Raw genomic sequence first — 130,905 nt, 5'->3', positions numbered from 1 at the left:
GCATCGGGCTCTATGGTGACAGCTCGGAGCCTGGAGTCTGCTTCAGATTCTGTGTCTCTCTCTTTCTCTGCCCCTCCCTCACTCATGCTCTGTCTCTCTCTATCAAAAAATGAATAAATGTTAAAAAAAATTTTAAATATTTACTCACTTTGAAATGTATCTTTTGCTCATGGTGAGAGATTAGAATCTAACTTCTACTTTTTTCTAAGTGGTTATTTTGCTTTGTTTCTGAAACTTGGCTAGTCTATTCATATTCTAATCATTATGGCTGTAGAAAGTATTTTAATATCTTGTAGGACAAATAATCCACATGGTTCCTTCTCTTTCACATATTTCCTGCCTAATCTTGTACATTTATAATTCCAGATGCACTTTCTATCCCTTTTATAAATTAAAAAAAATGTGTTAGAATATTTATTGGAATTATGATAAACATATTAACTGTGTGGTATGTTCGCAGCATTTTTAATAACGGAAAAGAATGACAACAATGTCCAAGAATAGGGAACCGTTCATGTAAATCTTGGTATATCCCAAGTGAATGCTGTGATGGTGTGGTTGTATATATATTTGACCTGGAAAGATGTCCATGATATATGCCAAATGAAAAATACAAGTTCGGGGCGCCTGGGTGGCTCAGTCGGTTAAGTTGCTGACTTCCGCTCAGGTCATTACTTGACTAATTTTTTATGCTTAGCCATTTTGGAAAAAAACAGAAAGTTACATAGTTAAATATCTAATTGACCAATTCATCCATTAATCCTGAATTAACATTTCTACTATACCATATTTTGTCTAGCCATTCAAGAACACGGTATATCTCTCAATTATTTTTTTTAAATTTTTTGCCTCCTTCAAAAAATGTTGCTGTTACAATCATGTCGACTCTAGATATTTCTTATGATTTCTATTCCAATTGTTCTATTTTTCTACTATATATTATAGTTAGTAGTTGGTATGTGGGAAAACTAGAGAATTTTATGTATATATGTCTTGTAATTTCGGTTACCTAGAAAGGGAGGGAGACAAGGGGAAAAAGATTCGGTCACTTAATGAAATCCCTACTTAATTCTACATGTTTGTCAGTTGGTTTATTCTTTTAAATTTTCTCAGCGGACAATCGCATCGTCGGCAAATCATCTTGTTTATTCTATCCCGGTGTTTAAACTCTTTCCTTTTTTACACGTGATACATTGGACAGCTCTTTATATTCATACTGATACAGTTATGACTGTATAGATACAATGTTATTAACATACATCCTTATCTTCTTTATCTGCACAGAAATACCCCTGTGATTTTGTCATAGTTACTGCAGTGGGCTCCTGGCTGCTTCTGGAACTTTCTGCCTTGGGGTTGCAGCCTGAGGCAGACCCAGTGCAGCCCCTGCCAGGTTTTGTTTTGACTTGTCCCAAGTTATTGCCACGGAGCTGGCAGGAGAGAGCACGTGCTGCTGTCTGGGGAGGGTGAAGCCGCTGCATCGTCTCCGAATGCAAGGGAGTGAGTGTTCGCCCATAAGGAGCAGTGAGCTCTTTCCAAAGGCTCTGGGAGGGCCCCGTTGCTGGAGACGCCAGCCTGATATTCCCGTTCTTTCCCAACCAGGACCTTGACCTGGGCACAGCAGACCTGCCTTGTTTGGGGATTTCACCTTTCCCGGAGCTCAGCCCCACTGAGCATTCAGTGTTGGGCTGGGACCTCCGCTCTCTCTGCCTCTCTTTTGCGGAAGATGAGTCTCTTCCTATGCTACCAAAGAGACCTCTTCTCTCGGCTTTCTGTTATCTATGCCCAGAACATCAGCCCAGCGTAACACAAGCATCCTATTCCGTTGAAGAACTTTCACTTTCCCCCTGTCCCAACTGCCTGAAACACCGCACCAGCTAACACAGTCCCTTCCAACACCAGCCCCATCCACCACTAGAGAAAGTGGCAACAATTACACCTCCACCTGGTACCTGCCTCCCATCAGGACAGGGTCCAAAACCCCATCTTATCACCCGTGCAGCGGGTTGAGCAATAGTCCCTCAAAAAGCTATGTCTCCTGGAACCTGTAAATGTAATTGTATTGGAAAAAATGATCTTTGCAGTTGTAATTAAGGCGAAGATCTCAAAATGAGATTATCGTGGAATAGAGGGGACCCTAAATCCAATGACAAGTGTTTTTATAAGAGAAGAGGCAGGAAGACAGAGGAGAAGGTGATACGAAGAGGAGACAGAGACTGGAGCCAAGCCGAGCGTCGACAAGCCAAGAACACCAAAGATCGCCAGCAGCCGCCAGATTCTCCCTCGGAGCCTTGGGAAGGAGCCAACCCTGCGGACGCATTGATTTAGAGTTCTAGTCTCCAGACTACTGTTTTGAGTGATCATTTGTCAGGGCAGCCTCAGGAAACTATTTACAACCTTCTTTGTAGAACCTCCCTTGGAATCAACTGTCTCGTTGGGTTCCCCAGGAAGCAGACTTTGGGATGCAGTTTAGAACACAGAATATTCACTGAAGACTTCCCCTGGAACGAATATGTGTGCAGGGGAAAGTTGGGGGCAGAAGCAAGGGTGGACAGAGGGTTGAGCTGCAACTCAGGTCCAGTGACAGCCTTGGCTGACCGCTGGGTCCTCTGGAGTTGACTCAAATGGGGCCAAGATGGCCACAGTGATCAGTCACGGGTGTGGGCCATCCCAGTTGGGTGTCCCCCACTCCCTGCCCCTGACCACATCCATCCATTGTCGTCCTAACCCCCAGCACCTCAGAAGGCGGGGCCTGATCCAGTATGACTGGTGCCCGTATAGGAAGAGAAGATTGGGACACAGACACACACAGAGATGACCGTGTGAAGACAGGTGAGGGAGAAAACAGCCACCTCTAAACCAAGAAGAGAGGCCTCAAAGAAAATAACCCTCCCAACACCTTGAACTCAGACTTCCAGCCTCCAGAACTGTGAAAAAATAAATCTCTGTTGTCTAAGCCACCCTGTACTGTGGTCCTTTGCCATGGCGGCCCTAGAAAATGAACGCAGGTTGATTCCAGTTTGGGGCTGTTACTAACATTCTCATAGGTATTCCTTGCCACACATACCCCCTTCTCTAAGGGGACATAAGCTTTTTGGGGGGGTCTATACTCCTCAGGCATAGAAGGGTTGGTTGCAAATGTGTAGATGATGCCCAAGTGCTTTCCAACATAGTAGAACTGATTTACATTCCTGTCAGTAGGACGTTCAAATTCCAGGTGCCCCATATCCTCGCCAACACTTGGTATCATTACCAGACTTTTTTTTAAGTTTATTTATTTACTTATTTATTTATTTATTTATTTATTTACTTACTTTTTTTTAAGTTTATTTATTTATTAAAATAAACTTTTAAGTTTATTTATTTACTTAGTTAATATTTATTTATTTTTGAGAGACAGAGCATGAGTGAGGGAGGGGCAGAGAGAGAGGGAGACACAGAATGCAAAGCAGGCTCCAGGCTGTGAGCTGTCAGCACAGAGCCCGACGCGCGGCTCGAACTCACGGACCATGAGATCATGACCTGAGCCGAAGTCAGATACTTAACCACCTGAGCCTCCCAGGCGCCCCTCATTACCAGGCTTTTAAATTCTTACCAAACCAATAGTGCATGATGGTATCTTATTGTGCTTTAATTCATATTCCCCTATTAATGATGCAGAGTGCTTTGTCCCATGTTTACTGGCCACTGAGAGTACCGCTGTCGAGAAGGGCATGTTCACATCTTTGCCCCATGTTTCTACTGTGTTTCCTGTCTTGTTGATTGATTCATATTGATCTGGAATAAATATGCTGTGTATTACTGTATTAGTACATATTCTTTTGTTTTAGCTGCAAATGCCTTTCCCCTACTCTGTTTCTTTACTTTATATCTTTTGATGTATAGTTCTAAATTTTTAATTTGGTCAAGTGTATTCATTTCTTTTTACTGTTTATATATTTTTGTGCTTGGCTTCTGTCCTCACCCACTTCTTTCCCCCCTCAGCTTTGCTTCTCTGAGTGATGCCTTCATTCTCCCTTACCGTGCACGGCTTCCTAGATGCCAGGGGGCGAAGCCTGGACACGTGTGAGCCACAGACAGCTTTTGGGGCCGGCAACTCTAGAAGGAAGAAGGCTTCTCTCCCAGCATCTTTCTATAAGGGAATCTCACTGGCCTATCCTAAGTCACACCCTCACCTCTGAGGAGGTAAGGCCAGATGATTCTCAGCCCCACCAGAATCACATTTCATTCTGGAAGAATGGATTGCTGAGCTCATCCACTAGGACCAGAGGGAGAAGCCAGACATTCAAGTACCTAGAAGAAGGTCAGTATTGCTGGAGCACTCTAGAAAGAGAAGAGAGGGTTGTGAGATTAGGCTCAATATATAGGCAGATCTAGATCACACAGTGTCTCATGAACCATGATAACGATTTTGGATTATTTATTTATTTATTTATTTATTTGAGAGAGAGAGCGAGAGAGAGCATGAGTAGAGGAGAGGGACAGAGAGAGAGAGAGAGAGAGAGAGAGAGAGAGAATCCCAAGCAGGTGCCACTCTCAGCATGGAGCCCGAGATGGGGCTCAGTCCTACAACCACAAGATCATGACCTGAGCTGAAATCAAGAGTTGGACATTCGACCGACTGAGCCATCCAAGCACTCCCTGGATTTTTATCACTAAAGCAATCGGCTTTACCCTATGTGTATGAAGACTTGGACCATTTAATGCACATTAACAGAGCTGCTATTAAAACACTCATCGGCTAAAGTATTGTTTGAAGTTCTGCTGTGAGAGGTTGTCTCTGGCTCAAATGAAATGACTTGTCTTTGTGAACTCGATCATCTTGAAAATTAATCATTAAGGTAACAAATTTCCATTACATGCGCAACCCTGGGATTAATACCATGGGCACAAAGATGTGGGCCTTGTCTGTAAGCACTCAGTCTCCTAAGGAGATAAAATTAATCTTTAAGGAATTTAGAAAGCAAATCCTTACTGAATCTGAAACTGTCCACGTCAAACATTGCTATGATATTGAAATCAGGTCCTCCCTTACTGGATAAATAATGCTGCCTGCTTCTAGTTGGAGAGTTTATTTCAGAAAAGTGACATTAATTGAGACTAAAATATTAGTTAGAATATAAGACCATTAGTAGATAATCTTCCAAATTAAGTTATGAGTCCTGGTTTAAAACACAGACTCATCAGTTATCTGTCGTGATCAACTATCTGGAACAGCCTGTCCAACAAAACTTGATGATGATCCATTGGCCCCTAGCTGCTTGATCCAATATGGTAGCCACTGACCAGGACACCTTTGGCTATTGGGGGCTTGAAATGTGACTACTGTGACTGAGTCACTGAAATTTTAATTTAATTTTATTAATTTTAATTCCAATAGCCACATGGCTGTCTGTAAGCACACTGGACAGCTCGGGTCAAGAACATGGCCAAGAACCCAGGAAGATTTGATCACTCAGTAGCCAAAGTGGGTATTACCATTTTTATGTATAGAAACCACTTCATCCATGGAAAATTACCTCAGACTTTCATGGAGATCATAAAGAATCTGTGTATGATTAGTTCTGACATACTTCTAGTAAGTTTTGCTATATGGTTTCCAGTTCACCAAACAAAATTAAAGTGGCATAATGGAAATGTGAAGCAAAAGTTGGCCTGTTGACAACAAGGAGTAAAAATTAAAATTTCTAGCGAAGAGACAAAAAATGAACATACTTTAATATTCCTTAGATTGTGTTCTGCAGGACACGAGGGTCTTACAATTTTAAGAAGTGATAAAATGTGTTAGCACTTCTACAAGATGTAACTAGTATATTAATGCTCTGAGAATCTTGTAAAGAAGGTGGTTTAACCTAGCTTAAACCAGAGTTTTCAACGAGGGAAATATTTTTTTTGAGATCTTGCAAAATAACTTTTCCACGAAGCACCTTTTGGGAAATGCCGAGGTAGACCTATAACGCAAAAGAATCAGGCAGGAGACATTTATTGCATGCTAAACATGTCTCAAATCTCACAGAGCTTTATCAAAATGTTTTGCCAGTTTTGCTAAACAAATAGTCCCCATGTTATTTACACCTTTTCAACGCACACACACACGCGCACACATACACACATGCACACACAAACACACACACACACACACACACACACACACACAAGATGGAAAGTTTCCCAATGTACTCAACCCAACAAGCAGTTGCTAAGACAACAAAAACCTAAATAGGACAAAACAGAGAAAGAAAATTATGGATCCCACTCCTTACAATGATGGATGAAAATAAAGTCCAGCAGCAGGAGAAGGAACAAAGCTCTTTGACCAACTGGGGTTTATTCTGGGATTACTCAACATTGGGAAATTAATGAAGACAATTTACAATTGTAACTGTACTATTACAATTGTAATTGTATTGTACTATCTACAATAGTAGGTGGGCAAAGGTGAAAACCAACACCATCAGACTGAGAGATACCAAAATGGTGGTCAATAAAATTAAAGATCAAAATGTTTAGCAAAATTGGGGGATAGGGAAGTGAAGAGATTTCTTTTTTTTTTTTTTCAACGTTTATTTATTTTTGGGACAGAGAGAGACAGAGCATGAACAGGGGAGGGGCAGAGAGAGAGGGAGACACAGAATCGGAAACAGGCTCCAGGCTCTGAGCCGTCAGCCCAGAGCCCAACGCAGGGCTCGAACTCATGGACCGCGAGATCGTGACCTGGCTGAAGTCGGACGCTTAACCGACTGCGCCACCCAGGCGCCCCTGAAGAGATTTCTTAATAGCATAAAAAAGAATTATCTTGTGCCACAAGCACAGGCCGTGCTCATGGACTGCAGGGGATGCTGTGCTGTGCCACCCAGACCTTTGCAACCCAGGACTGAACAGGGCAGCACAGTGACTCTCACGAGCCTGGGTAATGTTCCATTCATGGATCTCTTCCTCCATAAAAAAAAAAAAAAATGCATACATATATATTATAATTTGTATTTTCATGACCGCATTGGTATAAAGACTAATATAATCCAAGCTGGGCTATATCCATTTTTTTCTTCTGATTTTAAAAGTAATTCAAATGTTTTTGTGGCTCTTGGAAGTTGAATAACCCTTTGCACCGTCCTCCGGTGCCAGTGGAAAAGCCGCCCCTCGAGCTGCTTGGTGTGCAGACAACTTCGGCAGCAGTCTCTTCTGGACTCGCCTCATCTGCAGAGGTGCCTGCCCAAGGTGGTGCTCTAACTGGGTGGTCCAGATCCAACAAATGATAGTTGCAGCTGTTAAAAGGCCTGGCCATCTTGGTCCAACGAGGGGCAATCCAAAGAACCATCTAGCACCAGAACCACCAGGGGAGAGGCCGACTTCTCCCTCTGTCCACTCCCATTTCTATCCCTCCCTCCCACAGGGGTCCATCCCAAGTACCCTAAATACACCTCCTGCCTTAGACTCTACCTTAAAGCCTTCCTCCCAACCTGATATGGCAGTACATTACAAAGGAAACCACAACATGCATTTTTAGCTCAGAAACAGGCCAAATAATAAATAATTTGGGGATGCACTCACATTCTGCAAAACTGCAGGAGAGTGAGGCTGCTGTCATCACAAAGACCAGAGATCACCTCAGTGGGAGTGGGCACACAGGGAGTTTCTGGGGTGGCGTCCCATTTCTTGATCCTTGTGGGTTTCCAGTGGCGTTCGCTCTACAAGTGCTCTTTCCACCTGTACGTGGGTGTTTAATGCAGTCCTCTATAATGATAGATGTCACATTAAAAACAGAAAAGATTTCACCAAGAAAAAGTGTACTTATTGTCATCATTCTTTCACTGTTATCATTTAGTGGTGGCAGTGTCCATTGTTCTGGGTTCTGTCCCCTCCGATGTGCAGAAAGAAGGGAAGACCATTTATTTATTTATTTGGGCTTCCCTGTAAATATGACGGATAGCTGTGGCTGTGTGACAACTGCGTTCCCAAACATTGTCATCTAGGTTTCCTGATATAGAGGAATTCTAAGTAAGGGCAATGTAGGTGAGTAGCAATGAGGGCTTTTTCAGGTTGTCTGACAAAGTCAGGCCTGCCGTTTTGACCTGTTTCTACGAATAATGAGATCAGGTCTCTTGTTATCTATTCTTCCTAGCAGTGGGATGTATGAGCCCAACTTCCAGGATGTGAGTTTTTCACATCAAATGACTCTCTCTGTGACATAAATGGACATTCTCTCCTTCCTGAGACTTGTATTCAATTAGAAAGCGAATAGAGACACCAAGAAGGATGTAATAATCCCCCACAAACGGAGCGGAGCCGAACCCCATCTTTCCAACAGATGAGCTGCTCCAGGGAATGCAGCCCAAGGAAACACCATGACTTAGAAATTTCCTTGCCATAGTGTCAAAGCCTTCAGAAAAGTTAATAAAAGCCTCGCGCTCCGGGAAGGAGGAAAGCCACAGCCTGAAAGGCCACATTGCCTGCTCACGGCCACTCAAGGCTGCGGCAAAGAACTGTGATATTGTCAGACCTTTCTAGGGCAAAGTGGTCCATTAGGCTCCATCAGCAACACGGTAGGTGTCCTGTAAAAGCCAAGAAAGCAAGCACAGAGCAGACACCTGGAAAACGCAAAAGGGCTGGCCTCCAGAAAGACACAAGGAAAGTAATTTAGCTCAAGCCCCTGTTCCAGAGCCATTTAGAAATCTGTCTTTATATTTGCATTAATACTTCTTTGGTTTCCATTTGGCTCTTTAAAACTTGGAAGCTAGATCCAAGAGCCATTCTCTAAAATAAGTTGGTATTTCTTTCCAGGCCTTAGAAAAACCACGAGCTCTAAGACGCTAATTGGAAAATGGCGCCTCCACCCAGAGTCCTTTCCGACTACATGCTCCTGTCACTGCCTCTCAGGGCATCACAGTGAGACTTAGAAGTAACCCCTCTCCTCTGCCTGTTCTCCAGCCTCACACCTGCAAATTACATTCCCTGGCAGCCATCACTGTTCAAGTCAAGCACTGGGTCAGCGGCACTTACAGAGCTGGTCTGATGAAACTTCCACAACTCTATGGGATAAACACTATTCCCACTTTGCAGATGATGGAACTGAGGGTCAGATAAATCGCCCAAGGTGGCCTTAGTTACAAGTTGCAGAGTTGGGACTTCATCACGGGTTGTCCCCTCCTTTGACAAGATGATTGCAAGATACAATATAAGTGGGTTGTCCCAGGATCCAACTCCCTTTCCCCTTACATGACCCTTTCAAAGATTCATTCAGTCAGGACCAGCCTTGAGGCCCAGGATCCCCTGGGCAGAGCCTGTGGCAAACAAAGGACAAAAAAAGGACAGTTTGCAGAAAGAAAAAAAAAAAGCAGTGGCCATTTAACCTATAAAAACATGTTCAACACAATAACAAAAACTAAACTGAGCCAAGAATTTACCTAGATTAGCAGAGGAGAGGAGCGAAGGTCAAAGATTCTGATAAGAGTAGATGTGATGTTGAGGGAGACTTTTCTTGTCAGCTGTTGAGGGGTGGACCCCAAAGTAGGCAGTTTCGCTGTCTATCAAGTAGCACCTATGATTACCCTTTGGCCCACTGGTTCGTTATCTCTGAATTAATGCTGCTCACCTCCACACACTTCTCTATCTGCCGCGTGCGGGTACAAGGAATTGCAGAGCTCTGGTTTTTGTTTGTTTGTTTGTTTTTTGGGTTTTTTTTTATAGTTCAAGATCCAAGATGAGAGCCATCTGCTCAGTGGTAGTAAGTCTGTTAGATAAAGGCGGGTATACACATGGAATGGCATCCTCAGCAGCTGTTAAAGAGTTAACTCAACAAACGCTTAAGGCCCATGCACTATGTAGCAGGAACCAAAGACTTTAAAAATACCATTGCGGGGCGCCTGGGTGGCGCAGTCGGTTAAGCGTCCGACTTCAGCCAGGTCACGATCTCGCGGTCCGTGAGTTCGAGCCCCGTGTCGGGCTCTGGGCTGATGGCTCAGAGCCTGGAGCCTGTTTCCGATTCTGTGTCTCCTTCTCTCTCTGCCCCTCCCCTGTTCATGCTCTGTCTCTCTCTGTCCCAAAAATAAAATAAACGTTGAAAAAAAAAATTTAAAAAAAAAAATACCATTGCATTTAATTTTCATCACAGCCCCATGAGGAGGGTGCTTTTCCTATCCACAGATGAGAAGGCAGAGGCACAAACGGGGTAAATATTTTCCCAAGGCCACACAACTAGGAGGTAGCAGAGGCAGGCTCCGAACTAGGCTGGCCCAGAGTCCCTCTCATGACTACTACACTAGGCTGCAGACCCCGTCGAAATTATCTTTCACACGAAAGACCAAATAAAGAGCTCTTCAGATCCAAAAAAAAAAAAGGTTACTTTTTAACGCCAAGAAACGTTATGGCCCGCAGACATGCTATAAGAAAGGTTAGGGAGATTCTTCAGGGAGAAGGAATATGATAACGAATTTTAAAAAATGAAGATCTCCAGAAATGGTAAAAATGAAAGTGCATACAAAAAAATTTCATGGGTGTGTGGGTGGATCAGTTGGTAAAGCGTCCAACTCTTGATTGTGGTTCAGGTCATGATCTCGCAGTTGTGAGATCAAGCCCCACGTCAGGCTCTGTGCCGGGTGTGGAGCCTGCTTAAGATTCTCTCTGCCTCTCTCAAACAATTAATAAAATAAAATAAAATAAAATAAAATAAAATAAAATAATAATAATAATAATTTCATGTTTTTATTTGCTCTAAAAAATAATTAATTGTCTAAAGCAAAAATAGAAACCATGCACTACAGGGTGTAGAATGTGTAAAAATAACATGTATGACAATCATAGCACAGGGGACAGGATGGGGGAATCAGAAATACACTGATTTAAAGCTCTTATGCTAGGGGCGCCTGGGTGGCACAGTCGGTTAAGCCTCCGACTTCAGCCAGGTCACGATCTCGCAGTCCGTGAGTTCGAGCCCCGCGTCAGGCTCTGGGCTGATGGCTCAGAGCCTGGAGCCTGCTTCCGATTCTGTGTCTCCCTTTCTCTCTGCCCCTCCCCCATTCATGCTCTGTCTCTCTCTGTCCCCAAAATAAATAAACGTTGAAAAAAAAATTAAAAAAAAAATAAAGCTTTTATGCTATATTTGAAGTGATACGATATTATTTGAAGGTAGACTGTGAGAAATCAAAAATTATGTTGTAAACTGTAGGACAACCATTTAAAAATGGTCAAGCCAACAGCTGGAGGTAAAACAGAATTGTAGACAATAATTAACCTAAACATAAACTGAGCTAGAGGACAGGAGAACAAATGAAGAGACAAGAGAAAACAACCAGGAAGAAGGTAGATTGCATTCCAACTATATCAGTAATTACACTAAATGTACATGATCTAAACTGACTAATAAGCAGAGATATGAGATTGAATTTTTTTTTAAATATTTTTTTTTCAACATTTATTTATTTTTGGGACAGAGAGAGACAGAGCATGAACGGGCGAGGGGCAGAGAGAGAGGGAGACACAGAATCGGAAACAGGCTCCAGGCTCTGAGCCATCAGCCCAGAGCCCGACACGGGGCTCGAACTCACGGACCGCGAGATCGTGACCTGGCTGAAGTCGGACGCTCAACCGACTGCACCACCCAGGTGCCCCGAGATTGAATTTTTTAATGCAATACCCTACTATAGGCTGTCTGTAAGAAATCTATCTTTAACATAAAGACATAAATAAAAAGAAAATGAATGGAAAAGGTTATGCCATTCAAACACTAACCAAAACCAAGAAGGAATGGTTATATTAATAACACACAAATTAGACTTCAGGGCAAGAATGTGCCACAAATAAAGAAAGACAGTATAAAATGATAAAGCGATCAATTCACTGAGAAGACATAACTGCCCTAAATGTAGGTAATAGCAGAGTTTTGAAATACACTGAGCAAAAACTGATAGAACTGAATGAAGAAATTGACAAATCCACAACTACAATCGAAAAATTCAAAACTCTCCGCTCCATAATTGATAAAACAAGTAGACAGAAGACCAGTAAGCATATGGAAGACTTGATTAACACAATCATACAACTTGACTTAATTGACATACAACGATTGACAATCACCAAGATTGACCATATTTTGGACCTTAAAAAATCCTCAGCCAATTTAAAAGAACTGAAATCATACAAAGTGTGCATTCTAGCCATAGCAGAATTACACTTGAAATCTATTAACGATAAGGCGGTGGCCAGGGCCTGGGGGTGGGTAAGAGTTTGACAACAAGAAACACAAGAGAGTTTTGGGGATTGATGAAACTCTTCCATATCTTGGTCATGACTTTGCATTTGTCAAAACTGATACACCCTACACCAAAACAATAAATGGCAGTATATATGAATTATACCTAACTAAAACTGACTAAAATTTTTCAAGTGACAATGAGAGAAAAAACTCTCTAAAGGCCTGATAGACAAAGGAAGTCAGTTTAGATTCTTTCTAAGTCGACATGTCTGTATGTAAACTTTGTTCAAACCCAAAGCCTGAATTATGGTCCGCCATAAGTCTGTGCATCTGCTTTGAGAATGAGCAGCCTGAAGGAAAATCGTCTTGTCCATGGGATACGGATCAATGCTCCTACCCCGGGGGCGCGCTCCTTGACGATGAAACTCGTGAGTCCTGCCTATGTGTTAATCTATAATCTTTTGAGATCTTACAAGATGCAAAAAGTATATAATCCTGTGAAAGCTATTCATCCTCCAGAGCACGTTCTTCCCCGCAAAGAGCCTGTTTCCTGGGCAGCTGTCCTAACCCGAGCTCGAATAAAACTCTCTGTCTCACTTTTAGAGATTCTAAAAGGTTTGTTCATGTTTGCATCGATACCCTCAGGATATAAGGAGTTCATACAGTTCCTTCAGGGATGAACAGACTCAAGGACACTGCAAACAACTAAGGAATGTTCCAGATAAAGGACACATCGGTTTCTGTCATTTCTCCTCCTCTGACTACTAGCAAATTATATCATTAACTTCGGAGGAATGACTGCAAATGAACGTTTTCACAATAAATTCTATGTGTGCTATAAGCACTACTTATGAACCACAGAAAGGAGTGGGTTTTGAAATGGGAGTTGTTACTTTTCCTGTCAAATCCTTCCAAAATGACAGAACTGAGAAAATTTGTAAAGAATTCTAAAACACACACCGCACTCAGCAATAGTAAACCCGAGATATGAGCAAGACCTCAAAACTCAGAAGAGGAGAAAACAAAAGAGAATTCCTAAAAAGCCTACATTCTCTGCACTTTATAACAACATTAAGGAACAATCGTGATAAATGAGAGAGACACAGAAATAGTTCTTATCTCCTGCAAGAAAAAACCTTACAGGCAATGGTGAGGTAGTTGAATATCAAAAGCTAAAGAGAGTTGTGAGAAGAGTTCATGCCATGAACGTAAAGGTTCATTTTAAGTAAGGACCGGATGCACTGAAACTTTGCAAAGAAACCGAACAATGTCTTCTGTTCCTTTCAAACTCACCGCAGTTGATGGGGGCCAAGACAGAATTGCAAAGGCCTCTGAAAGGGGGAGGTAATCCTGGAACATTTCTAAGGTAAGTAGTTCTTTTTCAAGTAGCTAGCATATTATCAAGTAACCTGGTGCCTCCTGTTTTAAAACTATTCACACATAATAACAGAAGACCTGACCCTTGAATGCTTCAGAGAAAGATGTCCTGAGAGTTTTCAGATCCATAAATGGGGTTGATTAAAAATAGGTCACCCAAATCAATCTAATTGCCTTCTATTTTTAATACAAATTCTTTTCATTGATTTTTAAAATGGATAGTCCATTAAAACACATTAATCATGACCCTAAAAGTCTACTTGTATTGCAAAAAGCCTAAGGTGAAGAATAAAAAGCAATTTCCCACCACACAAAGCTGAGACGGGACCATCACCAAAGAGAGCTAGAGCCCTACTTTTCCTGGGGAAAAAACAAAAACACTTCTGGGTAAAAGCTGGGAGGTGAGGTATCATTTTGATAAAATGTTGTCCAGCTGTATGACAGCAGAATGTAGGAATGTTTGCAGCCATGCATGTCTTATTTGCCTAAGTGGTCTCTAATTTTGTGGCACCAAGGTAAAACGTATGACTGTGTTTTCTATTACATGAGTGATGTTCGCTCACAATGGCAGGATACCTGTTCAGTCTAGACAATGCAGCTAAGGAAAACTGATATTAAAAATAACCCATAATACCATCATCTAGAAATAACACGGGAAACATTTTGATACAAAACATAGTCAAATTCTAAAAACATACAATGTATGTTTTAAGGGCAGATACATAATACAGGCTTATAACCTTTTATACTAAAAAATCATATACGTTTTAGATGGCAATGAATACAGTGTCTCAAGATTGTTGTGAATGGAATACAGTGCATATGTATTGCCATTTATTCAACCACCCTTTTAGTATTGGACTTTGTAAACAGTGCTTCATTAAGGGTCCTACACCTAAATCTTTGCCAAGAGGCTTAAGTACTTAAAAGAGATTTCAGGGGTGCCTGGGTGGCTTGGCCAATTAGGCGTCCCACTCTTGGTTTCGGCTCAGGTCAGGATCTCACGGTTCGTTAGTCTGAGCCCCACATAGGGCTCCCCACTGACGATGTGGGGCCTGCTTGGGATTCTCTCCCCCACTCTGCCCCTTCCCTGCTCACTCGCTCTCAAAATAAATAAACTTTAAAAAAATTGTAATAAATAAAATAAAATAGATTTCAAAAAGTAGACTCATTAAATCAAAGAATAAACGCCTTTTGTGAGCTTCGACGGACACCTTTTGGAAACCCAAATGGTCAGCTATGACAGTCTCTTTCCATCAGCTCTAGACCAATGGAAGGGAGTGACCCCTTTTCTTAGCAGCCTAACGGATGGGGCTTTGCTGCTTGTGGCTGATAATTCATCTCATAAAGACGTTTTCACTATGACATAGCAGTGGCTATGTCAACCCTGGGACCAGCCAAAGTTGTGTCTCCCCAACCACAGATGGTGGTGACATTTCCACACTTTTCCAACACATTATTCCATGGAAATGCTGCAGAATAAACACCTAACTATTGTATAAAAATTTTATAAAATTTAGGCGTATTTTATGAGAGCAGTCATAAAATAATTACAGTGACAATTATTTCCTATGCCCATAATTTTATTTTGTCTATTTAAATTCAAGTTAGTGAACATACAGTGTGGTCCTGGTTTCAGGAGTAGAACCCAGTGATTCATCTCTTACATATGACACCCAGTACACATCCCAAAAAGTGCCCTCCTTAATGCCCGTTCCCCATGTAGCCCATCCCCCACCCACCTCCCCTCAAGTGACCCTCAGCTTGTTCTCTATAGTTAAGAGTCTCTTATGGTTTGCCTCCCTCTCTGTTTTCATCTGATTTTTCCTTCCTTTCCCCTATGTTCTTCTGCTGTGTTTCTTAAATTTCCACATGTAAGTGAGATCATATGATATTTGTCTTTCTATGACTGATTCTTTCGATTAGCATGATACACTCTAGTTCCATCCACATTGTTGCAAATGGCATGATTTCATCGAGGAGGAGGAGTCCATTGTATGTATATGTCATATCTTCTTTATCCACTCATCAGTTGATGGACATTTGGGCTCTTTCCATACTTTGACTATAGTCAAATAGACTATTGTCAATGTTTGTAGCACTGCAATAAACATTGGGGTGCATGTGCCCCCTTTGAATCAGCATTTTTGTATCCTTTGGATAAATACCTAGTCGTGTAATTGCTGGGTCGTAGGGTAGTTCTATTTTTAAGTTTTTGAGGAACTTCCATACCGTCTCCCAGAGTGGCTAAACCAGTTTGCATTCCCACCAACAGTGCAAAAGTGTTCCCCTTTCTCTGCATCCTCGCCAACATCTGTTGTTTCCTGAGTTGTTAATATTAGCCATTCTGATGGGTGTGAGGTGGTATCTCATCGTGATTTTGATTTGTATTTCCCTGATGCTGAGTGATGCTGAGCATCTTTTCATGTGTCTGTTAGCCATCTGGATGGCTTCTTTGGAAAAGCGTCTATTCCTGTTTTCTGCCATTATTTGGTCTTGGGGTGTTGAGTTTGGTAAGTTTTTCTAATAGATTTTGGATACTAACCCTTTATCCAATATGCCATTTGCAAATATCTTCTCCCATTCTGTCAGTTGCCTTTTAACTTTGTCGATTGTTTCCTTCCCTGTCCTATGCCCATAATTTTAAACACTTCCAGGGTTGAAAATTCTGTCAAGGCCAGCAGAGGGCGCTGTGTAGGTGCAACCAGAGGCGGAAATAGGGCTGCAGGGCTGAGCATGCCTTCCTCTCTGCCGCTTTGGAAACTCTGTGAGACCCTGGGTGCTGTTCCCAGCCCCTTCCACTGCCAGAGAAATTGCAGACTGACGTTGCAAGCCTCCCTGTTATTTGGGAGTGGTTGCGATCCTCCCTGTTATTTGGGAGTGTTGTGGAAGGAGTTTGCACGGCAGCTCTGGGGTCCTGAGGTCACATGTATAGGCTGCTACAGTGGGGCAGGTTGTTTGTACAGAATGGTGTCAAATCAGAAGCATCTTGCAGGGCTCCTTCCTTAGTTGGGCCACCACTTTGGACCACAGGACGGGAAAAATTCAGTCAGAGAGGATTGGATGACCACGTGGCCAGAAGGATAAGAGTCAGGCATCGGCTTTGGCTGGGTCAGAGAGGATTGGCCAACGTGAGTCTGTTTGAGGAACCGAAACGCCCAGAGTCTAAGAGACCCCCAAAAACGAACCACCAGAGTCCAGAGTCAAAGCTAAGCAGCAAGGGTCATTTATTGCAGGTTCGAACCTGGACCTCTGCGCCCCCGTTGCCGGTGACGCCAAGAGGCCCTGAGAGAGGTTTTTACACCCCTTTTATAGACAGGTACAAACAAGTCACGGGGAAATCGGGAATTTTCCACAGTTACAGAGCTGCGATTGGTTGGTGTTTAAAGTTGGACACTTAACAGTATTCGATTGGTTCCTGCCTTTAGGTCAGACCACAACCGGGGGTACGGGCATCACAATGATTGATCAGGAATACACAGATGTGCCAAGCAACAATGATTGATTGATCAGGAGTACACGGATGTGCCAAGTAACAATGGTTGATCAAGAATATACGGATGTGCCAGGCAATAATGATTGATCAGGAGTACACGGATGTGCCAAGTAACAATGGTTGATCAAGAATATACGGATGTGCCAGGCAATAATGATTGATCAGGAGTACACGGATGTGCCAAGTAACAATGGCTGATCAAGAATATACGGATGTGCCAGGCAATAATGATTGATCAGGAGTACACGGATGTGCCAAGTAACAATGGTTGATCAAGAATATACGGATGTGCCAGTCAATAATGATTGATCAGGAGTACACGGATGTGCCAAGTAACAATGGTTGATCAAGAATATACGGATGTGCCAGGCAATAATGATTGATCAGGAGTACACGGATGTGCCAAGTAACAATGGTTGATCAAGAATATACGGATGTGCCAGGCAATAATGATTGATCAGGAATACATGGGCGCGCCAAGCAATTGTACAGAAGCGGAACAAGCTGGTTAAGCTTGGTTAGGTTTCAGTTTCCCATAACTTAAGCTTTTAAGTTTCAATTTTCTCAGGCCTCTCAGAACTTCAATTAAAGACATAAACTTGAGATTGAGAAATTGTTCCCCTGAAGCTGTCCAGGAACCCCTGGGTCGGAGGCAGATCTTTGGACAGTCAGTGAAGCGAGGGAGGGTAGCCCTGGAACCCGGGAGTGGTTTCCTAGGAGTGGGCACCAAGCTCTGGGAAAGCCCAATTTTGAGGTCTCAAATCTCTGCATGTGGTAAGTTAAATGTTTGAAACTAACTTGCGTGGAAACATAGAGTTGAGGGAACAGCATGTTAAATTTCTGAACACTCCCAAGGGAGGGAGAGGGAGAAAACGCAGCCTAGTTGTGAAAATCAGAAAAGTGAGAAACAATGTGTAGATTCAGTGGCCGCTTGCATCAAGGTCCTCCAGAGATCACACTGGAAGACCGAGTTAGGGTGCAGGGTGTTTGTTAGGAGGTGCCCTCACCATTGACACCTGTGGAAGGGAGGGGACAAATCAAGAGGGGACGCGTTGCCTCCACTGATCCCATGGAGAGCTCAGGAGCTGGAATGAATCATCAGGGCCGCCCTCCGCTTGACATGGAGGCCCAGCCCTCATATACCCCCCCTAGAGCTCTCAGTGGATTTAGGCCACCCTGGGGCTGCACACCATGGATCGTGGGCTCTCTGCAACCGAGGCGATTCCTGAAAGCACCTGTGGACAGCCCTCCAGCAGCCCGGGCATCTTGAAGGCAGATCCAGGTAGCACATCTCTGTGCCCTTCACGATATATTCCCTGGACGCTTACACTCCACGCGCCCCACCGTTCTCACCCCCTACTTCTCCCGTAATATCTACCCAATGGCCTGATAGGATTGGGGTGCGGGCTGAGAGGAGGTGAAGAGTCCATCCAAGGGACCTAATGGTGCTCAAAGTTATGAATGTTCCAGTGTTCTTCATGTGATCGATTACTAGTTTCAGTGATTAAGAAAAGATGCTTGATGATTTCAATCTTCTTGAATTTATTAAGACTAGTTTTGTGCCCTAACACACCATCTGTCCTAGAGAATGTTCCAGGGGCACTTGAGAAGAATGTGTATTGTTGCTTTTGGACGGAATGTTTTGTTTGTATGTGTCCAAATCCATCTGATCTAACACTTCACGCAGGCCAATGTTTCCTTATTGATTTGCGTCTGGATGGTATATGCATTGATGTGAGTGGAATATTAAAGTCCTCTATTATTGTACTGCTGTGTCTTTCTCCCTTCAGGTCTGTTAATATTTGCTTTCTGTGTTCGGGTGCTCCAATAAAAATATTTTATTTTCCTGGATTCGATAACATTTATGGCATTGCTTCCTAAACGTATGGTCATTTTCCTCCTCCTTTTGCATTGGTAATTTGGCGGTGTCTTTCTTGGGCACCCTCCCTCCCCCGCCCCGGGGTCGTAACTGCGTCGGGCCCGGAGGGGGGCCAGGGGAGGAAACTGGCCAGGTAACATCTGGGTGAGAGCGGTCCCCACACTGACGCGAGACCCCCGCCCCCCAGCAAGTCACCCAGTCATCTCAGGTGCACAACGGAGGAATCCCATAATTCCACAGGGTTCTCGAGTGGCGCTGCCGATTAACGGGAACGCAACCGGTAGCCGGTTCCACCGGGCCATCGCCCTAAGCCATGCGCGGTGGCGGACACCTCCCGCTCCCGCCACCGCCTCCTCCCAGAGGCCGGGCCGGCCCGGGTGGGGCGGGGGCAGAAGCTCGGCCGCGGATTGGCCGGGAGTAAGATGCGCCACGCGTTTGAAAGGCCCAATCAGCGCCCGGCCTCTCCTCGCCAGCCAATAGAAAGCCGGAAGGGCAAGCAGAGGGGGCGGGAGTCGTTATTTGAACCGGGGCGCCGAAGGGGCCACGGTACGTCTTGCAGCTGGAGTCGGGTGTGGGTCACTTCGAGCCATGGAGGGCGAGCCCCTGGGGGAGGACGCGCTGCTGTGGCAGCTCCGGGACAGCCGCCGCCGCTTCCAGACGCGCATGCAGCGGCTGATAGAAAAGGTAGGGCCCCGCCCCCCAACCGGCCCGCTGGAGTCGGGGAGGCCGGGCGCGATGGGGAAGGGGAAAAACGGGGCTGGGGGCTGGGGTAAGGGTGGAGGCGGCCGAGCGCGGGGCCGAAGGTGGGGAAGCGGGGTGGGAAGGGGAGGGGAGAGGGGGTGGAGAGGAGGCAGCGGGATTGGGGGCGCTGGGGTAGACAGGGGAGGTGGTTTGGGGGCGAGAGGGAGGCGGGCGGGTTTGGGGGGGTCCTGCAGACTTCCAGCCTTGTGCTGGCGCCTCCTCAGCCGGGTCAGGGCCTCCTCGCGGCCCTCGGAGCTGAGGGGATGCCCCTTTCTCTCCCGCAGTACAACCAGCCCTTCGAGGATGCCCCGCTGGTGCAGATGTCCACGCTGACCTATGAGACACCCCAGGGTACGGAGTCATCCCCCCCTTCTGAATGTGTACAGTTCAGAGTGTGAACAGGATAGTTTCGTCCCGGAGTTTGAAATGCTATCCCTGCTCTCTTGTGAAAATTTTGTCCGCCTAATAAGAACTAAAACATTCCTAGTTCCCTTGAGCCTATAAATTACTTATTTTTTAAATTACCTATTAAAAACAGAATTCTGCAGATCCACAGACACACGCTGGTTAAAAATACCCCCTGTCTGACCCTGTCGGTCTGGGCCGGTTGGGATGATTTTTGGTTTTGGGGGGGGGGGGGGGTTGTAATTTTTTTCTAAGTTTATTTTTGAGAGAGAGAGAGACAGAGTGCCAGCAGGGGGAGGGACAGAGAGGGAGGGGAGACCCAGAATCCCAAGCAGGCTCCAGGCTCTGAGCCGTCAGCACAGAGCCCGACACGGGGCTCAGACTCACAAGCCGGGAGATCATGACCTGGGCCAAGGTCGGACACTTAACCAGCTGAGCCACCCGAGGCACCCTGTGGGCTGGTTGCTTTAAGAGCCAAGGCTGTGCCTCTGTTTCTTCACCTGTCAAATGGGAAAATGGTAATAATCTACTTGATGGGGATGTTGTAAGTTACAGGAGCTCCTTGTGAAGCTCTTGGAACAAGGCCCGGCTCTTGTAATCACTCTTATTGACTACTTTTTGACCTGTTTGACTTGGAGTATTAGCTGTCCTCCTTGAGATTCTGAGTACTTGGAACTTGACCTGAATATAGGGAGAAGGAGCCATTCCGTTCAGTGGTTGATGTTGTAAGCTGACTTAAATCTCCTGGATTCTCTTTGGTAGCTGGGTGAAGAAAGTTTGCACTGGGTGACGTCAGTTCCTCCCCCTCTGTCTTATTACCAACTCATTAGGACCTGCTAATGAAGGCAGATCTCAGATCCAGTTCTGCCCTGCATTGGACAGACAGGCACTAAAAGCTTCATAAGATCTGCTTCTGAAGTTAAATAAAGTTTTAGCTCTCTGCATTTTTAGCTGACGCAGCCACACCTTGGGTGAAAAGTTTGTGAAGACAGAAGCTAAGATAGTCCAGCTCCAGGCCTCTGTTACTCTCTGGTCTCATCAGGCAATGACAAATCTAACCCGAAGGCAGGACCCAGGGCTGGGTAGGAATCGTTCCCAGGGTGCCATCCACAGGCTTCATTCACTATGTTCTGATGTGCTGTTTATGCAAGGAGTGGTCTGGCCACTCCACATATCTAGAATACCACTAACTTCACTGCTGAAACTCACTTCTGACTCCGGTTTAATGAGAACACCCCGTTAAAACGGATCCCTGAGGCCTCTGGCATCGGTGCTGGGTGCAGATTGAGTAGGTCTAACGAGCTCCCGGCTGCTGATAGTACAGTTCCTCTGTCCTGTTGCTCAGCCTGGAGAGGTACTCAGGGGAGCGCCACCGTGATTAGGGTTAGCTGACCACCCTTGTAGCATAAACTCCCGATTTAAGGCAACGCCGTAGGGTGCAGATCGGCGCTAACACTCCCACACCGATTATGACGAGGACAGGAGGGGAGGAATAGTTGTTCGCATGTGTGGATAGCTAAGGTGTGCCCTTTGCTTCTGAGAGTCTTGTGTTTTTGATTCTCAACAGCCCTTTGGGGTAGGTGCTGTCCTTAGGATCATGGTTTCCTAGCAGAGGATGCAGCAAACAGGAAACAGCCCCATGTCACTTAGCCAAATTGGCAAAGCCTTGACCTGACGGAGCACATTTGCTCGGCGTCACTCTGTTCCAGAAAGGCCACAGGGCACAGTGGCCAGGAACACAGAGAGTCACTCCCCTGGGTTCCCAGCCTGGCTCCGCCACGTGGCTGAGCAGCCCGGGCTGGTTGCTGGACCCACTTCTTGCCTCTGTGTCTCCGTCTGGCCAGCAAACTTGGAAAGCAGGAGTTCTGTACAGGTGAGTTGTAGACACTGAATGAGGCGTACTTGGAAAGTGTTTAGAATAGAGCCTGGAGCATTGTAAGCACCGTGTGTGAACGTTTGCTAGTGTCCTCGTTGGCAACCATCTCAACCCAAGGATCCCTTCTTGTTCCCTTGAATTTACCTGGGGGCAAATGGAGGTTAAGGGAGAGATTAAGTATTCTTGCCCCCGTTCTGCTAACGAGTAAGGGGCAGGACTCCTAATCTCCGTGTTTACCCTGCGTTTAGGCTTTGTTCTAGACATCTAGATTGCCCTCAGAAAGTGCTTCCAGTCTATACATAGTATGTAGATTGCTCTCAATAAATATATTTTGAGTACAGCACTTGGCACATGTGTGTTCCTTGTTTCTGCTTAACTCTGTGGCTTAATGACGGAATTGGATAATCTGCCTCCTAGGTAGGAGATTTCCATTAATGACAGATTTCTGTCTAATCTTAGTTTTTTTTTAACGTTTATTCACTATTGAAAGACAGAGAGAGTCAGAGCGTGAGCAGGGGAGGGGCAGAGGGAGAGGGAGACACAGAGTCCAAAGCAGGCTCCAGGCTCTGAGCTGTCAGCACAGAGCCCGACGCAGGGCTCGAACTCACGGACCGCGAGATCACGGCCTGAGCCAAAATCGGATGCTTAACCGACTGAGCCACCCAGGAGCCCCTGTCTAATCTTAATTTAAAAAAATTTTTTTAACGTTTATTTATTTTTTTGAGACAGAGACAGAGCACAAACGGGGGAGGGTCAGAGAGAGAGGGAGACACAGAATCCGAAACAGGCTCCAGGCCGTCAGCACAGAGTCCGACGCGGGGCTCGAACCTACGGACTGCGAGATCATGATCTGAGCCGAAGTCGGACGCTCAACCGACTGAGCCACCCAGGCGTCCCTAATCTTAATTTTAAAAAAAAGACTTCCAGCCTCACAAAGATGAGAAACAACAGGTATCAGGATCGTGGCTTGGTTTCCGTAGATCACGTCTTTCTCTGGCCCATCACGTTGGTTTTCTCTGAATGCGGACTGAACAGGCACTCAGCGGTCAGGATTGTTTAAGCGGTAACTTTTCTCTCATTTCTTTTCTGAAGGATTGAGAATTTGGGGTGGAGGACTAGTAAAGGAGAAAAACAAAGAACAAATCCAGGTATTTAATGTCCGTTTTTATTGCTGCCATGTGCTGCCGTGCGGGAATATCGATGTGAATAAAGGCGTAGGTTAGCTGTGACCGCACCGAGGTCGCCACGGGGCTTCTGTTCTAGGTCTTTCTCACCTGAACTCCCCCCTTTTCCTCTAAGGATTTGCTGAGAAGTTTTTCTCCTGTTGCTCGTCAGGTAGCAGGAGGAGCTGCGTTGATATTTAAGCCCTTTCTGCCCCGCTTCCTCTGCTGTAGGCCAAGGGGTTCTTGACAACAGCCCCACATGCAGGGCTGGCCAGTGGGAGAAAGCTGCCCCTGCCCCTGCCCCTGCCCCAGACTTAGCTGCATCTGTGAGCTTAGTTTGTTGGGTCCTTTACAGAAAAGCCCCAACCCAGTTCCTTTGAGGAAAGAAACGTGCCTCCTTTCTCTTCTGCAAGGGGAAGAGAACAGGGAGAGGGTACAGGGTCACGCTTCTTTCCGCATGGAGCTGTTTTCCAAAACACTGTGTGGTTTCTCCCAGATGCATCCACTGATGCTGGGGCATCTCGGCCTGGTATGTTCACGGGAGGTGCCGATACAGCCTGCCCGCCTTCTGGGAGACCCACAGAGTCTTGCTACCGTCATTTTTTTGCAGGGATGTCTAGAATTCCCTTAACGACTGCCTCCCAGCCCAGAAGCCTGTACCCCAGAACGAAAACGTCAGGGTTAGCGTTCCAAAGCAAGGAACAGCAGTTCTGAAATAAAATTTCTTCCTGATTATTTGAATCACACCCATAATACGTTTGGTCGTACAAACATTAGAAATACATACAACCATTAAAATCAACCTGACTCCTATAGTCACTGATGATATTTTCGTATAATGTAATTCCCGCCTATAATACACATATTTTTACCCCTTCTTCTTTACATACTATACACTGTGATCATTTCTTTTCATCATCCATTGTATAATTCAGTCACACTTATTTACTTATTTATTTATTAGTTTTTAATCTTTAATTTTTGAGAGAGAGAACGAGGGGAGAGACAGGGAGAGAGGAGCTGGGACAGAGGATCCAAAGCAGGCCCTGCACTGACAGCCCGATACAGGACTCAAACTCACAAACTGTACCAGAAGAGAGGCCTATGAGACCCCTGCTCTCTCATATGCTAAAGGAAGGAGTGTAGGTTTGTTACGGTGGCTTGAAATGTGTTCTCACTGAATCAAGCGTGTCTTTATCCACTTCTATGCCCTCGAGGACTCCCCGGTGAAGACTTTCGAGGATGCCCCAGACAGCAGGAGCGGCGGTGACCCCGCGGAAGCCGAAGCCCGAGGTCTGGCACTTCCTGAGCCCAGCACACGAGTCCTGGGAGTGGGTGAGTGTCCCTGCGCTAGGAATTGGGGTTGGCAGGGACATGCGTCCCTGTGATGGCATTTAAAGCCCAGATTCCTCAAGATGACTTTTTGCAAGGCTTTTTTAAAAGTGGGAGCATCTTAAAGTGCCTGTCTGCACTCCCCAAAGGAGTTGTCTTGCTGTTACGTCCGTGGCGCCTACACAGAAACAGTGCTCAAGCGTTCTTGAGTAATGGACATACGCCCTCCCATCAGTTTTTAACTTATTGCCCCTCCGTAAAAAAATTAATGTCAAAAATATAATGAAACGCCAGATTTGCCGTGCAGGCCGTGTTTGAACTGCTGACTTTTTTTTTTTTTTTTTTTCAACGTTTATTTATTTTTGGGACAGAGAGAGACAGAGCATGAACGGGGGAGGGGCAGAGAGAGAGGGAGACACAGAATTGGAAACAGGCTCCAGGCTCTGAGCCATCAGCCCAGAGCCCGACGCGGGGCTCGAACTCACGAACCGCGAGATCGTGACCTGGCTGAAGTCGGGCGCTTAACCGACTGCGCCACCCAGGCGCCCCAGACTTTTTTTTTTTTTACATTTATTTGTTTTTGGGAGACAGAGAGAGCACAAGTCAGGGAGGGGTAGAGAGAGAGGGAGACACAGAATCCGAAGCAGGCTCCAGGCTCCGAGCCATCAGCGCAGAACCCGACATGGGGCTCAAACTCCCAAACTGTGAGATCATGACCTGAGCTGAAGTCGGAAGCTTAACTGACTGAGCCCCCCCAGGCACCCCTGAACTGCTGACTCCTACAGAACGTTTTGTTGCCCAAACCCCAAGCCAGCCTGTTTTCCGGGGAGTCTGTCATCACCATCTTTCTCTCTCTGGTGTCTCTGTCTGCCCTGGATGCATCTGTTTGAACGTGCTCAGGTTCCACCTTAAGCACATGGAACAGAGTTCACGGCTCTTCCGGTTCCGTGTCCCTCTGTAGCCACCTGCCATGGGTCACTTCCCTTCTCGAACAAACTTACAGCCGATGCTCTGCTCCACTGCTATGCTCTCTTCTGCCAGTTCTGTGCAGGCTCCGGGCTCCATCGGGAAGGCGTAACTCTCCGTGGTCCCAGCCTCCCCCATTGGCGACTCCCACTGGCATTCTGTGGCTTCTATCCCATTGCCCTGTTGGTGGCATTTGGAGCTTCTGGAAATCCTGTAATTGGCCTGTGGCCCTGTGCCCGCTGGGTTTTCTTCCTTCCCAGCCCCTCTTAACTCCCCTCTCCACTGGATGCCCTTTCTTGAGATCGGTCTGAGCCCCTCACTCTGGCGGAACCCCCATCCCAGACCCAGTCTGCATGTGTTTACTGCCTGTCAGCCTCTCTTCTTGAAGACTTTGTCTAAACTCGGCAAATCTAAACTGGAAAGGTCAACCTAGCAGGATTCCTATTGGCTCAAGGCCTACCACCGTCTTCCCTGTACAACGAGCCAGACACCCAGCCCCTCCTGCCCTCCTCATACCCAAGACGTCCCCCTCCTGTGCCTTTGCCTCCCACCGTCCCTTGTGCGGCTCTGCCCCCGTGTCCCACCGCACCCCCACGGTACCAGCCCCGCCCCTGCTGACACCTGCCATCAGAACAGACCCCCCCCCCCCACTTTCACCCAAGCTGTCTACACCGGCTCTCCTCCTGGTAGCAGTTAGCCAGCTGGGTAGACAGGTTTCTAACTGGTCCTGAACCCCCATCTCCTGCCGGCCCTGACCTGCAGCCTCTGTCCGCTCTCCCCAGCCCTCGTCCGGCACCTTGCCTGCTCTAGCCGTCTGTAAAATGGGTTGAGTCCCACAGGGAAAACTGGCGGTCATTCAGGGTAGAATTAGACCTTAAGGAAGGTGTTTATTCACAGGTCTTATCTGTCGACTGGTGTTGATCAAGATTTTGGCCCCACAGGTCCTTAGGTCTGTGAGTTTCTGGACTGCTCAAAATACATAGAAATGTTTATCCTAGAGCTGCACTGTCCAGTGAGGTGGCTCCAGCCTCCTGTGGTGAGTCAGAGGAACTGAAAGTTAAATCAAATGGAAAATTTTATTTCTGTGCCTCACGAGCCACACGTGGCCGGTGGCTGCCATACCGGGCGGCAGGTAGGGAACTTTCTGCCATCACAGACTGGGACGGTGCTGGGCTAGAGCGACCCAGCTCCGAGGACCAGAAGCCACCGAAGGAGCTCAACGTGACAGAAAGCTGCTTCTCTGGCCTCTACCCCCTGAGGCGTGTTCCTGTTCTGATGCATTTGTTGCATTACTGATAATCAGGACAGCGACAGATGGCTGTGTCCTTATTAAAGGGAGCGCCCTAGAACATACTCGAGGGGTGTAAAAACTATTCTTGAGAGGAAAACACAAGCTTTCTTTAAAATTCTTGGGGTGCCTGCGGGTTTAGTTGGTTAAGTGTCCGACTTCAGCTCAGGTCATGATCTCACGGTTCGTGAGTTCGAGCCCCGCGTTGGGCTCTGTGCTAATAGCTCAGAGTCTGGAACCTGCTCCGGATTCTGTGTCTCCCTCTCTGCCCCTCCCCCCGCTCACACTCTGTCTCTCTCTCTCTCTCTCAAAAATAAAAATTTAAAAATATTTTAATAAATAAAATTCTGATCGAGATTTCCTTTTTTTTTGCTTTTAGATTCAAAAAGCGGTGATGATGTGTCTTTGTGTCCGGAAGATGTAGCTGCTGGGGCCTTCATGGTAAGACCTGCCCTTTGTGACGAAGGGACCGAGCCAGGGCTTGGGGTGCGTGTGTGTGTCCTCATTTCCGGTGTCTTTTTTGAAATCCTCTTGGGAGGCTCACCCTTTGCTGACACCACCCCTCCCGTCTCTTGTCCTCCCTTCACATCCCTCAAGGCAGCAGGGGCCTCCTTCCATCTGGCGCGTGGCAGCCCTTACTGCCCCCGGTTCAAGCCGGATTTCCTGAACTCACATATATGTCAGGTGGTGTTCCCTGTGCAGACAGAACAGTCACAGTTCACGGTGTGCCCAATACCCTTGATCGAGCACGCTGTGTTGAAAGTTAGGCTCTAAGTTGGTCTTTGCCCGAAGAGACAATGTCATAAGGACGGTGTTTCTAGGAAGTATTTCCAGGTCAGCCCTTGGAAGCCCATTTAGTCCACGAGGTCACGAGATCAGGCCATTGTTCTGTGTCTCCCAGGGTGCCCCTCTGGTCCCGGGAACCACCTGTCTCCTCTTCCCCCGACTGGGTCTCATCTCCCCTTCCTTCCAGTGGGATGCACGGGAATACACAAAGAACACAGTCTGCTGGGGGGTCTTTCCTGGCCCCAGAGTCAGACGCTAGAATGGCTGTTGTGTGTGGCTTTTCTCGAAAACTGCTCTTTTTGTGAAGAATTTGCCCAAACACCCAATGTGTGACCTGTGGCGTCTAACTAAATAAGGTAGTGACAGGGGTCCGGGGGGAAGGCTGTACGTTTTGGAGCATTACGGGGGGGCGGTGGTGCAGGGCTAGGTGGCCCCAGATGTAAAGAACTTCCTGAACAGTGTGCGTGTGTGTTATCCCTGGTCTGCAGCCACTGAGGTGCAGAGAGTGAGGGTCAAGACCCCCCGTCCCCAGGGCGTAGGCAGGAAGGGAATGGGGGGCCTGCCTCCTGAGCCAGAGTGCTGAATGTCCTTTCCTGTGAGCACACTGATTGGGACTAATTCTAATAGTTGAGTCCTGAACTCACCCAAGAATATTCAGATGGTTTTGAATTGTTCCCTAGCAATGCCATCACACACCTCCCAACAGGCTTATGTGGGTGGTTTTTGTGTTTTGGGGGGTTTTTTGTCTTTTTACTTTGGGATTGTTGCCACTGGATGAATTATCTAAAGTTGGGTTTCTGGGTCAGGTGGATTTTCAGAGGGGCTAACAGCAAGGAGTGAAAAATGACTTCGAGGGGCTTCATTTACCCACGTGTAATTAATGAACTTGCCAGCTAGCTCGAGAATCTGAGAGCTCATCCGGACCCAAAAGCTCTCAAGAACACTGATTCTCTCTTGTGTCAGCCTGCAGAGCCCTGGAGCCCTTTAAAAAATGAATTACGAAGGAAGTACTTGACCCAAGTGGATATATTGCTACAGGATGAAGGGTGTTTAGAGGTAATGTGTTTCCCAGGATGTGTCTTCATATAATTGAATCATAACCTAGTGATACACCGAGGTGGGTTAATCAGGTTTTTGTTCGCTCTCCGTGGGGCCTGTAAGGAGCCTTTGGAGCAATTGCTTCCCAACTGTTTCCCTCCCAGGCTTGCAGACGGACGCTCACCTGGTGGGGGCGATCAGGGAAACCCGTGGGGTGCGCCCTCCGTCGCCCACTGCTCTGGGTGGGGGGGCGCTCACAGAAACGTAGGGGGCCCCACCCCCTGGGGAAGGGATTGCTCCCACCGCCCCACTTCTCCCCACTTCCACCCTGTCCACGGTCACCTTGCTGTGGAGCGCGTGGGGGCTCCCAGAGCGTGACCGACAGAGCAAGGGTGCCAACCCTAGTTTCTGTCACGTCTTCCCATAAAGAAAACATCTTCATGTCACATAAGTAGGAGGTACTCGTTGTGGGATGACTGACTACTTTATCTCAAAGGCAGCAAACAGGAGCATAGACGTTTCCTTACTGTGCTGCTGACCGGCGAGGATGCGGTGTCTGAGGCCCGTTGATTTGGTGGGGGTACCGGGAACGGCCTTTCCCTTTAACCTGGAGCAGCAGGAGGGCATGGGGGGGGGGGGTGTAGCCTGGAGGTCACGTGGGCCAAGTTCCCAGAGGTTACTGACACCTCCCCCCACCATTGCCGGAGGCCTCGGCCGCTGCGTCGGGGAGGAGCAGCCGACCTCACCAACCCGCGGGGCTCGGCACTGCGGCGGGGGGCGTCTGAGGGCGCCCAGAGTCGACACGTGTTCACATCGCCGGCTTCGTTTTCAGGGTACTGGTGACGGAGGTGGAGAGGACGCATGCGTGACACTGACCCCTCCCCTGGCCTCGCCTGCCGGGCCTGCCCCTGGTAAGTGCGACACAGAAACTGCATGAACCGCCTCCCGATCGCTGTTGGCAGAGTCGCGGCGCCCCTACCGCTGGGCACCCTCTCGTGTGCTTGACATAAACTGTTCGAGACACCAGCACCTAACAGGCGAAAGCCTCCTGTGTAGTCGGCAAACTGCTTGTTTCCTCTGGGACTCCAGCGCGCTAATTGCTGGTTAGCTCTTCAGCTCAACCTACTGCGGTGAAAGTTTTTGACTCTCCGGAAACACAGGATTCCTACACCCTCTGCTCGCGTTTATTTGACAATCAACCTGTTGTCGCAGTTGCTTCTCCGTCCCCTGCACACCCAGCGCCCATGCACACGCACACAGCACCCCCGCATGTGCACACACGGACATACGCACACCATGCACGTCATCTGCAGTCACATACGTGTTCTCCTTAAGTGCTTGCAGGTCTCCTAGGCCCAGGGACGCGGCTGCGGCGGGCGGGGCACATGCCAGGGCCTAGTCGTTTCCCGCACCGCAGTCCAGAAATCTCGCCAAGCTCTGTCTCTGTGGGCACCTTCCTATCACAACTTTCCTGAATAGTCCCGGCCACTGGTAGTGTTGCAGCACGTCCCTCAATTTACTTCTCCGGTGGTTTCCTCTAAGGTTAAGTGCATGTTAAACACCTGGCAAAAATGCTGCCCAGGCGACGGTGTGTTCTCTCAGGACATCACGTCACTCTGTCCCGTTGTTGGTGACGCATGAGCCTGGCCACTTAGCTAAGGAAGGACCCGCTAGGTTTCTCACTACAGAAGTGCCCTTTCCTTGGCATCGTCTGCAGGTGCCCGTCGCCTGGGTCCCCGCAAACCCCACCCCGAGGCTTTGGCACCAGGCCACGACTCCCGCCTGCGTCCCCGCCCGCAAACCCTTCCCTGGCTTGGCCGTTCCTTCCGTGTGCGCCTGTTGGCATCCTTCCATAAGCAAACGCCGAGTCCCTTCGTGCCCTAATTCTGTTCCTTCCTTTATTCCCACATGCTTTCACTTTTTAAAAACAATTTTTTTCTAGAATCAATAAGAACCCATGGGCTTTTTTTTTTTTTTTTTTAATTCACATATTAGTAGCCACTGATGCCCAGTTGTCCCAGATCAGCCTGCAGGAGCCCTTCATGCTGGCTTCCCTGACCTCTGGCCTGCCTGTCCTGTCTGTTTTTGAGCACTTTGTCCCCCCACCATGACCTTGACCCCACAGGTGTTGCCAGCACCAAAGTCCTGCACTCATTAGGTTCGTTGTGCAGTGCAGACTGATTTCGGAACCACGGCCCCTGCTGCCACATGCTTGCCAGTCTGCTGAAGAAGGTTCAGGAGTCCTGAGCAGCTCTTGGATGCTCAGACAGTATCCCACCAAGGGTGCACGTTCAGAGGATTGTGTTCAAAGTCACTCAGATCCTTTTTTCTCTTTCCGTTGTCATCACTTCGATACGCACTTGGGTTCTTTTTTTTTCTTTTTTCTTTTTTTTTTCTATTCACTTCTAGAGTTCTCCTTATCCTTGTTGGTTTACTTTAATTTATTTATTTAAATTTTTTTTTAACATTTATTAATTTTTGAGAGAAAGAGACAGAGCATGAGGGGGATAAGGACAGAGAGAGAGGGATACAAAATTGGAAGCAGGCTCCAGGCTCCGAGCTGTCAGCACAGAGCCCGACATGGGGCTTGAACTCACGAACCGTGAGATCATGACCTGAGCTGAAGCCGGACGCTCCATAGACTGAGCCACCCAGGCACCCCGGTTTAATTTTATTTTTTAAATCTATAAAACATTTAACATGATGTGAAGGTCAAAGCTGTATGAAGAGGCATATTCAGGAGTCCTCTGCCTCCGTCACCTGTCCCCACAGGTAATCAGCGTAATTGTTGGGTTTCTAATCAGACTTTGAAAGGGCATCCAACGTGTAAACCATCACATGGGGGAGGAAGACCCCTTTGGGGAAGCTGGGGTGGAAAGTAGGAATTAGAGTTTGATAACTAGAAAGAAATCTCAGAGGAGAATCTATTCTCACGTTTTCGTGGAGTTTTTTCTCTTGTTCTTTGAATTGTCACGATCCACCCTTTTCATTCTGTGGTCTCTGCAGATGGACCGTCTTGAACGGTAACACTTTACTCTGTGTGTTTCCCTCCAGGACGCCGTGGCCGTGTGTCCGGAGAGAGTTCTGGTGGCCCAGTGAAGCCGGCTTCACGCCCCTGCTCAGCAGACCTGGCCGTGGTGCCTAGAAGTGACAGTGTCTCGTTACAAGGGACCGGGGGGCACAGCTTCTCAAGCAGCCTGTCCTTCGAGCCCGACAACATCTGTGACGTGACCATCAGCGACCTGTACGCGGGCATGCTGCACTCAATGAGCCTGCTGCTGAGCGCAAAGCCGTCCTGTATCATCTCCACCAAAACCTCGTTTGTCCTTCACAACTGGAGCTCGAGGAGGAGATGCTCCAGGAGCAGAGTGAACAGGACTCATTGCCGAGGCGGCAGGCGCCCTCACAGGGCTTCCCAGGAGAGGCTCCCAGTCCGTGCCAGGCCAGGGAGGGACAGGGGCGCCTTAAGAGATTGCGAGAACCTACTGGACGCTTCTGGCCAGAAGACGGGTTTAAAACTGGACAAAGCTTTTCTCGAAGTAAACAAACCCCAAGTCCTTAAATGGGGTCCCAGTTGGAAAGAGTTTAAGGAGTTAAGGAGTTTAACACCCCAGGGGCGTTCTTCATTGCCTTATGGAGACTCCCGTGCAGTGTGTCATCTGGATCAGAATAGATACAAGGCCTTAAAATGGTTAATTTCCCCTGTAAAAATCGTTTCCAGACCAAGAATACTCCCAGGCAAGCGAGGGAATCATTACAGGGAAATTGAAATCAGATTTGATAAGCTTCATCAGGAGTATTGCCCCAGTCCCCGGAAGCAGCCCGTCCTGACTTCCCTCCCGGAATCCTCGGCCGTGGACGTGTACGGGGGTGGTCCAGCGAGCCCTCGTGGCCCCCAGGGCTTCGAAACCCGCAGGCTCAGTGGAACTTTCCGCACAGCAGAAGCTAAGAGGTTAAATGAGGCCTTTGAAGAGCTGGGCGATCGAGCCAGGGGAGCAGGGAGATGCCTGCAGAGAAGGGGTTCCCCTCCCCCGCTTCCAGAGACCAGCCCCGTGCAGAGCCCACGCCGCTCTGAGCAGACACTCCTTTTTCAAGGAAACAATAGTCTTGGAATACTTAGAAAGTCCGCCTCACCCAACAGACCTACTTCAGTAGCAGGGATGCAGCCTCTAAGCTGTGTTCGAGATCGTTACAAGGAAATAAAAGAAAAATTTGACAAGCTTCATCAAAAGTATTGCCAACAATCGCCTCCGCGGACGAAGGCACTTTTACGCGTTGGAGCATGTCCAGATAAAGCAAGTTTGGAAGTTCAGTATCAGAGAGGCACCTTAGGAAAATTAAACCCAGACTCTGGCTTCCAAAGTCCCCCAAAGCTGTCGGTGTCACCCCAGCAGAGGATAGAACGTCCACTGCGCTTAACCGCCACCGAGGCTCAGCCTTTAACATGCCTTGTGCTCACTGCCGCTAGGGGCCATCGGTCCCCTCCAAAGAGACGCCGATTATCAGATTCTGTGCTGTGTGGACAGTGGGCCAGTTCCCAGGATTCCTTGAGAGTGGTGGGCCAGCCCATCCCAAGGCCGGGGGAGAGGTCGTCTCCTCACAGCCCAGCTGAGAAAAAAAGGTGCGTTTCCGTTCGTTGAACGTGGGTGTTTTACCACAGGATGCTTCTGTGTTCGTTTTCCAAACCCTCTCCCAGATTCTTTTCCTTCCGCTGAAATCAGCATGTATATCAAGCACATGTCCCTGTGTGAGATGCATCATGGTGGGGCTGGACATGTCCTTACAGGGAATGTTTTACACGCTTTCCCCTGGGATGCATTTAGGGGACTTCTCTGAAAAGCCTCCGGAGGGCTCGGTCTGTCCTTGTCACACTGTCGTTCCCGAACCTCTCCTGGTCTCACTCAGAAAACAGCTGTCGTAGAGCAGAACTGATCTGGAGGCAGTGCCTTTCCTTGTGCTTCTGGATTCCCTAGTGGGTCTGGAGCGGGAGCGGCCCGCCGGGGCCACGGTATCCGTGCTGGGCTTTGAGGTGCACCTGGGCCGTCCCACCTCGGCCTACACTTGCGTTTGCACAGATCACTGAGGTCAGGTTTGCACGTACAAGCGCCACTCTGCTTTCTCCAGTGGCGGTGAGGTGGGACGGGTCACCGCGGGCTGTTAGACTTCATCTCGTGAGCTCCGGGCCTTCCAGCGCGCACTTGGTGGGTCTACGAGCCGGGGTCCCGGATGATGCGGCTCTTCTGACGGGTGCACATATGGGGTTTAATGCATTGGTGGTGAGGTTTTCTCTCCCCTCCTCTCCCCTCCTCTCCCCGTGCAGATGGCCGGCCCCCTCGGCGGTCGTTCAGATGGGCCTCCTCTGCCCTGAGTGTCCGTGTTCTCCTTTTCCACCTGTGCCTGTTTGTCCTGTGACCCATCCCAGGGGACAGTGCGTTCCTCTCCCAGATGAGCCCCGATGAGCCCTGAGTTGTCACTGTCCCCACCCCTCAGTGACCGCATTGCTCCTGCCCTGCCTTTGCCCACTCGCGCTTCTCAGCCTTCAGACCCACGTGGCTCCCCTCTCGGCAGGTATTTCCAAAAACCGCGGGTGCTTTGGCTACAAATGGGGCTGGGTGAGGAAGACGCCCCCCCCCCCCCCCGCCCCCGAACGAGCCCAGGAAGCCGGCATTGAAGCTGGCTGACCGCTTCATCAAGGTCAGAATCATGATCCGGTCCTTTGTCCTCTCGCTTCCGCGGTCTTCGATTGCCCCTGTTTTCTCAGCCTGCAGTCTGGCTCCGCAGGCACCACACGTCCTGTGGCCCTAACCACGAGGTAGCCTTCGTCAGGTGAAGCGGACCTGCCTTGTGATTGGTCTTTCTGGTCAAGGATTGAGGTCAAGGACCTCGGGTGAGGCCCGATGTGGAGCTGGAGCAAAGTGGGGGAGTCTCCCAGACCGGGAGAGTGGCCTGCGCCCCAGGAGGCCCCGCCGAGGGCCGAGTCGTCTGTCTGCCGGGTGGCTGGCTCTTCCCCTTTAGTCCAGGCCTCCGGCTCCTTGCCTGCGCCCGTCTCGGGCCAGGCCACCTGCAGGGCAGCGCGGAGCCACGTTCCGAGTCCTGTGGGATTGAGGCTTTCGGGGACCGTGGCAGGCACTTGGGGGACACCTGACCTTCCTTCTCATCTGAGAGGGGGTTGGTTTTCATGGAAGGCAGCTCCTCAAGTGAGAGCCGTGCCCGAGGTGGCCCAGCCCCGACCTGTCAGAGCGCCCTTGTCCCTCCGGCCCTGCTTGTCTAGGCCTGCACCCGCTCACACGCACCCTCCTGACCTGTTCTCTACGTGTCATGCCCCTCAGGCTCACCTCTGTGGCTTTCCCACGTTGTCCCCAGGTTTGCCGGCAGGTCAGGCCGCCCGCTGGCCCGGCCAGCGCAGCGGGGTCACTGCCCCCCGCCCTCATGTGCCTCAGCTGCACCCGACCCCTGCTTCCCACCTCGGGAACCTCCCTCCCCGCCCCCCCGCCTCTCATTCACCTGCCCATCAAGGGCCACATGGAGCAGACACCAAGGTCACGGCCATGAGCCATGCCTTGTGTGCCCAGCAGTGAAGCACGGGGAGAACTCAGCCCTCCGTGGGGTCCTCCCGGCTCCCCTGGAATTTGAGAAGTCGCGGTGGCCGCCCCCGGGGGCCTTTCGCAGTTCCGTCTGAACCCGTGATACAAACATACTTAACCATTTCCATATTTTTCTTCTCTCCCTACTTAAATCATAAATGTCTTAAGGGAAGGGACCAAATCTTCCCGAGCTGTGACTACAGAAGGAATTTGAATGGCTAACGTGCGAGTGCTTTCTGTGTGGAACCTTCTTTACACCCTTCTGCCTTAACCCGCACAGGACCCCTCTGATGAGATCGCTGTCATCCAGCAGGCAGGTTCTGTGTCTTAGGTTACAAATAAGCGAATGTAGCTGAAGCCTCAGGACTCCTGAGTCCACACTCGCATTCGAGGCTGGGCCAGGATTTGAAGCCAGTGGGCGTAACGACTGGTTCACCCGCCTGCCCAGGGGGATTGCCTTCGGGTGGGTCTTTACCTCCCTTACGCTGTTTGTTCAGTGTGGTGGCATTTTCTCTAGTGGACCCACCAATATTTACATATAGGCAGTGGAATAAATCTAAAACAGTCCAGCTTTCGGTGGCTTGGGAATTCTAGTGGAATTGTACTGAAATCATTTCCCTTGTCACTTTTTTTTTCTTTTTCTAAAGGAAAGAACAACACGTCTTTCAAGATGGAAGAGAAAAGTGATTTTGTATTAGAAAAATTCAAAGCTGGAGAAGTATATAGCCAACTTTAGACTTTTGTCCCTCTTCTCCTTTACTCTACGTGTGTGAGTTTTTTGTTTTTTGTTTTAATCCTCAAGAATATGTGAGACTTGGATTCACTTCCCTGCCCTTCAAAGCAAATTTCCGTGAAATTGGTCCCATTGAAATGACTCTGAGTTCTCGGTATCGAAATTATTTGAATAAAGTTGCTCAATTAAAAGTTTTCATGTGATCCTTTATAGACCTGTTTTTCTCATGTGTTCTTTTTAAACTGTAGACATGTCCTGAGAATGCTCTTTATTCCCTGTAGGTAGAGAGCAGCATTTGCCCCAGTACCTGTGTGAGCCCTGGAGACGATGGCCCTCGCGGAAAGAGCTGCCACGGTTTAGGTTCAGAACCAGGGACCTGCTCTCTCCCGTATTAGGAGGGAGCAAGTTGAAAGTAGCTCACCCATGACAGGCCATTCCTAACCTCTTCATGTTTTTAGCCGAAAACGTGCTGTTCTCAGACAGTCCCGGGATTCTTGCCGCCACAGGGCTCCCCTGGTGGCTAGTGGTTCTCGTTGCCACTGCTTATAATAGGGTACCATGGTGACTTTTTAAATAAAATATTTCACACATTCAGAACACAGTGACAGCCAGTGTGCCAGCCCACGTATTGCCGTGTGTTGTGGATTTCTTGCTTTAAATACGAAGTCAGAGGGGCGCCTGGGGGGCTCAGGCAGTGAAGCGTCCCACTTCGGCTCAGGTCATGATCCCACAGTCTGAGTTCGAGCCCTGCGTCGGGCTCTGTGCTGACGGCTCAGAGCCCGGAGCCCGCTTTAGATCCTGTGTCTCCCTCTCTCTCTGCCCCTCCCCCCCACACTCTGCCTCTCTCTGTCTCTGAAAAATGAATAAGCCTTAAAAAATTTTTTTTAAATAGAAAGTCAGAAATGTTGAATTTTGCACACCTTTCCTTCCCGTCCCCTTCTCCTGATACTGATATGTGCCCCTTTCCACCTACACCTTCATGCTGGGACCACATTACCCGAGTGTAGGAATTAGCTCAGGCCGCCGTAACAGAATTCCACTGACCAGGGACCTTACACAGCAGAAACTTACTTCCCACGGTTCTGGAGGCTGGGAGTCAGAGATCCGGGTCCCCGGACAGTCTGCTCTGCTGAGGGCCCTCGGCCTGGTGTCTCTTCTTAAAAGGGCACTAATCCCTTCGTGCAGGCCCCACCCTGGTGACCTCAACTAAACCGAATCACCTCCCGGAGGCCCCACCTCAGATTCCATCACACTGGGGTTAGGACCTCCATATGTGGATTTGGGGGTTCACGTTCGGTCCAGAGCCGTGGGAACCAGAAGGGCTGTGCTGCTCGCAGCAGAGAACATTCCGAGAGCCTTACCCCTCACGGGCAGCTCACTCTTCCTCGGCACAGGCTGGCAAGGGGCTGCTGGCCCAGGCACCAACAAGGCTGGGGTGGCCCCTGCAGTTCCAGACCTTTCCCTTGTGTTCCTAAGAAGAGCACAACCCACTCTCTGCTCTTTGTCGGGAAAAAATACCCTTAGCCAAAACGTGCCTTGCCCGCACCACCACCCGCTCCAAGCCCCGCCCCCCCACGCCTCCTGCCTCATCCCTAGTAGGCCTATGCTGTTGTCTCTGGCCAGGCCAGGCCCGGCTGCTGCAGAGACTGGGAAACCGGGGGTTTGATTATCATCTACAGGAAGAAGGCAAGGGGGAAGAGATTGGGCATGGGTCTTAGCTAATTATTATTTTTTTTTTGAGAGAGAGAGAGAGAGAGAGAGAGAGAGAGAATCCCAAGCAGGTTCCATGCCCAGCACAGAGCCCGACACGGGGCTCGATCTCACGAACCATGAGATCACGACCTAAGCCGAAGTCAAGAGTTGGACGCTTAATCGACCGAGCCACCCGGGTGCCAGGGGTCTTAGCTAATTTATGGGATCCGCCAATGAAGGACCCCATAGGCTATATGTGGGGTGGTCTGTGTCTTCAACGTGCACATAGTACTGCTCACATTCTGCAATTTGGTTTCACAAGAGGTGTTTGCACTTGACGGGAGGTGATGGGCGCGAGTGTCTCGTATCTCAAGAGTTCAGGTGGCTGGTTCCCCCCCCCTTCCTGCTGGATGTCTGCTGCTAAGGACACACGCACAGCCGTGATGCGTGCGTGTGTGGGCTCACCTGTGGCTTAGGTCTAGAGGGGCCGGTCATGGACAGGTGTCTTCAGCTTCCCTAATTATTGCCAAATCGCTTTCCCAAACGGTTATTTCAGTTTGCGCTCTGGCGATAGGAGAGGTCCCACCGCCCACATTATTGCCACCAGTCAGTGCCACTTATGGGGTGTGAGACGTATTGCAGTTTGCATTTCAGGGGTCCTGGCTTTTCAAGCGTCCCCTCAGGCCTCTCTTGTTAACTGGCTTTGTTTCTTACCGATGTAGGATATGTTCTGGATGCCCGTCCAATTATATGAACCAATCTCGTTTTATATAAACCGCAAGTGACGTCTATCTGTGATTTGTCATTTAACTTTATGGCATTTTATTGCCCAGAAGTTACATGTTAACAGAATCAGATAGCTTAATCCTTTATTTTTTTCTGGCCTTTGCTGTTACCTTTTAAAGAAAACCTACTCTCAGAATAAAAAATACTCTATCGGTGGGGCACCTGGCTGGTGCAGTCAGTGGAGCATGTGACTCTTGATCTCAGGGTTGTGAGTTCGAGCCCCACATTGGGTGTAGAGTTTACTTAAAAATAAAATCCTTTGGGGGCACCTGGGTGGCTCAGTCGGTTAAGCGTCCGACTTCGGCTCAGGTCATGATCTCGCGGTTCGTGAGTTCGAGCCCCGCGTCGGGCTCTGTGCTGACAGCTCGGAGCCTGGAGCCTGCTTCCAATTCTGCGTCTCCTCTCTCTGCTCCTCCCCCACTCACACTCTGTCTCTCTCAAAAATAAAACATTAAAAAAAAAATTTTTTTAAGAAAATATTTTTAAAAAACACTCTATTGTCTTGCGTCTTTGCTTTCCAAATTTAGGCCTATAAGCCGTCTGGAAATGTTCTGCACAGGCATGAAGGGGATTGAAGACTGTTGTCCACACCTGTGGCCCTTTCCTCCGTGCCTGTAGTGAATGGCTTGTCTGTTCCCGCCTGTGTCTGAAAATACCCTCACTATCTATCCCATGGGAGCCACAAAACAGTGGGGAAACCAGTGGGGTCCCGGGAAGCCTGTGGCGCACCGACGATGATGCTTTGCGCTGTCCAGCAGCCCCCTCCCACCGAGGGGCCCGGGGTGGCGACTGCCTTTGAGAGTCCCGCCGTTACCTGCTCAGGAGGCAACCACAGACTACTCTGTTGACGGCCTAAGTGCAGGGAACCTTCCCTGCCCGCCTCCCCTGTCCCCTGCCTGTTGCTTGGACATGACCTTCATTTATTTCCCCTTCTGGCCCCTCAACCGGGTTCTGTTCCAGGCTTTGCCGGGTCCCTGCCCCAGCCTGTCCCATCCGGCCCCACGATGGGAAGAGTGAGGACAGGCCTGGTGTTGTGTCGCTTCCTGGAGACATCCCCCATCGTCCCCAGGCTGGTGGGCACTCCGCCCTCCCACCCACCCCTGCGCCACTGGGGCACTTCCACCCTCCTTCTTCGGATGTGTATCACAGTCCCCGGCAGAGATGCCTCTTATCCCTTCAAGGGTGGGGTCCTGGGGGGCAGGGGCCAGACGGCCGCCTGCCTCCCCTCACTTCCCGGCACAGCGCCTGGCAGGGGACACACCATCAGCGTGGGGGCACAAACGTGGATTCAGACCCTCACACGATCCGGGGAAAGCGGACGTAAAACGACCCCATTGGAAGTAAATCCTCCCTTTGCCCCACTGCCTGGGCTCGGGGACGTTGTCACCTTCCAAGTCAGGAGTCCGTACTCCAAACGGCAATGGAGGCTTATTTTCCAAGGGAAGGAAAGAAAGGGACACTGATTATTTTACAACGATGCTTTTCGTACAAACTAAATTAAAAAGTGGCTTGCACGGCTGTGGTTCGGCACTCTGAAGAGGCAGCCTGCGCTTTACGTTCGGACCATCTAGCAAATTCCTTCGGGAGAAGCCAAAAGCTGGTGCTGACAGCAAGTATCCAAGACTTTGAGGGTCTCCAGGGCTGCCCTCCGGACCCCAGGATCCAAGTCCAACTGCAGCTCCTGGAGAGCTGAGAGTGGGCACAAACAGGAGAGTCGGGACCCCGCTCGGCCGTGCCCTCTGCCACGGGCAGTGGAGCTGGTAGGAGGTCCCGAAGCCGCTTGTGCGGCTAGGGGCTCACACGGGCTGCAGAAGCAGAACCCCATGTACTTGAAATCAGAAGATGGTGGGGGAGCTGCATCTACACACACACACACACACACACACACACACACACCATCTCAGCCTTCTGTTACTTCTCTGGGACAGAAAGATCGCCCACAGAACTCGCATGCGGTGTAGACCAGTTGAGGGATTCAGGGTGGAAACATCTCGTAGACATTCGTGATGGGGAGGCGGGCAGAAGGCCCAGCGAACGAGCGAAAGACCTCCCGGGTCAAATCGTTTTCTTCCAGAAAGCCCCCTGCAGGCTCGTCCGTCTGTGCACCCTGATTACACGCCCCCGTCCCTCAACCCCGCCAAAAACAAAAACAAAAAAAAGAAAAGAAAAGAAAAAAACAAAACGACAACAAAGGGTGCGCTGGCTCTTCCCCAGGCGCTTTCTCTAAATTCCCCGAATGAGGTCGAGGACTCCGCATAATTGAGTCTTCTCTACTTACAATTCCGTAGTGCCGGAAAGTCCAGTTTCTTCAGGTGATGCGCAGGCATCTGCTGCATAATAATTCCTAAAACGAGAGCCAGCGAGATGCTCATCACACAAATATTAGGCCAGTGGGAGATTCCATTTGACCTTAGGAGGTATCTGTTTAGGATTCCGCTGAAGATGCCTAGCTGAGAATCAGGCAGGTGTGCAGCTGGGTGTGATAGGACACATGCCGGGGGACTTCCGCCTGAGTCTGGCCCCTCCTCGGCCACCTCCCGCTCCAGGCCTGGGTGTGGCCCTCAAGGTCCCTCCTGCATCCCGAGACATCTGCTCGCTCACCTGCCAGGTCACACGCAGCAATCCTGATCCTTGGCAAGTTACTATTAACGTAGGTCATTGTTTCTAGCAAGAAGCTATGGAGAACAGCAGGCTTTTTCTGAGTCTGCAAATAGACACAGGATGGGCAGAGCCATGGAGGATGAGGCCTTAGAGATGGGCTGCTCACAGAGTGGGTTCCCATCTGTCTGATGCGGGAGGGTCTGCCCAGAGAGGGCAAGTGCATATCCCAGCATCGCATAGCGAATTATTAGCTGGGCAACTTAGGGACTTTCAGCCCCCTGTTACCTTCTGTCTGACCCAGAGAGGAGATCACATTGGCCTTTAGACTCTGTGGCTGTCCCATACCATAGCCACTGGCCACACGTGGCCCTTGAGCACTTGAAACGTGACTGGTCTGAATTAAGTGTCAGGTGCCTCCTGCATTTTGAAGACCGTACCCCCAAACTGGAACATACCCCGTTAATAATTGGCACATGGATTGCATGTTGACATGACAATGGTTTGGATCTACTGGGTCAGATAAAATCTATGATTGTTTGCTTTCCCCTCTTTCTCTTCTCTTAACATGGCTACTAGAAAACGTGGGGGTATGCGGCTTGCGTTATCTCTCTGTTGGACCGTGCTGGCCTGGACGCTTCACGCCTGGAAGGTGAGCACATGGTCACGGGAGAGAGGTCTATGGCAGCCGTGACCCAGAGCCCCAGGCCCCGGGCGGCCCTCCAACAGGCCCACGCCCTCAGCCTCCTCACCGGGATGGAGCACAGCATCATCTGGAAAACAGTCATCTCCTCGGCCGCACTGGTGTTACTTCGGCCCGGGCTGTTCTCCAGGGCCTTCCAGCCCCAGAAGTGCACACACTGAAACATGGTGGTCATGCAGGCCTGGAGGGGCACAGGGCGGGGGATGGCAGGGAGGGCGCCAGGCAGACCGAGGGGGTTCCCACGGTCTGGGGGTAGGGGTGGGGATGGCAGGGCTGGCGTTCCGTCGAGAAGCCCGGGGGCAGCCCCGGGGAAGTGTACCTGCGACCGGAGCCCCGCCAGCTACGCAGCCCTCTTGTCCCTCAGTCAGCAACCTCCGTGCCCTCAGCAGCCCTGCCCAGGACCTGCCCCTCTGGGAGATTGGGGTCAGGGGCCTGGCAGGGACAGATAGGACCGGGGTGAGCTTTCTCATTCCCAGACCTTCCCTGAGCACTGCAGCAACGGGGCCCCCCGGACTCTGGCCTCCGGCCTCTGACAGGGTTAGTTCACGGGAGGATAGGCTAGGAGACTGGGCAGGGGGTTGTGGAGAGGGGTTGGGGTACCTATTCGCCAGGGACACGCAGGGCAACCGTGTGCCTGGAACCAGCCAGGCCTTTGCCTCCCTTGTGGCCTCCCCAGCCCCCACCCCTCTTTGCCGTTCCTTCATTAGACCCTCTCGGCCGCCTTCCCAGGCGTTCCTTCCCTGAGGCTCACCCCGCAGGACAGCTGCTGATACAAGGTGAAAGACCAGTGGGAGCCACTGATGGATTTGTGAGGAGAGAGTCTCTGAGGGCTGAGAACTCATGGGCTGGGTCACCAGAGTCCCCGAGGCCGAGCAGGAGTCAGGAGTGCCCCGCAGGATGCCCCTCAGCAACCCACAGGTGCCGCCAGCCCACCCCACCCCGCGTGGACACCCGCAACCCTCACCAGGGCGGGACTCCCGGGACCCCGGAACTGGAGACTGAGGCAGGAGTGGAGCGTGAGCCGCTGAGTGCCCCACAGCTCTCGGGGAGGGGACAGAACTGCCCCTAATCTTGGCCCCCTCTCCCCGGCCCCCTGCCCCAGTCCACACAGGAAGACGTGTGGAGAGAGAAGACAGAGGTCAGGGTCACGGGCCTGCACGGGGTGAGGGGAGGCGGTCGGACAGGCAGGGGCTGTGGGTCTCCCCTGCCCTCCCCACGCCCGAACTGGCGGAAGAACCGGGCCCCCCGAGAGGGAGGGGTAACGGGCCACTGAGGAGGGATTTAAGGCAAATCTGGAGCGTGAGCGGGTCATAACACCCAAGGGTGATGATGGCAAGCTGTGGAATCTGCTGGAAGGAAAAGGAGGCTGGGCAGAGGGTGCCTGCAGGCCGTGACTGGGGGAGAAGACCGCCGTGCCGTGCTCCCCACAGCGCCGAGATGCCTCAGTAGGCCAGTTGGTGGGTCAGCCGGCCGGACCCCCTCCCCAGCCCCACGTGAGGAACGGGGCCGACCAAGAGGGACGTGGGGAGAGGCTGAGCCCGCAGACCCGCCTACGTTCTCCTTTGGGGACCAGAGGTCCCCACACTCTGGGCCACAAAGAGGAGGGCGTGTCTCACCTGGGCTGCCTCGGAGCAGGGGTCCTGGCAGTGCAGCATGAGGGGAATCCAGGCTTTTTTCACTTCCTCCTTGAAGAAGTGTTTCTTAGAGATCCTGACCAACTTTGCCAGCTTCCCAAACAGGACGAAGGCTTTTAAACGCAGCAGCTCACTCTCCTGTGGTCGACACGTACAGACGAGTCCTGAAATTCAGGACACAAGAAGCCCAACGAAACCCCAGCCACCTGCCTCTCCGTGGACCCTTTGGGCTGCCTCGGCCCCCGCAGAGGCTTCTGGATCATTCCCTCAGGATGGCGGCCCTCCGCCCGCCACCACCCAGGTGCCCAGAGAGCTTCTGCAGGCTGCGAGGCATTAAGAGGAGAGGCTCACGCCCTACGAGCAGGGGAGGGGTCCCACGAGTCCTAGAACAAGAGGGTTTGTTTTTCTTTTGCGGGATCCCAGGATCGGCTAACGGATGCGTGGGCACCAAGTGAGACCTGAGGCCCCTCCTGTCCCAGAGCACGTCTTTTGTCCTTTCTTACGGGGATAAGAGGTGCTCGCCCGTGTGTGTGGGTGCATGGGAAGCCCCCAGCGAGGGCCGGGACCGAGTAAGGCCACGATCTAGACTCACGTTGTCGAAGAAGGCCCTGCACCGCTCGGAGATGATGCCGAACGAAGACCCCACGTCGCCCTCCCGGAGCTCAGCCAGGATCTTGGCCAGGGCCTCCATGCCCTCGGAGGTCACGCTGGTGACCACGGGCTCCCGCAGGGAGCCCAGGCACTTCTCCAGTAACAGCTTCCGGTACTGCCTCACCTGGGGTGCCGGTGGGGGAGGGGGCCACGAGGAGCTTCAGTCCCCACCTGGTTCACGTCCCCCATCGGCCAGAACACGCCAGCCCCGGGCCCTCAGCCCCCCCCCAGGCCCTGCACCCTGGGCCCCTGAGCTCAGGGTCGGGCGCAGGACCTTCTTGGGGGCACCCAGGGCCATGTTGCCCAGGGCACGCAGGGAGAGCACCCTCAAGGCCTCGTCCTCCTGGTCCATGCCCTTCTCCAGCATCAACACCGTGGGCTTCAGCAGCTTCTCCTGGTACAGAACTGGGTCGCTCATGAACTAGAAGAGAGAACTTTTTACAGTCACCGCCCATATAGGCCCCTTTCTCAGCCTCAGGATGGGACGTGTGATGAGACGCAATGCACAGAATGGTCTCTGCGAAGAGGAGAGGATTCGGAGCCCCAGCTCCCCGGGACCAGCTCTGGGCTCCTCCGCCGGCCGGCTGGGGCCCCCGGCAAGTCACTTAACTCCTCTGAGCCTCCGTGGCCTCGCCTGTAAGAAGGGGCTGACACCAGTACCTGCCTCACAGGGTGGTCGGGGGGCTTCATGGAGAAATACACGGGAAAAACCTTGTACGTTGTGACCTTACGTTCATTCAGTTACCCTGACAAAGCAGCCACCGTGTCCAAGAGCCGTGCCTGCTGGGCCTGGACAGGAGTGCGCGAGGAGCGTGAACTTCACTCATCTGGGACTCCGAGAGTCACAAGGGGCCCAGCGTTCAAAATGCCAGGACTTCGGCCAACGGGGACCCCTCTGACGTGTGTGTGTGCACGCACACATGTACGCACACATGAATGTGTTTTCGATAAACCTAAAGAGGGGCGCCTGGGTGGTTTAGTCGGTTTAGCGTCCAACTGCGGCTCAGGTCATGATCTCAGGGTTCGTGAGGTCAAGCCCCGCGTCGGGCTCCGGGCTCCGTGCTGACGGCTCGGAGCCCGGAGCCTGCTTCGGGTTCTGTGTCTCCCTCTCGCTCTGCCCCTCCCCCACCTCTCAAAAATAAACACTAAAGGGGCGCCTGGGTGGCGCAGTTGGTTAAGCGTCCGACTTCAGCCAGGTCACGATCTCGCGGTCCGTGAGTTCGAGCCCCGCGTCGGGCTCTGGGCTGATGGCTCAGAGCCTGGAGCCTGTTTCTGATTCTGTGTCTCCCTCTCTCTCTGCCCCTCCCCCGTTCATGCTCTGTCTCTCTCTGTCCCAAAAAAATAAATAAACGTTTAAAAAAAAAAAAAATAAAAAAATAAACACTAAAAAAAATTTTTAAAATAAACCTAAAGAAAACGAAACACCGAATTGGTGACTCCAAAATGGGAAATGTACTATCCAGCCTTTTACAGAAAAAGGTTGCCAATGCTGCCCTAGGTGATGTTGGGCTCCTAAAGCATGTTGGGCATCATGCAGCCAACACAATTTCTCCTAAAAGTTTTCTGGCCAATTCCCTCAGGACCCTGAAAGTGCCCCGACTGCACAGAAGGGGAACTGGACCCCAGCGGCCATCACACCCTCCCCCGGTCTTCCTGCCTGGCAAAGCCCCTCTGACCCCTCAAAACCTTCCTGGGAGGCCTCCCCCAGCACCACCGACCCCGGCGAGAGCCAGGGTGCCCTCATCCAGGCCCCTGGGTGTTGCCGGCACTCAGCACAGCACACCTCACTTAGATGCACACCCCGGGTCGCGTGACGAACCAGTGAATGAACACGTCCCCTGCGGGGTGGGACAGTCTCCGCCCCCTGACTCAGATGCCCCTCAGAGCCTGGGCTCTTGCCCCAGAGAGGAGCTGGGGGGGCACCCCCCAGCCCCCACCCCAGCCCACCCAGCCCTCCGCGCCCTGAGCCTCACTTCCACGCAGACCGCCGTGCTGCTGATGCGACAGCAGAGGACATCCGAGTCCATGCCCCTGAGCACCAGCTCTGACAGCCGCTGCCTGTAGCCCTCCATGTTCCGCATGCAGAACCTGCAGGGGGGACAAGGCCAGGGGGCCGGGAGGGCTGCTCAGCCACTGCCCTGTGGAGCTGCTCTGGGGCTGGGCGCCCGGGGGCCATGTCTTAACCTCTCTGGGCCTCTCCCTCCTCACCAGAGGGCTTTGGTCAGGGTTTCGCTGGAATACCCACTTTTCGTTTCCTTTTTATAAAAAGGGACCCGAATGAGGGCCACTCGTGAGTGACCTGGACCCAGGAAGAGCTCTCCGCCTGCCCCCTGTGGCCTCGAGCGAGTCCCACCCTGCCTCTGACCTCACGTTTCCTGCCTTGGAGGGGGAAGGGTTGGAATAAAAGATTCCCTCTGCCCTATACGTTGCCATCCCAGAGTCTGGGACATGGGTCGCCTCGGGAGCGAGGTGTGCAGCCGTGACCTAGACCTCCAGCAAGGAGACGGCCCCGCAGGTCCCACTGCCCGGCACGGGGAGCCCGGACGCCCACCTGGCCAGCAGGCCCGCGCCTTGCAGGAACGTGGAGTTAGTCTGCAGGAGGCTCCACACGCCCTGCTCCTCCAGCGTGCGAACCAGCTGCTCGCTGCTGAGTCTTCTGAACAGAAGCTTCATGGACTTGATCGTGATCCTGGAGGAAGGTGGGGCTATGTCTCGACGAAGCTTCCCCCGGGCGCCCCCAGGCACTGAACCCGGCTCAGAGAAGAGGGGGTCCCCCTGTCCGCCGGGCCGAGCTCAAGGGGCTAAGGGCGATCACGTGGCAGAGTGGGTCCTCGAACAGCAAAAACCACACCGTGCTGGACTCATGTGAGGGAGGGTTGTGGGATCTGCTTCCAGAAGCTTCTCCCCATCAGGAGAGGACAACAAGGCCTCTTGGTGGAGGTGACTCTTGGGATCCGTGACTTCCCAGAGGCGATGTCCAGCTCGGGCCCACTGCTTTGCCCGCCATACCCACCCACCCCCGCCCTCGAGAGCACCTCTGCAGATTGATCTCCTTGGGCAGGGTCCCCATGTGGACGAGTCTCCACGTCTTGAGGACAGGCGACACAGCCTCTGGCCCCTGGCTGCCACTGAGCTGCAGCAGGAGGGTGTAGATGAGGTCGGGGAAGAGGTCCAGGACCTTGTCGTCCATATCCATCTTCTGGATGAGGAGGTGAATGGTGCACAGGGTCTGCAGAGACAAGGGCTGAGGCGTCAGGGCTCCTACTCTGAGCCCCCAAGGAGCCCCGGGGCCCACCCCTGTGACTTACCATCAGAGGGTCCACCGCGGCCAGGCGCCAGATGTCAGCTTTGGAGGTGGCATTGGCCCTGGGGGTGAAGCTCGCCTGCAGCCGGCCCATCAGCCCATGGAGCATCGTTCGGGCAAAGGGCACGTTCTCGGCCACGGCCAGCCACACCTCCGTCAGGTGGCTAACCAAAGACAAGAGACAAGAACTGTGGGTCACCCGCCTCGTACCCTGGCAGGTAAGAGCCCCTTTGGACCCCCAGGCGAGCCGCTGAGTAGGGGTTAGACTCCGGAGGCTGAACATCAGGGAGGTGGAGTGAGCTGCCCAAAGGTTGCATAACTAGAACCCAGGTCCGTGACTCCACATGCTGCTGTCTTTCTCTGCCACGCCCCCCCCCCCTCACCCCGGGAAACTGCGGCTCCACCACTAGGTGACCTTAGAGGCACCTGCCAGGCCTCCTGTCCGATGATTTTATAGGTACATCAAGCAACAGCTGCCAAGGACCCAATCTGTCGGGTCCTAAGCAGCTTGCAGATAGCACAGCGCCTCCTGCTCCCAACACGCCTTTGAGGATGATGTTTTCATCTCCGTAGCCCGCAGAAGGGGGCAGGAGGCCTGCAGAGGCCAGGTAGCCTGCCAGACTGCATTTGAAGCAGCTCCCCGCCCCCCAAGTCCAAGCCTGTGGCTCTGCCGAGAAGGGAAGGTCCCCAGGATAGGTTAACGGGCCGGGTGTGCACAGGTGCAGGGGAGCGGGGGTCTGGGGGGGGCTCTAAAAGGGCTAAAGCGGCAAGTCTGCCAAGATCCAACGGAACAAGGAGAGGCGGACACGGCCCGTGTGAATCCACAAAGCCAATCACACGCGTGCGGGAGGTGGGCTTGGGAGGGCACATGACCCGGTGCCCGGTGGCGGGAACCGAACGGAGGCGTGGGCACGTGGGCTCATCAGCAACCACTTCTCATAAAGGAGACGTCGGGGTGTAAGGAGACAAGAAAGCAGGACCTCAGCCTGCGACGGCAAGAAACAACCGCGTGAGCCTGAGGGACGACCTGGGTTCCGGAAAATCTCAGCCTGGCCGCCACCCCGTGAGACCCTGAACACAGTCCCCAGCTCTGCCGTCCCCAGATTCTTGACCGTGGAAACTGAGATAATAACAGGGGTTGTTCTGAGCTTTCAAGGTGGGGACAGTTTGTTACACGGCGATAGCTCACCAGTATAGCGAAAGCCAGCGTGACCCCAGCCGCCGAGATCGCCAGCCCGACGGAGGCCACACAGGGGCCTGCACTGCACGCCCCACCCCCCCCCCCAAGTCGGCACTGCTCCGAAAGCCACCATCCCCCATCAAATCAAGCAATCCGCACTGCCCTCCGCCCACAGCACAGCCAGGCCTGCCTTTCGCCCGGGCCAGCCCTTGAGGTTCTGGATCTGAGGCCTCTCTGTTCATGTGACAGCTTGCTGGGTGACACCTGTCCCCTCTCCCTCCACCAACGGTCTCCAGGCCTGTCTTTGCTCCGCAGCCTTGGCTGCTCTGGGGCAGCGCCCACCCCTTTCTGGGTTGTGCCCAGGGAACCCCGGTACCATTGCAAACACATGCCCCCGGTCGGGTGAGACGCTGCCAGCTGCCTGTGTGACACGGTGACAGAGACGCGGGGACTCAGCAGTCCGTGAGGATAACACCGGGAAGCAGGGGGTCACGAGGCCACCTGAGGGGCATGAGGTCCTGCCGGGTCATCCGTTGGGCACCTGGACATCCCCTCTCAGGGCAGCACTTGGAAGGACAGAGGGACAGGGTGGAGCCCCTCTGAGGCCCGCCCAGGCCTTGGTGGCCACGTCCTCAGGCGTGTCCTAGAGTGGCCCAAACTCAGAGGGCGCCCAGAGTTCTGTTCTCCACAGGGAAGGAAAGGGCTGCCGTGGGCAGGGTCCAGAGGGGACGCCTGAGAAACTGCGGGGTCTGGACTCCAGCTCCGTAGGACGGACCTGTAACCCTGGGGCTCTAAGTCCATGGTCCTCAGGGGCCACGCCTCCCGCAGGAGGGGCAGGGAGAGCGTCTGAGCCAGCCCAGGGTCAGACGTGGCACCGCTCAAGGCCCCGTCCTGAGATACGTCGGTGGTGGCGAGGCGGGCATGGCCCGGGGGCTGTGGCTCCCTGTCCGGGGCGCCCACCTCTCCATGGGCAGGGGCTGCCTCAGGAGCGATGTGAGGACCGTCTCCTGGTGGTAGTGCGCCAGCAGGAGGATGCCTTCGATGAGGAGACGCCGCACTTCCGGGTGGTCCGCCACAGGCAGGTGGACCAAGAGGGCACCCAGGATCTCAGCCACCTGGGGAGGGGCGGGGCATCACCGGCACAGCCTGGGCCCCCACGGCGTCTGCCCTCCCCCACCGCACACCCCTCCTCCAGGGACTCTCGCCCAACTAGACAGCGGGCAGGTTAAACCACCAGCTCATCTTTTGGTCTCTTCCCGGATTTTATCATGTCTTCTATGTAGGGGGCAGTATGCTCGGGGAGAGAGAGCCACGGGTGTCTGGCCCACTGGCCACTTACTAACCGGGCTACCTTCAGCGTGTCTCTTTCTCGTTCCAGAACTCTACTTTCTCCTCCTCTTTACAACCAAGGGTTTGGGGAGGCTTTCTCGGAGAGTGCAGCCGGGCCCTTACGTGTCCCTCTAGCCTAGGCGCCCCGGGCAGCCCCAGGCCTCAGGTGGCCCAGCCACAGCTCTGCTACCTTGTCCTCCAGCTCCTTGGTCCGCCTCTGGAGGAAGGTGCCTATCCAGGTGACGGAGGCCTTGTCATGCCACAGGTCCATGGCCCCGATGTTCTCACAAAGCTTCTGGATGAGCGAGACCACCTCGTCACAGTTAAACTGCATGCAAACCACCTAGGACCAGAGCACAGCCCTCCTGGCGTTCAACAACCAAGTTTCAGGCCAACGCCCTGCCCCCACTTGTCATCGCCGATGCCCCCCTCTTCCGGCCGACACCGCAGCCCCAGCCCAGGCCCCCGCCATCTCTCAAAACATCGCCAGGGCCTCCTACCCGTCTCCCTGCCCGGCATCTCACCGGCCCCCTCACCAGCCCGCTCGGGATGTTACTCCCCCACCTCAAAGACTCACAGCTCAGTCCAGCTTTCACAGGCTTCTTCTGGAAGGTTCCCCAACCTCTCCCACACCTCACCTACCCGACGCCGCCCACCCCACCTGAACTCTGCTCAGGAAGCTTCACCCGAACGTTGCCCATGTTTCCTTCCCTCAAGCTGTGCCCTGAGCCCTGGCGCCCCGTGACTTCATCCTGCCTCCCCCCACAGGCCCCCTGCTCCAGAAAGCCACCTTGGCCCCCTGAGGTGGAAGTGACCCCGCCCCTCTGCAGCTCTGAGAGTTTGGGGGTCTAGTGTGCCCATGGGCCAACACCGCTGTGCAGGATCCCGAGTTTAATTCTTCCTGGGGCCCCTCCACCCTCAGTGCAGCACATCATAGGCATGGAGACGAGGTAGGTGGGGACTGTGGGACCCTTAAGTACCTATTATGTGCCAGGCATCACAGCGGGGAACTTACATATCGCACACCGTTTAGATACAGAGGGCGTGGGTTGGACCAAAAGCCATGGGGACTGTGATCCCCTGGAGGAGGATGAAGCCTGTGTGGCCAGGCTGAGCAAGGTCCCAGGCCTCAGACATGGTCCAGGCACTGGAGTCCAGCCCAGGAGCCCACACGACCCTCCCAGCGTGTCACCTTGGCGATTCTGGAAGATGCACTGAAAATCTCCTCCATGTCCAAGCCCTGGAGATCCTCCTTACATTTTGCAAGCTCCAATTCCTCGGAAGGGCCCCACAAAGAGCAGGTCTGGCTTGCTGCGGGGAACACAATTTTAGACACGATCAGAAGGACAAAGGACCCACCCACAGGCCACGTCAAAATGGCTTCCTGCCCTGGCCCATGGGGTTGGGGTTAGGGGCTCCCTGGCTCTGAGGGTCTGGACCACTGTCCAGCATCTGAACATCCCATCTCTTCTTGCCTTTGCTTTCACTGCCCTGTCTCCCCACACCACCTCTGCACACAGCTCAAATGCCTGCTTTCTGGGAGGCCACCAACTAGTGAGCCAGAGGCAGAGTCTTCCCTTCTGAAGGTCACCACCCCGCATGTGCCCCTGAGGTCATGTCTGGCCGCTTCTGCTGTGTCCTTGGTATCTTTGAGCTGTCGTTTTCCCAGCGAGGCCCCTTAATACCCAGGACATGCCCTCGGTGAGTTGTGCCAAACCAGGGAGCCTCTCCCTCCAGAAACTTCCATGGCCTCTCAGCAAGCTCTGCATCCCCTCCATTGCCTCTGCTGGTCACCCTTGTTTGTCTATACAGAGAGGCCATGCTCCCCTAGGATAGCCCCACAGCTGACACCCCTCCCAGCCTCAATGTCCTCATGTCTCCGTACCATGAAGATCCAGCAGGCTGGACAGGACATCCATCGAGGCCATGCGGGTTCTTGTGTGTGAGTCACAGGTGCGAGGGGCAATGAGTCCAACCAGTGTGCCAAACTGCCCCAGCTTCAGGGGGATCTGAGGGACAGGAGACCTCAAGGCTCACACCCTCTGTCCATCCATGCACACCAGGGGCTGCCCAGGGGTGGCATAACGGGCAACCAGAGAGGGTGAGCCCTGCTCAAAGGTACCCCAGCGGGACCCCTGGAGGCAGAGCAGCCAGGATCCGACGGTTCTGGCTCAGGACCTGCCCCTCCGGCTGCAGGCCCAGGCTCTATATCAGGGCACCTGCCTTGTTCCTGTAACTGAAACCTGGGTTCAAATGTGAACTCCCCCCCCCCGCCCGGCCCCGCCAACCTAGCTGTGTGGCCTGGGCAGGCTGCTTAGCCTGGTGCCCTCGTGTTCCTCATCTAACGGAGCCTCCCGTTTCAGGGGATGTTGTGAGAATTATGTCAGAAAATCCAAGCGATGCCTTCTGCACAGCGTCTGGCCTCAAACCTAGCATGAGGGTAGGCCCCGGCCTTGCTTTCGCAAGTTCGAGCCCGGCGTCGGGCTCCACGCTAACAGTGCAGAGCCCGCTTGGGATTCTCCCTCTCCCTCTCTCTCTCTCTCTCTCTCTCTGCCCCTCCTGCACTCTCTCTGTCTCTCTCAAAATAAATAAATAAACTTAAGAAATAAAGTGTTCCCTCTCCTCAGGGATCGAGACGGGAACTTTGCTGTGGGTGCCAGAGCAGCAGGCTGGGGGATCAGTGCCCCGGGACTCACGCAGACACCGGCGCTCTGCACGTGGATCTGCAGGAGGTGGAGATGGAGGTTCATGGCCTTCTCCCGCTCCCCTTCTCTCTCCGACAAGATCCACTTTCCCAGGAGCTGTGGGTAGAGCCCAGAACACAGAAGGGGACATTAAAATCCCAAGGCCAGCCTTTCCCAGCTGGCTATTGCCTGCCTCGTCTCTCCCACTCAAGACTCTGACTTCCAGAGGTGTTGGGTGGCTCTGGATACTTCTGCCTCTCCTTCCGGGCACCCCTGCAAGGGAGATGCGGCTGTGGACAGAGAGTCCACAGTCCCCAGCTATCTTCACCAAGATGGCGCCTGGCTGATGTGTTCGGCCTTGTTCCAAATGTTTGCCTGCAGGTGAAGGAGGCAGGATCGTCGCCCACCTTGCACCCCAGGGCCTTAATGTTCACACAGGCAGTAGCAGTAGCAGTGCATGAGGCCAAACTACTACAACTCGGAGGAGAAATACATCGATGGTGAGATTCCGAGACCTCAGTACCTCTTTCTTAGAAACTGAGGAACAAGAAGATGGAAAATCAGGAAGGATAGAGAAAACTTGAACAACACTACCAACCAGCTTGGTCTAACTGATGTTTAGGAACACTCCACCCAACACAATATACAGGTGCACACAGAGCCCTCACCAAGATAGACCATACTGTGCAACAAAATAAGTCTCGGTTGATTTAAAAGGATTTGGGGCACCTGGATGACTCCGTGGGTTGAGCAACTGACTTCGGCTCGGGTCATGATCTCGCAGTCAGTGGGTTCGAGTCCCGCCTCTGGCTCTGTGCTGACAGCTCAGAGCCTGGAGCCTGCCTTGGATTCTGTGTCTCCCTCTCTCTCTGACCCTGCCCCACTCACACTCTGTCTCTCTCTCTCTCTCTCTCTCTCTCTCTCAAAAATAAATAAACATTAAAAAAATGTTTTAAAGGATTCAAATTATACAAAGTATGTCTTCAGACCACAACGGATTTAAATTAGGAATCAAAAACAGGAAGATCTCTGGAAAGTCTTCCAACATTTGGGAAGTTCTAAATAACCCACGGGTCAAAGAAAAAATTAAAAGAGAAATTAAAATGTATTTTTAACTGAAACAAATGGGAACACAACGTATGAATATTTGTAAAATGCAGCAACAAAGAACAAAGTCAGTGCCTCATACTATCTGATCTTGGTCATAAGACTTATTATAACTAACATTACAGTAATCAAGATAGGATGACATTGGTGTAAAGACAGACAAATACATCAATGGAGCAGAACAGGTACCAGATACAGACCCACACATACATGGCCAATTGATTTTTGACAAAGATGCAAAGATAATTCAATGGACAAAAGTCTTTCCAACAAATGGTTCTGGAACAACTGGTTATCTGTGTGTAAGCAAGCAAACAATTTTTTTAATGTTTATTTACTTGTTTTTAGAAAGAGCATGCATGCATGTGAGCGCAAGCAGGGGAGGGACAGAGAGAGACGGGGAGAGAGAAAGAGAGAGAGAGAGAGAGAGAGAGAGAGAATCTCAAGCAGGCTCCATGCAGAGTTTGACTTGGGGCTTGATCTCACAATGCCATGAGATCATGACCTGAGCTGAAATCAAGAGTCAGACACTTAGCCGACTGAGTCACCCAGAGGCCCCCAAACAAATTTTGATCCATACCTCACACCATATACAAAACCGAACTCAAAATGTTTCATAGACTTAATTATAAAACTGGAAACTACAAACTTCTAAAAGAAAATCTTTGTGAGCTTAGGTTAGGCACAGACTTCTTAGATATAACACCAAAACCATGATCCATTACAGAAAACAAATGATAAATTAGATTTCATCAACATTTTAAAGCTTCTGTTCTTCAAAAGACACTATGAAATCAATGAAAAATACATCACAGACTGGGGGGAAATATGTGTAAATCACATATCTTATAAGGACTTGCTTTCAGAATATATAAAACCTCTGAAAACTCAATAATAAGAAAGTAAACAACCCAATTTAAAAAAAAACTAGCCAATGCCCTTCAAAAATGCCAATATTATGAAAGATAAAGAAAGACTGAGGAATTTTTCCACATTAAAGGAGATTAAAGGGACGTGGCAGCTAAACACATTGGGTAATCCCGCTTAGAGCCTAGATGGGGGAAACACCTATTGGGGATACTATTGGGACAATTTGTGAAATTTCAGTATTGGCCATCGATTAGAATACAGCATGGTATCATCAACATGAAACCTCATGATTTTTATCATTGTACCATTGTTATATAAGAGGGCATTCTTGTCCTTGATGTTTGCAAGTAACTCTCCATGGTTCAAAAAGTGTGTGTGTGTGTGTGTGTGTTTGCGTATGTGTGTGTGTGTGTGTGTGTGTGTGTGTGTGTGTACAACAAGAAAGATAAGGGAAGAGAAAGAGAGATAAAGAAAATGTGACAACTGGTAAGAACTGTGAATCAAGGTGTGAAGGGTATACAGGAGTTCTTTGTACTGTTTTTGCAACTTTTCAGCAAACACGAAATTTTATCAAAATACAGTTACCGAAACAATTTTTAACACATACCCCCATTTTCCATAGAATCTGGCCCTCAGACCAGCTTTCTGGGGGGCGTGGCCATCCCTGGCTCTTGGCCCTCCACCAAGGAACTCACATGTACCATTTCCTGCAGCCCTTTGGGGTCCAGCTGCCTCTGCATGAGGCCCTCCATCAGGTGTTCCAGGGCCTGAAGCGCATTTGCGTACAGGGTCTATGGCCAAGAGAGGAGAGCACTGGGCAGCAATGAGGGAGTGTGCACAGCCACCCACCAGGACTCTGCAAGGACCCGTGCCAGGGCTGAGAAGTATGAAATGATCTGAAAACCACCCCTTTACCTCTGCTTAGACTGGGTTCTTTACACCCAAATTCTCATGTGACACACAAGACCACCTCTGAAGAGGAACCCATTTTCCAAAGGAGGAAACTGAACTCCCAGAATCCAGTTCTTCTGACTCCCCATCCAGGACCAGGACTTTGAGGCAGAAATGGCTACCTGTCCACAAAAGATTTGTCCTCCTTCTCCACCTTGTTGCTGGGAAACAGCCATCCAGTCAGGAACTACATTTCCCAGCACCCCTTGCATCTAAGCATAGCCATGTGACTGAGTTCTGGCCAATGAGAAGCGGGCGGAGTGGCTCCTACATCCTCGACACCCTTTCTCGTTCTCTCTTCCTCTACCGGATGTCAGTACCCACAGAGACCTTGGGCCACGCATGGAAGATAGTGGGGCCTCTGCCAGCCTCGGTTCCTGAATAACTGCACACAGCAGCTCCCTCTCCACCCCCACTGCCAGCTGGACTTGACTTGAGTGTGAAATAAATCTTCTTGTTAAGTCATGGAGATGTCAGGGTTTACCTGTTACAGCAGCTAGCATTACTTTATACTAACTAATAGAGCCTACTGCACTTTGCTGCACTCACAGGTGGTTAAGGATGGTGGGCTCTCAGCCCTGCCCAAGTTATTGGAAACTTCTAAGACCTGACCCAGAAAATGAGGTGGCCCAGAGGGACCTACCTGAATGGACTCATTGTCCTCTAGTGGGGGTTGAAGAGAAATGACAGAGTGAATACTGATATCCATCAGTTCATTGTTTTCCTCTGTGGAGTAGAAAGGCTTCAGACTGCTAAGGGAAGAAGAAGTGGACAAGAGGGGTGGTCAGAGGGGGACTGAGACCCAGCCACCCCACTGCTCAGTCCAGGGTGCAGAGGCATGTCACAGAATGAGGGAGAGACCAGCTTCCTCGGTTGAGGGTACAGGCATGCATCCCTCCCCAGGTGCCCTGGCTTCACCCGGTCGCCAGTATCCAGTGACTGTGTCTGCGATCGATGGGGAGACCCAGGGACCCAAGGCCAGCTCTCTTTCTTGTTGCCTGCTCTCAGCCTCTCCCTCTCCTGCTCGGAAATATTCCACTGCTACTCCCTGGCTTTGACCATGGACTCTGCCTCAGAGGCTGGCCCTGGCCCAAGGGCTTTCAAGCGTAATACCTGCACCAGCGGCGGCAGAAACATCACCTTGGTGCTTCTTAGAAATGCAAATTCTCTGGCCCTACCCCAGAGCTACTGAATCAAAAACTCTGGAGAGGAGCCCAGCCGGCTGAGCTTTAGTGAACTCTCAGGGGTGGTAGCTGGCTGCCCGATGGGCACCCTTCTCCTACCCCTTCATCAATAGTTCCCAAGCCTAGGTGCTCACTAGCATTACTTGGAGAAGCTCTGAGGTACCCAAGGGCCACAACCAGGCTCTAGGGATCCTTATTTAAAGGTCTGAGGTGGAGCCAGGATATCGGTATTGTTCACAGGTCCCCAGCTGGCTCTATTGTGCCTCCCTGGTTGGGAGCCGCCATGCCATTTGAACTTTAAACTACTGCCCCCCAAAGGGGTCCGACATTTCACCCTGCCGGGACCTCCAGCTCCTACCCAGATCGTCTTCTTTTGTGTAAGCCCAGGTCAAAAGCCAGATGCCAATGCCTTCTGATCTCCCCTGTTGTATCAACAGAATTGCATCTTGTTCATAGCCCTTTCTTCTGGCCTCAGATTTTTTTTTGTTATTGCTGTTCATCCACAAATACTCAGCTCTGACCCATGATTCCTTCTGCATGTGTTCATCTTACCTCCGAGTCCCCGAAGACAGGTGTGTGAAATTTATTTCAAATCTGCCTACGTGCTGCCTCTTCAGGCAACAGGTGGTTATGAGACTTAACACTGCATCTGCCCCGACGGGTGCGGAATTCCCAGAGACCACCCGGCCACTCTAACCACTGATGTTCCATAACTTCTTCCTTTTCCCTACTTCCCCACCAGTGAATGGACAGCTCCAGGAGGGCAAATCTCAGGTATTATATTACTTTGTATTAACTGCGTCAGTACCGTATCAATAAATGAATTCCTTGACCCCACCCAACCCAACTAGATGGCCCAGCGCACCAGGGCTGCTGCCCGAGACCCCTGCTGCAGAGGCAGGGAGGCAAAGCGGGTGTGGCCCCCCAAGGAACACTGAAGGGTGGTCTTGGACTTTGCCTCTCCCCACGGAGACACCCGGGCCGGAACAGGGGCCCAGCTCACCTCAGGTGCGAGAGGGCCTCTATCGCCATGGTCCGCACAGGAGAAACCAGGCTGTCGGTGGGTTCCGCCTTGATGGTGGCCTGCCCGGCACAGCAGGGCGGTGAATGAGCCACCCAGAGCCCACCAGAGAGGACAGTGAGTGTGGGGGGGCTAGTGTCCAAGGCCTGGCACTTTGTGGGGTGCGGACACCCATACCACGTTCGCTCTTTTCAGGATCACGTGGCCTTTTAGCATTTTCGGGGAGGCAGCAAAATCTGCTGTGAGAAGGAGGGGGGCTCCAGACAGACCAGAACTTCTCGCTCAGGCCCGCCACCTGCTCGCCGTGCGTCCCTGGGCAAACTGCCTCCCCCGCCTGAGCCGTCACGTGTAAAACAGTGCCCGGCTAGCGTGAAATGACACACGGATCGCTGCCGGCCCAGAGTGGGAGCAGGCGTGTTCATTTCCTTCTCGGGGCCTCCTGTTCCACCCCACGTCACTTCCCTCGGGCACAGCTTCCAAAGCAGCTGCGGTGCTTTCCAGGGGCCCAGGGCATCGTGAGGGAGTGGGGAGGTCTGGGGATGAAGGGCTGTGGCTCCCACAACTCTATCAGCCTCTGTCGCGGCTTCTTGCCTTTAGGCAGTTGACATTTTCTAGATCTTACTGAAGTTCTGTGCAAAACAAAGAGCTTTAAGACCTGCCTGCGGCCGAATCCAGGTCCCCCCTGTGGAGAAACACACGGGGCCACCACGGGGCAGACCCGGGGGCCCTCTGTCTCCCAGCCTGGAACCAGCTGCTTCCAGGCACCACAGGCTCCCTGGCCATCAAACCCTTTGTCAGATAGACAGATATGGTACTCGGAACTCCTTCAGTTGGCTGGAAGCGGAACTGAGACAGGGAGGGGCTTCAGTGACCCCCGCGGCCCCCTTGTCCCTCAGATGCCCTCAGGGACTCTGAAAACCTCTGAGCGAGGGGAAGCCGGTCAGCAGTCAGACCCCAAAACCACCCGGGAGCAAGGACGCCTCTCACCCGACTTACTATTATAATGCCAGTGAGGCTCATCTTTTGGGCAAATTCAAAGTCCTCCAGGTCCTTGATGTTCCCGATGGCATCGGTGACCTGAACCACACTCTTCAGGAAGGCCATTTTGAGACAGATGTCCTGCGCCCAGACCAAGAAGAGGGAAAGGAGGTATCACGTCGGGAGTGAGCCCAAAGACTCAGGCTGCCGAAGCCACAGCTCTCATAAGGACCCCGCCACGGCATGAGGACACTCCTTCCTCTGCGCCAAGGAAGAGGCAGAGTCAGGGGCACCCTGAGAGATGGCAGGCCTCGTTCTGTCCCTCGGCCGCCTTGCCCGAGCTTCTGCCACAAGGCCAGGGTGCCAGCCAGGTGCCGGACAAGGCACAGCGTTCTGAAAACGCCACCTCCCTCAGCCCCCCTAAGAACAGCAATGCCGGTCAGCTCACACCATTCACCCGCCAGGGGCACCATGCCCTGCGTGTCGCCCAAGAGACACGTTGAGATAAAAATCTAAGTTGAGATAAAAATCGTTTTCGCCTTTACGGCATGGGCGAGCCTTGAGGACCTGAGGCTAAGTGAGATAAGCCAGCCACAAAAAGGCAACCCGTGCGTGATCCCAGTTAAACGCGACGCTTGTGGGTGTCACTTCAGAGAGACGGAGAGCGGGACGGGCGTTGCCAGGGGCTGGGGAGAGGGGGCGTGGGCATGTGTTCAGCGGGCCCAGAGTGGCCGTTTTACGGGACAAAGAACTCTGGAGAGGGCTGGTGGACTCGGCTGCACAATGATGTGAGTGTACTTAACGCCCCCCAACTGCGCACCTTAAAAATGATGACGATGGCAAATTGTGTTATGCGTATCTTGCCACAACTTCAGAAACAATAACGAAATAGCTTTTGCTCCCTTCTGTGCTTCCCCCTCCTTGCCATTCCAAGAAAGTAGCGAGCCTCTCTACATCCCTGAAGACCCCACTCCTTGTCTTGGGTCAGATGCCGGGAGGGGAGGGGGCAGAGGCGAGGGCTGAGGGAGAGAGCGAGGCCGGGAAGAGGGGGCACCTGTCCCGTGACTTCCGGGACCCATAACCGCCCACTTGGCACTGCGGTGGGGAAGGCTGTCCCCTACCTCCCCCTGGAGCTGAGAACACCCAGTTTGAAAAAATGGGCTTCCCCAAAGCTGGGTGTCAGGTGGGACTCCTGGTGCCTACTTGGGGTGGGGGGCGGGGTGCTCGGATTACAAGGCAGGTGGCTCTCAGCCAGCCCGGCTCTGGGTGGGGGGTGCGGCCTCCCAGGGTTACCTGGCAGCTGCTGGAGAAGTGGTGAATGATCTTAGTGGTGATGGGGGTGTCCACGTGGGTGAGGAGCATCTGGGGGTGGCAGTGCGAGGCCACGCAGCTGTACATGACCATGAGGGCGCCCTTGACCGTCTCCCGCCTCCAGGGATGGTCCTTCTGCGAGCCCAGCCAGAAGAGGAAGAACCACCGGCGGGGGGGGCGGGGAGGAGACGGGGTGTCAGGGTTCAGCTGGCCACCCCAGCTGCATGTGAACAGTCTCCGGTCACATGACCAAAGGAGCCGCTGAGTCAGCAGAAGGCGCTTCCACTGATATCTTGAAACGCTCATTCATTCACTCATGCATTCAACACACCTTACTGAGCTCCTACTCCTTGCCAGGCCCTGCTCTGGGCCAGGGGTTGTCGTGATGCCGGAATGAGGTGCTACAGGCCACCGAACCCACCACGGAGGGCGCGCAGGGCTGCCCGTGCCCTGCCAGGCCTCAGATACGAATCCACGTCTCAGATCCCGCTTTGTGGAGAAGCTGGGGCAGGAGCCTGGGATGCTCATGATTCTCTCCATCCAAACTACCAGACGCCCGGGGCGAGGGTCCTGGGTCAAGGCCAAAGCCTGAGGCATCGGTGACTCTGGATGGTTGCCTACTGGGGCCTCAGCCAACCTGTGACCCTGCGGCAGAGGGGCCCCCTCGAGGGGTCGGCCCACGGGCTGCCTTGGCCTGGCTCCTGGCTTCTCGGCTCAGTGGCCGTCTGCATGCTTTTGGACAAGCTTCAGTGCTCTCTTCTATATGACAGCGGGCATGATCGCCCTGCACCCCAGTGCCATTGACCCGTGGAAATACCTACACTGAGTGCTACCTGAGCAGCCTCTTCAGATCCAGTGAGTATGGGTGAGGCCTGGGACTCTGAATTCCCATCAGCACCCAGTGCTGCTCTGCAGAGCCCACGGTGGGCTAGCGCTCCTTTGTAATATCTGGGCCCTGAAAGGACGCACCCTGAAAAGCTTTGTTGGGGGGAGGCCTCCGGATGTCAGTCATTTTGGGGACAGGTGATACTGGGGGGGGTTTGCTACTGAGATCTAGCAGGTACCTTGGCTGGTGCTGAAAGCACTGGTCTATGCGACCCCCAGAGACTTGACTGTGGAGCGAGGGTGCCTTACCCGCCAAGCCCCTATCTGCCAGGACTGTTCTGACTCCTGGATCCTCTCCTCAAAGTCATGGAGCACATTCAGCACTGTCTTCACCTGGCCACGGGCACACAGGCCAAAGCACAGAATCACGCCCTGCGGGCAGACACAGCCAGCGGGGGTGAGGGCAGCGGGCAGCGGCCAGAGGAGGAGCCCCCCACACGTACACACACACACAAGCACACGCATGGACGCCCCCATGCACACACAGGTCCACACACAGAGACACACACACACACACACACACACACACACACACACACACACACCAGTACACATATGCATGCATGCTCATGCACACACAAGCTTTCACGCATGTGCCCATATCCCCGAGGGACCAGAGGGGTCTGGTGGATGGGGGTGGGGCCGCAGGGCACCCTCACCTCCCGGTCAAAGTCGTTGCCATAGTCTGTCTTGTACAGCAGCTCCAGCAGCAATGTCTCTACCTTGTCAGCCTCCAGGCCTGTGGCCAGTGTGAAACCCAGGGCCCGATACAGAAAGCCCTGGAAAGGCACAGGAACAGAGGGAGCTTCGAGCCTCTCTACTCCACCCTCCAGGGGTTGCTGCCGTGGAGAGTTCCCTACGTAACACTCTAGATTTCTTTCTCTAATGCACAGATATCTCTGCATTTCGTACATTCTTTGAAATAAACATCGAGGTTATTCTGGAGCGTCAGACTGTTTGCGGGCAAGCGTATTATAAATAGTGGGGACCAAATTTCCCTCCTATGGAAGTCGAACCAGTTTCAACTCACACTAACCAATCTAAGAACACCGATTTCCCCACATTCCTCTGTCACATAGGATGTTACCAGTGAGAGACAGACCATCCACGTTTTCTTGCATTTCTTTGATTTTTTAGCCGTGCTGATCACCTTTGCACATTCTCATGATCCAGTCCCTGAATCCCTGTCTGTATTCTTTCCCCATTTCCATTGGCTCATTTCTCCTGTTTTCTCTTTTATTTGTAAGAGTTTTGTGTGTGTATTTGGAAAAATAACAAAAACAAACGCATTATTTCATTTAACCCACACAGCATCTCTAGATTGTAAATGCAGTTGCTGTTTGGGGAGATGAAAAACCAGGTGGGGAGGGGTACAACCAGGATATAAAATCAAGCCTGGTCTGGGGCGTCTGGGGCACTCAGCCAGTTAAGCATCTGACTTTGGCTCAGGTCATGATCTCGCAGTCTGTGGGTTTGAGCCCCGTCTTGGGCTCTGTGCTGACAGCTCAGAGCCTGGAGCCTGCTTCGGATTCTGTGTCTCCCTCTTGCTCTGCCCCTCCCCTACTCATGCTCTGTCTATCTCTCTCAAAAATAAACATTAAAAAAAAATTTTAATAAAAAGGATATCTGTCCTTGAATTGACATCAGATAAGATCTTATACCTGCAAATTTATGTTTAGCTATAGAAGACTATCTGTAAGATACACTTGTTTTTTGTTATTTTACATACTCCCCTACAAAGGCTATCTATTTGGATAAACATAATTTTTGGCTGACACCTGTAAAACCTTTTCTCAGACATCTTCATTGAGATATAATCCACACACCATAAAATCAACCCATTTAAGGTTTACAAATTTAACGGTATATTCACAGAGTTGGGTAACTATCATCACAATCTAAATTTAGAACATTTTTGTCACCACCCCCCCAAAGGAAATCCCTTGCCCGTTAGCATCGCTGGACATTCCCTGCAGCTTCTGGAAACCACAGATCTACTTTCCATCCCTAAAAAGATGCCTATTCTGGACATTTCAAGTAAACAGGATCATATAATATGTGGTCACTTGCATTCCTTTGCATCTGGCTTCTGTCACTTAGCATAATGTCTTCAAGGGTCATCCTTTCTGTACCATAAATCAGTACTTCATTCCTTTTAATGGATGAACAACATTCCATTGTATGGATAGACCATGTTTTGTTTTTTCTTTCATCCACTAGTGGACATTTGGGTTGCTTCTGTGGTTGGCTGTATGAATCACACTATGAACATTTATGTATAAGTTTTTGTGCGGATGTATGTTTCCACTTCTCCTGAGCATGTACAACTAGGAGTAGAATTCCTAGGTCATATGGTAACCCTATATTTAACATTTCAAGGAAATGACAGACAGGTTTTCAGAGCCGCTGCCCCATTTTCCATTCACACCAACAATATCTGAGTGTTCAAATCTCTCCGCATTCTTACCAATGCTTCTTGTTGTCTGTCTTTTTTCTTATAGTCATCCTAGTGGGTGTGAAGTAGTATGCCCTTACGGTTTTGACTTGTGTTTTCCCTAATGGGAATAATCTCGAGCATTTTTTCACGTACTTATTCACTCTGCATGTACCTTCTTTGAAGACATGTCTGTTCATATCATTCGCCCATTTCTAAACTGGCCTGTCTTTTTGTTACTGAGTTATAAGAGTTCTTTATATATCCTAGATACAAATCCCTTATTAAGAACTTAATCTGAAAATATTTTCTTTCATTCTTGGGGCTGTCTTTGCACTTTCTTGATGGTTTGATTTTCAACATAAGAGTTTTTAGTTCTGATGATGTCCAACTTAATCTATTTTTCTGTCATCGCTTGGGCGTCTAGTGTATCTATCTAAGAAGGCCTTGCTCAAAATCAGTTGACAGTAAATGTGAGGTTTGTTTCTACACTCTCGATTCTATCACCTCACTCTGTCTGCCCATCGTTATGCCAGCACTGCATTGTCTTGTTCCCTGCAGTGTTGTGTAAGAAGCATTGAAATTGCAACATTTGAGCCCTCCAGCTTTTGCCTTTCTTTTAATCATAATATTATTTTGGCTATTCTGGGCCCCCTGTATTCCCACATGACTTTTAGGAGCAGCTTGTCAATCTCTGAAGAAAGAAAAAAGAAGGAGAGAAGGAAAGAAAGAAAGAAGAAGGAGAGAAGGAAAGAAAGAAAGAATGAAAGAAAGAAAGAAAGAAAGAAAGAAGAAAAAAAGAAAAAGAAAGAAAGAAAGAAAAGAGAAGAGAAGAGAAGAGAAGAGAAAAAGAAAAGAAAAAAAGCCAGCTGGGTTTATGACAGGAATCACAATGAACATGTAGATAGATTTGGGGAGCATGCCATCTTGACTATCTCATCTTCCAGGCCATGAACACGGGATCCTTTCTGTTGATTGAGACCTTCTCTGATTTCTCTCAACTATGTTCACAGTTTTGTAAAAACCTTTTTACAACAAAATACACATACGTGGTCATGAGCCAGTAGCTGGATGAGTCGGATGTGTGGAATAACATCCGGCAATCTACCGGTGGGGGTGGGGACAGTTGGGAGTCCAGCTCTAAACCCAGCCTGCCCACTCTTTCTTCCTTTGTCCCCCTCGCAGCCTCATCTTCTTCACAGCCGAGTTAGAACTCAGCCACCCCTTTAGCCTTCCATGGCTCAATGTCACCCTCACCATTTTCACTATTTCCCAAAACCTGCTCACACATCTCAGCCCTTGCCTGTTGGACTCTGCTAGGAGACCACTTCAGGTGGAAAGTGAGATGAAGGGTGGGGAAGATGGTGACTGGAGAGGAGGCCCCAGCTTCAGCAAAGCAGGCTTTTAAAGAAAAACAACACAAAGCAAGAAACAAAAACCCACTGACTTAAGCCACCCACCTCTCCTCCCAGAACCCTGTGGACAGCTGCAGGTACAGCTGAGCTCACCCACAGTGTGGGACTCCATCCCACTGTCCCTGGTGTCCCCTCCCTGTCTGAACTGTCTTGACGCTGTGAGGACAAACCTTCTCCAGGGAGGGGCTGTCAAAGCTTTCGATCTGGTTGCTCAGCTCTTTGCTCAGACGCAAGCTCCAGTTGGAACCTCGAGTCTTCTTAAGGGAGTTTCTCAGAAACTGAGGAGACAGAAGATGTAGGTGGGCAGTGCCCAAGGACCCCAGTTCTGTTCTCTCCCAGGCTGCGGGAGGGCTGTGTGACCTTGAGTCACGGTGACTCACCCTCTCTGGCCCCCTTCCCCAACCTCCAGACTGCTCGACCCATCGAACCCTGATCCCGTGAGCCTGGGGAACAGCTGTGGCTTTGATGCTGGAGGGAGGAGGGTCACCCCGTGCTGCTTTCCTGAACACACGGTTCCCCAAGTTGGAAGGCTCTCTGTTCTCCCCTGCTGGCAGACACAGCCGTGGACGTGCCTGGTGCTCCCCAAGTCTTCTCGGACAGAAGGAGAATGTGTCCTCCAAGGACTCCTAAACTCCCCATGCCGACCCCACCGAGGGCCCTCCCGTGCACCCTTCCCCTTTCTCCCGGCCCGACCTCAGCAAGCTGGATCATGTCCTCACCTGAATTAGCTTGTCCTCCCAGGTCTTCTGATTCCAAGTAAACTCAGTATGTTCTGCAGAAAGAAGGCCCACATGTGCTACTTTCTCCCACTGCTCCCTTCTGGGGACCCTTTCGTGGGTCAGGCACTCAAAGCCCTCCACGGATGGGCTCAGCACATGCTGCCATCCCCTCCCCACTTCAAGCCAGGTGATTAGTACACCAGCAGGCACGCGGGGACGGGGCCCCCGGGCGCCTCACCTTCCAGGTACTTGACCAGCAGCGGGATCTCCAGTTCCCACACGTCAGCCATGGCGGGCGCGATGCTCTGGCTCAGGGTCCTTAGGAGGTTGAGCATGGCTATCCCACGGCCCTCCCCCTTGTAGGGGGATGACATCAGCACCTGGGTGGGGGACGCCCAGATGCCAGTGGGGCAGGGCAGCCCCCCACCCAGGCACTTTGTTCCCAGAAAGAAGAGGGGCAAGATCATGGGCTTTCTCCCCACCCCAGGCTTCTGCAGAGCGTGGATTAATGCCCAGAGTCAACATAAGGAGCAGAACGCGTGCGTGCAAGGCCCCCAGGGGCAGGCGGGCCCTTGGCAGTGTCCTGGGGATGCGCTGGGGCTGCTCAGAGGCTGAGCAGAGGAATGTGGGAGCACGTTCCCACCAGGTTCCTGGGCATCCGAGCACAGAGCCCCTGCCACATGTACCCAAGAGGAATCAAAGGGACCGGGAAAGCTCTGTCCTGCCAAGTGTCTAGCTCCCTCCTCCCTTGGGGGGGCTTTCAAGAGAGAGATGCCACGGGCCCTGGCCTCAGTCTGCCCAGGGCACAGCCTGGGTGAGCCACTCACCAGGAGACGGGCTAGCAGTTTCTGGGGCGCGGGCAGATCCACTGAGGAAGAAGGAGATGTGACCCTGCTGAAGCTGCCCGGCTGATACTGGGAGACACCCCATGCTCCCATGCCCCTGTGCCCCTGAGAAGGGCTTGCCCTAGAAGGTACTTTCCTGAAGCTTCCCATTGCCCCCAGAACAGAGGATGGGTTGGCACAGGGACCAGTGATAGGTCCATAAAGAACATCATTTTAATTGGTTGATCCTAGGAAGAAGGGAGAATTGCGCTTTGCGCTGGGGCTTAGAAGACATCGGCGGCGGGGCGGGGGGGGGGGGGGGGGGGGTGGTGCTAGTCCAGAGCCCGGGGGAGGTCATGAAGAAGACCCTTCACCATTTGCCGTCCCTGGGTCCTAAAGGGCTCCTAAAATCACACCCACCACCAGCAACGCCCATCCAGCAAAGCCCCAGCCCCACGAGAACAGCCCCCTTGGAAGAGCAGTGTCACTCCACCCTTAGGTGGGGCCAGTCACTTCTTGGAGAGTCTGACATGGACAGTGCTGCACTGGGGTTACAGACGACTCCCATGGGACCCAGACAAGTCACATGTGGAGAAAGCCTGAGCCTCCATGGGTGAGGTCCTGGGAGGGGTGCAGGGGGAAGGGATGTGAGGAATGACCCGCCAAAGGAAGCTGGCTCCATTTCAACCCCTCCTCAGATATGCTAAGGGCCTCCGGCCTGGCTGTTTGGACTCCTAGACGCTTCCTGGGAAACGGGGAGAGAACACACTCGGAGACACGGAGTGACCGGCCCGCCCAAGCCCCCCAGCCAGCACAGGGACGCTGCCCACCGTGCCTGCTCTTGCTGGCCACGCTGGCCTCCACATCCTTGGTGCGCGGCTGGTGTTCCACCAGGTTTGTGAGACTGATGCAGATGGGAGTCAAGGCCTCGGTGTGATCTGTCTCCATGATGTAGCACAGGAGCCGCAGCCAGAACTCCTGGGTTGGGGGCAGGGGGGCAGGATCGGTGGGGGCATCCATGGCCACACAAGATCCGTCAGGCCCGCCCCACGGTGCCGGCCTGTGAGTCCAGGACTGGCTCTAAGCAGGTGCCCCCTGGGCTATAGCCACCGTGAATCTTCTCACTCTCTCTGTTATTCAGATAAGCTGCCCCCGGCCAGGGAGCGTCCAGCCCAGAGTCTCACGGAGTAGACAAGGATTCCCTCCTGATGCTATCAGGGTAAATTTTTTCCTACTTTTGGCCAAATCACACTGTATGGCAATGAAAAGTTGACACCCTTGTTTCCCTCTTAAGCTTGTGATCTCCTTGGGGTTACACGGAGCCCTCGCAGTATAAGCCTTCGTGTCTTCACGTGCTAGGAACTCACTGGATGCTTGTGCAATTAAACAATTAAAATCATATCTACACACACACACGAACACCAGGGCTGCAGGGGCTTTAAGGTAATAGACGCATTTCTGGCAATAAGTCAATGGATACCTATTGAGGCCCTCTGCATGCCAAGCACTGCCTTAGTGTCTGGGGGACTAAGCTCCCATCAAGGACCCAGCTCTGGAACTGGACCTTCAAGGACAAGAGCTCGGGTGGTGGGAAGATGGAGGCCCTCCGGGGCCCCCAGGCAGCGGGACTGGGAGAAGAAACAACACAGAGCTCTGGGCATGCGTCATTGCCCTGTCCGCCCCCTCCACTCTGAGCCTGGTGTGGGACCCACACAAGTCAAGCTGTCGGCTGCAGGGTGACCACTCACATTGGTCATCCCACTGACGGAAGAGGTTATGATCCGCACGGTGTCCATGGTGACTTTGTGGACCATCTTCTCCTCCAGGTCCCTCTGATAAAAGCTCTCCCGGCGATTTGTCTGGAAGGCAGAACCGAGGGGTCCCTGCTCGCGGGCGGGTGCCCTGCAGCCTTCGGTGTGGCCTCCTCACCCCCGTGAGGCTCCATGCCCTGGAGCCAGGTCTCCAGGGTTTTCTGGATTCCCTGCCTGGCGTGACTGCGCCCACCCTTACCTACAGCTCACTGCGTCTCTGTGCCTGTGTCATGAACGCAGACTCACGCAGGTTCGAGCACAGATACACCAGGCGGATTCTTGCCTCAGTGCTTCGGAAACCACTTCCAAGGCCCGGCTGCGCCATGGTCTGCATATCAGGGCCACTCACCAGTTTGTAGGTGGAGAGAGTCAGCTGCACAGACACGTACTTCAGGCCCCAGCCTTTGATCCTGTCCTGGTAGCCAGACAGAGCCAACTGGCCGATGATGCGGAGAATAGCCATCCTTACCTGTGGGGACGGGCAGCAGACAAGCCGGGGACTGGGATGGGCTCCGGGGGAGAAGGGCTCAGCATCTAACGCCGAATCCCGTGACCTGAGACGGCCAGGAATTGGGGGTGCTCTGGGCGGGAAGGATACTCAGGGCTACCACCCACTCTGCCCCCCACCCCCTGCCTCGTCCAGGGGCGCCCACTCTGCAGCAGGCCCACCCAGGAGCCCTATCTGAGCCTTCCAGAGACAGGGAGCACACTCCCTTCTAGACAGGCTACTCCCTTCTCAGGCAGCCCTGGAGGGGACAGCCTGACTCTTATCCTGGGCCCGCCCAGGCTTGGGCTCATGTTTGCAAAACCCTACATGGGGGCAGCACAGAACAAACCTGTTCTCTCTTCCCTTGACGGCCTCCACATTTTGAGAACAGCGCAGCCTAAATCTCCAGCCCAAATCCCACCCAACCCCCCCCCAGGCCCTCTAGACCCTCGCCCTCCTGGACCTACGACCAGAACTGAAGCTACATTCCAAGGTGGCCGTGGCTACAGTGGAGACTGGACTGTGGGGTTTTGGGGGCCTTTATTTGGAGGGCGCAAGGTGTGCGTCTTTCGAATTTCAAGTTGCTTTCTTCAAATGCAGTAAAGGCTACACAAAACCCTCAGGCAGCCACGCAGCTCTGGAGGACGCCGGATTCACCCAGCCTCTCCTCTGTCCAGGGTGCTGGCTGGGCCCCTTCATCGGGCAACTCCAGGTCCTTGAGGAGAGCTGTGGTCCTGTTCCCGTGGGCCTCACACTCCTCCAGCCCTACTCAGTGCTGGCCAGGAAGCTAGGTTTTCCATCAAAGAGCCTCCAGCAGGCCGCCCTCCCCACAGAGCTGGAGAGGAGTGAAGGCCGCCCACCGGACTTCCCTCCGCCGCCCCCCTCAGAGTGCCCCGAGCCCCATCCCCTTCCGGGTGTCTGCCCCCGTTACCTTGAAGCGGGTGTCAGAGAGGGTGGTCTTGACCACCCGGATGGCCAGGTAGACGTTCCTGACATTCATTCTGGGCTCTGAAAGAGGAACACCAGCCTGGAGGGCCACCAGCCTCAGAGCTGGTCTCTGAGGAGATGCCCGGGGACTCCCAGCGAGACCCCCAGAGCAGCAGGCCTGCCCCCCACCTTCTACCAGGAGCCAGGCATCAGCTGGCTCGTCCACGTCACGCCTCCTGAGAGCCTCCGACTCCCACCGCGGCTCGGGGCCGCCTCCCTCAGAGGCCTCGCTGGCCACCTCCCTGTCCTCTCAATGTCTGTCCCACCCCACCTGGTGCCAGGGGAGAGCATGGCTTTTATGCCTCACAGCTTGGCCTCTGCTTTGTGATTCTCATGGAACCCAGCCGGACCCTCCTTGAGGTGAGAGCCCCACCTACTATCACTTTAGCACCTTTAAGTGGGCACATGGTGGGCTGGGCACACGGTGGGCATGCATAGACCGTTAAGCACAGCAGGGCAGAGCCTGGGCTCTGGTACCAGGCTGCCTGGGTTCAGACCCTGTGTCTGCCACAACGTAGCTATGTGACCACAGGTGAATTCCTCAGCCCCCTGTGCCTCAGTTTCCCTACCTTTAAAATGGGGATAACAACAGTACCTCTCTCACAGAGCTTCTGTGAGCAGTAATGACAGTACTTGGCACACAAGAAGTGCTTTGGAAGCGTTTGTTAGTCATAGAATTGCGGACAGCCGATTGGGGGAGAAGGAAGATTGACAGAGGTAAGACAGAGGGGCGCCTGGGTGCCTCAGTTGGTTAAGCATCTGACTCTTCACCTCGGCTCAGGCCGTGATCTCGCTGTCGTGGGATCGAGCCCCGCAGTGAGCTCTGTGTGGACACCATGGAGCCTGCTTGGGATTCTCTCTCTCCCCCTCTCTCTGCCCCTCCCCCTGCCAAAATAAATAAATCAACTTAAACAAAAGAGAGAGAGAGAGAGAGAGAGAGAGAGAGAGAGGTAAGAGAGAGCCATGAGAAGATTCCGGAGAGGTCCAGTGTGGACAGAATTGCAGTCGGGTGCTCGGGCTCACAGTACACTCAAGGCTACATGTTACTACAAGTCAATGCTGGTGGAAAAGTAGAGGGCAACCAAGCACTAAGAGAGCAGGTTCCAATTTTGAGTTTTTATCTGCAAAATAGAAACTTTTTTTCTGATTTTAAAAATAACGTGTGTTCCTTGCAAAGTTAAAATAAAAGGTAACCACTCAACAGTTTGTGTCCTACACTCACTCAGGCAAAACTAAGCATGTAGATTTCTTGCAAGTAATCAAGATCATGTAACACCCTACCCCCCACACCATACTATCACCCTCAATACAGAGAGGGCTTCTTTCCCATGAAAAAATACAGATTGACTATATCCTTTAAGGTTGATGTGTGTATACTATTCTTCATTCCAGAAATTCCCTATAGAAAAACATTTAGGTTGTTTCTGACGTTTTGCTTGTATGCACGATGTGGTAATGAACGTCATTGTCCAGTTACCTTCGGGCAATTATATCCTTCAGACAATTGTCAAGAAGCTGGACTGTTGAGCCCAAGTTTTGGTCCCTATCCAACTGAACATCCAGAATGCTTTATCAACTTACACAAGAAGCTAGTTTCTTTTTTTTTTTTTTTTCTAGCACAAGGATTAGCAAAGTATAACCCGCAGGCTAAATCCAGATCAGAGCCCATTTGTGTAAATAAAGTTTTATTGGAACATAGCCCCACTGTGCAGTTTATGACTGCTTTTACACAGCCGAGTAACTGTCACAGAGACCATATGGCCTATAAAGCCGAAAGTATTTTTACTTTCAGGCCTTTCACAGAAAAATGGTGAGGCCAACTCTAGTCATTATTATCTCTGTCCATCAGATAAATCTGCATTTTTTTTTTTTTTAAGAGAAAGGTTCACTGTCAGCAGAACGTGCTTCATATAAAGTTGCCGAGTCTTGTGCACTGCACAGGGCACTCAGCTGAAGGACTGAGCAGGAGTGGCCATGCTCTCCTCACCAAATCATGAACCTGCCAGGCCACGTGCTCCCAGCGAGGGATGTCTTGTCCCAGTTCACACAGAGGCACTGTCTGAGCTGCTGCCTCAGCTGGGGAGCTGATAACAAGGCCAGGGTTCTAGTTTGGGCTTAGGGATTCAGAATCAGGAGTTTCGACTATGATTGGGCATTGGGACAGTGGGGCTTTGGGGCTATGCCTACATCATATAACTAGGCCTTACATAAAGCCTTTGATTTAGTTTTTTTTTGGGGGGGGGTAGTTCTAAGATTCAGATTAAAAGTTGGAGGGGTGCCTGGGTGGCTCAGTCGGTTGGTTAAGCGTCCGACTTCGGCTCAGGTCATGATCTCACGGTCCGTGAGTTCGAGCCCCGTGTCGGGCCTCTGTGCTGTGCTGACAGCTCGGAGCCCGGAGCCTGCTTCTCTCTGCCCCTCCCCCACTCACGCTCTGTCTCTCTATCAAGAAATGAATAAACGTTAAAAAAAAAAAGTTGGAAATTCAGACTCAGGTGGAAGCCGGGATTCAGGGTTTGCGGACACAGCTGGGGGTGGGGGGGGTCACAGTGCTGGTTAGGTTCAAGCACAGAAAATGCGAGGCAACAGACAGCCATGACCCCTTGGCCCAGCCAGCGATGTCAACAAAAGAGGAAATGACCGAGTTCCAGATATGTGTGAGACCCGCTTCCCCTGACTCCCGCCACACCTCCTGGTCCTGCTCACCAGCTGCGCTCACTATCGCCCTAATCAGGGTCAATGTCCCCACGCGGATGGCCTCTTGGCTCATCTCCATCTGACTGAGGAAGAATTTCATCAGCTCCTTGGGGTAGGACCGGGCTGCAGGGGGGAAGGCTGCCTTAGTCATACGCCCCCTGGGCCAGACAGATGGAGCCAGAGGAGGCAGCCCTGGGGGACGGGGACTCCCGGGGGCGGGGGGGGGGGGCAGGGACTCCCCCCCCCCCGCCAGGCTCACAGGGGACCTGGGGGAGCCTCACCGAGGGCTATGAAGCAGTGTACGATCTCCGCCAGGTTTTGGCTGCTGTACTGCTGCTGGGCAGGAGCCTTGGCACACACCTGGGGAGGGGGCGTGCAGGGAGGGTGGTGAGACGACAAGCAGAGACGGGATGCAAGCACGGGGGCGGCCCGGCCGTGGCAGAGCTGCGTGGGCAACCAACGCCTCCCAGCCCCCGTGGGATACGGGAGCCAGATGAACGAGACGGGGGCTCCACAGCCACGCCACCTGCCACCGCCCACTCCCCACGGCAGCAGCCCGAGAATGCTGGTGCCCCGCCAAGCTCGCGGCCTCACCTGGACGTGCAGTTCCGTGAAAATGGTGTGTAGTTGCATTTGGGGGACGGGGGTGTTGGTGGTGACGGACGTTTCCAGGATCTGCCTCAAGACCTGCAATGAACGGGCCGATGATTCAGGGTCAGTGAACTCCGGACTCTTGTGGCTCAGAGGGGCCCATCAGCCGGAGGTATCAGCATCCCCCCCGGGAGCTGGCGGGAAACGCAGAGGATGTGGAGAAACGGGGACCCTCTTGTACCATTGGTGGGAATGCAAACTGGTGCAGCCGCTCTGGAAAGCAGTGTGGAGGCTCCTCAAAAAATTAAACATAGACCCACCCCATGATCCAGCAGTAGCACTGCTAGGAATTTCCCCAAGGGATACAGGAGTGCTGATGCACAGGGGCACCTGTACCCCAATGTCTATAGCAGCACTTTCAACAATAGCCAAATTATGGAAAGAGCCTAAAAGTCCATCAACTGATGAATGGATAAAGAAATTGTGGTTTATATACACAGTGGAATACTACGTGGCACTGAGAAAGAATGAAATATGGCCCTTTGTAGCAACATGGATGGAACTGGAGAGTGTGATGCTAAGTGAAATAAGCCATACAGAGAAAGACAGATACCTTATGTTTTCACTCTTATGTGGATCCTGAGAAACTTAACAGAAGATCATGGGGGAGGGGAAGGGCAAAAAAAAGTTACAGAGGGGGAAGGAGGCAAACCATAAGAGACTCTTAAATACTGAGAACAAACTGAGGGTTGATGGGGGGCGGGTGATGGGGATTGAGGAGGGCACCTGTTGGGATGAGCACTGGGTGTTGTATGGAAACCAATTCGACAATAAATTTCATAAAAAGAAAAAAGAAAGAAAAAGAAAGAAATGCAGTCTCTCAGGCTCTTCTCCAGACCTGATGAATCCGATCCTGCATTGTCAACAAGCCCCCAAGCTATTCCCAGGCACAGTGATGCTTGGAAAGTGCTGTGCTAAGCCACTGAGCATGGCATTCAAGGCCCTCTTCCCCTTTCTCCCCTATCCACTTGGCAGCGAATCTCATTCTTCAGCCAGAGTGATCGAAGGACGGCCCCCTAAATCTATCGTATTAATTTCTGCTCTTTGCTTTTGTAGCTGAGGCCCACGCCTCTGCTGTAGGTGAGTGACACAGCCCAGGTCACGCCTTCACTCAGAACCCTGCCAAGGCTCCATCCCACACAGGTTATGGGCTATCGTGGGTTAAAGGGTCTCCCGAAAATTCATGTGCACCCGGAGCCTCAGAATGTGACTTTATTTGAAAATGAGGCTTTCCAGCGGCAGCTGGGTGGCTCAGGCGGTCAAGGGTCCAACTTCGGCTCAGGTCATGATATCACGGTTTGTGAGTTCGAGCCCCGCGTCGGGCTCTGTGCCGACAGCTGGGAGCCCGGAGCCCGCTTCAGATTCTGTGTCTCCCCCTCTCTCTCTCTGTCTGTCCCCCGCTCGTGCTCTGTCTCTGTCTCCCAAAAATAAACATTAACAAAATTAAAAGAAAAAAGAAAATGAGGCTTTCCAGATGTCATGAGGTAAGGGCCTCAGATGAAATGAACCATCCTGGATTTAAGAAGGGTCTGAAGTCCAACAACTAGCGTCCTTACAAGAAGAGGGGAGGACACGGAGAAGAGACCACGTGAAGAGAGGGGGACGACAGAAGGCTGCAGCCACCAGCCAAGCAACGCGTGGGGCCACCGGCAGCTGGAAGAGGCAACCAAAGGATTCCTCTCCAGGGCCTTCAGAAGGAGCGCCCCTGGAACCGTGAGGCTACATTTCTGTTACTTGGAGCCGCCCACCCTGTGGTTCTCTTACGGCAGCCCCAGGAAACTAACACGCAACCTCACCGCAGCCTCCAAGACCCTTTGGGATCTCGTCCCTTCCACCTGGAACAGCAGTCTCAAAAATCCAGTGAGTGCGGAGCCCCAGCTTCTACTCAGGTGACACTCCCCCTCCCGACGTGGGACCCAGAGGAGCCAAGCCTGCAGCCTCTCACCTGCGTGATGAACAGGGCCTCCAGGCCGCCCCGGTATTCCGCCAGCAGCAGGGGGATGTAGTCGTACAACTGATTCCGAAGGTCGTCGTTGGGCAGGAGGAGGGTCAGCATGGGCTTCAGGGACTTGATGACCCCCAGCTTCACCTACCACAGGAGCCCGGGAGCCCCAGCGAGGCCCAGTGAGGTCACCCCATCCAGAGAGTCCAGGGCACGTGACAGAGAGGGCCTTGGGAGTAGGCGGGGCCCCGCCCGAGACCCCACAGGCAGGCGACGAGGCCGGACTGTCCCTGCAAGTCCCAGCTCTGTCACTTGGGAGAACCTGTCTGAGCGCCTGAGTTTCCTCATTTGTAAAACGGTCCTATGGCACAGCTCCTCTAGGTAAAACGCACCGTTAACAGGGACCCTCCTCCGGCAACTCCTGGGGTCTTTCTCAAGCCAGGCCCCCCGGGGCCCCAGGGCCCGTGCAGGTCAGCTCCTCCATTGATCAGGTCACCGTCTCTCCCGGTTCTGAGAACGAGGCTGGACCCAGTGGTCTCTCAGCCCTCCTTAGCCACACAGGCTGGGGAGCCATGACCTGGGGGGGACCACAGGACCCCCTTGAGAAGGGTGCTTCTCACCTCAGGGTTGTGGTTCCTTAGCCACACGGTCACGAAATAGCGATACATCGGGAACAGCTTCATGGCAAACTGATCTTCCGTCATCACAGGATACACACTGTCCTCCAGATGCCGCAGGTAAAACTGGACCGTCTCACAGAAGGTCTCCATGGCTACGGAGGAGGGTGGGGGCGGTGAGCCCCGAGGGGCAGCAGCCGGACGAGGTCTCCCCGGGCCACCTCCCTCCAGAAGCATTGGCACACTTCTATAACCAGCAGGTGAGAGAGATGGCCTCAGACAGCCTAGAAAATGCCCCTCTTCAGCCCGTGATCTCTGCTTTCCAATTTTTATCAGCTTTCTACCCGGTGTGGGAGGGAGGCTGTTAAGCCTACGGGTGTGTCCAGACCCCAGTCCTTGAGATTCACATACAGGGGTCAAGGGTAGGATATGACTCCTTACTCACAGCCCGAGGATTGTCCCACAGAGGGCAGTGAGCACATTTTGTCTTATTCTTCTCAGGTATCAGGGATTTGGGACCCCCCGAAACACTTAAGAAATCAAAACCTGGGGCAAGGAGATCAGACCATAAAGAGCATCAGAGACCAGCCCTGGTCGGGCCCAACATAGAGCCATGTTCCCTGGTTCCCTCTCCTGTGAAATCCCGCTGTCCTCCTGAAACACTTGAAACAGAGCCAGGTAAACCGAGTCACAGAGACAACTTCCTCCCGCTAAGCCGTGTTCCCTTGAAAGCACCGGCCACAGTTCCACCGCCTGTGCCCCCCCGAGAGCCGATCGGGGCCACACGAAGCAGGAGGTTGGACAAATGCTCGGGAATAAGTGAACAACCTACCTCCTGTTCAGCAAACCCCTCCACCTGCTTGCCCCGGGCCCTCGTCCAGCCCCCTGGCCGGGCCTCACCGGCGGGCCCCACCAGGCACGTACCACTGCAGATCACCTGGCACATCTTGGCTTCATTGGTGAGTCTCAGCATCGTGAATATGGTGGCCAGGGTGATGCCCATGTATGGCATGAATTCAAACACTGTGCAGCGGGACGAGAGGTGGCAGGGAGTTGGGGGCGGGTCAGCAGGGACAGGGCAGAGGACAAGCCCGCTTCCTGCCACCTCCCGCCCCCACGGGGCCCAGCGTGTGGCTGAGGCCACAGGATAAAGTGTGGAAGTCAGTGGGAGGTGAAAGGAACAGACCGGAAACAAGCGAAGGGGGAGGAAGCAGGAAAGGAAGGAGACCGGGGACAGGGAGACAGAAGGAGGAGGAGGAGGAAGAGGAGGAGGGGGAGATAGAACCATAGGGAGGAGTGGGCAGAGCAGAAAGTCAGGGAGGGGAGACTGAGCATGGCTCCTGGATAGATGCCTGGCTCTTTACGTGTCCCACCAAGGTCCTTGGGTGAACAAAGTCACAGGGAGACAGGCAGCAAGAAACAGACCAGAAGAAGGCAACAGGCGGGCAAAGAAAGGAAGGAAACCAAGGGATGCTGGGAGCAGAGAAGAGGCGTTGTTGGGGGAAAGGGAACAGGTGACAGAGCCACCCTCCCCTCCCAGCCTGGCCCCTCCAGCGGCCGTCTCAGAGCAGCTAGTCCCCTGCCCCCCGCCCCACTCTCTCCACCCACCCGGCCCCATCTGACCAGAGCCCCTGCAAAATGGGACACGCTGGCCCCCGGGCCCTTCCTGAGCCACCGCCCTTCTCGCAGCTTCCACACCACCGCCACCCTGTCCCCGTCTCCCTGCCAACTCTCTTCCTGACGTTGGGTTTCTCCGAGCTGGGTTCTGCCCGCCTCCTCTCCTCTGTCTGCATCTGTGGGCGTGGACGGCTTTGAGCACCACCCACACGCCAAAGACCCTGGGAGGAAGGCCCCCCACACCTGCCCTCGGACTCGACTCCGCATCCACCCATCAGCTGGCCACCTGACCCCGCCCCCCGAAAGTCCCACAGGAATGTGAACTCAGTGCACCTGCCCGGCAGCCAGCTGCTCACGCCTGAAGCTGGGAGTCTTCCTTGGCTTCTCTTTTTTTTCCTTCACCTCCAGCACAGAACTCATCAGCAAGTCCCATCAGTCAGAACCTCATTCATCTCTCCCGTCTGCGCACCCCTCACCAGCCTGGCCCCAGCCTGAGCCACCATCGCCTCTCACGTACACACCTCTCATCCCTTCTCCACCCACACAACAGCTAGAATGTTCTTCCTGGAACCTGTGTGTCACAAGGCAACCCTGCAGCTTTCCGGGGCTCTCAAGTAAGGTCCAGACTCTACCACACCCACCAGGCCCTGCCAGCCTCTCCAACCCCACTTTCCACCATCTGCCCTCACCCTAACGACAGCCACAGTGACCTCTCAGTCCTTCAGAGAAGCCGAGCCTTTCCCTGCCTCAGGGCCTTTGCACATGACGTTCTCCGTGCAGAACGCCCTCCCGCATCTGGTTCTTCACCATCGTCTCGTCCTTTCGGGTCACAACTGAAATGTCGCTACCCCAGTGAGGGCCCTCACAGAGGTGAGGTCCCCTCCCTCCTGATCTCAAACAGCCACCAGGCTGTTCTCGTCACACCACATGTCATCTCATATGATGATGGCCGATTTTCTTGTTTACTTGTTTACCGTCCTTTATGGAGGCGGGACCGAGCGCATTGTACTCACTGCCACTGTGCAGCGGGAGCTCAGCACCTGCTTGTGGAATGGGGGAGGGGGGAGGGGAGGGGTAAGAAGGAAAAGAGATGAGAACACAAGAGAACGGGGCCCGAGAGGGAGAGCGGTCTGGAGAAAGAACGGCAGAGGAATGAAGAGACAGAAATGAGAGGCAGGAACACGGAATCTTGACAGCTGAGGGAGACGCGGAGACGGAAAGAAGGAATGCCAGAGGAAGGTAAGGTAAGAGGGGGGATGGTTGAAGCGGGAGACAGGGATGAAGGAGAGCTTGTGTCGGGATGAGCACTGGGCGATGTATGGAATCGTCAGGTGACTGGATGACCCTCCTGAAACTGATATTACGCTGGACTCAAAAGAAAAACTTAATAAAAATTTAAAAACTAGAAAAGAGAGAAATGGGGCTGGTCAGAGAAGAGAGAGGCAGTGACCGGGAGGGAGCGCCAGGTCGGCCTGCGGGGCCAGACCCGCCCCCCTACCACCGCCCCAGGCCGAGGACCCGCGTGCGCCTACCGTTGCCATTGGCCAGTTTCGCCAAGGTGACGATGACGAATTCGTCCGTGAGGTTGAGAGGCTTGAGGTGGTGCTGCAGCTCATACATGACCAAGTTGAAGTGGTTGCGGGACAAAGCCACCAGGGTGTCGCTGGCCACCTCTGCCTTCACGTAGCCCTCCACCTGCAGGGGACGGGGGAGGGACGTGTGTCTCCACCACCCGCTGGGCTGCCATGAAAACCCTCCTGCCCCACACCTGCTCCAGCTCAGGCTCCGCCTCTTCTTGCCCCCCTCCTCACCGGTCACTGGACCAGAGAAGCCAAGCCTCTCCCTGCCTCAGGGCCTTTGCACATGATGTTCTCAGTGCAGAACTAAATCCTGCATCCACCCCAGGTCACCCACATCTCAGCCCCTGGGCTGGCAGGGGAGGGGGGCAGGGCGCCGATGGACCCAGGGCTTCACTACCTCCAGGCTCTCCCTCATCTCCTTGGAGGCGATGGCGACCAGCCTCTGGACGCCCTGATCCTCTAGCTCCCCCTCCTGCTGGATGATCTCCTGGAGGATGTTGTAAATGTTGACTTTGCGCTGGGTGGAAATCTGGGAAACGATTACGGGCGGGCGGGAAGATCCTGGACTAGGTTGTGGCGCCTGGGATGGACCCAGCCCTGCCCCCAACACAGCCCACCATCTTCTCCCTCCACTGGCCCTCCTCCCATATACCCGTGACTCGCAAGATACGTGTATTTGATCTTTGTCCCCTTTCTGGTTTCTGGCACAGAGCTCCTAAAACCCTTGGGAGTTTCCTAAGTGATGAGAGCCCTGAAAGAGTCCTTTGTTACCTTAATGAGGTGACTCGGAAAGCACCCAAGGGTGGGGGCTGGCTGCCAGGAGAGCCAGCCCTTTCATTAGAGGGTCGTAACTTTCAGTCTTGGAGTGGGGGAGGGGCCGGAATCCGAATGCACTGACCATAGCCAATGATTCAATCGGCGGTGCCTCTGTAATGAGGCCTCCGTAGATCGATCGCAGATCAGGGCTCAGCGAGCTTCCGGGCTGCCAAACACGTGGGGATTCTGGGAGAGCGGTGCACCCCAAGAAAGCACAGAACCTCCGCACCCGTTCCCCGTGGCTTCCCCTCTGCATCTCCTCCATCTGGCCATTCCTGAGTTCGATCCTTTTATAATAGACTAGTAATCCAGCGAGCGGTCTGTTCCGCTGAGTTGTGTGACCCACGCTAGCAAATCAATCAAACCCAGGGAGGGAGTTCGACAGCCAGTCGGTCAGAGGCACGGGGGGGGGGGGGGGGGGGGGGGGGGGGGGGACAAGCGGGGGCGGGGGCAGCTTTGTGGGACTGAGCCCTTAGCCTATGGGATCCGATGCTGTCTCCAGGTGGGTAGGTCAGAACTGAGCTGAACTGTGGGACGCCCCGCTGGTGTTTGAGAACCGCTTGGTGGCGGTGGCGGAGGGGGGTGGGGAACCCCACGCGCATTGCAACTGGTTCCAGAATGAGTCATACCCCACCTGGGGGTTGTCCTCAAGCCGCCCAAGAGGCAGGCCCTACAGGGTTCCACCCCCGACACCTTTCTCCGCCCTCCCCCCATCCGACTCATCCAACTGGCCCTGGCGGTGTGGCCCGCAAATCTGTTCTCTCTTCCCTGTTCTTGGTCCGGCAGAGTCAGCAAGACAAGTGTCACATGGTCAGCGCCCCAGATTCTCCACACACTTGTCACTGGCCCACTTGAAAGCCCAAGAACGCAGTCCGCCCTGGTGGGGGAGCAGTCGATACCAGGAAACGTGCCTCTCACTCCCTTTTGATTCCCAGATAGCCTTATCGCCATCTTAAATGACCCCGTTTAAGGTAGAATTGGACAAAGAGACCGTATTCCCAGACCACACCTGGAGACTTAAATATAACCCTTACTGAATCAGGCTTGACCAGCTGCTCTTACAGAATGAGTGTGGGCCGTTGACATGGGGGCCATGGCCCGCAAAGCCCTTGGAAAGGGGCCTCCTCTCTGTTGGGAGGGTGGCCACTTCCCAGCAGCCCCAGAGGCCTTGGAAAAGGCACCTCAAGAAGGAAGAAAGTCACTCAAACTTATATGTTCACCTAGTGAAATCTGCTCCAGAGAGTCGTGGCTTTGTTTGCCTGGTGTCGCCCTAGCAAATAACCGAGGCTTCTAAACTCCAACCAGAGATTCCTCATGAAAATCCCTGGAAGTAAGAAAACTGGGGGGCCTTGGCCATTCGGTACTGCCTGGCCCTGGGCCAGTGTCCCTCAGTCTTTTTTTAAATTGTTCCCTAAACAGCCTTCTTAGACATTTTTTCCTGATTGCACCCCTACCCATGAAGCCTTAATTCCCCGAGTATATGACATATCTGTTTATGTGCATCTCTGTACTTGATACATAAAAAAGTAAGGTTTTCTTCAGCGAATCCATTTTACCCGGGGGTGGGGGGAACAGTATCACCCCCGTGGAGAATGCATGCTCTTGATTTTCAAAGAGAACTCAAGGACACCTGTAGGCTTCATTAACACTCCTGCAGGACCTGTGTAAACAGCCAGGTAAATTTTAATAAGACCAGCCTCCTCTGTGATCAAGAGGCATCTCTGGAGAATATTTATGGTCGCAAGGCAAAAACTGTCAAAGACTTGGAAACTGACCTAAAGACAGGCACCAGAGGAGGTCTTGGGGCTGTCTGCAGCCGCTCAAAGATTATGGGGCCTGAAGCGGGGGGCACCCTTGATCCCCCGTGATTGTCTAGGCTACGTTATCTGGGAACAGAAGCTCAGCCCTAGGAAACTGATACGAATGCAAATCCTTCCTCCCAAGCAACAAAAATCATTGCTGTTCCTGGCAATGCCAACGACTTTTGTCTGGTTTAACAGATTTTGACATTCTGCTGGCTCCTTCACTATTCAATGAAGAACGGAAATCTCCGAAACAGGTTAATTTCAAATGTGCCCACGTGTTTAGTGTCTATGTATTGCCACTGATTATTGACGAGGGAGCATGGGGCGAGCTGAGGACAAAGTACAGGCTGACAGCACCCTCCCCCCACCCCCAGCAGGTGGGATACGTGTGATATTCCCCAGACACTCCTGGCTGCCCAAGAAGAGGGGAAAGGAAAGAAAGAGAATGGTTGACTGATGGAGATCGAGGTCACGTAGGACGGGAGTCTCCTTCAGTTTACGGATGACTTAGTAATGGCAAGAAAAAAGCAATCTTATCCAGAACCTAATCTCCAGAAACCTATAGGCTCCGTTTCCTGGAGCCCTCATATGACCCTCATCGAGATGTAAGGGGGTTCAAGTGCTTGCCGTGGTGATGTGGGAAACAAAGGCAAATGAAAAATTAGATGCCCGTACTGCCTACGGCCCAGTGACGAGTCCTTGAAACAGACAGAGTGACCTCCCTCTAGGAGCTCGGCTGCCTCGATGATGACACTTTGTTACGGGGAAAAGGAAATCTTGGCTTCACGTTATCCTGACCCCCCAGGATCCTGTAAGTCTGCTTTAACATATAAAAATTCCTTTATCTCAACCCCCCAAGATACATGCAGGCAATCATACTCCAAGCTTATGGCCCCCTGATATACATCTGAAGGGTCTCATGACTGAGGTTTTACTCAACAGTTTTTCTAACAGCAGCCAGCCCCTCAAGGACCTGGAAACCTTGCTTCAAAATTCCTTAGAGACTTACGCTGTCCCTAACCCCCTCCCAACCTGAGGTATATAATGAGTTATCTGTCACAACCCAACGCAGCTCTTTCTGCCCACAGGTCCTGTCCCTGTGCTTTAATAAAATCACCTTTCTGCACCAAAGACGTCTTAAAGAATTCTTTCTTGACCATCGGCTCTGAACCCCCCATCACCCCAAAACCCCATCAATTGTGGCCTGGGTGTTAATCATGCTCTTAAATGTTTTATATTTCCCGACACCTCGGGGTCGATGACCCTGGAGAGCCCACCCCTCCCAGGCTTAGCCAGTTACTACCAAGAGCAAACATCTCCCCAGGGAGCATGCTTTTCAAATGCAAACCAGCCAGTCCAAAGCCGGTACCATCCACCTGCTCTCCCACTGGGAGCCACTATCCACCTGCCCCTAATGACCCCAGGGCCACATGCCAGACAACCAGGGACAGCCCCGATACCCAGAGCCCGCTGAAATTGTTCACACTAGCCCATCTTCAGCCTGCTCACCCTGCCTGTCCCATCCCCCCTCCCCCCACCAGAGACCACAATATAGACTCTTGCCCCAGTTCCCTCCTCGCTCCCTCTGTTTCCTGGCCAACCCTGGTGCTTGCTCATGTGGCCCTGCATGATATGGCCTGTCCCCTCCCCCCGCCGCACCTCCTAATAAACCCACATTTTAAAAGTCTGTTACAAAACCGTTTGCCTGTCTTTGCTCCTCACAGCTGCCACCGATCGTTCTACAAAATCAAGCTTTCTCTAAAGAATTCCTACAAAGATCTCCCGCACTTCCCAGCCCCAAAGGCTACAGGACAGTCTACACTCCAGCAGTTCTCAAAATGTGGTCTCCAGACCAGCAGCCTCAGCATCACCTGGGAAGGTGTTAGAAATGCTGATTCTCAGGCCAGCCCCACAGACCTACTGAATCAGTAAGTCTCAGGGCGGGGCCCAACAATCTGGGTCTTAATGAGCTCTCCAGGGGACCCTGATGCTCTGCCCCAAACTCTGCCCTGTCTTGCCCACCGCGATTTCCTGTCACACCGCCCATCACTCCCTCCTACGCCCTCCACCCCACTCTTGACCCCGGCTAAGCAGTCTCCGGGCTGGCCCAGCACTTTGCACCCGGTTCTGCTACGTCTTGGCTGCCCCAGGTCTACCTGCTTCACTCCTTCAACATCTTTGTGACTACGTTCGTGAGCCTTAGGACAAGGGCTCCCCAACCCACCGTGTCAGAATAAGGCAGCTTTTTAAAAATTACCAAAGCCCCAGTCTCCCGTGGGTCCTGTGAGCCTCACGGTCTTGCCCGTGTCTGTGCCCCAGCACCCAGCCCTGTGCCTGCGATGGTCAGTAATGCGTGCTGACCCACGGGTGGCTGGGCTCCGAGGCGGGGCCGGGGGCCAGCGGGTCCTACCTCGGGCACCTGCAGGCAACGGATGAGAGCGTTGATCACCGCGGAGGGCTCCGTGGTGGCCTTCTCCGTGATTATCACCGAGGCCAGCATCTTCCGCATGTCAGGACCTGCCCCCCCAGCAGCGTCCGTCTTTGCTGACCCGCTGTCCATGATGTTGAGGAGGTTTGTGACTTGTTGGAAAGTACCTGAGACAAGGTGGTGCAGGGGTGGCGCTGAGGTGGCTGTCGCGGGAAGTGCTCCCGCGCCCAGGCCCTCCCGACGCGGCCGGGGAAGCCATGCTCTTGCCACGATTGGGCGGGGCCTCCCTGTCCTCGTGCAGACAGAGAAACCGAGACCTAGGCTGGGACACGCCCTCAAGGAGTCAATGGCCAGGACTGGACAGGACAGGAATGCAGGGGTGGGGCCGACTTTCTTACCTCCGTCGTCATCTGGCTCCAAGGGTTCCGGGTCCTCCGTTTCCTCTGCCGGGTCCTCGTTTGAGCCTACCACTGCTTCTGTCATCTCCTCCACAAGCTCTTCGGAGACAAGATTTGTATAAAATCGTTGGTGTATCAACACAACCCAAGAGACCACCGCTCCCCCAAGAGTCACACCCTGCATAACCCTCTCCCCTTCGGTGCGGGCAGAACCGGGACTTGGCTAGACCCGTGTTCTAACCAGTAAACCGAGGCCAAGGTGACAGGAAGCCACTCCCAGGGTCATGTGCTCTCATAGCAGCCTCTGTGTCCTAGGGATGGGAGAGGGAGTCTCACGCTAGCCTTGAAGTTAACGGCGTGGCCTAAACTGCCTGTGGAAGGGACCCTGTGGCAAGAAGCTGAGGACATCAGTCCTCCAACCCCATAAGCTTGGAAGAGAACTAAGCTCCGGAAAGGATGTGTCTGCGCCAACATGAAGGCAGCCTGTGAGACCCCCTGACTCCGGATCCCCAGAAACCGTGTGATGATAGACGGGTGTTGTTTTAAGCCACTGAGTTGATGTCATTTATCACACAGCAGTGGCTAACTTGGTTAAGAAGGGCCCTTCCTCTCCTCTCCACACCGAACACTAACGATTAATGAGAAACCCACCTCCGCCGTCCACGTTGCTCCTCTCAAGGAGCTCTCGTAACATCAGCAGCTTCTCAAGGGTTGACCAACAACACAGATGTCAAAATGGAGGACTGAATGCTCCCAGATCCGTTCGCCCTCTGACCAGAGTTCCCCAAGCCTGAAACTCCACGGGCTCTTCACCGTCCTGAGCTCTTTCCCTCCTGGGAATCTGTTGAAGAGCTACTCTGGGACTTAACTACTGACCTTTCCTCGGAGTCCCCTCCTGGTTGGGACAAAAATACACCACAAGGAGAGGATGCCTAATACACATCACAGGTAATGTGGACAAGGGCAGGTGGGTCGTCAAGGAAGTGGGACGGTTGGCTTCTCAGCCGTAATGTGGATGAGGAAGAGGTCTCCTGGCAGGGTGGGAGGGTTTCACTAGAACCATCACCGTTAGGTCGCAGACCCTTGGAACTCTGAGATCTAACTGCCTTCCTGAGTCTTGATCAACTGAGGGCTTCAAGGAGTGCGCAGGGCCCTGTGTTAAAACGCCACATTATGTTGTCATTAGACGTTTCTTTTATCCATATGTGCGGTGGAATACGGTGGCCTGTTTGGGAAAGGGGCATAGCGGGAGCGGGCATTATCGACTACCACATCCCCTGGGGATGCCCTGTTGGTTTGCAAGCTCCACAGAAGCTTCCGGGGTGAAATCTGAAACTGGCCTCTGTACTCAGAGGGCGGGGAGAGACTGAAGAAGCCACTCCATGTTGGCAGGTGGCAGTTTTCATAAGCAGGAGAACTTACACAGGAGTTTCATCTTGAGTAGCATCAGGACAAGTGTATCTCTGCATCTGCCAACCACATCTTACAAGTTTATACAGAGGTCTTAACCGGGTTCAGTCACCTGTACCGTCAAGGTGGCCTCTACACCATCTCAGTATCCCAAAACGATCTCCTTGGATCATCCTCTGGGAGTGGGAAAGGCAAGCAGAACCCACATTCCAAGGACAGGAGAGGGGATGCAAAGCCTCCGATTTCCCAGGTCCAGCTCACAGGTCAGCTGGCAGTCATGTCTTCTCATTGACCTCTTCGCTTCCACCCTGTGGTCATAGGACCTCCGGGTGGGAAGATGTGGTCAGGACAGCTGGGGTGGGATGGATGACAGAGGGGTCCTGGGAAGAGGACTCTTCCTCCCCAAGGACTGGGTGGCTTACAGGATGGGGCAGGGGGTTCCCCCTGACAGGTAAGAGAGCAGGTACCCCATTTCCTGAACCAAAAGTGGAGCCCAAGATTTTCTCGTCAGTTGTAGCTGTAACAGGCCAGATCAAAAGTTTGAGCAACGAAATATTGGCCTTTGGAAACTTGCTGTGCATCACAGAGCAATAGAATAAGACTCAGAGCCACGTAGGTCCACGAAGGCTTAGTGAAAATTCCCACTCAAAGTTTGCCTATGCGGCCAAGAGGCCTGCTCCTCGGTCTCTGATAGCGGGATGCTTTTTGCCCTTTGGAAAATGAGCTTCGCAGGCATGGTGCTAAACCCTTCTTCCCTGTAAAATTCCTGCGTTGTTCCTCACTCTGCCCTTTGGAGACATACTGACCAATATGGAAGAGACACAAGAAGACAGTTATCACATGCCTCGCTTTCGTGGCTACCTCTCCCACTCTCCTCTGGGCCTGCTCTTTTCCTTCAAAGATCATTCAAATGACACGGCTCCCATTCCGTTCCACAGACCCTACCTGCCTGCCCGCTGCGTGCAGCTAAGCACAGCTCTCCGTGTAGAAGTGGATAGAGAAGTGGGTAGGACGTGCCTGCATCCTCTGACAGTCTAAAGACCCAACCCATGGAAGATCGTGGGTTTAGGGCCAGCACTGAATGTATCAGGTAGCCATTGCTGTGTAACAAACCACCTCAAAGCTTAAGGACAGAAAACAACCATTTACTGTTGTTCATAAATCTGTGAGTCAGCTGGGTAGTTCTGTTGCTCTGGGCCATCTCTAGCCATGGAGTTGCTCGTACATCTGCAGTCCGCTGGTGGGCTGGGTGAGGGCTGGCTGGTCTAGGACAGCCTCCCACAGGCACCTGGCAGTTGGCTAGCTATTGGCTGAAGAGGCTAGCGTGATTGGGACACATGTCTGTCACACAGTAGGGCTCACCCAGGATGTTTTTACATTAGGTAAGTGGGCTTCAGGAACAGGAAGGCGTCCTGACACCTAGACCCAGAAGTGGTACCCACCCACTCTGTCACATGCCACCAAGCAGGTCACAGGCCAGCCGGGACTTGAGGGGTGGGGAAATAGATCCTCCTCTCGATGGGAAGAGCTGCAAAGCCACATTGTGAAGGGCCTGGCTATCAGGAGGGGTGCAGAAAGGGGCCGCTTTTTTGTCGCACATACAATGAGTACAGAAGCCATGGAAAAAGTGAGATGCCCCTGCACATACTATCCAGAGAAGACACTAAAGCGATGAGATCAAGGACAAAGAAGAGGGCTGTACTTGGTTTTCTGAAATAAAAATGCTTTTTGGGTTTCTTTTTCAGGGTAGGGCAATAACATTTGACTCCCGTATAATCCATTCATGAAATCGGCCACCCTCGTGTGCTGTCACTCTACCGGGCTTCCTACCTCTGCTTCTACAGGAACTAAGTTGAAAATAAGTATCTGTAGAAACCCGTGACTTTAAATGCACGAGAAGCACCAAGGCAGGATGTGGGGAAAACGGACACAACATAAACGTGTAGTGGACACATCCGGGAGCCTGTCCCCGGCTCACTAGCTCCCTCTCCCCTGACCACCGGGGTCAGTCATGGCTTCTGGTGGCCATGTTTTCCCTGTGCAAACCCTCCCTCCACATTCCTGATTGGACGACCAAAAGTTCTGTCATACTGGTGTATTATTTGCGGAATTACCACGTGTAGCGTAACAGCAAATAAATGCAACAACAATGAAGAGAAGAACACCTAAGAGATAGAATTTCTATGAATTTATTAATGTCTTTAGTTGTGGCAAACATCAGAGAAAATACACTTGTGAGACACTGTGCTTTGGGCTTCCCTCAAATTCAGATCCATTTGGCACACAAGCCACGATGATAGCCTTGAGCCCACCACTCATCAATTTTATACATCATTCTTTTCCCTAAAGCCAGAAATCAGACACTGTTCTCAAAAGAACCTGTGCCAATGATTTATTTTGTTAAGTTTATTTTTCTTTATTTTGATAGAGAGAGAGAGAGAGAGAGAGAGAATGGGAGAGAGAGAATCCCAAGTAGGTTCCGTGTTATCAGCACAGAGCTGGATGCGGGGCCTGATCTCACGAACGCAAGATCTCACGACCTGAGCCAAAATCAAGAGTCAGACGCTTAACTGAATGAGCCACCCAGGCGCCCCTAGGTCATTCATTTATTTCAAGTACAAGGCACTATGCCCTAAAGGAACAAATGTTTCCTTCTTTGTATACACAAAGTGACATCTGTGAAGCATGAATGCAAGTTAGGACCTGCCATTACTGGTGACAGAATTGATCGCAACAGTCTACAGAAGCCAGACAACGATGTTAGAGCTGTCCTCCCAGGTAGAGGGGGTAAGACCACCTGGAACCTGTGCCCCCAAACAAGCCTCATTTGCTGAGTAAGAAAAGCAATGGGAAGTGCAGGAGGCACCTGCCCAAGCCCCCTGGAAAGTCATCTGAAGTGACGAACGTAGTCCAAATTAAAGATCCTAAAGGGGGCAGAAAACATATTCAAGTATCTCTACCTCTAGGTGTGACTAGCAGTTAGATTGCTTTTATTTTAAAGTTTGTTTATCTGTTTATTTTTGAGGGGGGGAGGGGAGGGGCGGAGAGAGAATCCCAAGCAGGCTCCACGCTCAGTGCAGAGCCCAACTCGGAGCTTGACCTCACAACCGTGAGACCATGACCTGAGCCAAAATCAAGAGTCAAATGCTTAACTGACTGAACCACCCAGGCGCCCCTAGATTGTTTCTATTTAAAAAAAAAAAACCACGGGGGTATCTCCCTTAGGGCTAAGTATTTCTTGAATAAGCATAACATAAATTTAACGTTGCCTCTGGTTGCAACTTTGGGTCACTTCACTTCCCACCCACCTCTCAGTGTGTCTTAGACTTGTGAGATTTCTTAACTCGTCCTTTTTTCCCAAAGCACTTCCGGCAGCCGAAGGCGCAGCATTTGTACGTGATGAAGACAACACCCAGCACAATGGCCAGGAGGAAGCCGATCACGTCCACAGAGTGGTACTGGTACCAGGTGAGATCGTGGGCTGCAGGGCGCAGGTGCGGGGCCCCCTTGTGCCTCATCACGAACTCGACCCAGAACACAGCCAGGTCCAGGGGCTCGATGGGGCGGTCCTTGTGCAGGCTGGACAGGCGCATGATGTTCTCCTTGTAGCTAAACACAAAGACAGTGACGTGAATTCTGGAACACCAACCATACTGACCATCCTCCCTCTAGGCTTGCTGTGGTTGGGAAGGCTCCCAGATTTTACAAACTTGGTAGAGGAAATGTGTTTCTATTATGGCCAAAAAGAACACACACACACACCATACATCTCTCTCTCTCTCTCTCACACACACACACACACACACACACACTAACTGGTCTTTATCTCTGAAATTAAAAAAAAAAAAAAAAAACGTAGAAAGAAAACAAGAAGCCAAAATTATAATATTAAATTATTTGAACCTAGCTTCCTGTTTTCTTCTCTTCTTTTTCATGATATTTTTGTAGGAAATTAGATGACTCTTTATAATAAGAGAAAGAAATAAAGGAAAAGGTCATGTCAGAAATTATGAGCAGTTTCCCTCTCACAGTTTTAAACAATCACATCTACTCAAAGTGAAAGCCATTTGTAAGTGCCCTCGCAAGGTGGCGGCATACTTTCCATTGGTGAAGCATCACACCGTCCAAGTGCTAACTGTAGCATGAGGCTGTGTCTATGCAGCCTGGGAAACAAAATGGGTTTTTGTTTATTTTAGACAGCGTTGGTAGCTGAATCGGAACATCCACATCCAAACTGGGTTAGATGTTTCACCCTTAGTGTGGATGCACTGCGAGAAGAAAGAGAAGGTAGGGGAGGAAAAAAGGAAAGGAAAGGGAGAAGAAAGAGAAAAATAGAAGACACTTTTATTCAGGAGTAATTATGATAATTGCCACCTTTAAACAGGTCTGCCATTTTATTTGGATACATTATTGTATTGTGATAACAATATTTGACCATAAGGCCTGTTAAACATCTTCTTTTGTATAAATCTTCTCTTAAACCAGATAGATTTTCTATAACTTTCATTCACTCATTATTTATTGAGCACCTGTTATGGCCTGGCTGCATCGTCTGATGTCTTTATTTTATGTCCCCGTGTAGAGTGTTGGGAACAGGGAGATTCACAATTAGGTAGCGAGAACTCACAAACAAATGCAGTTAGCTAAACTCTCAGGCTGATTGATGAACGTTTTTAAAAAATAAGAGAACTTTTACCAAGTCATTTTTAGGTTCCAGATAGTCGTCTGTATCACGGAACAAAAGATCAAAATTGCATTACGAATGTGAACCTCAGGAACGAGTTTTGTCAGCACGTGGAGAGAAGTCGGGGTTCCGTGGCACCAATGTGTGAGCAGCACATCCTGACCCCAACAAGCTGGGCAGCCGGAAGGCGCCATTCAGAAGAGAGGGATGGCACCCACCGGGCACTCTGGGCATTTACCCCTGGGTTATGTGGGCTTTTCTTCTCCATCCATTGGCACCACACATGTGGGCACCCCACCTCTCCCCCATTTTTCCTTGCCCAGCCTCACTGTGTCACCCTGTGCAATGTCTCCTCCCATCTGAACACACTCCAGTTTTCCACATCTGTCCTTCTAACTGATGTCTTTTTCAAGATGAAGCAACTATGGGTGAAGACGCCACTGTCATGGAGACACACACATGCACACGCACTGATACATGCACATGCACACGCGCGCTGTTAATTGTTGGACGAAGTCCACCCTGGCTATCACTTCTTCCCACAAGGTTTTGACCAAGCTGTTACTAGTGAACTTGACATCAATACAATAAATTCCACACAAAGACCATTTGATCTGATGGCTTTTGCCTCTTGAATTCTTTCAGAGCCGTATTTGAATAAACTCACCTTTGCTTTATCACAAGCCTTTGGGATATCACATGACACCCCCCCCCCATTTATAAATCCCCATGAACAAAATTTCTCACGGGTTTCAGTGCTAGGGAGAACTATGCTTCTAAGCTCTTTGTTTTTATCTTATGGACACTAGGTTCATTACAGAATATTTCTCTCTTTGTAGAATCTCGTAGAGTAGACATCTACTTGGTGACAATATTTTTTAACAAATTGAAGTTTTAAGCCTACCAAGGGAAATAATATTTAAAATCAGTTTTGGGGCGGCTGGATGGCTCAGTTAAACGTCTGATTCTTGATCTTGATCTCAGCTCAGATCATGAGCTCTAAGTTTGTGAGATCAAGCCCCACATCACACTCTGCACTGACAGCCTGCTTGGGATTCTCTCTCTCTACCCCTCCCCCACTCGTGCTCTCCCTCCCTTCCTCTCTCTCTCTCTCTCAAAATAAATAAATAAAATCATTTCTATGAGAAGTTCTCTAGGAATTAAAGCATCCTTTAATGAAATGCATAATAATAATCCCAAAGTCATCTTACTTATTAATTAGGTTTTTATGTATTTGTTTTCACATTTGAATATTTATTGTGAATGAGATGGCCAAGATACAAGTAGTATTCCTCTGTACATTTTCTCTTACCTTTTGTCATTGATGACAGCTTTTAGGGCATTTGCTAAATCTTCAGAAGTCATTTCCAGGACGTTCAAGGTCAATCCAGCCCCCCGGGTCTCCATGCGCTTCGAGTTGTCCATCTGATCACCAAATAAGGGCAGCATCACCATGGGAACGCCGTTGCATATCCCCTCGTATATGCCATGGGAGCCAGAATGTGTGATGAAGGCACGAGCCTTCGGGTGACCTGAGAAGCAAAATAGGGAAGGATGCCAGCAGTCAGGTCACCGAGTTGCATGGTCTGACACCATCTATGCTCTGCAAGCATGCTAAGGACTCAGTGCCATCCACATGTGGCTTTTGCAGAAGTCTGCAGAGGAAAACATGGGGTGAGATACCCCACGAGGTAAAAAGCAACGTGGAATACGTTGGCCATGATATGTTCCAGCTAAATAATCCTTTAGAACAGCCACACGCAAGCCACTTTCGTAATTGCACTTGGGTTTGACCTACACGCCAGAGCCTGATCACATACCAAGCAGATCATTTTGGGGAAGCCACTTGACAAGTATTGTGTTCTTCGCAAGATTTGGTGGTGGAGTGCCAGTATACCGCCACAGGACCTTGCAGAGACAGGAACAGAGTTTAAAAACACAATGATTCCGAAACATCTGCCACAGTAGCTAGAATGTAGAGTCCACTGAATGAACATAACCTTGGCAAGGGAGGGAGGTGTAGCAACTGGGAAGGCTCCTGGGGACTGGTAACAAGCTGTGAATTTGTGCAAATCCACCAAGCTGTACACTTATGACTTTTGCACATTTCTGCACTTCAGGGGAAAGTTTACTTAATAAAACGAGTGGGTGTAGAATTATAGGTGCAGCAATATAAGAAATGAATCCTGTGTCCTGACCAGCAGCTTTTTTTGTAGAAATACTCCTTATGTAACATGAAGAAACACTGTCCTGTTCATTTTGTCGATAAAATAAATTCTCCTTAATACGCTGTTGACTTTCTTAGAGAAAATGAGACCTCCAAGGAAAGCAGACCGCGGTCTAACAGAACAGTTGAGAGTGACATGGTAAAAAGACCTTTGGATTAGTAATCAGGAAGTCGCAGGGAACCCCAAGCCTAAAGTCCAACTGATAGGACTAACTCCGATACTAGAAGTCTGGGGTTCCAACTCTTGTGAAGATACAGATACAGAAGGTACAGAATTGTATGGCATGTTCTTACTGTCTGAGGTATTTTGCCCAAAGCATCAGCAATTTCCATAGCTTTCTCCTTGGGAATCTCTGAGACCATGGAGCCCAAAGAGAAAACCACAATTCCATGTTCTCCAGAAGCATTAACATAGGCTTCAAATTCCTAGAACCAGAAGAGAAATTTACAGTTAATTTTCTTCTCACGTTCTTTGGGAACTGCATCCATTCAGCTATGAATCCTATCTCTTCATGTTAAGAATGCGCGTGTCTGTGTGTGTGTGTTAGAGACACAAAATATTAGTGCATGTTATAGACTTCCTTCCCCCATTATTCCTTCCACAGGAGGAAGGCTTCTTGCTTATCTGGTTATCTTCTGGGTTCTTCTTTGAGATGTAGAATCCAGGTAGTGTGCTAATTTCCCAAAGGAAAAGCAATCAGAGGTAAGACCAGATCCACTTCCCAGGGGCTTCAAGCATCTGAGAGCATCTTGGGAGAAAGCAGGCTTTCAGGAAAGGGATTGATGGAGAGAGCAGCAGGCAGTGTGGAAGGAGGGAGGAAAGGTGGATGAGTGTCACAGAGAGGGGAGAGAACCGTTTAGCAGATTGGTGAAGGGAGACATTGGAAGAGAGGAAAGCTGCCCAAAGAGAATTTCAGAAAGCTTTCTGCAGACTCTAAAACTCCTGCACAGCCCCTTTAAGAAAATCCACAGTAAAGATGTATATTACTTTTCAAGGCTTCTGGAATATTCCTTTTATGTTGAAAGAACGAATGAGTCAAGGCACGAAGCCGCAAATAGTGTTGAGGATGAGGCTCACAATTAAGGAAAACCCTCAAATAGCCAAGACAACCTTTAACAATTCTTGCTTTCCCACAGCCAATACACGGGGGTGATTGGGGATCATATTCATGTCAACTCAGTGCTGAAATTTAACCAGTCAACCTGGCATTTCCCCACCTTTCCTGGAGAAGAGCTTTCTGAAGAATGGAAGTCAACTTTCCTGCCTTAGCAAGAACATACAGAAAGACACCTGAATCTCTCTTTGCTGGTTTCATAAAGTACTATCAAAAGCAGAAAATCTCCCTAAGCGTAAAAGATACAAAAGCGGAAGAGAAAACCTTGCTAAGTGTGCATCAGGATCTGAGCCCCCTCTGTGGAGTTCAGAGAAGGTCAGGGGCATGTGAGAAAACCCTGAGTACCCAAGCCACCGGGGGGGGAAGGATAAACAGGCAGTGAGTCTCAACCCACCCAGCACATGACCCCCCTGGAGTGTTCATGTCCCGTTCCAGAGATGCTTCCGTGTCCTGATTCCTTCGAGCAGTATATCCTTCGCCGCCATCCAAAGAAGATTGCAGCTGCAAGGCCACTCCACTCCTCCAACCATGACCGCCATTGGGCATTGCAGCCTTGGCTGTTAGGACAAAGCTCAAGACAAAGCAGTGGGGCTTGTTTCTGAAGAAACTTCTGGACCAGATGACCCAAGGAACAAGGAATGAAGAGCAGAGAGGGGCTGTGTGACAAGCCCTCCACCTGGGCCTTGCATGCAAGACCACATCATTAGAAAACGGCGGGGTCTAAGTCAGCCTTTCCCATTGCAGATACTGCTCTATTGCGACGAAATCATCTTCTTTTTCAAGGAGCAACTTTTTTTAATGGAGTGAGTTTTGGTGTATTTGAACTGCGAGTGGTTTTCTAGTGAATAATGAACCTGACAACTACTGGAAGATGAACAGTCTGTCGTTCCCGTGGATGAAGCAGGGGGATGGGATCTTAGAAGTGTCTGTGTGTATAAGAGTGAGAGACAGTGATGGTGGGGACCCCACTAGTAAGTGCAGATCACAGATTATGACCTATCGAGGCCCTACCCCTGAAGTAATAAGGAATCGACTTTAGAGATGGATGTCAAACAAAAGCTCTGAGAGGTAGCAACCAAAAATTAATTCAATCAGAATAGCAGTATTAGCTGCATTGAGTCATGAGTGGTGGCTGTGACCCCCGGAAGAGAGTAAGGAAGCCCCCAGACTCAACCCTCAGCGATAATCACAGCTCAGTCTGATCTGACCCCAACCTTCAAAGCCAACTCCAGAGTACTTGGTCATCAGGCAAAGTACATACACACTCAGGCATGCACACATGCATGTGCACAGGCACACACACACGCGCGCGCACACACACACACGCGCGCACACACACACAGCATGGCAATCCCACATAGAGGAAACAGAGCAAGGTGTGAGTATGGCAATTTCCCCCCAACTGTAGGTTATCAATGATCTAATTAACTCCCTTAGAATCTCCCAAATGGTTTTCTATGTCTCCCAAGAATGCCACGGATATTGAGACTGTGTGATGTGGTAGGGTTTGCCCAGAACTGAGGGGTTTCCTGGGATATGACACTTTCAGTCCCGGACAGACCAGAACACTGGCCACCCCGGAGTGACACGTAGAAGACTTCTGACAGGCCTCAGCACACATGATTTTAAGGGACTTTTTTTCAAATTTGGTTCAGAGCACGGCCAGGAAAGCCCCAACATCTCCTCAGGGGTGAGCCTCCTGCCTGGTCCTCACCCCCATCCCATCCCAGCAGCTCTCTTCAAGGTTTCTAGCTCCTAGTGGCTGTGTCCTGGGCCTTCTCCATGGGGCTCATCTGAAAGGTTGGGGAGGCCAGCATCATCCTCCCCACTGCCATGCTGCATTTTTGGTTTGTGGCAAAGACCTCCTAAGGATGGCTTTTCTGAAGTCCTTCCTCCCCAGGATGCACTACATCCTTCTTTCCTGGGGAAAGATGGCTCCTCTCCAAGGACCTTGTGAGCTCTTTCTCCTGAGTGAAGGTACACGGCTTACCTCACTTCCCAGGACCTTCCCTCCTGCATGAAACCCATTCTTCCTCTAACTATGTCTACAAAGGGCCATATCTGGTTTCACCTCCTTGCACACTCCTCCACACCCACTCAGCACCCAGCCAGGTGTGATTACCGTAAAAAGGAATCCACAGGTCCGTAAACACCCAAAGTTAAATAGCAAGACTAAAGTTTAAATGTCACAGAAGTTCATCTACAGATCACGGAAGGGCAAACTGCAGAGCTGGTGTTGTCATGGGCAACGTCCACTCTCGGCAAGCTCTTCTGGGATTTAATAACGGTGAGGTCCACACCCTACTGGCAAAACTTCCCATGAACCTGGCCCTAACTCCACAGACTCTGGTATGGTCAAAGAGTGAGGCAGTATGTTAACTGAAGATAATCCTCGATTCCTCCACCTCTTATCCCCTTCCAAAATGCACGAGGCCACCTCTGAAGTGAAAACACCTGCCCACCTCATTGAAGTCTTTAACAGAGATCCTAGCTTCTGCTGAGAGTTTAGTATTTTGAGTTCCAGGCCTTTATTAGATTTTCTCTTCCCAAATGGCTTCTGTTTCTCAAAACCCTTGGTAAACATTTGGCATGTTGGAAACCAGTTGCTTTATCACTATGCATGCAGAGCCACTGACAAAGACCACAAGCTTCCTTGCTCACCACTCTCTCTTCTCTCCACCTCTAAGTCTCTGTTCTCACCCACCTTCTCTTTGGGTGTTTTCCTCAGACCCAACATGTCTGGGTGGATATCATCTCTGAATCGCTGCTGTCCACAATGATGGTCTCTCACTCTGAGCGGGGAACGATATCTTGGAATTCTTGAGCTTCGTTCCTTTGCTCTTAATGCTGTTCTACTATCTTTTGTCCATCAGGCATCCCACACATGTCTGATGCCAGGTGTGCTTTCCCTATGGAGTAGGGACTTCCCAGAGTCCCTATGGACTCTCCTTATCAACTAAATATTGCATCTTTATTCTTGAAGATCAGGACTTTGACCAAGAGCATTGGGACCAGCACGATCTCTGCTAAAGGAATGGGAGCATGGAGTAAGATTCTTTAATTAACAAAGGGGATGTGGGGTGCCTGGGTGGCTCAGTTGGTTGAGCGTCCAACTCTTGATTCTGGTTCAGTTCATGATCTCAGGGTTGTGAGATCAAGCCCTACATCGGGCTCTGCACTGAGCATGGAGCCTGCTTGGGATTTTCTCTTTCCCCTCCTCTCCTTCTGCCCCTCTCCCCCACTTGCACTACCTCTCTCTCTCTCTCTAAAATAAAAAATAAACAAAAGGGAAAAAAGAAAATGAATAGCAACTTGACAAACCAGCAAAAATCAGGAAAAGGAAAAATGACCACATAAAATAAAAATAAAGTAAGTTGGGTAAGTTAGAATCCAATCTATCAATTTTTAAATGAACTGCAAACTGGCAAAATTCTCTCAACCAGGCTAAAAATATCAGCTCCATGTTATTTAAAAAGAAAAAAAAAGAAAGCTTGAAGACAAAGGGGTGCCAAAAAGACACTAGGGAAATAGCAAGATAGTGCAGGAGCGGTGATATTAATATCAAAAAAGTGGAATTTCAAATTAAAAATATTAAGTAGGACAAAGAGGGCTTCTGCCAGGTACAGTTTACAAAGACATTCTCACACTGAGGCTTGTTTGCACCAAACAAGGCAGCAACTAACACTCAGTCAACACAACTCACCACTTAGAGAAATTTACAGGGGAAAAAATATATGGAGGGGCACCTGGGTGACTCACTCGGATGAGTCTTGACTCTTGATTTCGGCTCAGGTCATGATCTCATCATGATCTCATGGTTCGTGACATTGAGTCCTGCATCAGGCTCTGGGCTGACAGTGCAGAGCCTGCTTGAGATTCTATCTCTCTCTACCCCTCCCTCCTCTGCCTCTCTTTCTCTCTCTCTCAAGATAAATAAACTTTAAAACATATATATATATATATATATATATATATATACATATCAATAAATGATGCTAAAAACTATGATACTGAGAAAGACAGTTGATAAAATTCTGTAGCCACTCCTGTTAAACATCCTAAAGAAGAAAATCATTTAAATAAATAAAGGCTATTTGCCAAAGAACAATGGCAAACATAATACAAAATGATGAAATGAAAATCAATCTTCAGGGGGCACCTGGGTGACTCAGTCGGTTAAGTGTCTGACTCTTGGTTTCGGCTCAAGTCATGAGCTCACAATTCATGGGCTCGAGCCCCACATCAGGCTCCACGCTGATAGTGTGGAGCCTACTTGGAATTCTCTCTCTCTCGCCTCTCTCTCTGACCCTATCCTGCTTGCATTCTTGGTCCCTCACTCTCTCTCAAAATAAATAAACCTTAAAAGAAAAAAAAGAAAATCAATCTTCATTACAATCAGGAGCAAGAATCCTCGTGATTGCCAACATTACTCAATTATTTTGAAAGATTCTAGTGAATTCAATAAGACCAATATTTGAGGGGCGCCTGGATGGCTCAGTCGGTTGAATGTCTGACTTCAGCTCAGGCCATGATCTCATGGTTTGTGGATTCAAGCCCCACATTGGGCTCCATGCTGACAGCTCAGAGCCTGGAGCCTGCTTTGGATTCTGCCTCCTTCTCTCTCTGCCCCTCTCCCTCTCACACTCTGTCTCTCTCTCTCTCAAAAATAAATAAATATTAAAAAAATTTTTTTAAAAATAAGACCAATAGTTGGCATGGAATTTACAACAGAAGAAATCACATTTTCTTTATTGATGAAAGCCAGCCTACTGGTTTTTTAAATGACAGAATCAATATTTTGAGTTGGCTGAATTTTTATTTTTATATGGGGCTGAATTTTATTTGAGTTGGCTGAATAGTGAGTAGATAACCAGCTACAGGCAGAAATGGAAAAACTATCACATTCACAGTAATGACCAAAAAAAAAAAAAAAAAAAGGTAAAATATTTAAGAAAATCTGACCCAGAAAGGAACAGAAAAATATGAAGAAAACTACAAACGACTTGATCTTTGGTTAAGGTAATATTTGAAGTAGCACCAGGAAGAGCAAGTCTCTGGAGTATAAATTTCCTTGCTAATATATATTAGGTGACAAACAGAATGACCTGCGGCCCATAGATACCATGAAACATGGAACGGTTTTAAAAACTAGATATAATATTTAGAACCAAAACGACATTCAGGACATACTGATAGGTGAGCAGTGGGGATATATTGTTACCTTATTCGTAAAACGAAGAACAAAAACTTACCTACAGGTACCTATATTTGTATGTAATTGTAGGAGTCCAGAAAACTGGTGGAGATCACTGCCTATCTGGTGACTAGTCCTCAGTTCACGCCCTTTGTTGGTTTTCATTCATTCCTTTAACAAACATTTGGTAAGCGCCTATTAGACTCTGATATTTACGCTGATACTTACACCAATCACGGGCAGACCTTTTGCCAAGTGTTAAGGATGCAGTGATGGGCAGAAGTAGTCCCCGCACCCACATGTATGGAAGAGATGGTCAATAAACAATTATCTAAATGAAATGACTGCGGTATTTAATGGGCTATGAAGGAAATAGCACAGGACGCTATCTTGGAGAGAAGGACTCCCTGAGGAAGTGATATCGCAGCTCATCTGAAAAATAAAAAGACAGCCACCTCACAAACTCAGGCACAGCATCCCAAAAGGACAGACCGTCAAGTTCAAGGGTCCTGAACCGGGAAAGATTTTGGAATGTCCCAGGAGTAGAAAGAAGGCCAGTGTAAAGGGGGACATTCCATGCAGGTTTATAAATAAACCCTTCTATTTCAAATGGAGTTTCTATTATGCATGCACATCTCCAAAGTTTTAAATTTCAAAGTAAATGTCAAACAATCATTTTCACTTGGATCCTATATAATGATGCCAAAAATGTTTCTCTTTAATTTCACTCTTAACTTGGCCATGCTGACTAGCTCTCTTTCCTTTGATCTATGATGTGCCCACTGGTTTGGTAATATTTCACCTTTTCCTATATATGAAAGAGAATTATGACTGGTTTTCTATTAACATGAGGTTTTGTCATTTTGCTTTCTAAAAACTCAACACCATCTCCTTTCTTAAGCAGATAACCTCGTCAGGCACATACTTCTCCAACAGGCCTGCTGGTCTGTTGGGGTATCAGAATCTTACTGGTAGGAGTCACCAGATGTCGCTTCACATTATGGGGGAGGAATCAGAGCCTCACAGAGGTGATCTGGTCATGCGGCAACGGAGTGGAGGCATCCACACAGCACTGGAATTCTCCCGCAGGGATCTTTCTGCTGTCTAGAGTTTCTCCTTGCCGTGACATTAACATGATCGTTTAAAATGTGAATCACAATGGAGTCACCCCGGAAATAAGATTCAGTGCTGTCTGAGGGTGAGTAGAGTCCCTTTAGTAGAAGCCAGACTCAGAATCTGCAAAGTGCCTAGGTTACCAATGGATCCTCAACCAATACTTGTGAAATAAATGAACGAATGCCCACTGAAATGTGACCTTCTTGGAGAATCCTTCCCAACCTCCCAACTGACAGAGACTCTCCTGCTATTCTCTATCACCTCCATTGAGATGTGGGAAGAAGATTGTGAATGCTATGTTTTTGCATCCCTCAAATCTCTATGGGAAAAAAATTAACTTAGCAGCATTGCAGAGGATGAGACTCAGGACCTTTCTGCCGAATGCCAGGATCGGACTGTCTCATGTTTACTTATTAGAAGACAAGGGACTGCAGGACCCGGCTTCCTAGCAGACTATCGAGTAACTGAAGCTTCAACACCAGAAACATAAAGGCAACTTGTGCCACCATGGTCCATAGATGTCAAAGAATTATTCTAGCAGTCTTGAACCTTGGGTGTCTAACCCAGTCAAGGGCAGGAAGGTGCATGCTGCAGATTTTTGTGCTCTGCAAGGATCCCCGAACTCACTGCTCTGTGCTTACGGCAATTAACCTTTGTTGCATCTACTTGATTACTCTCCACTGGAGCCCAAAGTATGCTTTCTTAAAGTGTCCCATACAAAGAAATAACCCAGAAGATGATTCCCAAGACAGATACAAATTACGACCCCAGACCCGGGAGATTTGTACAGCAGAAACTAACGAAAGAGGGCATGTGACACTACCTCAGCGTGCTCATTCAGCATATGTCAGGGGCAAGTTCATCCATCCAAAGTACTTGCAAGGAGACAGGCTTGTAAAGCTCCCCCTCAAATACACACCTGGGACAGTGGCTTTTTGCTGGCACAGTTGATCCCACCAATAAAAACCATGTTGGGCATGATGGGCCTGGAGTAATCCTTTACAAAGTCACTTTTGAAAAGCCAGACCGATGCAGAGCCCATAAGGTCCTGGACAGTCACATCTTTCTGAAGGACTTCCGAAGCAAGTGACGCATATGGGGAATAAACCACATTGCACAGGAAGCCCTCTGACACAAGAATGAGCATGTTCTTCACCCGCTGTAGGAAAGTCATGTGATCTGAGTTAAGGGACAGAACCCTGGGCACATAGGATGGTGGGCTGGGGCAGCGGGTACCTTGAAAATCTAGGCCGCATGGCAGTGAGTGCAAGAAGAACACGACAGGCAGTGCCAGGCGCAGGGCCACGATGGGGCCACAAGGAAGGAAAGGGTCTGTCAACACGGCATCGAAGCCGCTTTCCGCCAGGGAGGCCATCAGCTCCTCGTTGTACAGTAAGTGGGAGCAGGCAGACAAAAGCAGAGCAGAGTCCTTCTTGACCCTCTTGTATGTCTCGACCACACGCTGCAGGAAAGGCTTCTTCTCAAAAACCCCGAGCCCGAGACCAGTAAAAGACGCTTCCACGTCCTCCCTCCGGAATGGGACAGGGTAGCTCTTCAAGGTGTAAAACGCTCCTTCTTTAATGTACACGGAGGCCTCAGAAGCTATGACCACTATGTCGTGTCCCTGCTGGTGCAGCCGCTGGATGACCCCGAACAAGCTCAGCCAGTGGCTGCCGTCCACTGGGACCAACAACAGCTTCCCGCCCTGAGACAGAAGGGGATTCAGGGCACACAGCAGCAGGCTCAGCACAAGCGGACGTGGCCCCCGGGACCTCGCTGCCATGGTTCTCCTGTATCGGCTACCAAGCCTCTCACCTGCCAAAAGTTTGCCCTCCTCTACTTATATGTCGCAAGAACCAATCTACACTCAAAGTTAATGTTTGATTGTATCACATGACTGTCGCTGTCAGTCAGCTAAAGATCGTGCAACTAACGAGGGCCAAGAGCTTTTCTAGGTCTCTTTCCCCACCCCCCAAGTATTTTTATTTTGTATTTATTTACTTTCAAGTTCTTATTTTCATTCCAGTTAGCAAACCTACAGTGTAATTTCAGTTCAGTTCATTTCAGGTGTACAATACGGTGATTCAACACTTCCCTACATCACCGGGTGCTGATCAGGACAAGCGTACTAGGTTTCTCATTAGACAACAACCGTTTGACTGGCTGGAACTCTTTTCCAACCACTCAGGTCCCGTTCTTGAGGGGCCAGAGAAGGGAATGCAGCACCAGCACCTTTGAATGGATTAGATGAGTATTTCCACGGACCAAGAGAGTGTCACCAGAGAGGGAGAAAAAGGCTATGGGGTGACAAATTAGACCCTTTTCAGGAATGAAATAGAAAGCAGAATATGTCTTTTTAGAAAGGAAAGAACACGGGGTAGCTGGGTGGCTCAGTCGGTTGAGCATCCGACTTCAACTCAGGTCATGATCTCTCAGTTTGTGAGTTCGAGCCCCGCGTCAGGCTCTGTGCTGACAGCTCGGAGCCCACTTGGGATTCTCTGTCCCTCTCTCTCTCTCTCTTTCTCTGCCCCTCTCCCCCTTCTCTCTCTCTCAAAAATAAATAAGCATTAAAAAAATAAAATGGAAAGGAAAGAACGAGACACTGCAAGCCTACTTTGGGCCCATGGTAACCTTGAAGAACGTTCCCCACAGGTGACTCAGGGCTCTCTGCCCAATCACTGCCTCATTTTTTGATTCATTCACCCAGCAAAATACCTACTGAGTCCAGCGTGCACAGCGCTGGGCCTGGGGCTGGGTCTGGGGTACCAGCAGAGATGAGTCCAGATGAGTCCCCCACCTCCCCAGAACTCCGGTTCCACCGGAAGGGACAGACTGACGACGCAAACAGGTGAGCAGATGCATGAGAGGACGCCAGGAAGGAAATGAATGCTGCTGGCTAGTGAATGGCAGGAAGGGAAAGCCACCTGAGTGTGCCACACACAGAAGGCCTTTCCAGGGCAGATCCGCGTTCCCTCAGAGAGGCAGTGAGAGAGCACTCTGTCAGTCAGAAACGAAAATCGGTAAGTGAGCAAAAGTAAGTGAAACCGTGCTTGTCACACAGCCCCAAGGCCCAAGGAAAGCAGATACTCTGAGAAATTCTGATGACCCCATTGAAGCAAAGGGGAAAGGTGAACAGAAACAGTAAGAATGTATATTTACTGAGCACGCACTAGGTGCCAAGTGTGGTGTTTAGCACTTTACAACACATCTTATGTAATCCCCAGAAGTATCCCCTTAAAGCAGGTACTATTATTCCCATTTTACAAAGGAAGACACTGAGGCTCAGAGAGACAAGGTGATTTGCCAGAGTCCTGAATTTACTAAGCGGCAGACTGAGATCCGGGCCCCAAGCGTCAGAGCGTAGAGACCTTGCTCTTACCTACAGCTCCCCATGGCTTCTAGCAGTTCCCAGATCTTACAGCCGGGTTCAAAATTTACAGCCAACTAGGAGTCAGAAGTAAAGCTGTGATTCCCAAGGTCATTACTCAATTGAAATAAATGGAGAGAAGGCAGAGGGCAGGATTTGAGGACCAAGTAGAATGTGCTCCCACAGCAACACCCAGCACTAGCTGGAGCCCCAAAAGATCAAGTGAAGGGTCAGAGAGCAAGTATGGGAGTCGCAAATAGAAATGCCCCTCCCTGGGGCACTTGGATGGTTCAGTTAGTTGAGCGTTGGACTTCAGCTCAATGATCTCACAATTTATGAGTTCAAGCTCCACATCGGGCTCTCCGCTGCCAATGCAGAGCCCACTTGGGATCCTCTGTCTCCCTTTCTCTCTCTCTGCCCCTCCCCCACTTGCTCGCTGGCTCTCTCTCAAAAATAAAATAAACATTTTTTAAAAACGCCCCTCTCTAAGAAATGGCAAATCCAAGTGCAGACAGAACTGATCACCTTGCCCTTTCTTTTGGAGATCACTGCTGTTCTCTACAATCCCGGGATGAGAGCACAGACCCCGGCATTTTGACCATGGACGTCACTGGCCACCCATATTCAGGGACCTGTTAGAAGGTCATGGAGAAAATGCTAACTTTAAAGTTTTGATGTCCTGTGGGCATATTCACAGGGCCTCCCTCATTCTGGTACATAGAATAGGTACTCAAGATTTCCCTTCCCACCATCCTTCCTCCACAGACATCCAGTCTGGTACTTACTTGTATATAGGTGCACTCCTACACATGGGAGCTCCGAAGCTCCCCACCCACACCCACCCCACCCCAAGCACTTTCCATTCTCCAGGACTAAGATTCCGGGTGGGTAGCAAAGAGGTAGCAATGTTTTGGCTCCTTGGGTGTACCCCTATCTGCCATTCTGAAATTCACAATCCAATTTAAACATTAAGGGCAATCATTCTTCTGAACTCTCAGTGTCATAAGAGTTCATCTGTAGATTGCCCAGAGCAAAAGGGCTGTAAACCCACACAGTCACCACTGTGATGATTTTATGACTTTCCCTGCATCACTCAAAGCCTCAGAACTTTTTGAGGCCTCTGTTGCACCTGCATGGTTTGGGGCCATGACTCTACCCTTACAAGCAGGGTTTCGGCTTTGGAATCACTCACTCAGGTGGTTTTGCAGGCAGTAAATACTCAGTAAATGTTTTTTGTACAGAGGTGTCTTCCCTTCTTTCCTTCTCCTTTGCTCAAGGCCCCATATCCATGCAAGCAACTGCTGGATCCACTGTCTCAGAGATGCCATAGTCCTGTATCAGGGACTCAGACCCCAAGGCTCCCAACCCCCGTCTACCCTCCATCAGCTGCCCCCTGCACTGCCTTATCCCACCACCATCCCTGAAACCTTGGTCAACAATCTCCTAGGACCCAGAATAAAATTCAGAGTCTTTGGGCTTGCCCTCAGAATTCACTGGAATGGACCTTGAGCTCACCTGTCCAAGCTCATTCCTCCTCTCCAGCCCTTTCACTAGACCCCTCCCTCTGCCCCTTTCCCTCCAGTCATTCTGGAGCACTTGACCTTTCCCAATCATGCTTTTCCCACATTGCTTGGTTCACCCTAGACTCTACTCCAAATCTGCTTCCTAATACTGTTTATTCCTTGATTATAAAATGTCAAATCCACGATTACAGGATTGTATTCGGTCCCTCAAAGTGACCTAAAGTCAGCAGTTTGTTCTGGTGACATAAAGTCAGCAGTTTGTTCTGGTGACAGAGTGTGCCTTATTGGGTCTACTACCCTTTATGATGAAATATTACAGAGTTCATTGGTTAATCATTTTCCTATTAGAGCTTAGTGACCTTTATTGGTGTTGACTTACCATTTATTAAAGCAAAAAAATACAGTGTCAGAGAATAAGGAGAAAATAGAGAGAAGTCAGAGGTCCAAAAATGCCAAAAAGAAAATCACAGTCAAGGTAGAGCAGTTTTAGTAGAAATAATTACTGCACCCAAGTTGACCAGCACTGTAAACACAGCAGCAACTTTTTTTTTAATGTTTATTATTGAGAGAGAGAGACAGACAGAAACAGAGTGCAAGCCGGGGAGTGTTAGAGAGGGAGACACAGAATCTGAAGCAGGCTCCAGGCTCCAAGCTGTTAGCATAGAGCCCCATGCGGGGCTCAAAGTCACAAACCTTAAGATACGACCTGAGGTGAAGTCACACCTTTAACTGACTGAGCCACCCAGGCGTCCCTATTGCCAGCAAATTTTACTAGTTTTGATATACTAGACCAGGAGTTCTCAAACTGTGGGCCAAAGCCCCAAAGGAATACCCAAGAATTTTTTAGGGGAATTTTGCAAAGTCGAAACTATTTCCATAATACTATCTGGCTTTTTCACTCACATGATCTCTTTTATGTACAGTGGAGTCTCTCTCTGGCCACATCACCTGTAGTATAGCAATAGATTGCCTGCAGAAGCAGAAGAATCCAGTTCTCTTCTTTTAAAGCAGAGAGACACAAAAAATGTAACATGATGCCCTTCTTCAGTAATTGTTTTGTTTTGAAAAAGTTGTTTTCCCATAGAAATATGATTTATCTTAGCGTGTAATGGTTTTATTGCTATTAAATTGACTATCGAGGGTTTTTTTTAGTGCCTTAATTTCTAACGGTGTTAGTATTGATTGTTACAACCTATATAAACTAAAGCAAAAGGGTCCTGGGGCCAAAACACAGGAGAACTGCTGTCCTGGACAAACGATGTGGGTGACCTTCAGCACAGGGTCAGACTAAACGCACCGCCATCAGTCTACGCCCACCAGGCGAAGGGGGGGGGGGGGGTGTCTGACAGAAAACCTGCTTTAAAAATACCACTCTGCCCCACCGCCAAAACGTGGGCCCCCACTTCCACCCGCTAACTTCCTCTTTTTCCAGCGGGATTTGTAGGTCACCGGCCCCAGGCGGAAGGCGGGTGGGTGGGGCCAGGTGGTGGGAGGGGCCTCGGTAGGCGGGGCGTCCGCGCCCGAGCGAACCGCGCCACAGAGAGCCTCATCGGAAGCGCGGCAGGTCCCGCCCCCCGGCGCTGCATTCTGGGATGCGGCCTCGGCCAATGAGGCGCGGGCTACGTCACAAGGGCTCCCCTTCCCTGCTGCCTGGCGTCGCGGGGCACTCGGGCCCGCATCGCCTCGTCGTGCCCGTGGCCCGCGGGCCGTGCCACGCCGTCCACCATGGAGGACTACTACGAGGTGCTGGGCGTGCCCCGCCAGGCCTCGTCCGAGGCCATCAAGAGGGCGTACCGCAAGCTGGCGCTCAAGTGGCACCCCGACAAAAACCCCGAGAACAAGGAGGAGGCGGAGAGGCGGTTCAAGCAGGTGGCCCAGGCCTACGAGGTGTTGTCAGACGCCACGAAGAGGGACGTCTACGACCGCTACGGCGAGGCCGGAGTGGAGGACTGCGGCGGGGGCGGCGGGGGCGGTGGGCTTTTCCGCGACCCCTTCGAGCACGTCTTCACCTTCCGCGACCCGGCCGAGGTCTTCAGGGAGTTCTTCGGCGGCCGGGACCCATTTTCCTTTGACTTCTTTGGAGACCCGCTGGGGAACCTTGTGGGCGGTCGGAGGAGCTCCCGGAGAAGCAGAAGCAGGGGGACCGCGCCCTTCTTCACCGCCTTCAGTGGATTTCCAGCATTTGGGGGTGGTGTTTCTTCTTTTGATACAGGATTTAGCTCCTTTGGTTCCCTGGGGAATGGAGGCCTTTCTTCCTTCGCCATGTCTTATGGTAGTGGTGGGACCGGCAACTTCAAATCCATGTCGACTTCCACCGAAATCGTCAATGGCAAAAAAATCACCACCAAGAGAATCATTGAGAATGGCCAAGAAAGGGTGGAGGTGGAAGAAGACGGAGAGTTAAAGTCCCTGGTCATAAACGGCAGAGAGCAGTTGCTACACATTGACGCCAAATAATTCCAGTCCAAGTTGAATTCAAAAAACATTGTGAGGAGCAGCAGGACTTTTTTTTTTTTTTTTTTTTTTTGAAGATTGCAAGTGCACTCTACTTTCAGAACAACTGTACTCGAGAATTTATAAACAGTTCATGCCGATGCCTATTTGTTGTTGTTATTGGGACCATACAAGTTAGACCTCCATTTGTCTTTAGAACTTGTTGTAAATACCTGTATGCACTTTGCTATTTATTAAACATAATCCCGAGGCAGATGCTGATTATTTCGTAGTATTGGGACAAAATGTTTACAGCACCTTGAACCTTGCCTTTCCATTTTGTTTGAAATGTGAGCCAGGTAGTTTGCTCTGAAGTTAACGTTGCCAAGATAACTCGTTTCACTTCCAATTTTTCAACACATGGTAGTAAAGGATGTGAGTATATTAATCCTTCTGGCTTAAAGATGCTTTTTAGTCCCACGTAAATGCCAGTGACTAGTAAGAGTTTTCCGGTTAAATGTAGTATTAAGTGTAGCCTTTTTAAAAAACAGGTTAACCTGACAAAGTGGTGTATTCGGTTCCAATGGCTATTGGAACAAATTACCACAAATTTGGTGGCTTAAAACAAGGCACATTTATTCTCTTAAAGATCCGGAGGTCGGAAGTCTAAAGTGAGTTTCATGGACTGACATCAGTGTTAGCAGGAACATGTTCCCTCCACAGGCTTGAGCAAAATGCTTCAGTGAATTCTTCACGGTTACATGATTAGTTAACAACATCCTTAGGATGCTGTTCAGGTCACGTAAGCAGTAAACCAGTGGTAGTGATTACTCAAAACCCAACACAAATAGGGTTACTAGCCTGTACCCAGCTTGGTTCTACAACTGTGATGTATGGAAATGTGGAAAGTATTTCCATAAAACTACACAAAACTATCCCATTGCCATGTGCAGAATGTATCTATTTTAAAATAGGTTGACAAAAGCCAGGAATATTGGAGAGCCTGGGATACTGATTGGGTGAGGCAGCATATGCATATTGGAGAGAATACATTTGTGTTGCCACGGTTTATCCCCGTCGTGAAAACTGTTTTGGGCATGGCTACCTTGGGATAGACCATCACAAAATGTGCCATCCATCCCCTTTGGTTGTGTCTAAGGAAAAGTGTGCGTAAGACATGGGAACAAAAAGGTAACCGAACTGGATAGACTAAAAGTGCAGCATTATTTGTAATTCTTTACAGGAAGCTCATGTGGCCTGAACACACTTAATTAAGAACATGTGAAGTTGAGTTAAGCCCAGTCCCCATAGAATGGTGTGCATACAAGACCTAGCAGGAACATAGGATTCAGCCATTACTATCCCACAAGGGCACACAGTCTGTTAAAACCATGTCAAGTGGTCACTGAGGTATCCTGGGTAGTGCTTCTTAGCCACTAATTGTACAAGAAGTATTATAATAAAGAAGACTGCCAGAGCTTTTAAAAAAATGAGTTCATTTGCCTGCCAGGCAAGGGGACTCACCAGTGAAGATATTCATCGTTGTTGGTGGGGAGGGGAGGAGGAGCAGGGGGAGAAGGGATGTCAGGAGTTTTGAAGTGATAGGAAAGTGCACACTTTCATGGTGGTTATGCTAATTAAGGGTTAACAACTACTCAGGAAAGTCTTCAGTTGGGTGGCATACTGGGGTCACTCAGAGGTCATGGATCTCAACAGCTCTAGTGGAAGCAACCTACAATGGATGAGTCAATGGATGAATATAAAAGCCAAATGTGTACCCATACGATGGACTATTATAGCCTTAAAAAGTAAGGATATTCTGACCTAATGCTACAATATGCATGAACCTTGAGGACATTAGTCTAAGTGAAGTAAGTCAGTTACGAAAAAGGCAAATAGTGTATGCTTCCATTTCTATGAGATGCCTGGAGTGGCCAAATTCGTGAAGACAAAGTAGAATGGTGGCTAGTTATAACAATTGAGGGCGAACAGCATCCAGTTTTGATATATCTGAATTAGTGCTGCTAAGTGGAAAGTTGCCTTTTACAGAAAAAGAAACCATTTTATTTAAAGAATTTTCCAAATTGAAAATCTCTTTTAAAAAATGTCTTGGCCCCAGAATCACAGTCCTGTATATCAATATTCCTCTTTTATGGAAAGGCTTGAGTGGGCTTTCAGAGTAGAGAAAATGGCATTTCCTTTGGTGCAAAAGATGACCATATCAAAGACCCTGCAGTGGACTCTCCATGGACTCTCTAGCACTTTCCCACAGAGCAACCCCAGTTAAATAAGTAAGTAGTTTAAGACACCATTTTCAGAATTGGGGATGTCACGGTTTTTTAAATAGAAAAAACTTAAATATACATTTTTAGGTGTATCTATGGAACATTTGCAAATGTTAATAATAAGTTACCAATCATAGAAGCCACTAGCTACACGTGACTACCAAGCATTTGAAATGCAGCCAGTCCAAATTGAAATATGCTGTAAGTGTAAAATACATACCAGATTTTGAAGATTTAGTATGAAAGCAAAAGAATGTAAAATATCTCAGAGCACTTGGGTGGCTTAGTTGGTTAAGCATCCAACTCTTGATTTTGGCTCAGGTCATGATCTCACCATTAGTGAGATTAAGCCCCACTTTGGGCCCCATGCTGGCAGCACAGAGCCTGCTTAGGACTCTCTCCCTCTCTCTCTGCCCCTCCCCAGCTCACGCACTCATGCTCTCTCAAGCACATGCATGCTCTCTCTCAACATAAACTTTTTAAAAAATAATGTGAAATATCTCATTAATAATTTTATGTTGAGTATATGTTGAAGGTATAATGTTTTAGATATATTTGATTGAATAAAATACATCAAAATTAGTTTTAACCCTCTTCATGCCTTTTTTTAAACATGCCTACTAAAATTTTTTAAACATTCTCTGATTAAAATATAAAATGATTAGAAAAATAAGAGAAATATAGCTAATATAAACCTTAACTATATGGGAATAAAGAAACAGCTTTGAAGATAGCCATGAGCTTAAAGAGAAAATCCAAACCATTGAGTTACCAAAAACAAAAAGGAAAAATATATGAGCAATTTATGCGAAAACCTAGGAAACACAGGAAAAGTTTTATGACCTTCAGTGTTTCATTATTAAGAAAACTCTAACAGGAACTTAATGCTTACCAAAGGAAAATTAGAAAAATAACTATAACTATAAAATAAACCAAAAGATACAAGAATGACAATCACTAATAAAAAGAAAACTGGAATTCATGAAATAGAAAATAAAAATAGTAAAAAGAATAAGCAATTCCAAAAATTATTTCTATGAGAAAACCAATAAAAGAACTCCACCCATCAGAAATCTTAAGAAAGAAAAGGAGCAAAAATATGAAAGACTTAGACTCTGATCTTTCATATTTGGAGAAAATTTCCATCAAGTACCAAAAGAAGTCACATCTAAGGGTAAACCAAAGTAAGGGAGACAAAATCTCAAAGTAAAAAAGAATTTAGTGGAACAAAAGTGATAATGGTGTGCCTAGCACGTATAATACTTGAGAATTTCAGTGTAAATGATCTTTCGCATACCAAATAAATTGGCACAAACATCTAACGGTCTCCAGATGACATACATTGTCCTGCTGGGCACTTTTTAAATAATGATAATAGATAATATTTATTGTATGCTCATTGTGACAATAGTCAGGCCAGAATAGTTGGGTCACCTGCCCACCTGCCCGTTCAGCTAGAAAAACGGGAGTGAGAATTTGAACCAGTGCAGTTAACTCCAGAGGATATATTTACATAGCAACACTAAAAGAAAAGAGTACCAGTTACTTTTTAAATGCCTTCCTATTTTTCAATTTTTACAAGCCTAATAAATATTTTTTTAAGTGAATAAATGCATTGCACAAAGGAAAAAGCCAGATAGTATAGCTCCCTTGTGGTCTGAAGCAAAAAGAGAAATGGCATTAGAGTCCTGTGCAATAATATGTACATAAATAAAAAGAGATACAGAAGTAAGAATGCAAAAACTATAAAAGATCTAAAGTCATGGAAGTTAATATAAAGTAAGTGAATATGGCATAAATGGGGGGAAAAAAGATGGCTAACTCAGTGGATTAAGAAATAAAATAGCTCCCATGAGTCCTATTTCAATTAAACCCAAATATCCAGGGTTAATGTCAGATGCCTCTGAAAGTATTAGTAAAGCAATAATTTCTACCATGGAAACCTGGGCTGGGAGGGTGGGCCTGGTGATGCGGTCAGCCCTCCCAACAACCCTTTCCCCTTTTAGACTCCATTCTTTTCATCACCGTCCTCCACTTCACTGGGTTTATAGGCTCCTAGTTTTATCTCTTCCTTAGTCCCTCCCACCAGCCTTTGATGACTTCAGCATCCCAAGCCATTCAACCGACCTGCCATGCAATTCTGCTAGCCCCGAATTATATACCAGATATCAACACCTGGTCGGGAAACTTGTCAGCACAGCTCCCTCTCTGAAAACTTGAACTTGGTTACTTTCTCGGGTCACAGAGACCCCACCTTCTCTCTTCTGCATTGTCTCACTTCCCCTTAATTTACTCAAGCTCTCAGACACTCCTGCTCCCTTTTGGTGTTTAGGTCTCCTATGATCACACTTTAGTCCCTTCCAAGACGAAGCCACTAAAAACGACCGTGTCAACAAACACAATGCGATAGTTCCTTTGTCCTCCAGGATGAGCAAACACCCACAAGCAAAACCTCCTGATGGATCAGCCCACAACTCGGTTTCTCTGCTCCTACACAGCTGGAGAAAATTGCACAACTCTGAAGACGGCGCCTGCCTGGAAGACAGTCTTGGTTGACTCAAAGCAGCACTTGCCAATCCTATCACAGACGCTCACCCCTGCCTCTCATTTTTCTCAGTGACCCTGGCAAACCTTTCTTGCATTAGTGGAGGCACTTCAACATTCATCTTACCAAACTGTCAGGAGAACGAGAGATAGACATCTTTAGAAAGACTAGTAGATAAGTAAACACCTGGAAGTAAATTAAGAAAAAAAAAAAAAACATGTGTTCTACTTGGAACATTGTAGGCACCCATACAGACCTGTGATAATGGCTTCCTGTTGACACAGTTTATGCCCCCGATGAAGACCATGTTGGGCATCACTGGCCTGGGGTAGTCCAGTACAAAGTCTCCTCTGAACAGCCACATGGATGCAGAGCTGAAAACATCCACCACCGACACCTCTCTCTGCAGGAGCTCAGAGGCGAGGCTTGCGTAAGGAGTGAAAACAAAGTGGCAAATGTACTTCAGGGACAGAGGGTAGAGCATGTTCTTGACCCTTTGCAGGAACGTCATGTGGTCTGAATTCATTGTTAATAGCCTAGGAACATATGAGGAAGGGTTTGGGCACTGCGTGCCCTCAAAATCTAAGTTGCATGGAACAGAGCGCAAAAAAAACACGGCAGGCAGTGACAGGTACTTAGCCAGGACTGCCCCACAGGGGTAAACAGGATCTGTTAAAACCACATCAAAGGAACTGGAGTTCAGGTGCCCGATCAGGTCCTTGTTGTACATCAGCTCCTTGCAAGACCTTTGATAAATGAAAGAAGCAGTTTTCAAATTTTCCGTGATTTTCAAAAACATCTTTAGAAAATGTACTTTTTCAAAAACCTGATAAGAGTGGCCCCGTATGAGGTCATTAAATTCGTCCTGGGTGTACGGAATGGCGTAGGTCATCAGGGTGAAAAAGTCCTCTTTTTTGATATGCAGATTCACCTCTGGCGAAACGACCACTATTTCGTGGCCTCTGGCATGGAGCTCCTGCAGGGCCTTCTTCATGCTGAGCCAGTGGCTGCCATCCATGGGCAAGACCAGCACCTTCCCACCTTCAGCCCGGGGCCCAACACACAGGAACAGCAACAGCCCCGTGAGCACCGGCAGGGGAACCAGGAATCCTGCAGCCATGTCCGTAGAAGCTCAAAGCAGCTGACTTTTCCAATCAGGCTGTGTCTCCTGCATTTATTTCCATCATCTTTATCTTATCATTGAGTCACTCAGAAGGGCAAGTAACTGGAAGGCAGCGTGCCTTCCTTATGTTAATCATTACAAACTAAATCTATCCCAGTCTTTCACCACTGGCCCCACCCTTCTGCTTGCACACAGGGAGAGATCAATTCCCTGTACGTAGGGAAAACTCACCTGCCTTCGCTGCTCTCTCCAAGGATCATTCTAACTCACTCTCTTGCTTTTTATCCAATTCTCAGAACAAGACTGTGGATACCCGCTTCATTGGCTCTCCTCCTATTTCTCTGTTAATGGCATCCTAAAGGGCTGTGACCAAGCTCTGAGGAGTCCCCAATGCCCCAGTCTCCAAGCATAACTAACCTCTCTGGTGGATGTGCCCTTAACTGACAACTCTTAATGCTCTTTCCTCCCATGCACAGGTAACATGGAGCACACCCAGAAAGATCTATAACGTTGCTAAGGCAGCTTTCTCTAAACAGGGAGTGCAACACTAGCTCTTTGGTTTTGTCCTTTTTTTTTTTTTTTTTTTTTCCCATATCAGGACATCTCTTGCAATGGTCAGGGAAGACTTGAGGTGGCTGTCAAATATGGAAGTATCTTGAAGGATCCTGCGTTGGAGACTTGAAGACAACACAAGTGTTTGTTGAGCATTCTATATTTACTCCACGAAATAAGAGTTGCTGTTATCTACAGCATAAATGGGCAAGGTGACCCTTAGCGATGACCTAGTGGGGGCAGAGAGCACACTCGTGCAGGGCATGCTCACCTTGGAACAATTGGACACCATGACCCAGCCTCGACTCAGGCTCTGTCTCAACTCCTCTTCTCCAATCTTCTGCTATTCTGTTTAGGGATGGGGGTCGTTTGCTAATAACTTCCTTGCCCCACCCTCCTTCCTTTGAAAACCATCCATTTTGTACAATGCCTCAGAGCTCCCCTCTGCTTGCTACATGAGATGCTGCCGATTCATGAGTCCTTAATAAAGCCAGTGGATCTTCAAGTGTACTCAATTGGATTTTTTTCTTTAGCAACTCCAAGATATAAATCTGGCTAGAATAAATAAAGGAGACATATACCATGCTGGATGGTTAGATTTAACATTGAAATGCTCCTGGTTTTGTCCCAAATTAAGCTATAGATTTACAGATGGGAATTTTTAACATGACCAAAAACTATTTTTCAATTCACTGAGAAGCATTTCTGGCTTCTGGTAAGAGGAGTCGCTCCTATCAGACCAGTGGCCCCACGGAAAATGATGATAAACTCCTGTAAAATGTTAGGCAGCAAGCAGAAGTGTGCAGAAACTAAAGGGGAAAGGGGGGATGGGATGGCATAAGGGTGGCCAGGAGCCAGGGTAGAGTTTCCCACTCTTCTGAGCACTCACTTCTCCTACTTCTGCCCTCACCCATTACATTGCTAGCTCCTCCCTGTTAATAGGGGATTAAGATCCCATTTGTAGCCACATAGCAGAAGATGGCCAGCACCTCAGTCAACCCACTACCCACCATCGGGTCTCTGCCCCCTTCCAGAGCTTGGACCAAAGTTCTAGAGGTCATCTCTTCCTGCTGTCTCTGTCGTAGTGCCCAACCCATGCCTTGTCTGCCAGCCCCGAAGCCAGCAGAGCAGCGGGCACCGCACATCCTTCTCCAACCTCAGCTCTTCTTCCAACCTTCTAACTAGACCTTCAGCCTCTAGTTAAGCTATGGAGGCCCACCCATCCTGCAGTCATTTGTTTCTCTTCTCTGCCACAGAGCGCTCTGCACAGTGGCTCCAACGAGTGCACCAAACCAGCCAGTGTTTTCATGTGTCCCCATACTCATCTGGGGGTCCATAAGCATCTGACATACATGCCACCTCCCACAGAAAGGCTGATGGCCAACTCGGGATTTCTCCTGTGACACCTCTTTCCCAAAGCCCGTTTCTTCAGTTTCCTGGCTGGTTCACCAATTGTTGGCTCACAAATTGGTCACTGTACATGGAGGGCAAGGAGAGACCGAAGACAGAGGCAGACCACTCTAGATTGATGGGTGTTGGGGTTAATAAGCAAGGGAACTTACTCACAAGGCTTGTCTTGAGTGGCTGCAAGGTCAAGTGATCTTCGCCCCTGCCTGCCAAATCTTAAGAGAGCCCTTAACTGGGTTCAGTCATGTATACCATCCACATGGTCTACCATCAACAATATCTTCCTCTCTCAAGGCTACATCCTCGGAAACAGCTCCCACTGTGATAACAGTGGGCAGAGCATACATTCCAGGGACAATGGAGGAGCAGAGAAGCCTGGATTCAGCCCCCAGATGTAACCCAGCATGAACATCCTCCCAATTGCTTCCTCCGACACTCAATAAAAACAACAACAACAAAAACCAATTTTTTAATTTGCAAAGGATTTGAATAGATTGTCCAAAGGTCAACAAGCATATGAAACTATGCTCCACATCAATAGTCTCAAGGAACTGCAAATAAAAATGAGATATCAATTCTCCACCACTAGGATAGCTGTAATAAAAAAACTTTTAAATGCAAAATAACAACTGTTGGCAAAGATGTGGGGAAACTGGAATATCCATACATTACTGGTGGGAATATAAAATGGTGTAGCCACTGTAGAAAACAGTTTGACAGTTCCTCAACAAGTTACACATAAAATTACCATCTGACCCAGTGATTCCACGCCTGGGTATATACTCAAAAGAACGGAAAACAACTGTTTTTTTTTAGTTATTATTTTAATTTACATCCAAGTTAGTTGGCATATAGTGCAATAATGATTTCAGGAGTAGAATCCAGTGATTCATCCCCTACATATAGCACCCAATGTTCATCCCAACAAGTGCCCTCATTAATGCCCCTTGCCCATTTAGCCCATCACCCCCCACCCAAAACCCCTCCAGCAACCCTCAGTTTGTTCTCTGTATTTAAGAGTCTCTTATATTTTGTCCCCCCTCCTTGTTTTTTTTTTTAGGACAGAGAGAGACAGAGCATGAACGGGGGAGGGGCAGAGAGAGAGGGAGACACAGAATCGGAAACAGGCTCCAGGCTCTGAGCCATCAGCCCAGGGCCTGACGCGGGCTCGAACTCCCGGACCACGAGATCGTGACCTGGCTGAAGTCGGACGCTTAACCGACTGCGCCACCCAGGCGCCCCAACCCCCTCCTTGTTTTTATATTATTTTTGCTTCCCTTCCCTTATGTTCATCTGTTTTGTATCTTAAATTCCACATGAGTGATGTCATGATATTCATCTTTCTCTGACTGACCAATTTCACCTAGCATAATACATTCTAATTCTATCCACGTTGTTGCAAATGGCAAAATTTCATTTTTTTTATTGCCAAGTAATATTCCATTGTGAATATGTACCACATCTTTATCCATTCATCAGTTGATGGGCATTTGGGCTCTTTCCATACTTTAGCTATTGTTGATAGTGCTGCTATAAACATTGGAGTGCATGTGCCCCTTTGAAACAGCATATCTGTGTCCTTTGGATAAATACCTAGTAGGGCAGTTCCTGGGTCGTACGGTAGTTCTATTTTTAATTTTTTGAGGAACCTCCATACTGTTTTCCAGAGTGGCTGCACCAGTTTGCATTCCCACCAACAGTGCAACAGGGTTCGTCTTTCTCTGCATCCTCACCAACATCTGGTGTTGCCTGAGATGTTAATTATAGACATTCTGACAGGTGTGAGGTGGTATCTCATCATGATTTTGATTTGTATTTCCCTGATGATGAGTGACATTGAACATCTTTTCATGCATCTGTTAGCCATCTGGATGTCTTCTTTGGAGAAATGTCTATTCATGTCTTTTGCCCATTTTTTCACTGTGTTATTCGTTTTTTGGGTGTTGAGTTTGATAAGTTCTTTATAGGTTTTGGATACTAACCCTTTATCTGATATGTCATTTGCAAATATCTTCTCCCATTCCATCAGTTGCCTTTTAGTTTTGCTGATAAAAACAACAGTTAAACAAAAATGTGTACACAGATGCTCATAGAAGCACTATTCACAACAGCAAAGAGTAGAAACCCATCAACTGATGACAGAAATGTCCATCAACTGATAAATGTATAAATAAACAGTGGTCCATCCACACAATGGAAAATTATTCAGTCACAAAAAGAAATGAAATAATGGGGCGCCTGGGTGGCTCAGTTGGTTGAGCATCTGACTCTTGATCTCGGCTCAGGTCATGATCTCACGGTTGGTGGGATCATGCCCCGTGCTGCTGAGCTCTGTGCTGACAGTACAGAGCCTGCTTGGGATGCTTCTCTCTTTCCATCTCTCTCTGGCTCCCCCGCCCCCACTCACACTCTCTTTCCCTCTCTCAAAAAAATAAATATTTAAAAAAGAAGTGAATTACCAATAGATGCAACAACATGGATGAACCTTGAAACATTAAGCTAAGTAAAGAAGCCAGATATAAAAGTCCACTTTTGTACGATTTCATTTCTTTCTCTTTTTTTCAGTTTATTTATTTATTTTGAGAGAGAGAGAGAGAGAGAGAGAGCAGGGGAGGGGCAGAGAGAGATGGAGAGAGAGAATCCCAAGCAGGCTCCACAGAGTGCAGAACCAGACACAGGGCTCGAACCCACAAACACGAGATCACGACCTGAGCCAAAATCAAGAGTCAGACGCTAAACAGATTGGGCCACCTAGATGCCCTTATACAGTTTCATTTCTATAAAATATACAGAAGAGGCAAATCTATAGATGGAAAGCAGATTGGTGGTTGCCGGGGGCCGGGGAGGGCAGAATGCAGAGTGACTACTTACAAAGGTATGTGCGTGTCTTTTGGGTGTGATAAAAATGTTCTGGAACTAGGTAGTAGTGATAGTGTACAACACTGGGGGGATACTAAATACCACTAAACCGCACACTTTAAAATGGTGAAATTTGGGGCACCTGGGTGGCTCAGTCGATTAAGCTTCCCACTCTTGGTTTCGGCTCGGGTCGTGAACTCACGGTTTTGTGAGTTCAAGCCCCGCATTGGGCTCGGTGCTGGTGGTGCAGAGGCTGCTTGGGATTCTCTCTTTCACTCGCACTGTCTCTGTCTCTCCAAAACAAGCAAACAAACAAAAACCCTTAAAATGGTGACATTTATTTTATGGGTATTTTACCACAATAAAACAAATGGAGCAGGCACCTTGAAAGATAGTCTGGCAGTGCCTCAAAGATAAAAAATAGCCTTACCACACAGCCCAGTTATTCCACTGCTAGGCATGTACCGGAGAGAATTGAAAACATATGTCCACACAAAACTTGTACATGAATGTTCACAGAAGCAGCGTTCATAATGGCCAAAAAGTAGAAAGAACCCAGAAGTCCATCAACTGATTGGTAGATACACAAAGTGTGGTATATCCACAGAAGGAAATATTATTCACCAATCAAAATAATGCTACACCATGGATGAACCCTGAAAACATTCTGTTAAAAAAAGAAACAAAAACCCTGTCACATATTCTGTGATTCCATTTGTATGAGGTGATGAGAATAGGCAAATCCGTAAAGACAGAGTGCCAGGGGCTGAAGAGTGACTACTAATGGGGCCAGGGTTTCTTTTAGGGGTGATTGAAAATATTCCCAAATGGATTGTGGTCATAGTTGCACAAATCTACAAATATGCTAAAAAAAAAAAAAAACCTGAATTATAAACTTGCCACGAATGAATTGTATGCTCTATGAATTATATCTCGGTAAAGTTGTTTGCTTTTGTTTTAAACCCACTTAATCTCATTCTCTTAGAATTACATGAATTAGGAATCAAACAAGGTTCGAGTTTTTCAGATACTCATGTTGAATACTTTTTTAAAAAATACTGACTCATTAGCTATTCTGGATAATTACTTATTAACAGAAACAATACGGTCAAAACGCTCTGCACGTCTAATCAGTCATAAAGATAAACACATTTCAAAACCCTTTTTGAGAGGAAAACAAACCATGAAACGCATTGTAGACATTGGCGTAAGTCGTGTATTTCTAAAAGTGCATATTAAGAATGACTTGGCATTTTGAGGTTTTCTTCCCCTGACTTGCCTAGAATTCAATCCTCAGCTGCCCAATAAATGTGGACACTGCAGCCCGAGGGACTATTACTTGTAGAGACCCCTGAACGGAGACAAGATGGCTCAGAGAGTGGGCCCTGCAGGGTAGAAGTTACTGATATTCACGTGGAATTGATTTAAATCAGTATTTCTCCACGTTAGCGCTAGTGCCTTTTGGGGAAAGAAAATTCTTTGTTGGGAGAGGGTGGGTGGGTATTTCTTGGCTTCATAGATAGGGTTTTTAATAGCATCCGTGGTCTCTATCTACTAAGTGACACTGTCATCCCCTAATTGTGACACCAAAAATGTCTTTAGACGTTGTCCCCCCCAGGGGACAAAAATTGCCCCTGTTTGAGAACCACCACCTAGATGATTCCAGGACCCAAGAGGGGGAAACCTGGGAACGCAAGAATTGGTCGTGAGGAATCGGGAGCTGGCTTTCTGAGAAAATGCTCCCCGAAGCGTACTGCGAGGAAGCAACGTTTACATCACCTCACAGAAATTCTCAGCCTGCGTTGAGCTAAGGTCCAGAGAAGAGAGGGACAGGGACCATAGCTTCCCCCGATAGTCCACAAAGCACCTTCACACGCTGCCCATGTGATCCTCAAACAACCCTGTGAGGAGCGAGGCACATGCTCTCAGCCCCATTCTAAGATGAGAAGGCTGAAGTCCAAGGCCACATGGCAAAGACGAGGCACCTGACATCGGCTGAATCGTTGTTCAGTCTCCTTTCCTCCCTTCAGGAGGCTGCTACTCTCCAGGTCTTGTATCCCTGGAAAAACAGGCCAACAGTGTGGTCTCAGGGTGAGAGAGTAACAAGGGAGTGGGTTCTCACTGCAGCCTGTGACCTTGGGCACCGCACTTGGTTTGCCTGGAAGCTTCGGTTTGCCCGTTCGTGTGAGAATTGGACTGTCTCCTATCTGAGGGGTCTCCGTCCTGTTACTCCAGCCTAAAGCAGCCTGTCCTGCATATGTTGTGTGTATGGTTTTCAAAGTTCTCCCGCAAACACCATCATACCTGCCCCCAACCCCACAGTGTCCCCTTTCCGCAGATGGAGAAATGAACACCCGGAGAGAAGCCACCTGCCTTGGCCACACAGCTGGGCTTGACTGCAAGGCTTGTAGCTCTTACTTGACTAATGTAATGGGGGCAAAGGAGGGATCCCAGGAGCCAGGAGGGGAGGGAAAGTTGCCCCTTTCCCACCCTGGCTCAGGCTAGGGCTGGGCTTTGGTTCATTCCCTCCCATGGAGCAGGCTGTGCAGAGAGGATGTGCTGGTCCGGGAGCCTGAGCTCCCTGGGTTTGTGTGGCCCCAAAAGGGAGAGTGGAAACCTGTCCTTGAAGCTTTGAGCAGTTCTCTGCTTTGCGAGTGGAAGAGACTAGAATTTTTCTCTGAATTCCTTTGTTCTAAGAAAAACACTTCAATGCCCCTTCTAATAGTGACATCAAACTCTCTTCTAAAATAGGGATATTGGAAACCTAAGGAAAAGAGGTTAGCCATGGGAAGGATGGGTATCAGTTAAGAAGCAAGGACCACAGAGAGACTGTTCCAGCATCTGACCTGGATTGGAACCCCTCTTGGCACAGGGAAAGGCACCTTTGAGAATGTGGCCTGAGAAGAACTGCTCTGGGGGCAGGTGACAAGGTGTATGGGGCTGGAGAGGGGGCCCTGGGTAGGGCTGGGATAAGCCTCAGGACACCTGAGGCTGCCCCAAGGTCCAGCCTCTGAAGGTCTCCCAGTGGAAACCATCAACCAGGCAGACAAGAAACCAGGGAGCTGAGGTGGCTGAGTCCCTCCCTGGGCAGAGGACCCAAGAGAGTCTGTAGTCAGTCACTCTAACATGGGCACTAGGAAGTGATCTCTTGCTGTTCCACACAAGCAAGAGTGGGAGCACACAGGTTACCCTGAGAATAATCCCACTTCCCCAAACTGTGAATCATAGCATTATGCATGGACCGTTCTCCAAGCTCTGGCTTTCAAAAGGCTCTGCACATTAGCAAGAGCGTAATAAGAAATTTACTATCCCTGTTTTACAGGTAAGCCAAGAGTTACCTATAAAACATGCTTGCTGATTTCATAAGCAAAATGGAATCTCGTTGTTTATTAATTTGAATTTCTTGGATTATTTCTGAAGTCAAATATGCTTCCAAACTTTTCGTGGCCACTTGTATTGTGGTTACGGATTACCCAACCAAGTTATTTGCCTACTAAGGAATGTTTGGTTTTGGGGGGTTTTTTTTCAGCTATAAATCAGGACTTTATTTTTCCTGATCTATGATGTATCTTCTTTTTTAAGTGCTTTTTTATATGAGGTTACATAAGCGAATTAACTATTTTAAAGTGAACAATTCAGTGGCATTTAGTACATTCACCATATCATGCAACCACCACCTCTACACGATCCTAAAATATTTCCATCACGGCGAAGTACAAATTTTTTTTCACAGTGTTGACCTGGTTTGATCATTTAACGAAAAAACTCTGACTCTGATCCCTTTAATTCCTGATTTAAAAGTACAAGTTGACAATTACATGTTGCATAATTACATGTTGCATAATATGGTGACATATGATGTCACATCATAATATGTTGGGATGACAACTGAGATTCCAGACTAAGTTCATGATGCTCAAAAAACACATTCACCACCATCTGGTTTTTCGATACGACTAAATACATTTCTGTTTTTGCAAAAATAGAATGGTCGGTAACAAAGGTAACAAAAGTGCTATTTTTTTCCTTCTTATGCCAAATTCTTCTTATATTTTTGCTTATGAACTAACTACTTGGTTCAATTTTCCTGGCATATGGTATTTCTATTTCGTGCCCCATGCCTTATAGAACCAGTCCAATTATGTTCATTTATTCCACATTCCTGCCAGCTCTCGTAGGTATGTCCAACTATCCCATGTGTCAGCAAAGAAATCACCCAATGTTAAAGAAGAGGGATAAGGGTCTTTGGGACCTACTTGAGGATTTCTTTCTGATGAAAAAATGCACTGAAAAGGAGAATTCTGGTGTGAAAGAGTGATCTGAAGCCTTTCGAAGGTGTAAATATTAAAACAAAAACAAAAACAAAAAACTCACAGGCTTTTACTTTCCAAATAGCTCTGGGCTCTCTTCCCATACGTTAGGAAGGCATCTGAAAAGACATACTTGCCTTAGGTCAGAAGTCAACATGCTTTTTCTATAAAGGGTCAGGTAGCAAATATGTAAGCTTAGTGGGTCATGTACATCTCCCTCCCGTATTCTTTGCTGTTGCTGTTTTTAATATCCCTTTGAAATTCTTAGCTCTGGGCCATATAAAAAACAGGCCTCTGGGCAAATTTGGTCCACTGGCTGTTGTCTGCGGATCTCTGGTTCAGAGTTCTGGGAAAGAGTGAGGCACAGAAGTGGGAGAATAGTTTCCACACGGACTGTCCTTTCAGATCTGTGTCCCCCTTTTTTTTTTTTTAATGTTTATTTATTTGTGAGAGAGAGACACACACAGAGCACAACTGGGGGAGGGACAGAGAGAGGGAGACACAGAATCCGAAGCAGGCTCCAGGCTCTGAGCTGTCAGCTTAGAGCCCAACATGACCCTTGAACTTACAGACCATGAGATCATGACCTGAGCCAAAGTCAGTCGCTTAACCGACTGAGCCACCCAGGCGCCCTCCCTTTTTTTTTTTAAGTTTATTCATTTATTTTGAAAGAGGGGGAAAAAGAAAGAGCTTGAGCAGGGGAAAGGCAGAGAGAGAGAGAGGGAGAGAGAGAGAGAATCCCAAGCAGGTTCCACTCTGTCAGCGCAGAGCCCTACCCAAGGCTTTACCTCACAAACCATGAGATCGTGGCCCGAGCTGAAATCAAGAGTCAGATACTTAACCAACTGAGCCACCCAGGCACCCCTCAGCTCTGTGTCCTCTTGGTCAAGGCTTCACCTGTTTCTTCGGCAGGTAGGTGTAGGGTTTGGACTGGAAATTTCCAAGACTCGTTCTATGATTCTATGACTGTCCCCAGACAACCTCGCTAAAGATACCGCCTGTTATTGCCACGCATGTACCCTGTCTTCATTCAAAGCCTCTCCATCGTTCAGAACCTCAGCCTCTGACCCCCTCCATGCCAGTCCACTCCGAGCCTGGCATCCCCTTCCTCAGGAAGCCCTCCCAGGTTGGCTTAAAGAGCCAAATGCATGAGGGAAGATTGTGCACGTGAGAACGATGTCTGCCCATGAACACACAGAGCGATCAAAGAGAAACAAAGCCACTGACCTGAGACAGGACTCCCTTTTCCTTGCAGTTGGTCCCTCCAATGAAAACCATGTTGGGCATGACTGGTCTGGGATACTCGAACACAAAGTCGTATCGTAACAGCCAGACGGAGCCCTTCCGATACAAGGTGGGTAAGTGCACATCTCTCTTGAGGATATTGGATGCAAGGTCTTCATACTTTGAATACGAAGGTAGGCCTCCAAGTAACGAACGAGGTAGTTGGCCACCCGTTGGGGGAAGGTCATCCGGTCTGAGAACTGAGTATAGCATCTGGGAATGTAGGATGCGGGGTTTGGGCTCTGGCTGATTGTGTGCCCCAAGGAGCATGGGAAGCCCCTGAAGAGATACATGGAGGGCAGGCCTAGGTACTCTGCCAAGATCACCCCACAGGGCAGGGCTGGGTCTGTGAAGAGGGTGTTGAACTTGCTCTCCCTGAGGAAACTCAAGGTGGCGAGTCCTCCAGGAGGCTCTAGCAGTTGGCGAAGTGTCGGTAACAATCATGGTATTCCTGTCCTCCCTCACAGCAGGGTTCAGGAGCCACCTCTCAGTGAAGTGACTGTTTCCAAAAGATCAGAAACGGTGCTCCGGCTCTTCCCGGTCAAATGGCACTGGATAGATTTTTCTCGTGTAGTGTTTGGATTCCTTCAGAAGCAGATTGACCTCTGACACCAGCACTACCACGTCATGTCCCTTCTCACTGAGAAGCTCAACTGCGTCCTTCAGACTGAGCCCGTGGCTTCCATCCTGAGGAACCACCAGCAGCTTGTCACCTACCACCTCACTCCAAAGCGCTAAGAGGAAAACCCCTGCGGAAACTTTCTGAAACGCATGGGGGAGGCAGGCCATCGCGGGGGGCAGGGGGGGCAGATACAGGCAGCAACAAGGATAAATAGTTTACGATCTCTCAGCTTCAGGGCTGCCGGCTACTTTCCCTCAACTAACCACTTCTCTTCACAGCTCTTGCCTACCTCTCCTGGCTCTGAATTTTGCCCTTTGTTTTAAAAGAACCTAAATTAATATTAACCATTTTCATACACACGGCGAACTTGAGCCAATGGGGCCCCTTACCAGCTTTCACCTGAACCCTAGGTTTATTTTTCTCTTTCTCTCCACCATTGTGCCTCTCCTTCCCAAACTCAGTCACACTTTGAGGACAGCTTGGGAGGCCCCTGGAGGCTGGTGGCAGTCCTCCGTCCTGAGCTGTCTGGATTCCACAGCAAGGTGACGATGTCCGTGCATGAATAGGTATTAGTAATTCTCTACTTCCTCAGCTTTTCTCAGAAGGGACGTGTCAACAGATGCCAAACTCACGATTTGACACACCACACAGCTGCCCAGTCCCCATCCTGGTGGCCCGGTTACCTCAGCAACAGCTGGATTAGAAGGTGGGCCACAGGAAGCCGAGTGGGCACAGAAGAGTCTGATACAACTGCCCCCCACACTCTGGGCAAACCACCATTGTTTGGAGTTTTCTGTTCTATCAGAAGACAGAATCTAATGCTAAAGATATGTGCTCTTGGGGCCCCTGGGTGGCTCAGTCGGTTAAGCATCTGACTTTGGCTCAGGTCACGATCTCACAGTTCTTGGGTTTGAGCCCCGCTTCAGGCTCTGTGCCGACAGCTCAAAGTCTGGAGCCTACTTCGGATTTTGTGTCTCCCTCTCCCTCTCTCTCTGCCCCTCCCCCATTCACCCTGTGTCTCTCTCTCTGTCTCTCAAAAAAATAAATAAACATAAAAAAAAAAAAAAAAAGAATTACCATTCTAGATCAGGGGATGGCAGAGACATCCCCTGAGGGCAGGGACAATATTTCTTTTGCTCTCTGCTGTATGCCAGCATCTAGAAGAATGCCAAGCATACAGTAGACTCTCAATAAATGTTTGCTGATTAATGAACTAGGCTTTGGTTTGCCTACCTGTTTTATTGTTACGTTTCATTTTTGTTTTTCAAGTGGTGAGAATTCACACATGAAATTTAAAGAACCATCGCTCTTTTTTGAGAAGAAACTGGTCAACGACAATGTGAGCAGGTAACCGGTCACTTGCCTTTAGGAAACTCAGATTCTCAGTGGAGCCAGCACGTGGTGAGGGCCCTGGGGCAGGAGTCAGACTACCTGGAGTCTGCTTCCAGCCCTGCCACCTGTCAGCCCCAGGCATGACCCACCTCTTGACGGTCAGGTTTCTCAACGGAGATCCAGAGAGAAAGGGTCATGTTTATCCTGCGTGATATATCACATGGCTGAGGGAGGTCCAAGAGGATGATGGATGTGGAAACCAGGCTTTCCAAGTGAAAGGTGAATCCTAGCCTGGCTAGAACAGACGCACGCAGAGCTAGTCACGCACAGCTAGACTGACACACAAGTGCTTGTCATAAGCCATGCCTGTGGGCTCAGGAGGCATGTTGGGACCTAGGAAAGGAGAAGAAGCCTGAGGAGTGGCGTGCCAGGACTGGCCCCAAGAACGCGGCCAAGACACAAATTAATTGCAACCTCGCAGGGGGAGGGACGCCAGCAGGGTTTCCCACTTACAATGATCAGAGGCAGGAGGGTGACAGCAATCAGACCTCAAGATGGTTACAAAGCGAGCACAGAGCAGGTGCACCGCTCCAGGCAGGCAGGGGCTGAGCAGGTCCTCTGTAAGAGCAGTACATCCGGAGGGGGAGAGGCTTATGCAAATGTGCGGAGGTGGGAGGGGAGAAGCAAAATGTGCTACAAACCTCAGATGCTTCACACCGGACCCCCCACTTCTGCCGAGGACCTTGGCCTGGGCCCTTCCTAGCAGAGCCCTACTCTGGTCTTTGTGTTGCTAAACAAGAAGTGGGTGGAAAAGCACATGGCTTGTCTGGGAACGTCAGGTCCACAGGGACGTTCACTGGAGGCAGGAGACAAAGGAAAGGAACTAACCCCACTTTGCAAAAATCACCAGAGAGCCGTCTCGCAAATTACGAAAGATTTAGGGGCACCTGGGTGGCTCAGTCGGTTGAGTGTCCAGCTTCGGCTCAGGTCATGATCTCGCAGTCGGTGAGTTCGAGCCCCACGTCGGCTCACTGCTGTCAGCTCAGAGCCTGCCTCAGATCCTCTGTCCCCACCCCCTCTTTGCCCCTCCCCGGCTCGCTCTTGCTCGCGCTCTCTCTCTCTCAAAAATAAATAAAAAATTTTTAAAAAAGAAAGCTTTAGAAAGCATTTCTCTTCCTCCTTCCGAGAGCTGACTATTTCTAAGAATGTGTGTGCACACAGGGCAATGGGAAGAAGAATCCAGTATGTCTAACAGTCCCAGTGGTGTGGAGACCCTAAAGGTGAGCTACCCTGGAGACCAGGCCTGCCCTGGGCGGTGCCGTGGAGCTCGATGTGTCCTCAGGCATCACGGAGTATCCAGGAGAAGGCCAATCTCGTCTCAGGGATTCCTGCAGACCCAACAACTAAGCGTGGGTCATGTATCAGTGGAGACAAAGAGGCAGATCTTGGGATGAAACCTCAGGTTTCCCAGAGGACAGCAGAGGACACCGGGCATTTTGAGTAGAGGGGAGTCGTAAAGGCGAGCATGGAGGGAATGACAGGATAGGAGCAGGGGAATGTTAGAAAGACTGCCCTTTGAATTACCCACAAGCCTGGACCTACCAGATTTAAAAGCCCCTGCAAAGTGCCTGAGACCTGAAAAAAGACATTTGCTGAACGCAGAACACAAAAATGGCAAAATCAAATGAATAAATGTTTTATTAAACAACTACACAAATATATCTCCATGCGAGTGGTCCACGGTGGTTCAGCTTATTGAGTGACATGGACAGTGTGTGTGATGTGGGATCCTGGGGCAGGTTAATCCATTGAATAGGGTGCGGGGACAGAGCTGCAGAAATCAGTGGTCTTTGCCCAGGTCCCGGTGCACATCCAAAATGGTCAGGTCTGAGTCTCCATGGGTGGGACAGGACCGTCTAGAGAAGTATGGCTTGCTCGGCTGGACATCTCCAGTGGACACTTATCCTACTGTAAGGGCTGTGTCTGTGACGGCCCTGGGAGGTCCCCATTGATGTGGGTGGCGGTCCCAGAAGCCAGGAGCAGAGAGGAGGGGCACAGGCCAGTAATTAGTCATGACAAAGGGACTACTCAGAGGGTACAGACAATAAGACTTTCACCTGCCTGCATTTACGAGATTAAGAGCCCCTTGAACACGAGGAGAAAGAGGACAAACATGCCTGGGTCCCAAACATTAAAGACCTCGTGATATGTGGTTTCATGCCACACCGGCTTCTCTTCTTGGCACGCTCTTCCCCAACTCCTCCCGAAACTGCTCCTCCTCAGCCTGCAAGGCCCCCTATTACCAGTTCTCTTTAAACCCTTTACTTTTCTCCCAAAGTATGTTTCAAGATTTGTAATTGATCAATGCCTGCCCGCCCTACTGGGCAGCAAGCCACGCACACAGAAGGACCTTCTGTGTTAGTTAAATCACTAAAAAAAAGGAGGAAGGGGGCATACGATTCTGTAACACCACAAAACCAACAAAAGTCATGCCCACTGAGTGATTAGAAGCCATGGGGTGTATTGGGATGCCTGGCTGGCTCAGTCGATGGAGCGTCTGACTTCGGCTCAGGTCATGATCTCACCGCTCGTGAGTTCGAGCCTGGAGCCTGCTTGGGATTCTGTGTCCCCTGTCTCTTTGCCCTACCCCCGCTTGCACTCTGTCTCTCAAAAATGAATAAACGTTAAAACAATTTTTTTTTTTTTTAATTTGGAAGCCATGGGGTGTAAGTCAAGCCTGCCCTCGGCAAATTTCACCACATGTAACATTCCCCAAAGACCACAGGCAGAACATTTTCTGAGATGTTTCCAGTCTGCACAGGGAGGGACTCAAGCATAAAGGTTAGGCACATGGGCTCTAACTTCAGAACGTCTGGGCTCGGATTCAGTGTACATGAATGTTCACAGCAACATTACGCACGGGAGCCATCAAGTGGAAACCACCAAGTGCCCATCGGCTTGTAAATGGACAAACGGAATGTGATGTCCATACAATGGAATATAATTCAGCCGTAAAAAGGAATGAAGTACTGACTCGTGCTACAAAACAGATGAATCTTGGGAACTAAGCAAAAGAAGCCAGTCACGAAGGACCATGTGTTGTGTGATTCCCCTTCTATGAAACGTCAGAACAGTCAAATCCACAGAGGCGGAAGGTAGGTGAGTGGTTGCCAGGGGCTGTGGGATGGGAATGACTGCCAAGGGGGACAGGGGGTTCCCTTTGGGGGCGAGGAACTGACCTGGAATTAGACAGTGGTGATGGCTGCTCGTATCTGTGAAAATACTAAAGACCACTAAAATCCACATTTTTAAAGAGCAAACTTTACGATGCATGAATCGTATCTCAATTAAAAAAAGAAAAAAAAAAAGAATGTCTGTGTTCAAATCCCCGCTTCCTCACTTCCTACTGGTGTGACCACTGGTGTGACTCAACCTCTCTGCACCTCAGTTTCATTATCTGCATAATAGGACTAATGATAATATCAATGTTCACTGGCTTTGTAATATTTAATTTGGAACCTCTCCCTAAGGGTACAGTCCACCCATCTGAGGCTTAAGTAATTCATGGGAGGCTCCCAAGAAGAGGGGATTATTGACATCTGATCGTGTGCTTGATCATACGACTGATGTTAATATTGTGGAGGTAGGAAATAATCTGTGCTGGGAAATGCATGTGACCCACCCAATTATGGCTGACACTGGTTCCTTACTGCATACCAGGCGATCTACATGCATTGTTGCATTTAATCCGGAAAAGAGCTCTGGACAGTGGTACTACCTTGTTCCTGTTTTACCTATTTAGAAACTACGGTTCTTCCCCAAGCTTACGTCGCTGCTCAGTGAAAGAGCTGGAGTATGTATGAACCCAGGCTGGGATGGTTCCAGAACCCACGTGCAAAGCCTGTATACGGTACCTCCTCCTGAAGTCCTCCGGTGCCTGAACCATGGTGGGGGATTCAAGCCTCACTGCCTCACTTCTTAACTACCCACGGCCACCAGGCATGAGTCAGCCAGTACACGTCCCTCTTTGCAGAGCCCTAGTGGCAGGGCTCAAAGTGAGGAGGTGACACAGACAGGAAAGACATGGGTGGGAAAGGAGATACAGAAGGGGAACAGAATAGCGAGGCGAAGAGGGGTGGGGAAGATGGGAAAGGAGAAGGGTCTGCAGAGGGATTTTGTGAAATCCGAAGGCAGTTCCGTGTGCCTATCAGCTGAGGTCCTCTGGCCCCTTACAAGCTAGAGAAGATTGAGTTGAACACCCATTTAACAACCGAGTCAAGAGCTCCAGCCCTTCCCCATCAGAGTATAACCTTCTGAGTCCTGTGTGCAGCTTCCGATGATTCCAGGTCTTCCCTTCTCTGTCTTCTGTATATTCTTTTATTTCAAATCAAACGTAGCACCCAGCCCCTTCATACCATCCCCAAAGCAACTGTAAATGCCAGGCTGTTTCATGCTCCTAAGGAAGGAGCACAGAGAAACCTACTTAAAAGCACAAGTAGAGGGGCGCCTGGGTGGCTCAGTCAGTTAAGCGTCCAGCTCTTGGTTTCATATTAGGTCATGATCCTATTAGGTTTATGAGTTCGAGCCCCGCATCGGGCTCCACGCTGACAGTGCGGAACCTGCTTGGGATTCTCTCTTTCTCCCTGTCTGCCCCTCCCCTGCCCACTCTTTCTCTCTCTCTCTCTCTCTCAAAATAAATAAATAAACTTAAAAAAAAAAAAAACTTTTTAAAGCACAGGTAGATACTCTTGTTCCTAAAAACCCTCTTAGCCACCAGCGATCTCACTTATGTGACCCCTGATGGTGACCAGTCTGCTCTGCTCCATTCCCTAACACTGGGAGGTCTCAGAGAGTAGAAGTGAATTTTTGGAAAGTGGTTTGACTGAAACATAGGGCACACACAAGCATTTGCCCCTAGCCCATCCTGCAAGGTGCTTTGTGTTCATAAAAGTCCACAGCCTAAGGAGTCTGACATGGGACACCTGCCATTCGTCCTCGTTAAGCAATCTTCTGAGGCCCAAGATCCTCAGGCACACCTCTCTCCTCCAACTTCTTCGTTTATCTAACAGATGTGTTATGGGCACCAGGCTGAGTGCTGGGGACAGGGCAATGGAAAAGCCAGATGTGGTTCCTGCCCTTGTGAAGGTTACAGCACAGAGAGGTGTAACAGACACTATACAGAGTTGTCAAAGAATTCGTTAATTGCCACTGTGATAAAAAAGTAAAGGTGATAGGGGCGCCTGGGTGGATCAGTCGGTTAAACGTCCGACTTCGGCTCAGGTCATGATCTCATGGCTTGTGAATTCGAGCCCCGCGTCGGGCCCTGTGCTGACAGCTCAGAGCCTGGAGCCTGCTTTGGATTCTGTGTCTCCCTCTCTCTCTACCCCTCCCTTGCTTGAGCTCTGTCGCTCCCTCTCCAAAATAAATAAAACATTAAAAAAAAAAAAAAAAAAGATGATCTAAGAGGCGCCTGGGTGGCTCAGTCGGTTCAGCATCCGACTTCAGCTCAGGTCATGATCTCATGGCTTGTGAGTTCGAGCCCTGCGTCGGGCTCTGGGCTGACAGCTCGG

At 50.1% G+C, this 130,905-nt stretch overlaps 4 protein-coding genes, 1 long non-coding RNA gene and 1 pseudogene across 10 annotated transcripts; 3 read left to right on the top strand and 3 right to left on the bottom strand.

Annotated features, from left to right (window-relative positions):
• Positions 1-19,478: 19,478 nt before the first annotated feature.
• On the top strand, positions 19,479-36,045 carry HJURP (Holliday junction recognition protein). The gene is made up of 9 exons (XM_086719992.1): positions 19,479-19,626; positions 19,968-20,034; positions 23,057-23,112; positions 24,345-24,462; positions 27,093-27,154; positions 28,463-28,555; positions 29,370-29,448; positions 31,592-33,158; positions 35,769-36,045. Exons 1-9 carry the CDS (start codon positions 19,531-19,533, stop codon positions 35,806-35,808), a joined length of 2,178 nt encoding a protein of 725 aa, XP_086576118.1. The 5' UTR covers positions 19,479-19,530; the 3' UTR covers positions 35,809-36,045.
• A 3,750-nt stretch (positions 36,046-39,795) lies between these two features.
• Positions 39,796-85,110, bottom strand: MROH2A (maestro heat like repeat family member 2A). Of its 3 annotated transcripts, none has more exons than XM_086719990.1 (42): positions 84,599-85,110; positions 83,948-84,046; positions 83,532-83,716; positions 78,898-79,029; positions 78,453-78,615; positions 76,228-76,326; positions 75,307-75,458; positions 74,690-74,833; positions 72,688-72,780; positions 72,375-72,453; positions 72,103-72,216; positions 69,344-69,420; positions 68,275-68,394; positions 67,863-67,973; positions 66,945-67,092; positions 66,118-66,158; positions 65,529-65,670; positions 65,291-65,343; positions 64,742-64,849; positions 61,382-61,501; positions 60,972-61,094; positions 59,820-59,972; positions 58,545-58,667; positions 57,531-57,610; positions 55,987-56,092; positions 55,088-55,183; positions 52,428-52,532; positions 51,617-51,740; positions 50,924-51,042; positions 49,922-50,074; positions 49,363-49,517; positions 47,227-47,386; positions 46,954-47,147; positions 46,470-46,607; positions 45,892-46,006; positions 44,193-44,339; positions 43,860-44,042; positions 43,250-43,405; positions 41,683-41,814; positions 40,934-41,036; positions 40,611-40,676; positions 39,796-40,021 (listed from the first exon to the last, which is right to left on the bottom strand). In XM_086719990.1, the coding sequence occupies exons 1-42, from the start codon at positions 84,639-84,641 to the stop codon at positions 39,900-39,902; spliced, it is 5,076 nt and encodes a 1,691-aa protein (XP_086576116.1). In that variant the 5' UTR covers positions 84,642-85,110; the 3' UTR covers positions 39,796-39,899. The 3 variants fall into 3 exon arrangements, with proteins under 3 accessions (XP_086576116.1, XP_086576115.1, XP_086576117.1); XM_086719989.1 differs by having other exon boundaries at positions 55,987-56,095; positions 84,599-85,109; XM_086719991.1 differs by lacking the exon at positions 40,934-41,036 and having other exon boundaries at positions 39,911-40,021; positions 55,987-56,095.
• On the top strand, positions 75,465-77,863 carry LOC147578754 (uncharacterized). Of its 2 annotated transcripts, XR_015255648.1 has the most exons (4): positions 75,465-75,563; positions 75,805-76,262; positions 76,681-76,817; positions 77,329-77,863. It is a non-coding gene; the product is annotated as an uncharacterized LOC147578754 (long non-coding RNA). The 2 variants fall into 2 exon arrangements; XR_015255647.1 differs by lacking the exon at positions 75,465-75,563 and having other exon boundaries at positions 75,643-76,262.
• Positions 85,111-87,530: 2,420 nt separating the features above from the next.
• On the bottom strand, positions 87,531-113,046 carry LOC112867499 (UDP-glucuronosyltransferase 1A1). 2 transcript variants are annotated; one of them, XM_086719987.1, is made up of 5 exons: positions 112,103-113,046; positions 92,563-92,694; positions 91,862-91,949; positions 91,354-91,573; positions 87,531-88,966 (listed from the first exon to the last, which is right to left on the bottom strand). In XM_086719987.1, exons 1-5 carry the CDS (start codon positions 112,964-112,966, stop codon positions 88,669-88,671), a joined length of 1,602 nt encoding a protein of 533 aa, XP_086576113.1. In that variant the 5' UTR covers positions 112,967-113,046; the 3' UTR covers positions 87,531-88,668. The 2 variants fall into 2 exon arrangements, with proteins under 2 accessions (XP_086576113.1, XP_086576114.1); XM_086719988.1 differs by lacking the exon at positions 112,103-113,046 and adding an exon at positions 100,613-101,549.
• Positions 106,231-107,290, top strand: LOC112872237 (dnaJ homolog subfamily B member 3). The gene has a single exon (XM_025935372.2). It carries the CDS (start codon positions 106,309-106,311, stop codon positions 107,038-107,040), a length of 732 nt encoding a protein of 243 aa, XP_025791157.1. The 5' UTR covers positions 106,231-106,308; the 3' UTR covers positions 107,041-107,290.
• Positions 113,047-119,006: 5,960 nt separating the features above from the next.
• LOC147578753 (UDP-glucuronosyltransferase 1A6-like) lies at positions 119,007-126,101 on the bottom strand (annotated as a pseudogene). Its single transcript, XR_015255646.1, has 2 exons — positions 125,849-126,101; positions 119,007-125,728 (listed from the first exon to the last, which is right to left on the bottom strand). The product of XR_015255646.1 is annotated as a UDP-glucuronosyltransferase 1A6-like (transcript).
• Positions 126,102-130,905: the final 4,804 nt, after the last annotated feature.

Source organism: Puma concolor, chromosome C1, assembly GCF_028749965.1.
Source record: "Puma concolor isolate L17-30 chromosome C1, mPumCon1.1.hap2, whole genome shotgun sequence".
Lineage (NCBI taxonomy): Eukaryota > Metazoa > Chordata > Mammalia > Carnivora > Felidae > Puma > Puma concolor.
Note: the sequence above shows the minus strand (reverse complement) of the source record. Positions and strands in the feature narration are given on the sequence as shown.

Excerpts from the sequence above, each read along its gene's own strand:
- LOC112872237 (XM_025935372.2), top strand. The coding sequence starts at position 106,309 with ATGGAGGACTACTACGAGGTGCTGGGCGTGCCCCGCCAGGCCTCGTCC.
- HJURP (XM_086719992.1), top strand. The coding sequence starts at position 19,531 with ATGGAGGGCGAGCCCCTGGGGGAGGACGCGCTGCTGTGGCAGCTCCGG. Across the intron at positions 23,113-24,344 it reads AAAACAAAGAACAAATCCAG|GACTCCCCGGTGAAGACTTT; the intron begins GTATTTAATGTC and ends TATGCCCTCGAG. Across the intron at positions 29,449-31,591 it reads GCCTGCCGGGCCTGCCCCTG|GACGCCGTGGCCGTGTGTCC; the intron begins GTAAGTGCGACA and ends GTTTCCCTCCAG.
- LOC112867499 (XM_086719987.1), bottom strand. The coding sequence starts at position 112,966 with ATGGCTGCAGGATTCCTGGTTCCCCTGCCGGTGCTCACGGGGCTGTTG. Across the intron at positions 92,695-112,102 it reads ACAGGAAGCCATTATCACAG|GAATTTGAAGCCTATGTTAA; the intron begins GTCTGTATGGGT and ends TTCTGGTTCTAG. Across the intron at positions 91,574-91,861 it reads TCCCCAAAATGATCTGCTTG|GTCACCCGAAGGCTCGTGCC; the intron begins GTATGTGATCAG and ends TTTGCTTCTCAG.
- MROH2A (XM_086719989.1), bottom strand. The coding sequence starts at position 84,641 with ATGTTACGAGAGCTCCTTGAGAGGAGCAACGTGGACGGCGGAG. Across the intron at positions 55,184-55,986 it reads AGGACAATGAGTCCATTCAG|ACCCTGTACGCAAATGCGCT; the intron begins GTAGGTCCCTCT and ends TCTTGGCCATAG. Across the intron at positions 40,677-40,933 it reads TGCTGCGTGTGACCTGGCAG|GAATTATTATGCAGCAGATG; the intron begins GTGAGCGAGCAG and ends CTCTCGTTTTAG.